A 103,107-nucleotide genomic window follows, 5' to 3' on the forward strand; every position below is an offset into this window, starting at 1 on the left:
ACTACCTAGGAGTAAAATGGCTGGTTTATTTGGTAGGTGTATGTTTAACTTTTTAAGAAACTGCCAAAGTGTTTTCCAAAGTTGTGTACCATTTTACCTTTCCACAAGCAGTATGAAAGTTTCAGTTCCCCCACATCCTTGCCAACACTGGATATGGCCAGGCTTTTAAATTATAACCATTCTAATAAGTATGTATATTATTGTGGTTTCAATTTGCATTTCCCTAATGACAAATAAGGTTGAACATTTTTTCATATGCTTAGTTGACTTCTATATATCTTCTTTTTAAAAAAAATATTTTTTAAAATATATTTTATTGATTTTTTTACAGAGAGGAAGGGAGAGAGACAGAGAGCCAGAAACATCGATAAGAGAGAAACATCAATCAGCTGCCTCCTGCACGCCCCCCACTGGGGATGTGCCCGCAACCCAAGTACATGCCCCTGACCCCCCAGTCCGCAGGCCAATACTCTATCCACTGAGCAAAACCGGCTTCGGCTAAAAAAATATTTTTATTGAGTTTGGGAGAGGGCTGAAGGGTGAAGGAGAGAGAGAGAAACATTGGCTGCCTCCTGCATGATCCCTATCCCTCCCCGGTGATTGAGCCCTGACCCAGAATCAAGCCAGCAACCAAATGAGCCACACCAGCCAGGGCTCTGTGTATCTTCTTGGTGACATGTCTGTTCAAATCTTTTGCCCATATTTTATTGTGTTTTTAAAAAATTATTTAGTTTGAGAGTTATTTATATATTTGGGGAGGGTTTTTTAGTTTTTGTTTGTGTGTTTTGTTTATCCTCACCCGAGTGAATTTTTCCATTGATTTTTAGAGAGAGTGGAAGGAAGAGAGAGACAGAAAAACATCGATGTGAGAGAGACACATCGATTGGTTGCCTCCTGTACACACCCCGACCAGGGCCGGGGAACCTGCAACCGAGGTATGGGCCCTTGGCCAGAATCAAACCTGGGACCCTTCAGTCAGCGGACAGATATTCTATTCACTGAGCCAAACCAGCGAGGGCTCTTTATATATCTTGAATATAAGTTCTTTAACAGATACATGATTTACAAACATTTTGTTCAGTTTATCTTTTCATTCTCTTCATGTCTTTCAAAGAGCAGAAGTTTTAAATTCTGATGAAGTCTAGCAATCTTTTCCTTTATCGAGTGTGCTTTGGTGCTGTTTCTAAAAACTCTTTGCTTAGCTCATGGTCATAAAAATTTTTCTCTCATGCATTCATCTTTGCTTGAAATTTTAAAGTTGAAATTATTAGGGTGACATTAGTTAATAAAATTACTATATAGGGTTCAGTTGAACAATTTTATAATACATCTCCCATCTAACTGTATTTTAATAGGTGATTTCATTTTTTCCCACAGCATATTGAACAGCCTTCTCTCTACTGGCCCTTTTCCTAGAATTAGAAACATGGTCAAGAACCTCACATTTTATGCCCAGTGGGTGTGGCTTAGTGATTGAACATCAACCCACGAATAAAGAGGTCAGGGCACATGCCTGGGTTGCAGGCTCGATCCCCAGCAGGGGATATGCGGGAGGCGGCCACTTGATGTGTTTCTCTTATCATGTTTCTCTCTCTCTATCCCTCTCCCTCTCTAAAAATCAATAAAAACATATTAAAAAAGAGCCTCCCATTTTAAACAAAGTCCATCCTTAATTATGAGCATCTTCTCTTCTTTCCTGTTTTATAATAAAATTTATTGAAAGTCCACATTGGTACCTTTATCTGTGTTCTCCTATTTTCCCTTCATTCTTCAAACTACTACAGTTTTCCACCTGACCCCATCACTCCACAAAAAAAATTGTTTTTATCAAGGTCAAGTATAACTATTTTCAAGGTGTCTCTTCTGTATTTTCCCTTGTGTCTCATGACTTCCCATCCACATTAAAATTATAACTTCTTCAATACATCCTATCCCTTCTAACATAGTATAATTTTTACTTACTTTGTTTATGTCTGTTTTCCCTGGTTAACAGACATAAAATTTGAAGGTAAAATTAGAGAGTATAAGAATTTTCTCTGCATTCCTAGAACACAGAATCGAGCTGGAACATCGTAAGAATGCAATTTGTGTTGAATGAATGAACACTGAATTGTGATTATTTTCATGTCTTCTACATTAGACCAAGAGCTACTTAGAAGACTGGAAGTATTGTTCTTATCTCTTTACTAGGGGCCCGGTGCACGAAATTCGTGCACTGGGTGTGTGTGGGGAGGGGAGTGTCCCTCAGCCCAGCCTGCCCCCTCTCACATACTGGGAGCCATCAGGCGTTGACCCCCATCACCCTCCAATCGCAGGATCGGCCCCTTGCCCAGGCCTGATGCCTCCACCAGAGGTGTCAGGCTTGGACAGGGGACCCCCATCTCCCCCCGATCACTGGCTCTGGCCCCCGCCCAGGCCTGAGGCCTCTGGCCCAGGAATCATGCCTGGGCAGGGGACCCCCATCTCCCTCTGAACGCTTGCTCCACCCCCCGCCCAAGCCTGACGCCTCTGACCCAGGCTTCAGGCCTGGGCAAGGGGACCATCATATCCCCCCAATCCCCGGCTCAGCCCCCCGCCCAGGCCTGATGCCTCGGCCAGAGGAGTTGACCCTCATCACCCTCCGATCACCAATCACCGGATCGGCCCCTTGACCAGGCCTGAGGCCTCTGGCAGAGGTGTCAGGCCTGGGCAGGGGACCCCCAGCTCCCCGCGGTTGCAGGCTCCACCCCTGCCCAGGCCTAACGCCTCTGGCCTAGGCGTCCGGCCTGGGCAGCGGGGACCCGCAGCTGCAGCAGCCCCGCGATCGTGGGCTCCGCTTTAGGCCCAGGCAAGGGACCCCTAGCTCCCGGGACTGCCAGCTTCGACCGTGCCCAGCTCCCATCACTGGCTCCACCCCTACTTCCTGCTATCACTGGCCAGGGCGGCAAAGGCGCCTGATTCTCCGATCATGGCTGGGGGGCAGGGCAAAGGCGGCCCCAGGGCCGCCTTTGCCCTGCCCCCCAGCTCTTAGCTCCCCCCTGGGTTTCCGATCACTGTCAGTGGCAGGGGGCTTCTTCCTGCTTTCCCTTTCGCCTCCCTGCATTGTGCCTACATATGCAAATTAACCGCCATCTTGTTGGCAGTTAACTGCCAATCTTAGTTGGCAGTTAACTGCCAATCATAGTTGGCAGTTAACTGCCAATCATAGTTGGCAGTTAACTGCCAATCATAGTTGGCAGTTAACTGCCAATCATAGTTGGCAGTTAATTTGCATATAGCCCTGATTAGCCAATGAAAAGGGTATTGTCGTACGCCAATTACCATTTTTCTCTTTTATTAGATAGGAGGATTTGCCACGTTAGCTCAGAGACTGATCCATAAGTAAATGCATGAGGAGTGCATGGGGAGTCACTATGGTACCCTTTACCCAATTTGGGTAAATGCTTCTGGGTATTCCAAGGCCTGAGAAAGTATTTTTTAAATTCTACACTGGAACCCTAGATCTCCAATGAATTGATATTAGAATTTTGCAAACAATGGAGATTTAAGTTGCCTAAAGACACTATCAGTGGTCTCCAGAGAAACAGAACTAACCAGAGATTATCTATCTATCTATCTATCTATCTATCTATCTATCTATCTACCTACCTATCTATCTATCTATCTATCTATCTATCTATCTATCTATCTATCATCTATCATCTATCACCTGTTTATCTGGAGACTTATTATGAGGAATTGGCTCATGCAATTATGGAGGCAGAGAAGACCCACAATCTGCTGTCTGCAAGTTGGAGACCCAGAGAAACCAGTGATGTAATTCAGTCCAAGTCTGAAGCCCCAAGAACAGGGGAGCTGAAGATGTAATTCCCAGTCCCAGGGCAAAGAAGAGGGGATGAGAAGTCCCAGTTCAAGCAATGAGACAAGAATAAAGGGATAAATTCTTCCTTTCTCAACTTTCGTTCTATTTAGGCCACTAATAGGTTGGATGATGCCCGAACACATTAGAGAGGGCAATTTAGTGAGTCCATTAATTCAAATACTGGTCTCCTTCAGAAAAACACACACACACACACACACACACACACACACGCACATGCACACACACACACGCACACACACTCAGAAATGATGTTTTATTTGGGCACCTTGTGGCCACTCAAGTTGATACATAAAATTAACTATCACATTGTTTATCCCTCTAACTTGTGTTACTTATTAGGATTTTTTGAAAATACTTCTGCTGCTCAAGTAAATTTAAGCCAAAGACAGGAAGGAAAGAAGTTCAGAGACAAGAACAGAAGATAAAGTTCTCAACTTTGAGTGCACATTTGAATCACTAGGGGAGTTTCTGTACTGATACCTGAACCTCACCCCCAGAAGTATTGGTAAGGTCAAGGACTGAGCATAAACATATTTTTTAAAATTTTTGGATTATTCAGAACCACTGGAATAAGTAGTCCTTGACAAATAGGGCAGGCTACTAGGGAAGATGAAAGTTAGACTGCTGAGAGAGGCAAATGTCTCCAATGACTGCTTACGGTCCTCTTTAGTAATACTGGGTCATAGACAGTCCCTGTTGTTGTTTTGTTGTTGTTTGTAGTCATGACTAGTAATTGGATCCAGACACTTGAGGGGACAAGAGAGCAGACCAAGTGCTTAATTGTTACTTTATGGGACACTAATAACAACTAAAAAAAAAAAATCCTTCTTCCTTGAAGCTTCTAAAGGTTAATTATCAACCAGTTCTTTCAACCCTTAAATTACTTTCTGAGAGTGAATTAGAAAGAGGAGCATGAATTCTATTAGGAGATTGTAGTACTAGTGTAGATTAATTCTTCTTATTAAATGGTACCCTGTTGTTCATTTTTCACCACAAAGAGGTTAACTTAATCCTTGTTTCAAGCTTGCATATTGAGCAATTCTTGATAAATGCATGTAGGATGATAACCTTTATAACAGGTACAATCCAATAAGGAAAAAAATTTGTTTTTGGAATGCAATTTCAAATTCATAAAGTGAAATTTAGTATCTTGGAAAGAGGGCATATGAGTTTCCTGGTGTATTATTAGTATTCCTAAGGGAAATTTCCAATATTCTGGGATTCAATATAGACTCAGAATAAATATATGCTACTGGCACTACATGAGGCATGCTAACAACTTAACCACGCTAGACTTATTAGCAGATAACTATGGTCAAAGGTCACATCATTTTGGTCCGAGCTCCCTATGTTTGGCTATTATTCCCTTTTATGAAAATACATTTCAATAACAGAAAAACTCTCCATGTAAAGAAGGGCATGTTTTAATTCAGTTATTTCTAAAGAGTAAGCTATTTTCATAAGATATATTGAAAGTTTTTCCCTTCAAATTAACTGCTTTTTTGTGAGAAAATTTAATGAAATGGTTCACCACAAGAATTGCCTTTTAAATTCCAAAACAAAAGCATTAAAATGAAAGTTGACTTTAACAGAAATGGATATTGCATTATTTCTTCCACAAGTGCCTGTACTTTTTATTTTGTAGTGATTTGTGTTCCCCGATATGCTTTATCTCATGCTTGACTGATTACAAGTGTGAAGGGGGGTTAAATGTATTTGCTATTGGCAATTTAGAATTAATTGTAATATGCTGTAATCCAAATTACAATCTGTCATTTCCAGTCAAATTGTGAAGCACTGTAATTGTATTTTAGAGATCCACTGCCATTGATTATAGCTACCTCATTTGTGTTTTAATATACCATGACGAATTTGTGAATGGAAATACAATCTTGTAACAAGCCAGGAAACAAGTATTGTTCTTCCTATTATAACAGCAAGAAAATTATTTCTTAACAAATGAAAAGAGAAGGCGATAGTAAGACAGTAAAGAGAATTCACGTAAGGATGAAAAAGACTTCAATTTTCTAGCAGTGCATAAAGATAAATTAGGCATATAATTTTAAAAAAACATTTTTAAGCAAAACATTACAGAAATACTTTTAAGTTAACAGTGTTTTTGAAATCTAGGCATACTAATATAGATTGCTTTACTTTATTTGTTCAAATTGCATGTAGTATTCCACATCTTATTGGAAATTCTGTGGTGATCATTCAGGTTTTTAATAAGTTTTTACTATTACAAATAATGCTGTAGTAAATATTTTGTACATGACACTTCATACATGTGGAAGATTCACTAGGGAATATGCTTAGAAGTGGGATTTCCAACTTGCAGAATATGCACAGCCTGTATTTTAGCTTTTAAAAATTAAATCTATGTAAGAACACTTAACATGAGATTTACCCTCTGGACAGATTTTTAAGTATACATTGTTGACTATAACTACAGTGTTGTACAAGAAAATCTCTAGAGCTGATTCACCTTGTCTAACTGAAACTCATTAGTAACTTCCCAATTACTGCCCCACCCCAACTCGTGGCAACCAGTTTCACTCTTTGATTCTATGAATTTGATTAGTTTAGATACCTCATATAAGCAGAATCATGCAGTATTTATTTTTCTGTGAATGGCTTATTTCACATATCATACTGTTCTCAAGGTCCATCCACTTGTCACATATTTCAAATTTTCTTCTTTTGGAAGGCTGAATAGTATTGTATGTATGACTATCAATGGACATTTAGGTTGTTTCCATGTCTTGGCTATTGTAAATAGTGCTGCAATGAACATATAAATGCTAATATCTTTTCAAGATCCTGACTGAAATTCTTTAGATAAATACCAAGAGTGGGATTTCTGGATCATGTGATAGTTCTATTTTTAATTTTTCAGTTGTTTTTCCATTGAGTATGATGTTAGCTGTAAGCTTTTCTCTTTTTAAAGAATATACTTTTATTGCAGAGAGGAAAGGAGAGAGAGAGGGAGAGAGAGAGAGAGAGAGAGAGAGAGAGAGAGAGAGAGAGAGAGAGAGAAAGAGAGAGAGAGAAACATCAATGGTGAGAGAGAATCATTGATTGGCTGCCTCCTACATGCTCCCTACTGGGGATTAAGGCCACAACCTGAGCATGTGCCTTTGACCAAAATCAAACCTGAGACCCTTCAGTCCGTAGGCTGACATTTTGTCCACTGAGCCAAACTGGCTAGGACTCTCAGGGATTCTCGATTCCAATAGTTCCTAGCACATAGTAGGTACTAAGAAAATACAGGATTAGTAAATATCTACATTTTAAAGGGGAGAACTAAATCAATTATTTATAAATTCTTACTCTGCTATCCCAGTCTTCAAGTAAAATATTCACATTTATTTGAATAGAATAAATGGAGTGAGGATTTGGGGCTTGAATTCCTCAATTCTCCTCATAAATGAATATACTAACAGAATCACCAGGCATAAAGTCTTTAAAACGTTGTGCTTATTTGATGATTCTGAAAGTAATGCCGCGTCAGTGTCATGGCGAGGGAGATCTTTCTCTGGGTTCTCTGCATCCTCTGATCTTATGGGAGCCTGGAGGGATTCCCAGAGGAAAAATCAGTAGGAAGGTAGGAACACTGCCCCCACCCCCATCGCTACAGCTTCCAGGAGCTTCACTCTCTGGAGTTGTCCCATGTACGGACTCCAGTAATTCATCCATATTTCTAGTTTGGTCTTCCAACTAGTTTGTGGGGCATCTGTGGTGGTCCCATCTCAGTTAAGCTACCAGACTTCTAATTCAAAGGAAAACAAGTTTAGGAGCTCATGTACCATCATACTTGAAGATTAAACTACTGACAAGCTGCGGGAATGAATTTCAGAATGTTGAATCCTCTTACAGTCCTAAGAGTTTGGTGTTTGGTGTAGAATCTACACTAGATCCTTAAGGTTTTTTCCCCCCTATTTTATCCTTTATGCCCATAACAGGTGAGGAAATCAAATAAGTTAACTTTTTTAAAAAAATATATTTTATTGATTTTTTTACAGAGAGGAAGGGAGAGGGATAGAGAGTTAGAAACATCGATGAGAGAGAAACATCGATCAGTTGCCTCCTGCACACCCCCTACTGGGGATGTGCCCGCAACCAAGGTACATGCCCTTGACCAGAATCGAACCCGGGACCCTTCAGTCTGCAGGCCGACGCTCTATCCACTGAGCCAAACCGGTTACGGCAATAAGTTAAATAGTTGGCTCCAACACATTCTTAAATCCCAATAACAGGTTCCATGTATACTATACTAGTACTAGAGACCCGGTGCAAGAATTCGTGCACTTGGGGGGCAGGGGTCCCTCAGCCCGGCCTGCGTCCTCTTGCAGTTCAGGACCCCTCGTTCCCACCACCACTGCTGCTGCAATTGCCAGCCCTTAAGCTAGGCTTCTAGCTCAGCAGCGCTTTCCCTGTGAGAGTGCACTGACCACCATGGGGCAGCTCCTGCGTTGAGCATCTGCCCCCTGGTGGTCAGTCCATGTCATAGCAATGGGTTGTTCTGCAGTTCAATCAATTTGCATATTAGGGTTTTATTATATAGGATATCTTTTCTTATGGCCTAATATTGATTCGAAGTTGTGGGTATGAAGTAAGGGAAAGTATACTGACTATGGGTGTACATGCTGTTATGCAGGGAGTGTTCACATAAAATCCGTAAATAACTGTTGTAGAGAAACATATGCCCTCAAACTTTATTTTTTTTTAAAATATATTTTAATTGATTTCAGAGAGGAAGGGAGAGGGAGAGAGAAAGATAGAGACATCAATGATGAGATGCCCCACTGAGGATCAAGCCTGAAACCTGGGATCTTGACTGGAATCGAACCCAGGACCCTTCAGTCCACAGGCCAATGCTCTATCCAAACCAGCTAGGGTGTCCCCCTCAAACTTTAGATGGGATGTTTAGACTGCAACAACTGGTATTTTCAAGTGTTCAATTTATGCAACTATTTGAATTTGCTAGTTTTGTTTTCCATTAGTTTCATCAGAGTACAAGAGAGAAATAATGCTGTAGATTTGTGCCGATATAATTTTAAATGATTATTACATTGATATTCCCTTTTCTTACCTAATAGCTTATAAATTTCCTGTTTTCTTTCTTCATTTTATAAACAGTGGGGGAAAAGCATTTAACATAAAGCTTCATGACATATTGAAGGAGAGAAAAATGTGAGTGGATAAGCAATGAAGCTGAGAAGGAAACATTTGATATGAGGTAATATGTGCCTTAATAGAAGAAAACAAGAATACCTCCTCAGGCTCACCAATAACTCCATTTCTCAATAGTTAGCCATGTTATGATTCAGAGATAAATGGAAACATTTCCTGAATAATCAGTAGTTTGGGAAGCTATTTTTTATTATTTGCCCATCAGGTCTTTCATTTCCAAAGCATCGTAGCAATAGAGGAAAAAAAACATATGTAAAGGCTGTCTCTGAGATATAAACAATTGACATTCAAAAACTCCCCGCATATAACCATGCCTCGGGTTTGAAGTTTTTATTTGTTTTTCAATAGCTCTTCGTTGTTTTTCCAGCTCCTACAATTCTAGTAGTTGAGACTCTTTTGCCTATCATGACCAGGATGAAGAACTGTGGAGAAGCTTTCCAGGAGAAAGAGTTGATGTCCTGGCTGAGAAGCCATCTCCTAGTTGAAACGGGTAGGTTTGGAAACGGAAAGCAAGGGGATGCCAGGCTGAAGGGACCTAATAAGCAAAGGAAGAAATCGCACGGAGTTCAGAGAACCACAAACAGTTTGCAGAGAATGGCAGAAAAGAAGCTGAAGGATTAAGTCAAGAAAGGAGCCTGAATGTCATACTGTCAGTATTGATTAAAAATTAGTGAATAATTTTAGGAGGTTAATGTTATTATAACTGAAAACAGGAAAAAAGATCACTGTGCTTCATTGTTGAGAAAGGTTTAGAAAGCAACAATATTTTAGGCAGGGAGTACAGGAAATTGCTGTAGTCTTGCATGGGGAGATAATAGTAGCCTTAGGAATATTGGATAACTTGAGAGCTCTTCAATTGCATTAAGGGTTAAACAAATTTTTCAATCCCAGTTGTACATATGGTATTACAAACATATAGGCTGTCTACCCCATAGCCATTTTCTCTTTCTTCTTTGGTAACTAACTGCTCTTTGGTACTGAGAGACATAAACTTGCGGGTTCTACTACATTCTGAGCCATACTAATTTAGGAATAAGAATGAGATGAATTCTGGCCAATTAGATTTGAAAGACTCCTGATGGCTTTTCATTAGTCCTAAAAGAGGAACACATGGAGAAGATATTCATCAATGATACACCTGATAAAGGAGCAATATCCACAATTTATAAAGAACCCATACAACTTACCACCAAGAAAGCAAACAATCCAATAAAAAAATGGGCAAATGACCTGAATAGACACTTCTCCGAAGAGGACATACAGATGGCCAATAGACATATGAAAAGTTAGAAAACATCACTATTCATGAGAGAAATGTAAATTATAACCACAATGAGATATCTTTTCACACCTGTTAGAATGACTATTACCAATAAATCAACAAAAAACAAGTATTGGTGATGATATGGAGAAAAAAGAACCCTTGTGTACTGTTGTTGGGATTGCATATTGGTGCAGCCACTATGGAAAACAATATGGGGGCTCTTGAAAACATTAAAAAAAAATAGAGCTACCTTATGACCCAGCAATTCTACATCTGGGTATTTATCCAAATAAATCCAAAACATGAATATGAAAACTGATATGCACCTTATGTTCATTGCAGCATTATTTACAATAGACAAGATATGGAAATAATCTGAGTGTTCATTGATAGATGATTGCATAAAGATGTGGGAATACGCTTGCTTGTGTGTGCACATGCACATGCACACACACACAGTGAAATATTACTCAGCCATAAAAAAGAATAAAATTGTGCCATTTGCGACAACATGAATGAACCTAGCAGGCATTATGCTAAGTGAAGTCAGATAGAGAAATACCATGTGATTTCACTTATGTGTGGAACCCAAACAAAATAAATAAAACAGAAACAGACTCATAGATACAGACTAAATTGATGGTTGCCAGATGGAAGGGGAATTGGAGTGGGGGGGGGTGGGGAGGTGAAAAAGGTGAAAGGATTAAGAAATAGAAATTGGCAGTTATGAAATAGTCATGGGGATGTAAAGTACAGCATAGGGAACATAGCCAATAATATTGTAGTGACTATGTATGGTGTCAGATGGGTACTGGAGTTATGGGTGGGATCACTTTGTAAATTTTATGAATGTCTATGCTGTACACCTGAAACTAATATAAAATAATTTTGACACGGACAACAGGGGGATGAGAGCATGAGTGGGGGGGGGGGGTTGGGAGTTAATGGGGTGATGAGGACACATTTGTAATACCTTAACCAATAAAAAAATTAAAGATAAAAATCCTATCTAATAAAAGAGAAAAATGGTAATTGGCATACGACGATACCCTTTTCATTGGCTAATCAGGGCTATATGCAAATTAACTGCCAACTAAGATTGGCAGTTAACTGCCAACAAGATGGTGGTTAATTTGCATATGTAGGCACAATGCAGGGAGGCGAAAGGGAAAGCAGGAAGAAGCCCCCTGCCACTGACAGTGATCGGAAACCCAGGGGGGAGCTAAGAGCTGGGGGACAGGGCAAAGGCGGCCCTGGGGCCGCCTTTGCCCTGCCCCCCAGCCATGATCGGAGAATCAGGCGCCTTTTCCGCCCTGGCCAGTGATAGCAGGATGTAGGGGTGGAGCCAGTGATGGGAGCTGGGCACGGTCGAAGCTGGCAGTCCCGGGAGCTAGGGGTCCCTTGCCTGGGCCTAAAGCGGAGCCCACGATCGCGGGGCTGCTGCAGCTGCGGGTCCCCGCTGCCCGAGCCGGACGCCTAGGCCAGAGGCGTTAGGCCTGGGCAGGGGCGGAGCCTGCAACCACGAGGAGCAGGGGGTCCCCTGCCCAGGCCTGACACCTCTGCCAGAGGCCTCAGGCCTGGTCAAGGGGCCAATCCGGTGATTGGTGATCGGAGGGTGATGAGGGTCAACTCCTCTGGCCAAGGCATCAGGCCTGGGTGGGGGGCGGAGCCGGGGATTGGGGGGATATGATGGTCCCCTTGCCCAGGCCTGAAGCCTGGGTCAGAGGCGTCAGGCTTGGGCGGGGGGTGGAGCAAGCGATCAGAGGGAGATGGGGGTCCCCTGCCCAGGCATGATTCCTGGGCCAGAGGCCTCAGGCCTGGGCGGGGGCCAGAGCCAGTGATCGGGGGGAGATGGGGGTCCCCTGTCCAAGCCTGACACCTCTGGCGGAGGCGTCAGGCCTGGGCAAGGGGCCGATCAGGCGATCGGAGGGTGATGGGGGTCTACGCCTCTGCCCGAGGCATCAGGCCTGGGCTGGGGGCAGAACCAGTGATGGGGAGAAATGAGGGTCCCCTGCCCAGGCCTGACGCCTCTATCAGAGGCGTCAGGCCTGGGCAAGGGGCCGATCCTGCGATTGGAGGGTGATGGGGGTCAACGCCTGAGGGCTCCCAGTATGTGAGAGGGGGCAGGCTGGGCTGAGGGACACTCCCCCCACCCACACACACACACACACCCAGTGCACGAATTTCGTGCACCGGGCCCCTAGTATAATAATAATATTGAATGTCAACTGTAATTGGAAAAAAAGGGAACCCATGTAAGGAACTTCTTCTCTTCCAGCCTTTGCACATTTTTGTAGGAGGATGGGTTTGATGGGACTGCTGCAGTCATTTTGAGAGCATGGGGACTATTTTAGGACAAAAACATCCCGGAAATGAAAGAACAGAATTATTTCAAGAAGTGGAGTATTCAATGACCATGTTGAGGTGGTGAATTAATTAACCCCAAAACTGCCCTCTCTCTTGAACTTTTGTTGAGACAAATCAAAATCTACTTATTTAATACATTTTTTTCCTTTAAACATATTCCATCGATCTTCTACAGAGAGGAAGGGAGAGGGACAGAGAGTTAGAAACATTGATCAGCTGCCTCCTGCACACCCCCCACTGGGGTTGTGCCTGCAACCAAGGTACATGCCCTTGACTGGAATCAAACCTGGGACCCTTGAGTCCACAGGCCGACTCTCTATCCACCGAGCCAAACTGGCCAGGGCTAATACATTTTTATATCACCTTTTGCTTATCAATTCACTTATTGATGGATTTGGGGGTTTCAACCTTTCCTCTCTTGTGAATAATGCTCCTAGGAATATTGGTGTGCAAATACCTATCTCTGCTTTCAATTCTTTTGGATACATACCTAGAAGTAAAATTGCTGGATCATATGAAAATTCTGCTTATATTTTTAGGAACTGCCATACTGTTTTGCACAGTGGCTGAACCATTTCACATCAGGAATATTCTGAACATTCTCTTTTGTATCATACCCCTTGTGTCTGTTTCCCATTTTCTAGATTATTTATGTTGCTCTCTCATAATTAACTGCCTTGTTTTGGTGTCACACAGCTACCAGTTGCTTCCTGAGAAAGGGTGCATAAGAGATACAATTTTTTTTTTAACTTGCGTGTCTGAAAATGCATTGTTTTACTCTCACACTTGATTATTTGGTTGGGTATTTCATTCTAGGTAAAAAATATTTTCAAAGGCTTTCCTTCATTGAGTTACAGCTTCCAGTATTCCTACTAGCAAGGTCAAAGAAATCTTTATTCTCATCCTTTTCATGTAACCTATTTTCTTTTTGCCCTTCATCAAAGTTTTTACTATCTTTTTTTGATTCTGATTCTTCTGCAATTTCACAATTATGTCCTTTGTTCTTGGTCTTTTTAATCCATTCTGCTGGGCACTTGGTGGGCTGATTGAATTTGAAAATTCATGCCCAACATTTCTGGGGAATTTTTTTCTTTTAAAAAAATGTTTTTATAATTTATTTAAAATTACAGTTGGTGCACAATATTATCGTTTCAGGTGTACAAACCTGTGATTAGACATTTATATAACTTATGAAGTGACCACCTTAATAAAGGTACCCATCTGACACTATATATAGTTATTACAATACTAAAGGCCCGTTGCAGGAAGATTTTAGGAAAGTCTGCAGTATGAGCCAACACAGGCCATTTGTATGAAAACACTGGAAACTGGGTAGGCCTACAAGTTAGGTGTGGTGGGATCTCTGGGAATCACCAGGGCCAGGTAAACAGTGTTCACTAGGTTGATGGAGACTCAGATATGGTGCCACCTGCTGGCTCTGTGGAACAATGGCCTCTGCCAGCACTTTTTAAAAAAATTCTTTATTGTTTAAAGTATTACATATGTCTCCATCTCCCCCACCCCCCACTGACCTCTCCCCGGTCATTCCCACCACCCACCCACAGCACATGCCCTCACCGCCCTACTGTCTGTGTCCATGGGTTATGCTTATATGCCTGCGTAAAAGTCCTTTGGTTGATCTCTCACCTCCCCGCCCCCGCCCGCCTTCCCAAAGCTGCCTCACCTGCCCTCATCCTGAAGCCAGATAATTCAGTTCCTCCCCATATGTCCCTGATGTAACTTTTTGAGATGCTGCCCCAATGCTGGAGCTCAGAGCAAGTGAGTACAAGTTAGTGCATGGGTCCTTTAAGAGGAATGCCTGTGTCTCCAGAATCTGTCCCCGCTGGTTTTTATGCTTGTTTTTATTGCCAGAAGTCATGGAGGCTTGTCTTCCTGGCACTGGAAACCCGGGCTGGGGAGCCAGATGTGGGCTGGGACTCCTCTCTCATTAGGTGGTACCTTTGCAGCCCCGATTTCCACCACACATGTGTGGTATCAGCCCTTTTCAGGCCTCTGCCCCTCCTACAAGTCTCATGTGGCGTTTTCCTTATCTTCTTGGTTATAAGACTTCTGTTCAACTAGTTTTGGGCATTCTGAATGAATGTTGTTCTGTAACTGAGTTGTAATTTTAATGTGGTTGTGGGAGGTTCTGCATACCATGTTTACGTATGCCACTATCTTGACTGGTACTCCCCCATTTATGGGAAATTTAAAAAAATATTTGTTTGATCATTTTCTTTTCTCCATATTCTCTGCTCTCTCTCTCTCATTTGGATATTGTATGACTTGTTGTAATCCACTACTTTTCTTAACTTTTCTCTCTTCTAGGGCTTTGCCTTTTTGTTTTAATTTTTGGGATATTTCCTCAGCATATTTTCCAATCCATTTATAGGTTTTTAATAATTTATCTTATCATTTTTTATCTTCTAATGTTCATTTTGCTTTCCTGAATATTGCTTTACAAGGCCCTTTATTTTTGTTTCATGAATGCAAAATCTTCTCTTATCTCTCAAAAGATATTTATTATAATTAAAAAATTTTTTTTCTGTTCTCTGTTGTCTTGAATTACTTTTTGTTGGTTTGTTCATTTTGGTCTCTGCCTTTCAGCTTAAAGGTTTTCTTCAAATGTGGAGTGATCCACGATTATCTGTTTATAGCTTAGGGTCCAGAAACAAAAGCTGACTGGATTTTTAGGTATATATGTAGGGGTTGTTGGTTTTTGTTCTACGCTGTAGAAAAAGGTGGTTGGGTCATTTCAATGAAGACCCCCAGCTGCAGTATCCATAAGTCTGATTTCCTCAGCTGGTTAATTTATCTAGAGAGAAATCCTGTAATCTCTTGGCTATGAGCAAAGTCTGTGCTCTTTCATAGTACTATCTTGTATGGTTGAGCACCAAAAATTTTAGTCTGCCTGGTGTAAGAGTTCAGGAAAGATAAAGATCAATGAGAAGTGACAAATTTGGGGAAAATCTCATTAGGTGATGGGATAAGCTCTCAAAGTCAAATAGGTTAGTCAGCAACTGAGTTGAAAGAGCATCAAATTGAATAGGTAATTAGATGTTGCAGTTTACAGAGAGGAGTGATCACTTCAGTGTAGCACAGCTAACTCAGACATGTATCTATAATGATGTCTCTATTCAGTCATAAAATCAGCTTGTGACTTTGGTAAATCATTGATCTCTAAGAGACTCAATTTTTTCAACTGAAAAATCTGGGGAGACTATCTCTGAAGTTCTGCCTAGGTCTAAAGTTTCTTTAAGGTACTTATTAAAATTCTTTTATATCATATGACTTTTTGAGTGATGTTGTAATTAGTAAATGACTCTATAATTCATGGGAGTGAACTTAAGAACTATAAAATTACTCACTCCCATGAAAACAGTAATTATTTTAAGTTATAAGGAACTCAATGACTTTTTTTAAACTTTAAACTCATATGCATGCTGCTTTAAAACAGCTGTCCACTTGTTACATGTACTATGATTATTGTTAAGTGTACTATGACTATTTTCCTTCTAATATAGGAAAAAAACTAAAACATGAAACACACTATATTGAAATCCCAACCTTGATTTTTGCATACAGAGGATATCATTGAAGAAGGAAAATGGTCTCTTTCCTCTTGAAAGTAAAGTCTAACTATGCCATTTCTAATTGGAAATTGATTTAAATTATTTGTTAAATGAACCCTTAGTTAGCGTCTACTATGGGTTAGGCATTTATGTCAGATGTGGTGGTCACGATGTGAAAAGTATACATACTCCCTGCCTTCCAATGGTTCATAGCCTATTAAGGGAAAGGAAAGCAATTCAGTAAGTAACCCAAGTATTCTGTAGTCTGAGACCATGGGGATGTAGAAACAGAACCTCGGTAACTGATGTCTGCTTTGGCTTACGCAGCAGCACCCCCCTTTCTTCTGGAATGGTTCCTAAAATTTTCTTTGGGAATTACCCTTCCTCTCATTTCAGGTACTTTGACTGAAGCTATGGGCAAATCAGGCTGAGCAGAACATCATAGACTTTGGGCCACAGAGATTGCCTCAGGGATGATCCCACGAGCCAAGCCAAGCCTATCTGCTACAGTCAGAAGCAATCTAGGGATGCAGCATGGTGCATTTAGGAAACATTCAGATATTAGGCTATGGTTGGAGAATTGGATCTGAGTGGGGAAAGTTGGGAGATAAAGCTAAAATGGTGGGCAGGAACAATTATGAAGGACCTTGTATGCTATGCTGGAGAATTTGAACTCTTTCCTGAAGAGATGGCACAGCTATTAAGGGATTTTAAGCATGGAGTTCACATGATCACATTTATGTTTTAGAAGAATTAATCTGATAGGGATATGAATTATGGGTTAGGAAGAAGATGAAGCAGAAAGCAAGGGGAGAATTAAGATGCCATAGTAATCGTCCAAACCAGGGGTAATGAGAGACCTGAATGTGGGAGTGGGGGCAGGAAAGAGAGACATAGTGGGGGTGTTTCCCAGGACCTCTCCAGAGAAAAACATCAGAAAAGGGAAACATGATTGCAGGACTCCCCTGGAGAAATTGTGTTCTGACTGCATTTCTAGTTCAGCAAATGGTAGTAATTTTCAGGAAACAAAAGCAAAATATAAGTTAGTTTAACACTGTGTTTCTCAAAGCTTAAAGTGAACACAAATCACCGTAGGATCTTGTTAAGATGTAGATTTTGATTCAGGGTGGGACCTGAGATCCTGCATTTCTAACAAGCTGCCAAGTGATACTGGTGCTTGCTGATTGCAGACTATACTTTGAACAGCAAAAACTTAGGACTTTTTTGAGGCGTCAGTGGTTCATTCAAATGAAAAGGTCCAGCAGATTGTTAACATAAAAACATTCAAACCTGTAAAGAATTTTTGTGAGTTTATTTGAGCCAAATTGTTGACAATAGCTGGGAAGCAGAATCTCAATAGACTGAGGTAATGCTCCGGAGAATGGTGGGTTACATCTATATTTATACATTGCAATCAAAGGAAGAGACATGTAGGGAGTCATAATAATACATACCACATATGATAAGAGATAAAACATAGAAAGTCTTTCTGGATGATTATCTATACCTTAAACTAGATTTCAATATGATAAGCAAGGTATTTTAAAATCAGATTTTTATTTATATATGTTGATGACTTCTAGTTAGAAACAGCAATTGTGGAAAGTTCATCCACATTAGATCCAAGTATTTAACTGGAAAGTTTGACATTTTGTTCTGAAAACTGGAGCCTATTGTTATTTGAGTAGTTGGAGAATTATAAGTGGGTTTCCATATAAGTGAATTTCCAGGATTACCTGTGTGAGAATAAACAAGTCATCGTTTCTGTCAAAGAACAGTAGACAGCTGCCATTTTGGGCTGCGTGACTTGGGGGGCCCCCATCTTGAAACAGCAAAGGCCAACCCCTCCCTTTGAATTAGCCAATCATGAAAAACTGTGCGCCTGGGCTCCAATCAAGAGCAAGGGACCGTCACGTGCATCAGGAGTTATAAATCTCGAGTGCCCCACCTGCTCCATGTGCATGCTTCCAGACCATGTGTGCACACCCTTGTACGTAGAGGTAAAGATATTTGCCTTGCTGCCTGGCTCCCGAGTATGTTTTGTGTTCTACCAGGACCCCTGACTTAGGGGCTCGTCTGGGATACCATCTGTTGCCACAGGGAAATTGGACCCCTCTCCTGAGGAGGTGCACCCCACTACCAAGTTGCTGCGGCCTCGGTGAGGAGGGACAGCCATTACCCCTTGGGCTCCGAGCTTGGGACCGAGAGTCAGCCAGCAACGCAGGAAGGGCCCAAGCAAGACCCGTGGCAATCAGGTAACCTCATGCGTGAGCCAAGGTGGGAAACTGGACTGAGTACTACTTTAGTGATTGGGTATCCTCGGAGGTTGGGCATATATGACTGGGATGTGTCTTGGACATAAAGCAAGTGCAGAGTTCTGATCTGTGGTTCCGTTCTCCTGGGAGGGAAGTGGCCAGGGAGGGAGGAAGCAGATCTCGGGGAGTATGAGAAACCTCCAACATGGGGAGTTGAGTACACAGTCACAAGGGACCTGCCAAGGATGGGAAACACAAATTCTAGGCCTAGGGAATACATTCCCCCTGAAATAGTCCATTGGGAGAATGCTGAGATCCTGGGGAAGCAAGTTCCCAAACCAGGGACCGAGACATTGATTGCTCTTGGTATAAACTTTTAGTGTTGCACGCGCCTGTATAAGAGAGTGTGTTGATGTTTTATGTCTGGTTTTTTTGTTTGTTTTGTTCACTTTGTTTAAAGATGGGGCAAGTCCCACCTTGGGGGAAGCCCAGTTGTGTGTGGTGGGCCTGAACCCATGACAGAGATTGTAGGAACATCCCAGCAGTTGCCAAGAATCCTTATTCTTGGGGATTCATCCTGCTCTACCTGGCAAGGTGTTGGCCCACCAGAAACTCTTGGCTAGTAAGATTTCTGTCTTTGTGTCTATAAAGTAGGGATTTTAATGTGCTCTTCCCTGATTTATGATTTTTTGTGCTGGGTTAAGATTCTAAGATTAATTTAAAAGTTAAAATTTGTAAAGGTTGCAATCCCGGGGAGTTTAAAACAAAGGCCAGCCAGTTCCAAGACTGCTTGTGGTTAACGAACCATTATCTTCCCCACCTGAGGCAAAGCAGGAGGGGAAAGGAAAAAAAAAAGAAGCCAGAGGTTTCCAAAGCAGCAGAATAGGAGGTGGTACTTGAGTGCCTGCAGAACTCGGCAGGGCATAGAAATTTGCAAAACTCTGCCCAGCATCACGTCCATTAAACATCCGGTTGTCAGCATTGGTATTAACCAGGATGGGACCGGAATGGACCGGGACAGGAAGCGGGTGGCCCTTGCCTGCTTGTGATGTCACAAACCTGCGCAGGCCAGCGAGGCAGAACTAAGGCTGACCTTGGGGGCATGGCAGCAAGAGAATGGGCAGTTCTTAAATGAGGATCGACCACATTCCAAGAGTGGTCCTGGAGGCACTCCCAGCCAGATTAGCGTGTCCTTCCTTTGAACAGAAAGGGCAATCATAGTTAATAGCATAATTAAAATAAAATGGTACTTTCACATTGAGTTATCCATTACAAAAGTAGTCAAGAAAATGCTTTAGGTAATAATTGGCTTAAAAAATCTCAAAGTTGTTAAGATATAATAAATAGATGTAACTAAAATGAAGAATTTAGATAAATCTTTTCAGTAAAAATCTAAAAGAGAACAAGGGCAGACAGGAAGGAGACCCTTGTCCTGCCTTCCCCTCCCTATGCGACCCAGGGACAATCTGAGGGGACAGCCAACATGGAGATTTACAATCCCAGCCTCCCCCTCCCCCCCCTTCCCCTCGGGAGGAGAGCTATCTTGATAAGGATCCAACTGCCATGAGGTCACTGAACCATCAGAAACCAGCTTTTCTAGGCTGCGAAAGGAGTTGGAGCAATAAAAAAAAAAAAAAAAGTTAAAACCTCTGCTGGAAGACTTAGCTGACTAGCCAGCTAGACTGAAAGAAGGGGGAGCGATTTGAAAGTCGGCTAAGGCTATCTGGGAAAAGGAGCACCTGGCTGTGCTTCCAGCAGATGTGAGATTTCCAAACCTGGGAGCCCCAGTGGGACCTTAACAACAAGGCCCATAGGGGATACATGAGAGATCTCTCAGGGAACTAATAATTAAAGGGATTAGGGGAGCAGTTCTCCGGTCTCAAACCTAAATAAAGCCTTCAATATTCAGCAGGGCAAAGAAGAAGGGCCTTCCAGATTTTACCAAAGACTAAAAGATCAAATGAGAAAGTACTCTGGGCCAGACCCTGAGGACCTGTTGGGCCAAGAAATATTAAAAATTACATTAAAAATTATAGGTTATCAAGAATGTACATTAGAATGCTAGCACAGGTTCAGATTGCTAGCCCCTGCAAATATCAGGGTTACATTAGCTTTCTCACCTCCTGCCTCTCAAGGGGGGGAACAGTGCTCAGAGTTTATGAGAAATGTATCCAGATGCCTAAATGGCTGAGTATCCTCAGAAGCCCATCATGCTGCACTACTGCTACCCCATGCTGATGTCTGGTGGTGTCATGGGGGACCCTGACTTGTGGCCTTGCCCAGCAAATGGAGTGGACCTTGCAATCTGATACAACTGGCTATCCCTTTCACGCTGGCATATCGTAAACCTTTTTCAATGGACAGACTAGGAAGAGGAGAGAGTCTGGGGGGATCCTTTGATCCCCATTTACACACAGATCCCATTGGGGTTCCAGGAGGAGTGCCAAAGAGTTTAAGGCTAGAAATCAGATTGCCACAGGGTTTGAGTCTGTCCTGTGCTGGTGGTCCACTGTGAACAAGAATGTGGTGGATTAATTATATTTTCTGGAACCATCAAAGGCTCGTTAACTACACTCAAGATGTAGCTAAAGGGATAGTGCACAACTAGATGCCAGCAGCAGGATGACCTGGGAGAGGTTGGCCTTGGATACAATTCTGACAAAAAAGGAGGAAGATGTGTAATGTTGGGGTCAGTACTGCACATCCATCCCTGACAACACAGCGCCCGGACCATCACTGAGCCTAAGGCATCGGCAGCTTTAGTGGCGAGTGAGCTGGAGCCTGGACTGAGGGTCCTTTCTCTGATGCACTAGAGCAGCGGTTCTCAACCTGTGGGTCGCGACCCTTTGGGGGTCAAACGACCCTTTCACAGGGGTTGCCTAAGACCATAAGAAAACACATAGATAATTACATATTGTTTTTGTGATTAATCACTATGCTTTAATTATGTTCAATTTGTAACAATGAAAATACATCCTGCATATCAGATATTTACATTATGATTCATAACAAAATTACAGTTAATGAAGTAACAACAAAAAAATTTTATGGTTGGGGGTCACCACAACATGAGGAACTGTATTAAAGGGTCACGGCATTAGGAAGGTTGAGAACCACTGCACTAGAGCGATGGTGTCCACTTCACCCCTTTGATTACGAGCTACAGTGATGGGATGTCACATCATCCCATGTCTTATCCAAGGGTCAATTGAAACCGCATTGACCAAGCAGCAAATTAGTCTTCTCCCTAGACACTGCAGAGCAGGAGAGTCAATGGATGTCAGCCGAGTTTGAAGAAAAGAGTTTAAATAAAGAAAAGGGGGGGAATTGTGAGAATAAACAAGTCATCTTTTCTATCAAAGAACAGTGTAGACAGCCGCCATTTGGGGCTGCGTGACTCAGAGGCGCCATCTTGAAACAGCAAAGGCCAACCACGGCCTTGGAATTAGCCAATCACGAAAAACTGTGCGCCTGAGCTCCAATCAGGAGCAAGGGACAGGTCACGTGTGTCAGGGGTTATAAATCCCCCAGCAGCCCCGTGTGTGCCTGCTGCTTCCAGACCATGTGTGCCTACCCTTGTACATAGAGGTAAAGATGTTTGCCTTGCTGCCTGGCTCCCGAGTATGTTTTATATTCTACCAGGACCCCTGACTTGGGGGCTCGCCTTATTTCTAACACCTGCAAGCAATAATAGACTATTTTTACCCGCTACATTTCAAACAATTGTAATGGGAACTATTTAAGTATATAGAAAATCTGACAAAATGAGAATTTTTTTGTTTTCATGAAGTCGGTTACATGAAATCCATTGGTGATAGACTAGAGAGGCAGGAGAAAGCAAAGCAGGGAAACCCCTGGGATTAGATAAAAAGCAAAATGATAGACACATACTTAGGTGGGTGCAGGAACAATGAACATGATGATAATGAAGGAATTTGTGGTATCTGTCCTGGTGCCCAGACACATTAGGTTGTGCCCCAAGGATTCTGGAAAAAGGGAAGTTACAAGTTACCCAGACATTTCAAGGATATATTATCATAGGTGCAAAAAGACACATAGGCCCAGTTAATGTAAAGGTGAAGATACCAGCAGCCTAGGAGGTGACTACTCACCATAACTGCTGTTAGTTAAAGTTTAATTTCAGACCATCCTTTGTGGTTACTTTAGGTCTGAGTTTGCCAAACTGCCATGCAGGCCTTCCCTGAGATTGTCAGGTTTGCATGTGGCCCCTTTCGTCCACAAGGCAGTCAGTGTAGGTTCTAGACTTTAGGAAAGTGACTTGGGCTCCAGGTATTTGGGAGTCATCAGCACATAGGTGGTGGTGATACTGGAATGTGAAGATAATGGCACAATAATAGTGTTTGGGGAAAAAAGTAAAAGAAATGCAAGGATAGCTCATGGGTTGCACCAGCATTTAAAGGAAAGTTGTTGGATGACGGTTAAGAATATGAAGAAGTAGCAGATAAATCTAGGGTGCCAAATTTTCAATAAGAAGCCTTTAATTCCCAAACTTATCTATATATATAAAAGCCTAAGCAACTGTAGCAACCAAAACAACCGAATGGACGACCGAACAGGCTGCGTGGGGCGACCAGGCCAGCAGGGGGTTAGTGAGGGCTGACCAAACGACTGAGCAGCGGGCTGTGTGGGGTGACCAGGCTGCCTGGTGGGGGGGGGGGAGGGCAGTTAGGGGCGATCAGGCAGGCAGGCAGGTGAGCAGTTAGGAGCCAGTGGTCCTGGATTGTGAGAGGGATTCCGACTGCCTGGGGATTGGGCCTAAACCAGAAATCGAACATCCCCTGAGGGGTCCCAGATTGGAGACGGTGCAGGCTGGGCTGAGGGATGCCCCCCCCCCACGTGCATGGATTTTGTGCACCGGGCCCCTAGTTATGTAAATAATAGGTACCATGGTAAGTATTCTATTCTTGGCACTCAACTTTTATCCAAAACAAAGGTATAAGAAATGTATTAAAATTTTTCTTGCCCAACTGGTATGGCTCATGGTTGAACTAGGAGATGGTAACCGGACAATCAATAGATCTGTGCTGCCTGTTACTACTTGAGCCAATTAAACAGAGACAGGGTTGAATAATATATGAGCATTTATTCCAATAATGCCAGCAATATGGGAGAGCAACAGGTCATCCACAAAAATCTGCTCTGCAGCCCTCCATAAGCCAGCTGCTTATATAGGGTAGGACAAAGATTACATAGGGAAGTAGGGATTACAGGCATGGGGAAGTAGGCAATGCAGGCTCCGGTAGACTCCATTGTTTAGACAACAAGGCTGTTAATCTCTCCATGATAATATGCAGTTCTTAAATGAGAATGGACCACATTCTATGGTTGACTCCCAGGTCAGAATGTTCTTTCTTTAACCAACACAAGGAAATCATGGTTAACAGAGCATGATTAATATTTCCCATAACCATAGCTAGTTACCAATATTCTATTTTTGCCACTAAGGAGGTCACGGTTTGATTCTGGTTGCACATACTTGGGTTGCAGGCTCAATTCCCAGTGTGGGGCGTGCAGAAGGCAGCCAATCAATGAGTCTCTCTCATCACTGATGTTTCTATCTCTGTATCCCTCTCCCTTTCTCTCTGAAGTCAATAAAAATATATTTTAAAAAAATTGTTTTTCCCTCTAATCATACCCCATTACTCTGAGCTGGTGGAAAATTTTATCTGGGTCACTATAAGAGGTCTACAAACCACACCCAGGATTGTATGACGGTCAAGGGGTCTTAGTCCAGTACATCTGGGGAAGGTCCTCAAGTCTTCACTCAATGTTGGTTACTATTAACATGCTCATTTCCCCAGCTCACTTATTCCTTACAGATGAGCTGCTTTGCTGATTCAGTCAGTGCCAAGCGTGGGCCTGGGGGTTGGCCATGAATAGAATCTCTGAGGCCCACTGTGCAGCCTCCCTAACAGTGCTACACATCCATTCTCATGTAAGGTCTTGATACCTCCCTCACCCATTAGGTTCCCCATAGGCACAGAACCTGAAACTCACCTTTTCTGTTATTCCCATTGGTTGCCACTTACCCAACCAACCTCAAAAAGCCTCTAACCTTTCTCCACTGTGTGAAGAGAAGTATCTCAATGAACACAGGTGTTTTGGTACCAAAGGCCCTTCTACGATGCTCTGGGGCAAGGGAAGTCCCACGTCTTGTGCCAGAGCCATCAGGGGAGTTTCCAATCATTCCCTAGCGTTCTTTTATAGCACGGAGAAGAAAACCAATATCTTACTATCTTGACAAACCATCTTACCACACATGCATTGTCCCAGGAGAGTCCTACACCCACTCCATGGGTAATTCTCATTTTACATACTGAAGCTTGGTTGAATTCAGAAACTTGTTTCAAGTCACACAGTTATTAAGTAACTATGTAGAATCTATGAGCTATGAACGTTGGACTCTAGAACAGTGAGGGTGTGGTATGTTATTGAAGTTCTTTTTAAAAAAAATAGATTTTATTGACCTTTTTACAGAGAGGAAGGGAGAGGGATAGAGAGCCAGAAACATCGATCAGCTGCCTCCTGCATAGTCCCCACTGGGGATGTGCCCGCAACCCAGGTACATGCCCTTGACCGGAATCGAGCCTGGACCCTTCAGCCCGCAGGCCAACGCTCTATCCACTGAGCCAAACCGGTCAGGGCTGTTACTGAAGTTCTTAGCAAAACACCTGCTCAATGTCAAGTGTGAGCGGCAGTGACCAAACTGAAAATCGGACACTTCACATACCGAGGGGAAAGGCACTGTGTGTGCCTCAGATAGAGGGCTAGGATTCCTTTAATCTTCACACAGCTCTGTCATCTCAGTGTTACAGAAGAGAAACTGAGGCTGAAGCGGAAGGAGGAAGTTGCTTGCCTCTAGCCACAAAGCCAGGTCTATGTTCTCTATGTTCGCTGGCTCCCAAAGTGGTGTTCTCTCCGAACTGAATTGGCAGGCGATTGGCGGCGTCTCACTCCTCCGCAAACCCCGAGGCAAAACCTGGTCCACTCCGCTTCCCTCTCAGAAAAATACCCAGGCACATGCGCAGTGTGCACCAGAGACTCCACCCTAGCTGCCTCCGCGCCCTACTCACCGCGCATGCGTCAGACGGCTCCTCCCGCCCCGCCCCTTCACGCCGCGCCGTTCCGTCTACTTCCCGCCCCTTTCCCTCACGGAAATCAGCCCAGTTTTGCCGGATGTTGTTGTGAGGCCGAGAGACACGTGGGGCGCTGCTACGTCATCACAGGCCCGCGCAGGAAACATGGCGGTGGCGGGCGTAGTGAGCGGGAAGGTAAGTAACGGCCACGGGAAACGCCTCGCCCTTTTCTGTAACGGGGGATGCCTTGGCTGCTTGGAGGCCGGCGGGAGAGGGAGGCGGGGGCTTGTCTGCACCAGGAGCAGCCCGTGGCGGGTGTGGGAGAAGAGGACTTGGCGGTGTCAGCTGTTTTCTCGAGAATGCCGGCTCAGTCGGTGAATGAGACGCCTGGTTCCCGCTCCGAGGCCAGCTAGGCCTCGGCACTGCGGCGGTCTGTTCCGCCCCGGGGCGTGGGGCCTGCTCTTTGTATTACTTTCGCGTAGGGACAGGAGGTTGCCTAGTTCCTTTATTTTTTCTGGCTCCCTTTTTTAGTTCTGTGTGTTTGCTCCGTGTTTAGTTCTCCTGCGGCTTCCTCTCTTGGAGGCCTTAATCGCGTGTGCCCCTGCCTTCCTCTGCTTCACTCTCGGCGAAGGCCCTTAGAGAGGAGCCAGAAACAGGTGCCGCGCAGCCGTCGCGCACAGAAGAAGAGAGTGTAGTAGATCCATTTTACCCGACTGCGGAGATGGTCGGTGCTTGTGAGCGAAAGGGCGTGCTTCCGTCCCACGCTCGCCTGCGAAGTTGTTGGGTAAGGTTTTTGTTCCCTGGACGTCTCCTTGCTGCTGTCACTCCGGAAGTATCTTTGGTGCTTTCCTAAGGGGGCGGTCAGTGATCCCCGCCTCGTTCGTTAGGAAGGAGGATTGGGTGCAGAGATTCATTTTTTCGTGCCCGTTGACGCTGCGAAAGCACGCCCGGCTTCTTCAAGTGAGCTTGTTGTTTAGGGCTGTCACGACATAGCCCTGGCGGCGTTTCCCGCTGCGCGAGTATTTTGTAAGCTGTTGGGTCTGGTGATGACTCATCCCACCCTAAGGACTATTTACTTGTAGACAGCTTCCTCTGTTCTTCGAGTTTCACTCATTTCCCCTATGCTGTGCCCTCCCCACCCCATTTTGAATGATTTGGCAGCATGTGTGGTTTGGTGTATGGATTACTAGACTACGTGGCGGAATAGTAATCTGTGGTCGTGGTTTTACTGATAATCGGAAATGTGACCTTGCCGAATTGAGCAAGCATGACTTCTCTGACCTTCATATTGTTTATCTCTAAAGTGGAGGTGATGTCAATCATTTTTTGTGTTGGAGTCGTTAGGATTACCTGAAATAACAAAAGCATTAAAAATGACATATTCTGCATACTGGCTTTTTAAATGATAATCATCAATTTGGGATTATTCACGCTCTTTGGTTGTCTTGTCATTGTCAGTTTTTGTCTTCAGGGTGGGTGCTGATCTACTTGACTCACTACATTACAGAATGGGGCAAAAGTAGTTTTATAGTTGTTCATTTGGAAAATAATACAATTAATAAGTAAAAATACAAGAATAAGCTGTTTCACTTATTCTTCACAACTGTAAAGCCCTGTATATGAAGGTTATTCCATTTGATTTTCCCTCTGGACTGATTCAATCTAAGACTTTTCAAGAGGGAGAATTTCCTCTTTCAGGTGTGGATTGATTTTGAACCCTTGAGATGATGAAACAGCTGTGAAATGTAAGACCATTTTTCACCCTGCCTCCCAGGCTATTCACAAATATAAACTTAATATAGTTATGTAAAATAAACTAGAAGGAAAATGGCAAAAGGAAAGTAAATAAAGGTTGGGAAGGTAGATGAAACTGAAGTATGACTATTAATTAATCGAACTGCCTCCCTAGCCACTCATCTTTCCTAATCTGACTTCTTAAAATTAGTCTTTTATTTCATAATTCTATCACCTCATTTGTTCTCATTACATATTCACACCCATTCCCATCACTTCTATAAACTATATTTTCATGCCAAAAGCTGCCCCTCTTCCAAATAATACTATCATGATCCACAAAATTCACTTATTCTCTCAGTTTAGATTTAGTTTCATGGCAGCATCATTCACCTGGGTGCATGTAAAACAAACTTGGAGATGTCCATTTCTATAACAATGTTTAATCAACCAAGTCCTAGCCACTTAACCGTAATGATGTTTCTTAAATTTGCTGCATCCTTTTCATTCTCAGTGTTTAGTTCATTCAGGCCTTTCGTTTGCCTGTAGTTATGAGTTCTTAGCTAATTTTTTTCTCTCCTTGTCTGCAGTCTCTTTGCCTACAGTCACCTCTCCACACCACCACGAGTTATTTTTCTAATGCACAAATCTAATACAATCTTGCTTTAAGAAACAAAATATCTTTTTTTTGTTTTGTTACTGTCACCATTAAAATAGTACTCAAGGCATAAAAACCCACATTACCTTTCTGGAAAGGGGAGTTGGGGGAAAAATATCCCATATAATAAAAGTCTAATATGCAAATTGTCCCCTCCACCAGGAGTTCAACCAAGAGTTAGACCAGGAGGCGGGGCTGGCCAGCCAACCGCCTGTGGCCCCTCCCCCCAACCGGCCCCTTCCCCAGTTGCCCCGATTGGGACAGGTCAGCCAGACCCCACCCATGCAGGAATTTATGCACTGGGCCTCTAGTATATACATATACATGACAGTGTGTGTCTCTATTTACCTCCTCCAACCATCCCTCCCTATAAAAGTGTTCAGCTAAGCCCTGTCTATTTTAGAAACCTAGGCAGGGGATGTTAACCAGTGTTCACAAGAATCACATGTGGTACCTTCAAAAAATACAGATGCTGCCCAGCTGGTGTGGCTCAGTGGTTGAGTATCAATCAACCTGTGAACCAAGAGGTCACTGGTTTGATTCCTGTTCAGGGCACAAGCCCCCAGGTCGTGGGCTTGATCTCCAGTAGGGGGCATGCAGGAGGCAGCCTATTGATGTTTCTCTCTTCCTAAAATCAATAAAAACATATTTAAAAAAGTACAGATACTGGGCCACAACCCCACTCTACTGAAATAGAATCTCTCAGTGTTGAGCTCTAGGGTGTAGAGTAACTTTTCTAATGAGTATAGTACTTTGCTTGCTTTGAACTTTGAATGTAGGAAGTGATGGATGCAGGAAGTTAATCTGTGTCATATGGAGAAGCAGTGTAAGATAACAGGTAAGAGCTTGACTTTAGAGCCAAGCTAGTTTCAAAAACTGTTTTCACACTTACTAGTGACTTCAGTCAAATTACTTAACATCTGTGCTTCAGTCTCCTCACCTGTAATATGGGGATGACAATAGTACCTACTTTATGGGGTTGTTAGCATTAATAAGAAGATATACTAGACAGCCTGGCACATAGTAAATGCTGTGCAGTTGTTATTTATCATCTTAATTTCCCTGCAAGTCATTGGTTAGATATGGTGGAATTTTAAAGATTAAGAATATGGTTTTAGTATGTCTGAATTTCATTCTATTTCTAATATATTTTTATTGATTTCAGAGAGGAATGAAGAGGGAGGGGGAGAGAGAAAGAGCAAAAAAAATCAATGATGAGAGAGAATCATTGATTGACTGGCTGCTTTCTGCATGCCCTCCACTGGGGACTGAGCCCGTAACCCAGGCATATGCCCTTGATCAGAATTGAACCCAGACACTTCAGTCCCTGTATTGCCCCTTAGTATGCTGTTGGTTTTTGTTGATGGGTAGTTCAGTAGCTCAGTGAATACAGGGTACTAGTTTGATGTTTTCAGTTCTCAGATGATTTGACTAAATTCAAGGGTAGGTTTTTTTTTTTTTTTTTTGGCATCTTGAGTGTATGGATTGTTTTATATATTGTTTTTCTTAGCTGAGCTTTTGAAAGTGGGTTTGAGTTTGATAATAAACTCTGACTTTTGGAGTTCAGCTATTCTTTGTTGCTATGTATGTGCAGAGCCATATATTTTCTGTTAACCAAATGGAAGGAGTGACATCCTGTTAATAATGAGGGAAGATATGGGGACAAGTCTGTAAAGGCCATTCTGCTTCTGTTCTTACAGGTGAACAGAGTTGAATTAGTGGAATGAGTTGAATTTACAGAGAAGGTAGGAGAAAGGAGATAGCTTAAAATAGATTTTGTCCTTAAGCCCAATGCCTTTGATGGTTACAGTTTACTTTCATTTTTAAACAAATATTTATTAAGCACCTAATTTGTTCCAGTCACTATATTAGGCATTGGGGATACATCAAATAGCCCCTTACCTTGGAGCTTATACACTTCAGTTCTTCAGAAGTAACACATTAGCTAAAAACCACCCATTTAACATGTCTAAATAAGAAATGTAATATGATTTTAAAGTCCTTGAAGTTGCTGTGTTTTTAGTGAATATTTGTATTCTGAAGGCCTGTAGACTAAATATGTGTTTTTAGTGAATATTTGTATTCTGAAGGCCTGTAGACTAAATATTTGTATTGTGAATTTTTGTAATCTGAAGACCTGTAGACATCTTGAGGGCAGGGCCTGCAGTATTTCACTTGCATCTAGCATAGATTCTGGCACATAGGTAGTCAGTGAAGAGGAACCTACAAGAAGGTAGAGAAAATGAGGGAGAACTAGAGTGAGAGATGGGCTCACTAATGATAGCACTCTTGTCTTGAAGTTAAAAAGTCCTATATTTTTATACCCTTACATTTCACTCTAGTCTGTGTTTTTTCTGTGGTTGTATTAGAATTTGTTTCTATTGAAAATAACTTGAAACAAATGGGAAATCAATAGTTATTTTTTCTTAAAATTTGTTTTGGTGGCATTCTGAGTAAGAATTTATTTTGTAGCTTAAATTTGGCCCCTTCAAATTTCTTTTAGATATGGTTATAGTGTGTGAAACCCTTGTGCTTAAAAAAGATAAAGGATATTCTTGGTACTTAGATTTTCCCAGAGACTATTTCTTTTCCTAGAATAGATCTTGTAACATGGTAGTACCTTGCTGGTATAGGATACAATATGAGTATGACTTTTTTTTGGTGGGGGAGGGACATTCTTTAGTTTAACAAATATTTGAGTACCTCTGTGTGTTGAGTTCTTTGGATACAAGAATGGCTAAACACAGATTCTCATTCTTGACACAGTACAGTGGTTTGCAATTTTAACAAGTTACTTCAATATATGAATTAATAAAAAACATGGCTTTTTGACAAAGAGTTCAAATGTCAAGGCTTTCCTTTGAATGGACATAGCTGCTGGGACTAAATGCAAAATTGTAATGTAACCTTTTCATTTTCACTTTTTTGTGGAAGGAAATTCTTATGAAATCTATTAACAAATCTCGTATTGTGCAATACTATCTATCTATATATAACATCCTAATGTGCAAATAGACCGAACAGCAGAACAACTGAACAACCGGTTGCTATGACGTGCACTGACCACCAGGGGGCGCATGTTGGACTATGGCATGTGTTGGCAGCAGGTGGCAGAGTGCAGAACATGGTGGGCGTCGGCTGCAGCAGGATGGTGGAGCAGGTGAGCAGGGCGCCAGACCAAGGCGGGCACCAGTCGCTGTCATTGGGGCAAGCCTCTGGTGGTTACTGAAAATTCTTTGCTCCCGTGTGCCGCGGTCCTGCCAGGTGCTCGCACCTGCTGCTGGCCCCACTTGCACCTACTACTGGCTCCAGAGCTGCCACTTGCACCCGCTGCTGGTCCTGATTGCTTGGTGTCATCAGCGGGTGTGAACGAGGCCGGAGCCATCAGTACGTGGAGCAGCGGTGGTTATGGGAGTGGGGCTGCGGTGGGAAGGGCCAGGTGGGGGTGTGGAAGATGGGCTGAGACCCACCCCTGTGCTCACCACAGCCTTGTGGCCCACAGTTCTTTTCAAGGTGCACGAATTCATGCACTGGGCCCCTAGTAATGTATGTAGTTGTTGGTATAATATAAGTTATTCGCTTAGTGCTTGTTATAGCTCTCCAGACTGCTAAATTATTTCTGCCCTCCTGTTTGATATTGTTTGGCACACTAATGTCCTTAAAAAGCAATACTAGTTCTGCACCCTGCCCTTCATTGAGAATTGTACCATCCTCAATATCTCAGTACCTTTTTATCTTCACTCAGAATTTCTGTGGCTTGTTACCTTTAAAATCATCCTATGTTCTACATTTCTTCAGTTCCACAGTCATTACTGATTAACATGTCCTAAAGAACACTCATCATTTACTTCTGTATACCCTACTTATCTCAGTGAGTAAACTCATCTACTCAGTTTTGTCCTTGACTCTTTTCCCCTTCACCTCCCACATCTGATCAGTCATGTAGTCCTAACATTTTACCTTTTTAAATAACTTTCTAGGTCATCTGCCTTTCCTCATCCCCACTGCTGCTGCCTTAGTTCAAGCCACCATGAGTCTCTCCCACCCTGGATTACTGCAGCTGTTTATTTTTGGTTTTGCAGCCAGAGTATTAGAAAAAGGCAAGTCTGACTGACTATGGCAGGGGTGGGCAAACTTTTTGACTCGAGGGCCACAATGCGTTCTTAAACTGGACCGGAGGGCCGGAACAAAAACATGGATGGAGTGTTTGTGTGAACTAATATAAATCCAAAGTAAACATCATTACATAAAAGGGTACGGTCTTTTTTTTTTAGTTTTATTTATTTCAAATGGGCCGAATCCGGCCCGCTGGCCGTAGTTTGCCCACGGCTGGACTATGGCATTCCCAAGAGTCTAATGACTCTTTAGTGGCAAAGATTATCTTCTGGATAAATTACAAACTCCCTAATTCTTGAGAATGGCTTATAAAACCCTTTATGATCTGATCTCTACTCTTGTCTCTCAACACTAGCTTCTACTATCTGATCTGGGTTATAGCCATGCTCTGAATTTCTGCTCTTTGTATAGACTATATGTCTTATTCTAGTTAAAGTTGCCATTCTTCAGGTCTCAGCTTATGTCACTCTGGTTAAGTCTTCCTTATTTCTCATCCTGCCTGAGCCTCGTAAGTCTAGGTTATTTGTCATTTATTTATTAGCTTATTTATACTTCTCTTATATGCTGTGATAACTAGTTTTCTTGTCCTAATCTCTAATTAGATTGTAAGTGCTATGAAGGCAATGACTGAATCTTATTTATACTTTCGAAGCTTACTTTATGCCGGGCATATTGTAAGTATACGCGAAATATCAAAGAAATAACTGAAATTGACATTCTGCTATGACCATAGAGTTACTGGTTTATATGACATTACCAGTTTAGTCAGACACTTTTTTCAGTGTGTGTGTGTTTTCCACCAACACCTTTTATTTCCTAGCAATTAGTTGGATCTCAGTAAATTTGAGTGTATGAATGAAGAAACTTCTAAATCAGATTAAGTGGAATGGGGGTTGTTGGAAGAGTTTGGAGAGGCTATTGCTTGTGCTCTTTTGCAGGATTTAGTAAAAGTTATTTGCAGAAACAAATTGTAAAAGGGTGTTCTAGGTACACTGAACACAGTGCACACCGAAAAGGCACAAGGCTTTGAGGGAAGAGGTGAGTTCAGAGTGGGCCCAGGCTGGAAGTTTGTATATATTGGGTGGGGAATGTCAGGTAAGACGTATAGGGTTTCAATTTGCATTTCCCTAATAACTAATGATGTTTAGCATCTTTTCATGTGATTTCTATATGCCGTTCCTATATCTTGGGTAGAGTATCTGATCTATTGCCCATTTTATTTTAAACTGTTGTTTATTTGCTTGTTAATGATTTTTGAGAGTTCTTTTTATGTTTTGGATACAAGCCCTTTATTAGATACTAGTGGCCCAGTGCACACATTCATGCACATTGAAAGGAAATTAATTAGAAGAAATATTTTAATATCACTATTCACCATTTCTCTATAATAGAAGTGTCAACCAAATTCATAATCGACAATGACAGATTGACGTGTGCGATTGGCGCCAGCAAGAGCTTTATATGTATTGCGCATGCACGAGTCAACTTAGCCTTTTATATATATAGAATAAACTCACTTAATTAGACCTACTTTCTGATTTAGCTAAACTTTTTCCAGCCCAGTGAAGCACCCCAACTTCTCTTTCAGGTAATTGTCAGCAACACAGCAGTAAATATCAACACGAAACAGATTATTATTGTAGATCACGCAGGGAGAACAAAGGGTAAAATGTTTAACTGCAGCAGTGTTTGACTATATTCTGCGCAGTGAGAAAACCTGAAGTCATTTTTAAGGTCCACCATTTCTTCTTTTCAGTCAGGTCAAGTTTCTAAACTTTCTGAATCTCCGTTTTCTGCCTAGTGAAAAGAAAATAGGATTCTACCGAGTCTCCTATCTACCTATTCCAGGACTTCTGTGAGAATCAAATGAGAGAGGCACTTGAAAACATTTCACAAACATTTGGTTAAAGTGTAAAATATTTCCACCTGGCTATAAAGCAGCGGTTCTCAGCCTGTGGGTTGCGACCCCTTTGGGGGTCGAACGACCCTTTCACAGGGGTCACCTACGACCATTGGAAAACACATATATAATTACATATTGTTTTTGTGATTAATCACTATGCTTTAATTATGTTCAATTTGTAACAATGAAAATACATCCTACATATCAGGTATTTACATGTGGACACAAGATGGCCAGGAGGGGAGGGCAGTTGTGGGTGATCAGGCCAGCAGGGGAGGGCAATAAGGGGTGACTGGGCTGGCAGAGGAAGGCAGTTGGGAGTGACCGGCCTGCAGGGGAGGGTAGTTAGGGTGGACAAGGCCTGCAGGGGAGGGCAGTTAGGGGCAATCGGGCCAGCAGGTGAGCGGTTAGGCATCAATCAGGCTGGCAGGGGAGCTGTTAGGGGGTGATTAGGCTGGCAGGCAGCAGTGGTTAGGGGCAGTCAGGCAGGCAGGCAGGCAGGTGAGCGGTTGGGAGCTAGCAGTCCTGAATTGTGAGAGGGATCCCAGATTGGAGATGGTGCAGCCTGGGCTGAGGGACAACTCCCCCTCCCCATGCACAAATTTTGTGTACTGAGCCTCTAGTATTAACATAGCCATTCTAGCTTTTCTTTTTCAATACTCCATGTTTATTTTGTATATTGGTTTATTAGTTATAACTTACTTTAATGATTGCTTTAGGACTTGAGAGTATACATCTTTAACTTACCACATTTATCTTCATGTGTTATACTACTTCACATGAAGTATAAGAATCTAGAACAATCTATTCCATTTCTTTTCTCTTGGCTTTCATGCTTTTTGTCGTTTTACTTCTGTATGTGTTACAAATCCTACCAAACAAACATATATTTAATCTATGCTTTTTAAACAAAGAGATTCGGTTAACAAGAAATATATTTATACACAGTTACCATTTTGGGTGGCTTTCATTTCTATATGTAGATCCAGATTTCGTTCTAGTTTAATTTACTCTGACGGAAAGATTTGACGTTTTTATAGTGTCGGTCTGATGTTGATGAATTGTTTTAGCTTTTCTATGTCTAAAAAAAAATCTTTATTTTACCTTTTTTTTTTTTGAAAGGTATTTTCTCTGGGTATAGAATTGTAGGTTAACAGTAGTATTCTTTCAGTTACTTTAAAGAAGTTGCTCCAAGGAAGTGGAGGGAACTTTAGAAGGTTTTGGATATGTTTATGGCTTGATGGTGATGGTTCATAGGTATATACTTATCTCCATACTTAGTCAAGTTGTATACATTAAATATGTATAGCTTCTTATGCCTATCATACCTGAATAAAGTGGTTTAAAAAATGATGTTGTGCCATTGTCTTTTAATCTCCATTGTTTCTAAAAAGAAATCTGCCAAGTCATTATACTTAATGGTTTTTCCTCAGACAGATTTGAAGGTTTTCTTTGTATTACTGATTTTGAACAGTTTGATTAGGATGTGCCTTTATATAGTTTTTTGTGTGGTTCTTTTCTTAAAAAATTAAATCCTTATTGTTAAAAGTATTACATATGTCTCCCTTTTCCCCCATCGATCCCTTCTAGTGCACCCCTACCCCCCACCCTGATTCTTGCTGTTTAAATTTGTGGATTTATAGTCTTCATCAAATTTTGAAACATTTCTGCAGTTGTCTTTTTTTTTAAAGGAATTTTTTGATTCTCCCCTCCATAATCTCCTTGAGGTACTTCAGTTATCTGTGTACTAGATCACTTGAAGTTTTCCTGCAGCTGATTGATGGTCTGTTCACCTTTTCTCAGTTTTTCCCCTTCTTTATGTTTTGTATAGTTTAATTGCTGTAAGTTCAAATTCAGTATTCTTCTGCAATGTCTAATCTACCATTATTCCACTCAAGTGTATTTTCATTTGAGACATTGTATTTTTCATCTCTAGAAGATTAGTTGGGTCTTTGTAATATTTTTGATGAGCTCTAACTTTTCTCTAGTGTCTTGAATATGTGAGATTCAGTTATAATGTTTTAATATCTGTATTAATCCTATTATTTGTGTCTTTTGAATCTTATTTTATTGGTTGATTTTCTTCCTTATCTCATTGAGGGTCATGTTTCTCTGTTAGCATACTTAGTAAATTTTTTTTTTTTTTTTTTTTTTTTACACCAGATGTCAGATACTGTGAATTTAATGTGGGTGCTAGATATCTTTGTATTCCTATAAAATATTCTTGAGTTTTATCCTGGGAGGCACTTAAGTTATCTGGAAACAATTCGGTGCTTTTGGGTCTTGCTTTTAAACATACTAGATGGTATCATCATAGTATTTAATGTGGAACTAATTTGCCATAGTGCTGAGGAAAGACTATTCTGAGTGCTCTCCTAGTGCCCTGTGAATTATGAGGTTTCCCACTCTGGTGGAAACAGCTCTGTATGAGCCTGTAGATTATTCTTCTAATAATTTCAGGTGGCTTTTCCTTTTTGCTTAGGTTGTTTACTGACACACATGCACTTGCTGAACACTCAGTGATCTCTACAGACCCTCCTCAGTTCTCTCTCTGAGCACTTCTCTCTTTTCTGATATTGTCCTGTGAATTCTGTCTTGTCTTCCCCCAGTTCCCAGCTCTGTTTCTTCAACACAGGGAGACTTTTTCATAAGGTTCCCGGTACTTTAATACTTTTTAGATATTTTCCAAGCTGGATTACTTAGGAAATTCAGCTTTTTCTTAAATGAAAAATAGAGTAGGCAGCACTTGACTAACATATATGGAAAAGAAAGTTGCATAATGTGCCTCAGTTAGATGAAGTGTTGCATTTTATTCTTTAGGGTTCACTTCATTAAGCTTCCAGAATCTCTTTGGTATTAATGGTATTTTTTTAAAAAAATTATTGTTTAAAGTATTACATATGTCTCCTTTTTCCCCCATTGACCTCTCCCCGGCCAACCACCCCTCTCCCACCTCCCCACACACACATGTCCTCACCCCACTAGTGTCTGTGTCCATTGGTTATGCTTATACTAGTATGCATGCATATAAGTCCTTTGGTTGATCTCTCACCCCACCCCCCTCCCCTGTCTTCTCTCTGAAGTTTGACGGTCTGTTCGTGCTTCTCTATATGTGGATCTATTTATGTTCATCAGTTTATATTATTTATTATATTCCACAAATGAGTAAGATCATGTGATATTTATCTTTCTCCGACTGGCTTATTTCGCTTAGCATAATGCTCTCCGTGTTTATCCATGCTGTTGCGAATAGTAAGAGTTCTTTTTTCAGCAGCGTAGTATTCCATTCTGTAGATGTACAGTGTTAATAGTATTGCAGAACCTTAGATTCTGTTGTTAATGATACCAAACTTTTCTTGGCAAGAGAGTGCCCCTTTTTCTATGAGAACTATTTTGCTTATTGTAATACCTGAGTGTATTAGACTTAGGTGAAAATATGCTGAAGTGTAATTTTTGGAAATGTCTCTGAAAAAGGTTTGAGATTTTAAGGGATTACTTTTTCATAACTTTTTCTTACATCCATTTTGTGGCTCCAGATATAACTATCCTGTCTTATGAATTCATAAACGTAAATCTGGAAAGGTTACAATTTATGCTTTTGGAATTTCCTTTTTTCACTTTTTTGATTAAAATTATTTTTAATTACTAAAGCAGTATCTAATTTTTAACTTTGAAATGTTAAAATAAATTAGAGGCATTAACATAAAAAGTCACAGTTACATGTTCAACCTTTCCCTATCCCATTCTCTCATCCAGAAGTAACCTCTGTTAACACCTTAAAGTGTGTTTTCCCGTAACTTGAAAACACGTTATGTATTTTACAGAGGTATACAAAAACGTTTAAAAATGTAAATGTTATTATACTATATATAATTGACATTTTTTCTATGTATGTATACTTATCCATTTAATCGTCTTCATTCTTTCTTAACTTCTGAATAGCATTCCCCATAGAATAAATATCCCAGGGTATAGTTGGTAATTTCCCTCATTCTGGACATTCAGAATCATACCTTCCCTTAACATCTCTTTTCATGCCTCCCTTCTTCGATATTACAAATAATAAACAATACTATTGTGAATAATCTTATGCATATCTTTGTGCATGTGTATGAGTAAATCTGTATGCATTAAAATTTTTCATCTCTGACCCTAGCTGGTTTTTTTCTGTGGTTAGAGCATTGGCCTGAGGACTGAAGGGTCTTGGGTTCAGTTGTGGTCAAGGGCATGTACCTGGGTTGCAGGCTCCATCCCTCCCCATTGGTGCATACCAGAGGCAACCAATCCATGTGTTTCTCACATCGATTTTTCCCTGTCTCTACCTCTCCCTTCCACTCTCTAAAAATCAATGGAAAAAATATCCTTGAGTGAGGATTAACAACAACATCAAAAATTTTTTTCTATCTCTGTATGAACAATAGAATTGTCTCCCAGCATACTTCACAATTTTTGCCTTCTGCTTAATGCTAGTCTGTTGCTTAATGACTATTTTATTGAAGGTCATCTTCAGATTTTGAGCTCAGAACTCTGTGTGGTATTGACTACCAGAAGTTCTTTTCTGACATAAGTCCATATCAGAAGTGACTTCCATAACTCAGGAGAGGCAGTAAAATAATGTGGGTGCTTTATAGTTTAGTGACTGAGATCAGTTTTCTGGTGTCACACTGTCTGGGTTTCAATTTCCACATTACTCCGTAACCATCCATTACTATTTGTCATCTCCCTTAGGCAAGTTATTTAACCTCTCTGTCAGTTTTCTCATTTACACAAATGGGCTCCTCATCCTCATGATGTAGTAGGATGTAGTTATAGCACCTGTTGTCTAGGATTATTGTAAAGGTTAAGCTCTAACTCCTTTAAGAAGTTCCTGGTGCCTGAATCTTTCATAAAATGTTAGCTAAAAACAGAAGAATACATGCCAATTTATATTCATCAACCAATTGGTGATGGGCTCTGGTGGTGCTTGTCCTGTTTTTTTTTTTTTAAATTAAATTTTTATTGTTCAGATTATTATAGCTGTTCCTCTTTTTCCCCTCATAGCTCCCTTACACCTGGTTCCCACCCCACCCTCTGCCCTTACCCCCCCTCCCCCCCACTGTCCTCATTCATAGGTGTACGATTTTTGTCCAGGCTCTTCCTGCACCCCCCACATGCCTTTTCCCCCTGAGAATAGTCAGTCCACTCCCTTTCTATACCCCTGATTCTATTATATTCACCAGTTTATTCTGTTCATCAGATTATTTATTCACTTGATTTTTAGATTCATTTGTTGATAGATGTGTATTTGTTGTTCATAATTTGTATCTTTACCTTGTTCTTCTTCCTCTTCTTAAAGGATACCTTTCAGCATTTCATATAATACTGGTTTGGTGGTGATGAACTCCTTTAGCTTTTCCGTATCTGTGAAGCTCTTTATCTGACCTTCAATTCTGAATGATAGCTTTGCTGGGTAAAGTAATCTTGGTTGTAGGTTCTTGCTATTCATCAGTTTGAATATTTCTTGCCACTCCCTTCTGGCCTGCATAGTTTCTGTTGAGAAATCAGCTGACAGTCGTATGAGTACTCCCTTGTAGGTAACTGACTGTTTTTCTCTTGCTGCCTTTAAGATTCTCTCTTTGTCTTTTGCTCTTGGCATTTTAATTATGATGTGTCTTGGTGTAGTTCTCTTTGGATTCCTTTTGTTTGGGGTTCTCTACGCTTCCTGGACTTGTAAGTCCATTTCTTTCACCAGGTAGGGGAAGTTTTCTGTCATTATTTCTTCAAAAAGGTTTTCAATATCTTGCCCTCTCTCTCCTGGTACCCCTATAATTCTGATGTTGGTACGCTTGACGTTGTCCCAGAGGTTCCTTACACTATCTTCATATTTTTGGAATCTCTTTTCTTTTTTCTTTTTCGGTTGGGTCTTTTTTGTTTCTTTGTATTTCAAATCTTTGACTTGATTCTTGGGATCCTCTTGTCTGCTGTTGGGTCTCTGTAAATTATTCTTTATTCAGGCAGTGTATGCTTAATTTCTAGTTGGTCCTTTTTCATGTCCTCCATGGTCTCACTATACTTATTGAGGGATTCATTAAATTTATCGGTGGTTTCCATAAAATTCTTGAAAAACCTTATAAACGTGGCCTTGAACTCTATATCCAGTCGTTTGCTTTCCTCCATTTCTGCCATTTGTGACCTGTTTCTTTGTCTCCGCATTTTGGCTGCTTCCCTGTGTTGGATGAGTTCCCTATAAATTTTGGAGATTAAACCCTTATTGGATGTAACATTAGCAAATATGTTCTCCCATGCAGTGGACTCTTGTTGTTTTATTGATGGTTTCTTTTGCTGTGCAGAAGTTTTTATTTTTATGTGGTCCCATTTGTTTATTTTCTCCTTAGTTTCCTTTGTCCTAGGAGCTGTATCAGTAAAGATATTGCTGCAACATAGGTTTGATATATCGCTGCTTATGCATTCTTCTAAGATTTTTATGGTTTCCCGTCATACATTTAAGTCTTTTATCCATTTAGAGTTTGTTTTTGTGTATGGTGTAAGTTGGGATCTAGTTTCATTTTTTTGCATGTATCTGTCCAATTTTCCCAAAACCATTTATTGAAGAGACTATCTTGACTACATTGTATGCTCTTGCCTCCTTTGTCAAATATTAATTGAGTATAATGGCTTGAGTTGATTTCTGGGTTCTTTGTTCTGTTCCATTGGTCTGTATGTCTGTTCTTGTGGCAGTACCAGGCAATTTTGAGAACCGTGGCTTTGTAATATAGCTTGATATATGCTATTGTGATTCCTCCAACTTTGTTCTTCTTTCTCAGGATTGCTGTAGCTATTGAGGGTCTTTTAAACATTTTTTTAAAAAAGTTAATTTCAGAGAGGAAGGTAGAGGGAGAGATAGAAACATCACGATGAGAGAGAATCATTGATCGGCTGCCTTCTGCGTGCCTCCTACTGGGGATCAAGCCTGCAACCTGGGCATGTGCCCTTGACCGGAATCGAACCTGGGACCCTTCAGTCTGCAGGCCGATGCTTTATCCACTGAGCCAAATCATGTAGGGTGGGTCTTTTTTTATACCATATAAATTTTTGGAGAGTGTGTTCTATGTCTGTGAAATATGCTGTAGGTATTTTAATGGGGATTGCATAGAATCTATAGGTTGCTTTGGGTGATATGGACATTTTCATGATGTTGATTCTGCCAGTCCATGAACACGGTATATTTTCCATATGTTTATGTCTTCTATCTCTTTTTTCAACGTCATGTAGTTTTCTGTGTATAGGTATTTTACCTCCTTAGTTAAGTTTATTCTTAGGTACCTGAATTTTTTTGGTGCAGTGGTAAATGGGATTTTTTTTTTAGTTTCTCTTTCTGTGGGTTCATTATTGGTGTATAAAAATGCCATAGATTTCTGGGTGTTAATTTTGTATCCTGCTATGTTGCCAAATTCATTTATTAAATCTAATAGTTTTTTGATGGAGTCTTTAGGGTTTTCTATGTACAATATGTCATTTTCCAATAATGAATTTTACTTCTTGTCCAATTTGGATGCCTTTTATTTCTTCTTGTCTGATCACTGTGGCTAGCACTTCCAATACTATGTCAAACAGGAATGGTGAAAATGGGCATTCATTTCTTGTTCCTGTTCTTAGGGGAAATGGTTTTAGTATTTGTCCATTTAGTATAATATTTTATCTAGTCTTATTCTTGAATATTTTCAGGTCCACTTTCAGTTTGCTTAACATTTGTTAAAAACATACCTAAGTGAAATTTGCATATTGTTAACACAGCAGTTATCCTGCTATCTTTGTTTATGGAGAAGATTGTGATAATCTTGAAATTCAAAACTTTTCATGTAGAGCAAAACCAATTCCACCTTATCTTTCTTTGAAGTACTTTTAAGTCTAAGTGCTATTTTTTTTTTCTTTTATCATAGTCTTCAAAAACAAAATCTTCATTGTTGAGAGTATTACAGATGTCCCCCCTCCCCATGGTCTCCCTTCACCCAGTTCCTGACCCGCCGCACCCCAGGTCTTCATCACCCTATTGTCTATGTCCTTAGATAATGCATATCTATATATATAAAAGCCAAGAGACCAGAATGCCGGAACGACTGGAACAACTGCTTGATTTGACGCGCACTGTGGCCTTGATCGGCCCCCCCCATCCGATCGGGGGTGGGGCTGGTCTGCCAACCTCCTGCGGCTCCTCCCACTGGCCGACCCTGCCCCAATCAGCCCCAATCAGGGCTGGCCGGCTGGACCCCACCTGTGCACAAATTCGTGCGCTGGGCCTCTAGTATGAGTATAAGATCTTTGGTTAATCTCCTCCCACACACCCCCTCACACCTTCCTTCTGAGATTCATCAGTCTGTTCCATGTTTCCATGCCTCTAATTCTATTGTATTCAGTTTAGTTTATTTATTGGCTTTCTTATTTATTTTGATTTTTAGATTCAATTATTGATCTGCATTTATTGCCATTTTATTATTTTAATTTTGTCTTTTAATCTTTATTATTGAAAATATTACACAAGTCCTTCTTTGCTTCCCATTAACCTCTTCTGGCCGGCTCCCATCTTCCCTCCTACCCCCAGGCTCTCACCACCCCATTGTCTGTGTCCACGGGTTATGCATATATACACACCAGTTCATTGATTGATCTCATATTTTTTAATCCTCCTCTTCTTTTTCTTTCTCTTATTAAAGAATACCCTTCAACATTTCATATAATGCTAGTTTGGTGGTGATGAGCTCCTTTAGCTTCTTATTGTCTGTGTAGCTCTTTATCTGACCTTCAATTCTGAATGATAGCTTTACTGGGTACAGTAGTAATTTTGGTTGTAGGTCCTTGCTATTCATCACTTTGAATATTTCTTGCCATTCCCTTCTGGCCTGCAAAGTTTCTGTTGATAAATCAGCTGACAGTCATATGGGTGATCCCTTGTAGGTGACTAACTGCTTTTCTCTTGCTGCTTTTTAAAAAAAATTTCTTTTTCTTTTCTTTTTTAATATATTTTTTTTTATTGGTTTCAGAAAGGAAGGGAGAGGGAGAGAGAGATATAGTGGGGCCTTGACTTACGAGTGTCCCGACTAACGAGTTTTTTGAGATACCAGCTGTCTCTCGGCCAATTTTTTGCATTGAGTTGATAGGGTAATTTGAGTTAACGAGCTCCTTAATGAGCTCGGTCTCGGAACGAATTAAACTGGTAAGTCAAGGCCCCACTGTAGAAACATCAATGATGAGAGAGAATCATTGATTGGCTGCCTCCTGCATATGCCCCCTATTGGGGATCGAGCCTGCAACCAGGCATATGCCCCTCACTGGAATCAATCCTTTGACCCTTCAGTTTGCAGGCCGACGCTCTATCCACTGAGCCAAGCCGGCTAGGGCTTCTCTTGCTGCTTTTTAAGATTCTCTCTCTGTCTTCAGCCCTTACATTTTAATTATGATGTTTCTTGGTGTGGACCTCTTTGGGTTCCTCTTCTTCCAGACTGTGCTTCCTGGACTCTGTGCTTTCTTTCACTAGGTAGGGGGAATTTTTTGTCATTATTTCTTCAAATAGGTTTTCAATATTTCGCTCTCTCTCTTCTTCTGGTTCCCCCATAATGCGAATGTTGGTATGCTTGAAGTTGTCCCAGAGGCTCCTTTCACTATCTTCATATTTTTGGTATTTTTTTTTTCCTTTTTGCTCTTCTGATTGGGTGACTTTTGCTTACTCATATTCCAAATTGTTTATTTGATTCTTGGAATCCTCTGCTCTACTGTTGAATCCCTGTAAATTATTCTTTTTTTAAAGTATATTTTATTGATTTTTTACAGAGAGGAAGGGAGAGGGATAGAGAGTTAGAAACATCGATGAGAGAGAAACACTGATCACCTGCCTTCTGCACACTCCCTACTGGGTATGTACCCGCAACCAAGGTACATTCCCGTGACTGGAATCGGACCTGGGACCCTGGAGTCCGCAGGCCAACACTCCATCCAGTGAGCCAAACTGGCTAGGGCAGTGGTTGGCAAACTGCGGCTCGCAAGCCACATGCAGCTCTTTGGCCCCTTGAGTGTGGCTCTTCCTAAGCTTTAGGAGTACCCTAATTAAATTAATAACAATGTACCTACCTATATAGTTTAAGTTTTAAAAATTTGGCTTTCAAAAGAAATTTCAATCGTTGTACTGTTGATATTTGGCTCTGTTGACTAATGAGTTTGCTGACCACTGGGCTAAGGTGCTATAAATTATTCTTTATGTTAGTGTATGCTTAATTTCTGATTGTTCCTTTTTCATGTCTTTGACATTCTCACTAAGATCCTTGAAAGCCTCATTAAGTCCCTTGAAGCTCTCATTAAGATCCTTGAACCTTATAACCATTGTTTTGAACTCTGTATCCAGTAGCTTGCTTGCTTCCATTTCTTGTGACATGTTTCTTTTTCTCTGCATTTTGGCTGCTTCCCTGAGTTTGTTTCTAGGTAGAGCTGTTATGTCTCCTAGAATTGGTAGAGTAGTCTTGTGTAGTAGGTGTCCTGCAGGGCCCAGTGGCTCAACCTCCCCAGTCACCTGATCTGGGTACTCTAGGTGTGCCCCTTTGTGGCATGTGTGCACAGTCTTGTACTTTAACCGTGATTGCTGCTGGCATCACTGGGAGGAATTGACTTCCAGGCCAGTTGGCTATGAGGACCAGCTGTATCTACAATGGAAGAGTTGCTATGTAGGTGACACCCCTATGCAGCAGGACTTGCTTCAGTGGTGCTCACTGAGTCTGCCCCTTGAGTGTGTTGCTGTGGATGTGTAGAGGTGTAATATGCTATGGTCTGAAGCTCTCCACTGGGTGCACTGGCTCTGGGGCCCCTGGGGAGGTGCAAAGTCAGCCACTGCCTGGGGCCACCTGGCATGAACTACAGTGAGATATACAGATGACTGCTACTTGTATTGGGCTAGGAAGTGCCCAGGTGAGGCCACCCTGTAGAAGCAATGCAGACTGGTGCTAGTGTAGGGTCTTGGGCCTTTTATTGATAGGTGTGATGTCAGTTGCTGCTTGTTTGAGAGATTTTAGGAAATCTGAAGCCTGGGCCAGGACAGGCCGTTCATATGAAAAAGCCAGGGGTGGGTTCTCAGGGAATCACCAGGGTGGAACAAACAATATAGGCCATGCTTATAGAAACTCACATATGGCTGCCAGTCAGCTCTGCGATGGGGGAGGTTCCAGCACAGGAACAATGACCCCAGCCAGCATCCCTGTCTGGGAGAAAGCTGCCCATGAGTTTCTGCCCCAATACCAGACAGTCCAGTTCCTCCCTGTATGTCCCTGGGTTCCCCTATACCTGCTGCCTGGTGCTGGAGCCCAGAGGAAGCAGGACCTTTTAAGTTCGTGGAACACCTGGGACTTCAGCAGCTTCCATGTCACTCAGCCACAATCCTTGCTGGTTTTTACAGCGTGAAGTTACAGGGACTTCTTTTCCAAGCTCTGGAACCCTGGGCTGGGAGTCTCGTGTGGGGCTGCGACCCCCTGCTTCTCAGGGGAGGTATTGGAGATATCCCTCCTGATTAAAAAAATGTCACATGTGGGTGTCGGACCAGCCCATCTTATGCCTCTGCCCTTCCTACTAGTCTCAGTGTGCTTTCTTCTTTATTTCTGTGGTGGTAGAACTTCCTTTCAGCCAGCTTTCAGTCAGTTCTGAATGATGGTGGGTTCTGTATTTTGTTGTAATTTTTTTAAAAAAGTATATTTTATTGATTTTTTTACAGAGAGGAAGGGAGAGGGACAGAGAGTCAGAAACATGGATGAGAGAGAAACACTGATCAGCTGCCCCCTGCACACTCCCCACAGGGGATGTGCCCGCAACCAAGGACATGCCCCCGACCGGAATCGAACCTGGGACCCTTGAGTCCGCAGGCCGACGCTCGGCCGACGCTCTATCCACTGAGCCAAACCGGTTAGGGCTTGTTGTAATTTTGATGTGGTTGTAGAAAGCAACAAGTACTGGTGTTTACCTACACCTCCATCTTGGTTCTCTCATCACCGTCTGTTCCTGATAATACATTTATGTATGAAATAACCAGAAACTTGGTTTAGACATTATAGGAAAACATCTCTTTAATTTTTTTAAACTGATGTTGAAATAGTATTGAATAAAAATAGTGTGATTAATCTTACTTTTGCTATTCTAGGTTATATATGAACAGGAAGGTGTCTATATTCACTCATCTAGTGGAAAGAGCAATGACCAAGACAGCTTGATTTCAGGAATATTACGTGTTTTGGAGAAGGTATGTTTCCAATAAATGATTTTATTTAATAATTAATCGTTCATGGTAGTGGCTAATCTTTGGGGCATTATCAGCAAGTTTGGATTCCATGTGTAAGATAAAGTTATGTAATCAAACAATAGTTGTAAATTTAACATTAAGTGATATTAGAAATAAAATACTTTAGAAGGTCAGTAAAATGGCATGGAATACTTAAAAACATTATGTAGAAGTTGCAGTAATACATTTCTTATAATAAAATGTGAGTAGAGTTTTAAAATCTACATTATATTGGTTGTCCGATAGTAGTTTATGTATGATATTGCATATTTAAAGTGCTAATATTTAAGAGGTTAAAATTTTATTTTGGGTTCATAGAATTAAAAATAATGTAAGAATGTAATAATGACTAAGAATGTAAGATATTGCTGAATAGTAAATGTAGTTCATAATTTTCTTCTCTAGGATGCTGAAGTTATTGTGGATTGGAGACCATTGGATGATGCTTTAGATTCTTCGAGTATTCTCTATGCTGGAAAGGTATTTAAGAAAAAAATAAATGGCTCAGGAAAGTTAGGCCATTTAAAAAAACATAACAGCTTTATTGAGATATAATTCATATACCATAAAACTCACTCTTTCAAAGTGTAAAATTCAGTGGTTTTAGTAAATTTACAGTTTTGTGCAACCATTGCCAATATTTAATTTTAGAACATTTCATCACTCCCTAAAAAGAAACAACCTTTTCTTGGTCACTCCTTAATCCCCTCTTCTTCCAGTCCCTGGCAACCACCAATCTACTTTGTCTCTCAATTTGTCTGTTGTGGACATTTCCATATAATGTGCGGTCTTTTGTGACTGGCTTCTTTCGCTTAGCATAATGTTTCAAGGTTTATGCATAATATAGTATTTATTGATAATTTTCTTTTCCCCCCTGAATAATACTGCATTTATGGATATACCACATTTTGTTTTTTCATTATTTGATGGACATTTTTTTTTAAACTTTTAGACTAATATAAATAATGCTGCTATGAACATTCATGTACAAGTTTTTTTTTTTTTTTTTTTTTTATTTTTTTTAATTAAATCTTTATTGTTCATATTATTACATTTGTTCCTTTTTTTTCCCCCCCATAACTCCCCTCCTCCCAGTTCCCGCCCTACCCTCCGCCCTCACTCCCCACCCACTGTCCTCATCCATAGGTGCACGATTTTTGTCCAGTCTCTTCCCACATCTCCCACACCCCTTTCCCCCCCAAGAATAGTCAGTCCATTCCCTTTCTATGTCCCTGATTCTATTATAATCAACAGTTTATTCTGTTCATCAGATTATTTATTCACTTGATTCTTAGATTCACTTGTTGATAGATGCATATTTGTTGTTCATAATTTGTATCTTTACCTTTTTCTTCCTCTTCCTCTTCTTAAAGGATACCTTTCAGCATTTCATATAATCCTGGTTTGGTGGTGATGAACTCCTTTAGCTTTTCCTTATCTGTGAAGCTCTTTATCTGACCTTCAATTCTGAATGATAGCTTTGCTGGATAAAGTAATCTTGGTTGTAGGTTCTTGGCATTCATCACTTTGAATATTTCTTGCCACTCCCTTCTGGCCTGCAAAGTTTCTGTTGAGAAATCAGCTGACAGTCGTATGGGTATTCCCTTGTAGGTAACTGAGTTTCTTTCTCTTGCTGTTTTTAAGATTCTCTCTTTATCTTTTGCTCTTGGCATTTTAATTATGATGTGTCTTGGTGTGGTCCTCTTTGGATTCCTTTTGTTTGGGGTTCTCCGCGCTTCTTGGACCTGTAAGTCCATTTCTTTCACCAGGTGGGGGAAGTTTTCTGTCATTATTTCTTCAAATAGGTTTTCAATATCTTGCTCTCTCTCATCTTCTGGCACCCCTATAATTCTGATGTTGGTACGCTTGAAGCTGTCCCAGAGGCTCCTTACACTATCCTCGCATTTTTGGATTCTTTTTTCATTTTGCTTTTCCCGTTGGGTGTTTTTTGCTTCCTCACATTTCAAATCATTGACTTGATTCTTGCGCTCCTCTGGTCTGCTGTCGGGCGTCTGTATAATATTCGTTATTTCAGTCCGTGTGTGCTTAATTTCTAGTTGGTTCCCCAATATAAGATCGAGGGTCTTATTAGTTTTCGTGTAGAGCTCATTAAGTTTATCGGCAGCTTCTAAACAGTTCTTGAGAGACCTTAAAAGTGTGGTTCTGAACTCTATTTCTTCCATTGACAATTTTGTCCTGTTTCTTTGTCTCCGCATTTTGTTATGCTTCCTTGGTGCACCCCCTAGTGGTCTTTGTTCGCAGTCTTATAGATAAATCTTGATTGCTGTAGCTAATTCCAGGGAGGGTTTGACCTCCAGGCCAAGTGGCTATGAGATTCAGCTGTGTCAGTGGTGAGAGAACTTCTGTCCTCTAGGGAGGTGCTAATCTAGCCTTTGCCTGAGGCTATCTGGCAAATGCCTCTGTGCAGGGCTTGGGCAGGGCGGGTCGAACAGGATCAACAGGGTGGGCCGGAGAGAGCAGTTATGGCGGCTCTCAGTCCTGTCCCCAGGGGCTCTGCCTCTCTGAGTCCCAGCACCCGCTGCAAAGCTCGGAGAGAAAGCTGCACTCGCTCTGACCGAAGCCAGACAGTCCCGCTTCTTCCGCCTGAGTCTGGGTCCCTAAAGACTCGCCCGGATCTGGAGCTCAGAGTCTGCGACTCCCTCCCGATTGAAAACAACAACCGCGCCCTCCGCCGCCAGCCCGCTCCGCGCACTCCGCACCTCAAAATTTGACTTCAGCACTGCGCCTCCTCTGAGTGTCCGTATGCGTTTCTCTTTCCTCCTAGTTGTAGGACTTCCACTCAGCCAGCGCCCCGGTGGTTCTGGGTGATGTCCCTTCCGTTTTTTGGTTTCACTTTTGAAGTAGTTGTTCAAAGCAGCAAACTCCGGCGTTAACCTATGCCGCCATCTTGGTTCTCCGAAAACCATGTACAAGTTTTTGTGTGAGCATATATTTTCTCTTGGAAACCTAAGTGTAGAATCATTGGGTTTATATGATAATTTGTCTTTAACATTTGTATCATGGTAGGTAGAGATTTACCTCTGTTTTACCTCTATTTCACCTTCACCTTGAAACTCTCGCCCAGCTGTCCACATTTCTTCTCAAAGTATTTAATCATATACATGATCTTCTAATTTCATCTTCATAAAGACATTTCTTCCAGAGTCTCACATGCTTCATTTTATACTGGTTGCCCTCTGGGTTTTCTTTGCAGCAGTTATCCTGGGGATTCTTTTAGCCTCTTTCCCATATTTTATTCCCTCCCCCCTTTTAAAGAAATCCTATGCTGTTATCTACCTATTTTGGTTTACTGCCTTGTTTTGGGTTTATTCCCAAGTTCCAGTGCTTCCTTAGGGGAAAAAAAGGTGCATGGGAACAACAAAAACTTTTTTTTTATTCTTATTCTGGATTGGATAGCTTGGCTGGCATAGAAATTTTCCCACGTGTTTTTGAAAGTTATCCCAGGTTTGTCTAGTTTTCTTTATTGATGTTTGGTTGAATGCATTCTAATCCCCTATCTTTTGTATGTATTTTTCCTCTTCAGAATCTTTTTTAGGATGTCCTGGTAATGAGCCTTTGTAGTCGTTTTTATTCTTTGTGCTGAGTACTTGTTGGGCTTATTTAATATGGAAACTTGTGTCTTTTATTTCTTAGGAAATATTTTTGAGTTATTCCGTCCCCATTTTTCCTTTTCTTTCCTTAGGAAACATTCTTTAGACCTTCTGGACTGGTCCTGTAATTATTTTTAATACTTTCTTTCCTATTTTCTAATTCTTTGTGTATATATGTATACTATATTCTGGCAAATTTCTTCAATTTTATCTTTTAGTTATTGTCATTTTCATTTTTGTTATATTTTTAAAAAATACTTTAAAAAATATGTTTTTATTGATTTCAGAGAGGAAGGGAGAAGAGAGATAGAAACATCAGTGATGAGAGAGAATCATTGAATGGCACCTCCTGCACGTCCTCTACTGGGGATCAAGCCCACAACCCAGGCATGTGCCCTGAACAGAAATTGAACTGTGACATCCTGGTTCATAGGTTGATGCTCAACTACTGAGCCACACAGGCCATGCTATTATAGTTTTAATTTCTAGGAAATTGTGCTGTTTTTTCCTTCCCACTGTTACCAGACAGGGGACCTGGCCCTGAGTGGGTTTGCCTAGGACCAGCCAGTAGTGTGTGGGTTCTTAACTTTGTGCCGGAAAAATTTCACAACACAAGTCCAGATGACTATGAGGGAATGTTTATTAAAGCTGGGACAGTAAAGCAAGCCAGGGATTAGCATAGAAGCAGCAACAGGAAAGCCTAGGCTGGGCTGTCCTAGTCCTCTGGGAAGTAAGCTAAAGGGGGCCTTGGAAACAGGTTCAGGGGTTAGCTTAGGACGAGTTTCCGCTGCTCATTGCTCCTCTGGTTGTAAATCTTGTGGTGTCCCTTGGAGTTTAGGAGATGCCTTCCCGTGGTGGAGGAAGAGGGGAAAGGAAATGGTGGGGGCTGCTCCCCAGAGGGAAAGCTGAATCCTTTTCTTACTGCCAGGAATCTTAGGGGAGGTCTTGGGGGGATCTTGTTTTTAGCAGAATAATCATCAGCTTTCTAGATGTGCTCCTTCAGGGTCATGGTCTTCACTGATTGGTCAGTGTCAGGTCAGGGGACATTAGTCATTGCAACTAATCCTGGTGTTGCCCACTTGGTTTTGCTACTTTTCTGGGACTGGACCTGAAATACGACTGGGGCTTAGATGTTATTTCTAGGGAGGTGACCTTCTGTATCTGCTAAAAATTGCTCTGCCAGATTATTCCGCTGTCTGTCTCAGTTTCCCTGTTCCACTTATCCTGGCTCACTGGCTTGCCTCACCCTGTTTTTAAACCCAGCATCCTGTTCTTAGTGGATGTAATATCCTTCCTTATTTCTAAGGTGTTTGAGGATAGTTTTTTTTAGATGGTTTCATTTCTATATATAGTCTACTTCCTCTAATTGACTTTTTTTTTGTTTCATTTGGACTTTGTCTTCTGTATAGACATTTGCCTGAAGTTTGGTGATCTTTGTAGTGCTCATATTTAACAGCACACACAGAAAAGTGACTATACTCTCTCTAGGTGTGAGTAGGTTTGGTAATAGTTGGGATTCAGTATGATCTGGCTACTCCGCTTATGTGAGAATCCTTGGTGTTGAAATTTAGGTCTTTCTCTTGGGTTACTCATTCTTCAGAGAACAGTCTGCAGATTCCTGGCTGGAAAGGGTAAGCCTGGATTCCAGTGTTATGGGAACTGAGAGGAAGAGAGCTAGGAACCTTGCCAACTCTTTGTAGAGATGGACTTTTAGGTAATTCTCCTGTTTTTAGTGTATTATCCCTTTGCTGACTGTGCTTGGTTTCTCCTAATCTAGAGATAAACTTAGCTTTTTTAATGAGTAAACCTCTAGCCTCTGGACTTTTGTTAGTAGTCCTTTTTTTAGCTTGACCTTTATACTGATTTCCAAAAGTACTTGATGTACCTATTCCAAGCCTTTGTGTGAGGTGAGGGTTCTGTAGATGCTTCTTAGCTTTCTCCACTAGAGATGGTAGAGTTGGTAATGATGGTGGTAAGGACTGCATTACCCCCCTCCCCCCCTCACACACACTGCTTTTATTATTTTATTTATTTCTCGTTTTTGTTGTTAATGCTATCCCAAGGATATTTTTCCATTAATATTTAGAAATACAGTGGGGCCTTGACTTACGAGTGTCCCGACTAATGAGTTTTTCGAGATACGAGCCATCTCTTGGCCGATTTTTTGCTTTGAGTTGCGAGCTAAAATTTGGGTTACGAGCCAGCTTCAGATACCCCACCGCTAGTTGGAGCAGCGAATGTCACAGTGAATGCCACAACATCAGCCCAGCATCACGTGTCTCATTCGTTCACTTTTTGATTTGACATACTTATTAACATTACATTTTAGACTTTTGGTTTTAGTCTCTTTTTAAATAGCAAGTTCTATTAGAACTGTACATGTAGATATGTTATTTGTAATGTTTAGCTAATTTTAAGTTAAAGAGAATATGCAACTGATGGTGGCTTAAGTAAGTAGGCACCATTGGCTATTTTCCTCAACCAGAAGTCTGAAGATTTGGAGCTATTTGTAGTAATCTTGTTTTGTCTCTTATAGTTATGAGGTGGCTGCCATATTTTTAGGCAACACAGCTTCATTGGAAGCAGGAGAAGGGAAAAGGGTTGAAGCTTTTATTAGGAAAGCAAAATCAGTTCCAGAAGCCCTGCAGTTGACTTCTGCTTGTATTTCACTAGAGGCCTGGTGCATGAAAATTCATGCACTGGAGAGGGGGTTCCTTAGCCCGGCCTGCCCCCCCTCCCAGTCCGGGAGTCCTCAGGGGCAGGAGGCAACCTGGTGATCAGGGGAAGGTGATGCCCCATCATACCTCTGCTGCTGCCACTGCTGGCAGCGCAAGCCTCAGCTGGCCCTGGTTACTTGAGCCTTGGGTGGCCCTGAGCGGCTGGGCAGCTGCCATCCAAGGCTTGCCTGTGCCTTGGGCGTCGGCTGGGTAGATGCCATCCAAGGCTTGCCTGTGCCTCGGGCTGGCCCTGGGCGGCTGGGCAGCCGCCATCTGAGGCTTGCCTGCCCCTTGGGCCGGCTCTGGGTGTCTGGGGGCCTGAGGGGTCTGGGGGACTCTGGAGGCGCTGTGTGCCTGCCGCCCTGGTAGGGTTGAGGGGATTGGGTGCCACCATCTTTGAGGGTGTGGCACTTGATTAGCATATTCCCTCCTTATTGGCTGTGGGAGCTGCCATCTTTGAGGGTGGGGCAGCCAATTAGCATATTCCCTCCTTATTGGCTGTGGTTGCCACCATCTTTGCGGCAGTGTGAGGGTCAATTAGCATATTCTCTCTTTATTAGATAGGATTGGCAACCCTAACTGCAAGGCATCTGGGTAAGCTTATCTTCTCCTCCCCTTCCCTTCCCTTCCCTTTTCTTTTTTTTCTAATTGTAAGAGAACGTTTATTTCGAAAGTTATAAAGATAGAAGAAGTGAGCTAGTTGGGCTGTGTAGGCTCAGGAAACAAGCAACAGAAGCAAAATAAGGGCCCTTGGAGCTTAGGAGAGGGAAAGGCAAAGGTGTAACAGGACTGGGGGGGGAAGGGAAGGAGGATGGGAAAGGTGCGGGTGTACTCCCGATGGTAAAGATTGGGCAAGGGAGGAAATGACAGGAAATAGTGTTCCTGTTTTCTCACCAGTGATGCCTGCCATAATGTATAAATTTAATTTATGTAGATGCTGAGACGACATTATTGATTGAAGTTAAATTCTACTTCTAGTCTCTAAATATTTTATATGTTATAATCATTTTAGGATTCCAGTTCTGTTGTAGAATGGACTCAGGCCCCAAAAGAAAGAGCTCATCGAGGACCAGAACATGTGAACAGTTACGAAGCAGAGTGGGACATGGTTAATACAGTTTCATTTAAAAAGAAGCCACATACCAATGGAGGTATGAATTAACTCGTTGAAATCTTAAACTGATTTGCTGCAATATTATTTAAACAAAAGTGCGAAGAAAGTTCTTTATGTTCCTCAGAGAAGAAGGATGCTTTGGTGCTTTGATACAGATAACTCTTACATTTTAGTTATATTCCCTTTTCATCACTTTTTTGCTTTGTTTGGTTTTGTTGGTTGTGACTTCATAAAAAAGGCTTTAAAAATCCTTTTTCTGTTTTGTAGTTATTCATGGCAAAAAATAGAAACATGTTAGAAAATTGCTTTGGTTGTCTCTCATGCATATTTTTCTTAATCTAGTAGAATTTTTTAAAAAGAAAGTTATTTTATCCCAAAGCACCAGGGGGAGATGAAGTATACTGCTAACCATCCTAATTTCAGTGTTTACTGGGAATTTAACAGCTCATTGCAGTCTCCCCTTTATACTTGTTCAGTGATTATCCTGTTTTATATATATATTTAAATCTGTGTTTGCCATATGTAATTATCTACATGTAGATAACAAAAAAGAGCCAAGCTAACAGCCTGATAGAACACATATATTATTCCAAATATGGTATAGCGTATCTGTGATATGGCCAGGTTATTTGTGATTGATTGCTTTTAAAAATATTAAACACTTGTATATGTTTTTTTCCTATTGATTCCCCTGTGTTTTATAACTAAAAGTATATTTTATGTCTTAATGATTTTGGTTTGAATATAGGAATTTATCCATGTTTATCAAAATTTATTAGAATATCTGTTGCTACATTTATATAGCATTGTTACTAAGTAAAATTGATTTTCATATATGGCCTGGGGAATTATTCTCATATACTAGAGGCCTGATGCATGAAATTCATGCAAGAGTAGGCCTTCCTTCTCCAAGTTGCTGGCACTGGCTTCCCTCTGGCACCCAGGACCCAGGCTTCCCTGGCAGCCCTGGCTTTATCAAAGGACATCCGGTCTAATTAGCATATTACGCTTTTATTATTATAAATAGTAGTTACATTTTGAACTGTATCATTTCTTGGAAACAGTGGCAATTAAGATAAATATTAATTCACAAGATACTGACAATCAGTTTATGCATGTGTGTTCCTCTCCTATTTATTTTTTTATTTATTTACTTATTTACTTACTAACTTATTGGAATTCTCTTTCTATCGAAAGAGAATCAGAGCAATGCAAAGTGTTAAGGAAAAATAAAACCACAGGATTTTAGTATATTTGGCAGGTGAGGGATTTTTAACTTCTCTAGACTAGATCTTTAGGATTGGTTATGTGAATTGCTATTTTTTGTTCGTTGTTGCCTAATACTGTTAAATCCTTGAAAATGAAAAAGTCAGACTGCAGGAATGAGCAAAATTAGCTTTCAGAATTCCATAGGAGAAAGAAGCATTATGTGGATGAGAAAAGTATAATGTGACAATAAAGATATTTTTATTTTATTTATTTGTTTTTTTAGAGAGAGAGGAAAGGGGGAGAGAGAAACATGATGTGAGACAGAAACATCGATCAGTTGCCTCCCCTACTTGCCTCGACCTGGGATCGAACCCACAACCTAGGTATGTCCCAGGACTGGGAATTGAATCCACAACCTTTTGGTATAAAACAGGATGACGCTCCAACCAATTGAGCCACTGGCCTGGGCTAAAGATCTTTTTCAGAATAATGGTTTTCAACTTTGCACATTGAAATTATTTGGGAAGATTAGACTTTTAAAAAAAATACTAATGCCTGGCTTTTATTCAGCAAATTAAATCATTCTCTGGAGATAGAGACTGGACATCTATACTTTTCAAAATCTCCTCGTGCAGTGGTCGGCAAACTGCGGCTCGCGAGCCACATGCGGCTCTTTGGCCCCTTGAGTGTGGCTCTTCCACAAAATACCACGTGCGGGTGCGCACATACAGTGCGATTGAAACTTCGTGGCCCATGCGCAGAAGTTGGTATTTTGTGGAAGAGCCACACTCAAGGGGCCAAAGAGCCGCATGTGGCTCGCAAGCCACAGTTTGCCGACCACTGTCCTAGTGATTTAAATGTGTGAAGTTGAGAACCTCTGTATAGCTTAGCAAAAAAACACAGATGTAAATATTGCTTACATGTCTTGGCCATGCATTGTGACTTACTAAGTAAAGAGCATAACTTTATTTCGTAGTTATTAAAAGTTAAGATTTTCTTCTTTTTTCCCCAGTATTTAAAAAAAATTATGGTTGTGCATAGCAGTAAGAAATACATTGAACAATATGGCCCAATATGCATACATATATTCAACTGAACAAGGAGTTATGAAGTGCAATGCACTCTGACCCATCCTATCCTGTCCTAGACTATCCTATCTGATTATACTTTATCAAAGCTCCTTCCTAAAGGAGGCATTTTCTAGGCTTGATGTTTCAGAATTCAGAATTGTGCCATTATGAAACTACATATATATTTACATTTTTAATCCTCACCCAAGGATATTTTTTACATTGATATTTTAGAGAGAGTGAAAGAGAGGAAGGAGGGGGGGGAGAGAGCGAGAGAGCGAGAGAGAGAGAGAGAGAGAGAGAGAGAGAGAGAGAGAGAAGCAGAGAGAGAGAGAGAAACATTGATATAAGAGAGACACATTAATTGGTTGCCTCCTGCACGTGCCCTGACTGGGGCCAGGTTTTGAACCTGCAACGGAGGTACATGCCTTGACCAGGAATTGAATCTGAGACCCTTCCATCTGAGGGCCGGTGCTCTAACCACTGAGAAACTGGCCAGGGTCATTTTTATATTTTTAAAAAGCATTTTTTTTCAAATATTTTTACCCTTGTTGGTGATTCACAAAGGAAACTTGGGACAAACCTTTAAAAAATTGACTATTGAAGATTTACTTAACTTTATATTTCTTAAGAGTTTCTACTGCTAAATATTTGCTTTTAGTACTAGATAAATGTCTTGAAAATATATATTCCCAGAACAACAGACTGACATGATGTTCTACAAACTCATCTAAAATGTCATGTCCTTGATGTTAATTCTATTTAAGACATGGATAGATACTTACTGAGCTCTTTGTTTTACTCTTCTGCGTTATGGCCAGTTTTCTCATGTCAGTGTTTTGGAGATGTTTTTATACGTATTTGGTAACATAGTAAGTTCATCAGTACCAATTAGTTTTATTACCTTCTGTAAGGAAAACGAAGGAAATTTTGAGCTAACTCTTGGGTTCTGTTTCTTTGTAACCAACTGTTTCTGGTTAGTTATTGATGATAGATTAAATTGTTGACTTGTCTTAGTTATTCATTTATCAGCACATCTTTGAGTACCTATTACATGGTAGTCACTCTTCTAGGAGCTGGGGATATAGCTGTGACAAAATAAAATTCCTGTTCTCATGAAGCTATATTCTAGTAAAAGGGACTTCTAGAATTGACTTGTAATGTTTATCTCATCATTTGTCAGCATTTTAACTGAGGAAATGTGTGAGGCATATTCTGTTTTATTTAATATGTAATGTGTGTCTCTTCCTTTAATAAAAAAATCTGTAAAATTTTTAGTTTTGGATATGCACAAACTCCTGATGATTCATATAACCTGCATATATTATTTAATGTTCTCCACATGATTTTCTTACATTAATTTGGGTTCAATACTTTTTTGTGTAACTTAAGAATTTCATTTAAATAATTGTTTATATCTAGTTTTCCATTGCTCTTTTGCTGTGAAAATATTTTTGTTCTTTGCAGATAATATAGTAATAAGTAGTCTAAGTGTATATTCACACTTAAATGATTCATGAAGATATTGGAATTGTACTAGTAGTATTGTTCTCACTTTGATATCAGTTTGTAGTAATGTTATAAGCTCTATAATATAAATTCCAGTAAAACATGTTATATAGCAGCCAAGTGGACACATGTCACTTAATCTAGTGCCAGCCTTAGATATGAGTTCACCATTCCAGCTGGTGTGTTACTTAAGCCTTTTTGGGCTTCCTTTGAAATGATACTTGTTAAAGTGTCCATGAACTAGGAATGGTACCTGCATTCCTTGAAGGTAGCAATTTCTGTAAGCTGTAGATTTCTTTGTGTCAGTGTAGGAGGTCTTTTTGGAGTTGATGGAGTTACAGTGTTCCTGACTGTATAAGAAGGGTGATATACATGCAGGTCAACACCAATAGGTCTACCCTTTGATCAAGTTCCATAAGCATATATCAGCTATGCAGTTTATCCTTGTAGAATTGATGGTGTGGGATGGAATTAAAGAAGAGCTTGAATAACAGTATGTCACTTCTTAGGAAACAACATTAGGTACAGTGTTTTTTAAAACTTTAGGAACATGACATGCTTATGTCTGAGTTAAAATGTTAAAATGATTTGAAATCATAACTAGATTAGAAACTAATTTTGTACATTAATGAGAAGAAACATTTTTCTTTGTTTTTTAAATTTTTATTTAAATGGATAATCTTTAAGTTCCTTGTTATAAATTATGATATTGTTCACAAACCTAGGATTTAAAGCTTTTATAAACAACCCACAAACTCAGAAAATGCTTTATTTTACATAACTATAGTTTGATTTGAAATGAGGTTTTAATTTAGTATACGATTGATTTAGCAGGAAGGTTAAATATATTCATTCTCTTTGAAGCATTTATAACTTAGTTATATTTCACCCTTAATTCCTCACTGTTCTTTGGGATTTTGCCAAAAAAAAAAAATAAAAAAAGTCTGGCTATTCACCCCAATATTTTTTTTTTATACTGGTATACTTATCTTTACTCAATGTAGTCCAGTAAAAATAATTGCAATGGAAATGATGGAAATAAAAGTTTTTGTTTTAAATGATTTTCTAAGAGCATCATCATTCATATTTGGGGGAGTGGAAAGTATTAACATTTATTGAGTATTCGCTACATACTTTGCACTGTACCTAGTTAGTTGACAAGTATTATATCTTTTAATTCTTAGAATAACATTGTGAGGTAAGTATAATTCTCTGCATTTTACAGATGATGAAACTGAGACTCAGAAAGATTCAGTTATTTGCTCCAAATCATTCGCTTAGTAAGATTGTGGCATTGTAATTTGAATTCAGCCAGCCTGCTTCCAGAGTCATGTTCATTTTGGGCAAAGCTTATATTTAAATGGGGATAACCTTTTTAGTTTGTGTGCAATAGGATAATTACTTTAAAAATTATTTTTTAAAGAAAATAAGTATAAACAATGGACACAAGACACTGGGAGGGGGGGTGAGGGAATGTGCTGGGGAGTAGGAAAAGCTGGGGGAAGGTCAATTGGAAAAAAAGGAGACATATGTACTACTATTTGTAATACTTTATTTAAACAATAAAAAAAAACGTAAAAAAATAAAATATATGTTGCCATTTTTAATACAGGTGAGAGCCATAGTGATATGAATGGCATAGTCATTCCCTAGGGTCAACAAATTTCTGTTAGGCCATCATGAAGAGCACTGTCAGTACCTTTTAAAAAGGTGAACAAAAATATTTTGCCCCACTTTCTTGTTTTCAAGATACTCCAAGTCAAAGAAATGGGAAAAGCAAATGGTCATTCCTGTTCAGTTTGACAGACCTGAAATCAATCAAGCAAAACAAAGAGGGTATGGGCTGGTCGTATTTGGTATTCTGTCTAAAGGATGATGTCGTTCTCCCTGCTCTGCACTTTCATCAAGGCGATAGCAAACTACTGATTGAGTCTCTTGAAAAATATGTGGTATTGTGTGAGTAAGTATCAAATTATTTTCTACTTATTGAAATTGGATTGTTGTATTGGACTCCAGGCAAACTCTTTTTACTTGTTAGTGGGTATCAGCGACCTATGTGCATACCAGGGCACAAGCAACTTTTTATTTTTCTGGATATCAACTACTTTGAATAACATCTTGCCATTGTAAAATTTGGATCTGCAACCTGTTATCATAGCACTGTTTTAAAGAAAAGTGGTCTGATATTTTTATACACATTTAAATGAAGATGCATCAGTAACTTATGGATTATATATTTACCAAATTAACCTTTTATTATGTAGTTTTTATTAGGTATATAGAGTTTTATTTGTAATATTGCAAATTTAAGTTAGGCAAGTCTAAGTCCTTTATAAAATTACTAAGGGCCCCATTCATGAAATTCATGCACTGGGCGGGAGGGTGTGGTGGTGTTCTCCCTCAGCCCAGCCTGCGCCCTCTCACAGTCCAGGACTCCTCGGAGGATGTCCGCCTGCGGGCTTAGGCTTGCTCCTCGCTGGCAGACGGACATCCCCCTGAGGGGTCCTTAGTGCTGCCACAGAGGTGGGAGAGGCTCCCGCCACCGCCTCTGTGCTTGCCAGCCATGAGCCCTGCGTTTGAGCAGCGCTCTTCCAGTGGGAATGCACTGACCACCAGGGGGAATCTCCTGCATTGAGCGGGATCAGACCGAAACCAGCTCTCTGACATCCCCTGAGGGGTCCTGGATTGCTAGAGGGCACAGGCCAGACCAAGGGACACCACTTGTGTACAATCGGGGTTGGGGAGGGACATGAAAGGTTGGCCAGCTGGGGAGGGACTGTGGAAGGGCTCCAAGGTGTGTCCGGCCCATCTCGCTCAGTCCTGATTGGCTGGACCCCCGCAGCAAGCTAACCTACCGGTCCGAACGTCTGCCCCCTGGTGGTCAGTGCACGTCATAGCAATGGGTCGACCGGTCAACTGTCTGCCTCCTGGTGGTCAGTGCATGTCATAGCGAGTGGTTGAGCGGCCTTAGGATGTCATTAGCGTATTACGCTTTGATTGGTTGATTGGACGACCACACTCAGCATATTAGGCTTTTATTATGTAGGATTTTTAAAAATCTTGTATCTTACATTTATTCACCTATGTGCCTTTGATACACATATTCTTTCTTGCTGTTACTCTCATCAAATATATTTTGAATATCAATTATGTTCTGAACACTGTGCTAGTTGCTTGATATTTAGTAGTGAATAAAACAGGCACATTTCTTGATATCTGAGAATTTATGGTCTTGTGAAGGATGCTGACCAATAAGTGGCAATAAAACCAAGAACTAAGATGAAGGATGTACAAGGTGCTTTGGGAGCTCCCAGGAAGAGAGGAAAGGGTACCTCATCCAACTGCAGGTTGGGTAGGACTCAGGAATACTTTCTGAGGAAGCGACATCTAAGTTGAAACCTGACAAATGAGTGAACATTAGCATGAAGGGGAAGGAGATATTTAAAAAGAGATGTTTTAGATAGAGAAAGGATGTAAAACATGATGTAATCACAAAACAGAGTAATTCAATATCACAGTTCTGCATAGTGAGAGAAGGGAGGTTACTAAATATAAAGATGAGGCCAAAGAGCTGGGTAAAGGCCAAAGCATGAAGGATCTTGTAAATCATGTTAGCAGGTTCTAGTCATCTAGATGAAATTATAGTGCCATGAAATGGGAGAGTGACAGGGAAGATACAAGCATTAGAGTTTGTGATTGATTGGATATATGGAGGTGAGAGGTAGAAGTTGAGATTTTCAGCTTGGGGAACTGTAGGGATGATTGTTAACTTCATGAATAATGTCCTCACTTTATAATAGAAAATAGAAAAATGTCCTTATTTTATCATGTCTAAATTTAGATTATAGAAAGCTAAGAGTGATTCAATAGTTGGAAGATACTATGTGTTTTCTGGAATGACATTTTCTCCCCTACCATGTTGATCATTCCTGGCTGACATTAGATATGCTGATCAGTACCAGTAACCATAATAAAGTCAGGCCTTGTTGGTAGTATTTGGGTCTGGATCTTCAAGTGAAAAGCTGTGACTAGGCTACCATACAGGAGATTACTAGTAAGTAGATTTCAGGTGAGGCATTGTCATGATTGGGGCAGAAGGTTTGGCCTTCTGAATAGCAGGTGTTAAAGACTTGGGTTTTACTTTTGAGCAAGCAAGCTCATTAATCAGCGTTGTGATGTGACACTCACAAAATAGCTCATTCGATCTGGGACTTGATTAAAGCATAGTACTAAGGATGAAGTAGTAGAACCTCTCTACTCTACTGGTAGGTTCACACTTTGGAGAACTGGGCTTAATTTTAAATGTGTTAGACCAGTGGATGGCAAACTCATTAGTCAACAGAGCCAAATATCAACAGTACAATGATTGAACTTTCTTTTGAGAGCGAAATTTTTTAAACTTAAATTATATAGGTAGGTACATTGTTATTAACTTAATTAGGGTACTCCTAAGGCTTAGGAAGAGCCACACTCAAGGGGCCAAAGAGCCGCATGTGGCTCGCGAGCCACAGTTTGCCGACCACTGTGTTAGACTAACTATTCTACATGAAAAAGATGACGTGTAATAAAAGGGATAAGAATGGTATCATGAAAAACTTTAACTTGAAGAATAGGAATTTTGGTGTAACATTAAATAAAATCCAGACTTCTTCTTATGGTCAACAAGGACCTGCCCTATCTTAGCTCTGTTTATCTCATAAACCTTTTCTCACACTATTCTCTTCTGTAGTCTAGCCACATGATTTTCTTTCAGTTCCTAAAACACCCTAAGTGCTTTCTTGTCTTAGGGTCTTATGTATGCTATTTCTTTTGCGTGGGATATATTTTTTCCTTTTTGATCCTCAAGGTATTAGTTTAATGGCACTTCCTCAGAAGAGCTTCTCTGGATGCCTCTGTCTCCCATATAATGTAGGTTCCAACGTCCATTCCTTTTCACTGTCTCATTCTCTTATTTGCTTCCTTCATGGCCCTTAACAGAATAAAATGATTTTGTCTATTTTTTAAATGTTCTGCTCTAGAATGTAAGCCCATAAAAGCAGGGATTGCTTTTATCTTGTTTGCATTGTCTCCTGAGTTCCTAGCCACAGTGCATAGCCCATATTTGTACAATCAATCTTAGTTGAATGAATAAATGGTATGGTACTTTTAATTCTATAAGTAATATTGAAAGGGATGTTAAAAGAAATAAATTGTACATTTGTTTTGCATGACTCCAAAGAGAAAATGAAAGGAAACAGATTTTAGCTTAAGATGTAGAGTTTTCTATCCTGGATGGGAAACCGATATACTCAGCAATCTATAATAATAAAAACGTAATATGCTAATTAGACTGAACAGCCGAACGACCTTCTGGATGTCATTCCGGACAAAGCCATGGTGGCGAGGGCTGAGGCAGAGGCAGTTAGAGGTGATCAGGCAGGCAGGCGAGTGGTTAGGGATGATCAGGCAGACACGCAAGTGGTTAGGGGTTATGAGGCAGTCAGGCAGAATGGTTAGGGGCGATCAGGCAGGCAGGCGAGCAGTTAGGGGTGATCAGGCAGGCAGGCAGAGGGGTTAGGGGCTGTCAGGCAGGCAGGCGAGCGGTTTGGGGTGATCAGGCAGGCAGGCAGGTGAGCAGTTAGGTGCCGGTGGTCCTGGATTGCGAGAGGGTGCAGGCTGGGCTAAGGGACTGCCGCCGTGCACCCCCCTTCCCCTTGTGCATAAATTTTGTGCACGGAGCCTCTAGTTACATTATAAGGGCATGTGTAGCTTGAACTTGTGCTGGTCATATTTTAATGAGGGCTGTAAGTGAACTGTTGTTTTCTTTCCTGTATTTATAAATTACTGAGTAGTAAATATAAGAATCAGACAGTTGCTGATAAAAATATCACCATTATCGGTGAAGCTTAGATATGCAGCATCATAATAATTCACCCTAAATTAGTTTTGAAGGCACCCAGTGTTTGTCATTTTCGGACAACTGCAGGTCTCCCTCAAGAGGACAGATCACTTATGATGTGAATGAGAGCAGACTAGAAACTGCTTTCTCTGTTCGCAGGCAGATCCAGGAACAGGAGAGAGCTGGGATGGGATTATGCCAAACATGCACCTTGTTTTTTTCCTGATTTCAGCAATCAAATGTGTCCCTGTGAAGGAGGATTTCTTTAGAACAAGTGCATATTTCCATTAGGAAACATGAAACCGGGGGAATGGTGGTGTTCTTTCTCCCTCTATTTTTTTACTTAACTAATTTTTTTTAATTTTTTTTTGAGGAACTGGGTCAAGAGCTGAAAAGAGCAATAATCAAAAAAGATATGACCCCTGCCTTCATGGAGTTTGTACTATTGTAGCAATATTCTGGAATGCCAATACTCTGTAATTGTCTAACAATATACTACTTGTCTTTTGGCTGATGTACTTTAAAAATGTTTTGTTGATTTTTTTTTTTTTTAGAGGCAACTAAGTCTTAAATTTCTTATATCTCTCCTCCTAGAGCTCTCCCCAGCCCCTCATCACAGAATATTGGCTATAAAAAATGAAATCCTTCCTTTTTACAAAGTATCTGTGGTTGCTTGTTCATTGGGCAATCATTTCTTCTTCCCATCTACAGTTTACTGACTACAGTTTTAGATCTGTAGCCGTAATGATCTGAGTCCAGATAGTTGAAGGTTGGATTTTTGTTCCCCTTCTGTATGCATAGCCAGAGTTTTGATTTTAATTACCAATTTTTATTTGGATTTTAAAGAAATAATTTGACTTAGTTATTGTTAGAAACAAAACGATAACCTATGCAACAGCAGCACTGTGGTAGAAAAAAGTATGTTTCTATATTAGTTTCTTGTTCTGGTGCTACATTTAAAAGTTGATCTGTTATTTAAAAATACTATGCGAGAACCTGTACTCTAGGTCTTCATATTAAACATGACCCCAAAAGGTGCTCAGAAAGATGGTATTTAATGAAAATTGAACATTAAAAAAATTTTTTTTTCTACTGCAAATGACTCAACCTCAGCTACTTTAAAAAGCCAATGGGCTTATTAAGCTCCTATTGTCTCTGAAGATTGAGTACTGTTTCTGAATATGTAAGAATAAGATCCTGTTTTGGATTTCATATTCCCCTTAGCATTGCTGTTGCATTCTGTTATGTTAGAATGGAGAAGAGATAACTGTTATTAAAGTTCTTATCTCAAACATTTATGATAAACTAGAAATAGATAGTAGCAAAATAACACATTTAATTTTTAAACATAAAAGTTGTGGATTCATTACAGTTGACTTACTGAGTTATCAAACTTATTTGAATAGAAAAAAGTGGGTAATTCATCTGATTACCTGAAATTAGACAGATGTCTACTTGGAATGTATTTTATTTGTTCTGTAGCTCTGAAATATAAAGAAAAACTTGTGTCCAGAGCTTAATAAGCAAGAACTAAAAAATATTATTACCTGAACTGTACATTATATGACCTTGTTAAATATGTTTGTGTGTGCTAATAATTAGGGTTAGCATAATTAATGATCTTTAACTGATAATTCACCTATCATTTATATTTTTTAATAGGTTTTACTAATTTCAGAGAGAGGAAAGGAGAAGGAGAGAGAGATAGAAACATCAGTGATGGGAATCATTGATCGGCCCCTACTGGGGATCGAGCCTGCAAGTCAGGCATGTGCCCTGACTGGGAATTGAACCTGGTTTATTGGTCAATGCTCAACTACTTAGCCACACCAGCTGGGCTGTATCTTATATTTTTAACACCTTATATGCAATACTACCAAGCTGTGGAATGAAATTGGAAACCATTTCAAAATGGGACATTTTTCTAGAGTGTATATAATATATATACTGATGAATCCTAGAGTGTGTTTTGTCTTACTTTAGTTTTGATGATATAAAGAAAGATATATTTTTAAGGTTTTCTGCTATAATTCTAAACAGGAATTTGGGTTCATTACAATGTAGTCCTCTTGGTTTTACTTAGAAGAAAAATATACTTCAACCCTTTTATATTCGTAAATTTAATATTTCATGTAGTTTTGGAAATCAAGGTAATTCTAAGTACTTGTTAATATTATATTAATGGGAAACAGTTCAAAAACTAGACATTTAAATTTTCCGATGTTGTTAAGGAAAAGTAACTGCACTAGAGTTATTCAGGTAGTAATTGATGCATTATGCTAGCATTTTCAATACATCCCTTCTTTTTATTACAGAGCTCCACAGGATAAAAGAATACTTCTTGTGAATTGTCCGAATAAGAGTCTTTCACAGTCTTTTGAAAATCTTCTTGATGAACCAGCATATGGTTTAATACAAGTATGTTTCTTAAATCTGTATTATTAATCTGTTAATCTATCTCCATTATTTTATATACCCCCTACCTCTCAACTTTCTTAGTTACACAGAATGAGGCAAATGTCTCTTTGTAAACTTTATAAAACTGTTCGCTGTAATTTTATAGAAATAATAGTATGTTTTATATTGTTAGAAGCTTCTTTGGTTCTTAGTTACTCTCAAAGCATTTTTTCCCCTTTATAATACTGAAATAGCTTTCATTGATTAGGTGAAATATCATTGTGTAAGCTGTTTTGAATTCATTAATGAGAAAATTAGGCAAAGATCTGGTTTGAATTTTTATTTTCTATTTAAGTAGGTTCTAATTCCTCTTAAAATATTTGATTATATTCTTGCATTTGGCTAAAAATGTGCACTTGACACAATAAAGTTAGTTTATTTTTCACTCATATTTGTCTGAAATCTAATGAAATGGTTGTTTGTTCATTCATTTACTCACTTATTCACTCAACAAATGTTTGAGTGCTTACTCTGTCCCGGATATTCTCTTGGTTCTTTTTTTTTTTTTTTTTTTTAAATTTAATTTTTTATTGATTTTAGAGAGAGAGGAAAGGGGGGGGGAGAGAGAGAGAGAGAGAGAGAGAGAGAGAGAATGCAACATCAATTAGTTGTTACACTTATTTATGCATTTATCGGTTGATTTTTGTATGTGCCCTGGCTGGGGATCAAATCTACAAGGGGATCAAATCTACAACCTTGGTGTGTAGGGAAAATGCTCTAACCAACTAAACTATCGGGTCAAGGCTCTTCTTGGTTCTGAAGTTAAACAAGATAAGTAAGGAAGATAAGAGAGCTAACCACTGATTAAAATAAAAAGTGAGGGCCCTGACTGGGTGGCTTAGTTGACTGGAGCATCGTCCCATACACCAAAAAGTTGCAGGTTCGATTTTCAGGGCATATACCTAGGTTGTGTGTTTGATCTCTCGTTGGTGTGGGTACGGGGAGTCAACCAAACCAATGTTTCTCACCTCAATGTTTCTCTTTTTCTCTCCCCTACCCTCTCTAAAAATCAATTAAAATGTATCCTCACGTGAGGATTAAAAAAGAAAAGTGAGGGAACAGATTTTCTTACTGTGATTAAATAATCAATAAAGATGGACTTTAAAGAAGTAACAATTTTTGCTAACTGAATAATCAGGCATTTTGGGATTTAGAAGTAACCCTAGCAGTAGAAAAACCTTTTGCCGTTTTTAGGCACAGCACTGCCCAGAACGAATTATTTTTCTTGGCATGATTTACTAATCATATAATTAGATTAAAATATCAGCTAATATTTAAGTATTGTGAGCTTTTAAACTTAGCTACCAAATATTTTGTGTTAGGCTAGTGTGGTACTGTACGCTTCAGAAATAATGTTCTTTTGTGAAGGCAGGACTGCTAGACAGAAGAAAGCTGTTGTGGGCCACTCACCAATGGAAAGTAAGCACTGCATATGTTTCTGATGTGCAGATTGAATGAAGCCTGCAAATCATTTTTTACCTGTAATTCAATCAGTAGCATTAATTTCCCATTTAATATACTATTTTAACCAAATGAAAAGATTGGCTTAGAAAATTAAATTTTTTCTCCTCGGAAAAAAATAATATTTTAAGATAATCTTAGACTACTCTGTTTTAGTGCTGATTTCCCATCATGAGGTATTTTTATTTTTCATTTGAATTAATGCTAATATTTTTCTTTCTACTACATAGAAAATTAAAAAGGATCCTTATACAGCAACTATGGTAGGATTTTCCAAAGTCACAAACTACATTTTTGATAGTTTGAGAGGCAGCGATCCCTCTACACATCAGCGGCCACCTTCAGAAATGGCAGATTTTCTTAGTGATGCTATTCCAGGTTTAAAAATAAATCAACAAGAAGAACCGGGATTTGAAGTCATCACAAGAGTGAGTGGAGATTTATATTAATATAGCTCTTATATTTTAACCGGAGGAATGTTTTTAAACATGCATGAATGCTATATAAATAGAAACTCAATTTTAGTTTTATCTGCCTCTTTCTCATAATCCTTTCTTGTAACTTTCTGCTAACATATTTAACAACTAACACTTGTCTTGCCACCAAATTGTTCTTCAACGATTACTACATATTCTTTCTGTTTATTAATGTTGGGTCTCTTTTTTTTGGTTACCTTTCTTTGCTGTTATAATTGTGTTATTAGTTATTGTTGTTAATCTCTTAACTGCACCTAATGTATAAATTGAACTTTATCATTGGTATGTAAGTAAAGGGAGAAACAGTATATATAAGGCTCAGTACTATCCACAATTTCAGGCATCCACTGGGATCATGGAAACTATCCCCTACAGAAAAGGGAGGGAATATTATATACTGAAAACTATGCCAGTGAGTTTAGGTATTCAAAATATTTTTAAAAACAAACCCAAATACTAGTAGTACCCTGCAAAGTAATTCTGACATTCATGTTTAATATCATTTAACTTTTCTATATATGAGTCATTAGAGTTGTAACTACAAAATTTTCCTTTCCTAGCAATAGCCTCTAAATTTATGGGTCCACCCCAAAGTGTTCCTAAAAGATCTCTTTCGGTCTATAATGCCTCCTGGAAATAAAACTTCTTTGCCTGAAGAAGCAGATTTTTTTCAAAGCTCTAATTACTTCTGGTGACCCTTTCATAAACTGCTTTAGCCACTTGTGCCCCTTTTGTATATTCAGTTTCATTTGAACACTGCAAGACCTCTTTGACCATTCCTAAGTTGAAAGCTTGTTTTGAATCCAGTTTGAGGGCCCCACTTAACACTTTGAGAGCTTATCTACTGTGGATAATTTCAGCCAGCTGGGCAACTCTGCCTCAGCTTAGTATTTATTATACCCATCTCCTTGTGAACAAATCTGATCTAACTCTTTCTAGTCATTAATCTGAAATCACATGCTGTAATAAATACTGCTCCTCCAACCAAAGCCCAACCTTCATACAGTGGGATACTTTTTAAAGAAAGTTTCTTAAATCTTACTACTAAGGTGCTTTCCATGAACATACATAAGGCCACTCCATCCTCTGGGGTTCATAGTACTTTTATTGCTTTCAGATCAGATCCTGAGGAGAAAGTTAATACCCAAGAAGTCATTCCTTGTACTTGGATTGTTCATAGGGAGAAAAGCCAATGCCATTGTCTTCCTTCTGAAGGTCAATGGATTCCTCCAGGAAACAGTGGAAGTTTTCTTTTTATTTCTTCCACATGGAAGCCACAAGATGTACTATAAAGTTACAAACCCATTTGATGTAGCAATTTTGTCCTTAGAGAATGGATGATGTTTTCAAAAGACTTCTTGCCATTTCCTGTTTGGACTCCATTCCTCTTTGCAAGCTGCTTTCTCTTACTGGAATGATCTGATTACCTTTTAATAATAATGAAAAGATTGCTTGTTTCATTGAGTGGACAGCAATGAATAGTGACCCTAGCCTAGGCAGTGGTCGGCAAACTGTGGCTTGTGAGCCACATGCGGCTCTTTGGCCCCTTGAGTGTGGCTCTTCCACAAAATACCACGTGTGGGCGCACACGTACAGTGCGATGGAAACTTAGTGGTCCATGCATAGAAGTCAGTATTTTGTGGAAGAGCCACACTCAAGGGGCCAAAGAGCCGCATGTGGCTCGCGAGCTGCAGTTTGCCGACCACGGCCCTAGAGTATTGCTTTTAGTTCTGTTCCAGAGGCACCAGTCAAGACACTACTACTATAAGGTTTTTATTCTCATGGGAATCTTCTTTTTAAAATAATATGGACTTTGGACCTGAATTATGGCCAATCTTTACATATCTGCGCAACAACACTTTTCAATTTGCTACAGTGCTAGGCTGCACATAGTTAGAACATTATAAATATCTAAATTGTGGTACTTAATTAAAGGGCTTATATTGTAAATGGCATTTTTAAATTACCAACATCCGTTAATTGAATTAAAAACTGTAGAAAATACCAAGTGGAGCTAATGAATCAGTTCTGAGAGCTACAAATTTTAGTTTGGAAGAAAAACTAATTTTAGAATATGATTAATGGAATAATACTGTTTTTTAATAATATAGCATACCATTTAGTGTGAAGGGTCTCTTATAGGAATTTACATGTTAACTGTTCTGCACTTACGTAATTGAAACCCAAAATAGCAAATGTTTTTCCATCCTGAATTTATAACCCAATTATTTGTATGTTTAGTAGGAGGAAAAATGTATGGAATGTTAACTGTTTAGTTCATAAACTAAATATTGGAAAACAAGGGAAGATATTAAAAATGTTAGAACATTTCTGAGTAATCATATTTTAGTTTAAGTTTCTATTACCATGATTTCATTTCACTGGTTAAAGGTATACTTTTTATTGATTATCTTATTTTAGATTGATTTGGGAGAAAGACCTGTTGTTCAAAGGAGAGAGCCAGTATCACTGGAAGAATGGACTAAGAACATTGATTCTGAAGGAAGAATTTTAAATGTAGATAATATGAAGCAGATGATATTTCGAGGGGTAAATACTTTAATATGGATTGTATTTTAAACTGCTGGTGTTCAAGATTTTCTTCTTTTTTGGGGGAGGGGAAGGGAATGAATTCCTTTTTGATGAATGATGCTTTAAAAGTGCTGTAGGACAGAGTTAGATGCTTGTGATGTCCCTGATGTCAGGTGGTATACCAGTAAACCTAGGGAAAGATATTTTTCCTTACTTCAGACGTGATGGGTTATGTGAAGAAGACATGTATATGCCCCAGTGGTAGTTGTGTTATCCAGTAATGATTTGGTTTTGAAAGACTAATCAGCCCCACTGTCTGCTATGCAGTCTGTTGTATATTCTCTGCATTATTTAAGCTTTCTGGCAGCTGTTTGTATCTTGAGAATCCAGAAGTCAAAAACAAGATAGTATTTACTAAATTGAGCTGTTTTTATGTATAAAACTCAAATATTAGTCTTTCTGTTTATTTAAATGCAAGCTTTGTGAACTTAAAGTACTGCATTCTTTTTTTTTTATTTTTATTTTATTTTATTTTTTTTATTGCTTAAAGTATTACAAAGGGTATTACATATGTATCCATTTTATCCCCCCGCCCTAGACAGTCCCCTAGCCTCCCCTATCACCCAGTGTCTTATGTCCATTGGTTATGCTTATACTGCATTCTTTTTTTTTACGAATGTGTTTAATATGCATGTTTTCTTCAGGGACTCAGTCATGCATTGAGGAAGCAAGTATGGAAATTTCTTCTGGGTTACTTTCCTTGGGACAGCACCAAGGAGGAAAGAACTCAATTACAAAAACAAAAAACGTAAGTAATTGTCTTTTTTATGTTCATCAAAGAAATTCAGGTAACTCACCCATAGAAAGTAATAAAGGGTTTTTATTTATTTATTATTATTTTAAAATGTTTTTATTGACTTCAGAGAAGGAAAGGGAGAGAGAGATAGAAACATCAATTATGAGAATCATTGATCAGCTGCCTCCTGCATGCCCCCTACTGGGAATCTAGCCTGCGACTTGGGCATGTGCCTGACTGATCTGTGACCTGGTTCATAGGTTGATGCTCAACCACTGAGCCACTCTGCCTGGGCAGTAAAGGGTTTTTAGATGACTATTTAGGATATGTAGACTAGGATATGAGAAAGTCATTTTATTTTCATCTTTTTAACTTAAAAATTATGCCCACCAGTGCAGGAACATGAGGGAGTCCACAGATTGTGTTTGGAGGTATCTTTGAGCTCACTGAGTAGACACCATGAGCAAAATTTACTCTCTTGAGTAAAACAAAACAAAACTATGGACAAGAAATTATCATTGAAATTAAATGAAGGCAGATATATCCAAGGAATATTGCAGGGATTTGATCCCTTTATGAATCTTGTGATAGATGAATGTGTGAAGATGGCAACTAGTGGGCAACAGAACAATATTGGAACATGGTAATACGAGGAAATAGTATCATCATGTTAAAAGCCTTGGAGTGTATAAAGAATGGCTGTGTTCACCAGAGAAATCAGTTGCTTCTACATGTCCCCTCTCCACAGTACCTGTTTTTACTATAATATAAAAATTGGGTTGTATGCATTTTCATAGTGAACTTTTATTATAAACTTTGTGGTAGTAAAAAAATATACTATGAATACCACAGTTATTTCAAACCAGAAACATTTATTAGACAGACCTCGTTGTAGTTATGTACAAATATTTTGAATATTTGAAAAATAACTAATTAGGTTTGGATTTTAAAATATCTCATTTATCTAGATTTATTTTTGTTATTTATTATGAGATTATAAAATAGCTCATAAAAAAGTGTATTTGCTATTTAGGTTAATTACTTTTCATTAATTTTTCTGTGCTCTTGTAATGTAACATAAACTGATCTTTCATTTTTTTTGGAAGAGTGTTTCTATTTTTAAATAATCTCTCAGATTTGAAAAGAAACACAGAACAACTTTCCAGGTACACTCTTATTATTAGTTCATCAGTCTAGCCTTTAATTTAAAGCTCACTCCTAATCATTATGTGCATATTCAAACTCTCAAACAATTCTTTTCAACTTTTTTGCCATTTTTCCTAAGACATTTTTACATTAACAAGTTCATGTAGTAAACTTGTCACATTTTAAAAAGTCTGTAGATTTGTATTTGGAATTACTCAGAAACTTTCATGGTTAAATACTTAATGACTGGAATAATTTTAGGTATGATATTAGGGATTAAGGTAAATGTTTCCTTACAATCATACCTAAATTATTCTAGTAGTTTAAGCAAAATTTATGACATGTATAAGGTTGTTTTATTTTTCCTTTGTTTTCATAACTTTAAACATTGCAGTATCATTTATAAACTTGCATCTCACTAGCATTATAAATGCTTTGATAAAATGTTTGTAGAAAAGCTCAATTAAAACTTTTAAATAAAATGTTCAAAGTAAGCTGTTTTTGGTGTAAAATTGTTTTCTATAGTGATGAATACTTCAGGATGAAACTACAGTGGAAATCTGTCAGCGAGGAACAAGAGAAGAGAAATTCGAGGTTAAGAGATTATAGAAGTCTTATTGGTAATTTTTTCTTAATTTTGGAAGTGCACGAGAAAGGTTTACATTAAAATCTTGATAAGATTTAAGAAATGAATATTTATGTTATAGAATTGGGACTCAAAAGAGAAATCAGAATTCAAGAGTACATTAGACTGTGTTTACTGTTCTTTAAATCAATTAAAAAATATATATTTTGATTTCAGGGAGGAAGGGAGAGGGAGAGAGCTATAGAAACATCAGTGATGAGAGAGAATCATTAATCGGCTGCCTCATGCACACCCCCCACTGAGGATTGAGTCAGCAGACCAGGAATCAAACCGCGACCTCCTGGTTCATAGATCAACGCTCAACTACTGAGCCAAGACAGCCTGGCAGTGTTTACTATTGGTTTTTCCTCTTCAAATAGCTCTATGAAGTTAGTATATTTATAAATACTGATATATTTTATATTTTAATTTCAAAATGTGAATTAGTAAAAACAGTATTTAACTTTACTTGCTTGTTGAATTAAAATTATTGTCTTATTTTAAAAAGTTTGTTTATTATGTATCAGAAAGGAAGACATAAAACTGTATTTATAGACAAAATGGCATGATTTTTTATGTAGAAAATTCTAAGAAATCTATTTACAAATTCTTGAGCTAATAAGTGAGTTTATCTATGTCATAGGATACAAGATAAACATACATAAATCAATTTTATTTCTATATACTAGCAATGAACCCATGGACAATGACATTACAATGATCACTTACAGTTGCTCAAAAGAAACTGAAAATACTTAAGTGTCAATCTAATAAAATGTTCATAGGACTTGTATGCTGAAAATTACATAACCCTGATAAAAGAAATAAAAAAGAAAATCTCAGTAAATGGAAAAAAAAAAGTTTGTTTATTATGAAAAATTAGTAACTGTAGATGAACAAAGAAAAAATTAAAATTAGTTTGTTTCAGTCATCCAGAGATAACTGTGTTTAAATAGGCTTTGGTTTATATCCCTCCAGATCTCCTCTAAATATGAATATATTTAATTTTTTCATTAAATGACTCCAGATAGATAGAAAATTTTGGTCAATTTTTGCAAATTGAATAACTATTAACCTAAAAAGGAGATGAATGATAGAATTTTACATTAAGAGAATTAGATTTATTTTTAAATAGTGAATACTGGGTTGTGTGACTCTTATGATAAAGGCCAGGTTGGAAAAGTTATTGAAGGAATGCATAGCTATAGCTGTACAAGAATTTTTTTGATAATCACGATATTTTAAACATTCCCATATTCATTCAGTATTTACTTAGTGGCTATTATGTAGTAGGTTCTCCTAGGCCAGGGGTGGGCAAACTTTTTGACTCGAGGGCCACAATGGGTTCTTAAACTGGACCTGAGGGCCGGAACAAAAGCATGGATGGAGTGTTTGTGTGAACTAATATAAATTCAAAGTAAACATTACATAAAAGGGTACGGTCTTTTTTTTTTTTTTTTTTTTAGTTTTATTCATTTCAAACGGGCTGGATCCGGCCCGTGGGCCATAGTTTGCCCAGGGCTGTCCTAGGCATTGGGGATAAATCAGGGAACAAAATAAAATTCTTTAAGTAGCTTTTGTTTCTGTGGGGAAGAACAGACAGTCAATAAGATAAGAAGTAACATATGTGGTATGTTAGTGATAAGTGCTAAAATAGAAAAATAAGGCAGGAAAGATGGTTATGAATTTTATTTTAACTTGTGTTATTTTAACTTGGGTGATCAGAGGTGGCTCTTCTTGAAAAGGTGATATTTGAGTGGAAATCTGAAAAAGGGATTGGTGAACTATGTAGATACTTAGGTGAAGGGCAATCCAAGCAGAAAGAAACATGTGTTAGACTTGTTTCCATCCCAGGGTCTTGATGTTTGAAGTACAGTGGAAAGGTGAAGGTGGCTGGAGTGAGTTGGGTGGAGTATAGAAACTGATGAGGTCAGAGAAGAAATGATGGATGTGGTAGAAGATAATGTGTTGGATGCTTGAGAAGAGAGGAGAAGTTGTACAATAGTTATATGAATACAAAGAGGATGAATGGTAAGAAAGGTTAGTGATGGTGAATGTAAAATGGGATTAGTCGGCATGGTTGTGTTCTTCAGTCTTAAATTTTTAGCTACATCAGGTTGGACGGAGAGTTGGATTTATTTTTAACTTAAGTACTCATTATCTTTCTAGAAATAGTTTCTAGAAATACTTTCCTTATGAAATATCATTTTTTTAATTTTTTTTTTTTTTTAGTATTCTGCTTGGCAGAAATATACAAGAGGAAAAAGTACAAATAACTTTACTGTGTTTGAAACACCTATTAAGTCAGATATTCTGTATTGGCATTATGACTATGTAAATTGTGCTTAAGTTAATATTCATTATGTACCTCTTTATCAACTGTAATATGAGACTGAAATATTTTGACATTTTAAATGAAATTTTACATTTATAGCATTTTTTGTATTGCTATTTCTTATTTCACAATTCTATAGATATATACTTTCTTCATTAAATCTCATGTAGTATAACAGAAAGCTAGAATATTGATCTAAGACATTCTAAAAATGTTCTTTCAGAACCTAAACTGGTCATCTTCTATTGTTAGATTCTACTCTGTTATATAATACGCTCCCATTTCGCCACAGCTTTTAAACAGAATTGGTTATAAAGTACATTTATCATTTTGAGTTTAAAAAATTTCCAATTTACTGAGGGATTTAGGTTAGAGAAATGCTCTTTTTAGTTGTAAAGTCTTTCCCAAGATTCATTTAATAGGTTCGTGAATTGAATTGTCAGTATAACTTGGGATACTCTTGTGATGTTTCCAAATCTGTTTTGAATGTTATGAAATCATTTCCACTAAAATGTGGATTTTCATTTTTTCAAAATTAAAATAAATTGCTTATACTAACATATAGTCTGAATAATGTACATATGAGAATAAGGAAGTAATTTGTCCTGAAGATGATTATGGAACATGATGAAGAAATTGATACTACTTCTCATAATTAATGAAGCAGATATGAATTAAACAAATCTCTTTGATTACGCTTGATAGTATAGTAGCTTTTTTCATTACTGTTTTCAAATAATACTGCCTAATTACAAGCATCATGACTGGCATTTTTATTGCTAACTAATGTGAATTACTACCTAGTGTTGCTTTTAATTAATGGGAAATATTGTCTATTATTCAATTAAAAGATTTCTGTGTTTAGATAAAAATATTTAAAAACATACTCATGGATAGGTAGACTGATTTTTGAAAATGATTCCAAAATGCTACTTTATTGCATACCTGAAATGGAATTTGATTAATTCTTTTCATTAAGTAAAGTCTTGGTGAGAGAGTAAAGTTAATAGCAAGAAAAATAATCCTGTACTTATAAGATGTGAGCTTTATAAAAATCTGTTTTTTGAAATGTTTCATATATGTGATTTTCCTCCTCAGAAAAAGATGTTAACAGAACAGATCGAACAAACAAGTTTTATGAAGGCCAAGATAATCCAGGGTTGATTTTACTTCATGACATTTTGATGACCTACTGTATGTATGATTTTGATTTAGGTAAGTTCTACTCTAATATTCTAATTTAAAGAGATTTAGAATATTGACCTAATACATTTAAAAATGTTCTTACAGAACCTAAACTGGTCATCTTCTATTGTTAGATTCTACCCTATTGTATAATAACTTCTCTATTTCTTCACAAGTATTGATTTTAGCATTTTTAATACTGGCATAGCTCAGTGGTTTAGCATCAACCTATGAACCAGAAGATGAGGGTTTCATTCCTGGTCAGGGCATGTGCCTGGGTTGCGGGCTCGATCTCCAGTATTGGGCATGCGGGGGTGGTTGATCAATGACACTCTCTCATCATTGTTGTTTCTATCTATCTCCTCCCTTCCTTTCTGAAATCAATAAGAAAATATTTAAAGAAAATAGAATTTCAATTAATTAACCAGTTAGACATATGTATGTAATAGTTCTGTGGCCTAATTTTTATAGGGATTGTTCTACAGGGCACTGGAAACTTACAAGGCTATGGCTCCCAAATTGTGCACTGAGGAGCACTGTGTTGTCTTAGCAAACTCATGGGGACAACATGGGATATTTTAAACTTTTCAGGGAAATATAGTGACATCTATAGGACACAGCTCTAACTACCATCTGAAATAGGATTTCATATTAGATCACCACATTACTTCTGATGAGTTACATATATATATAAGATTTTTTAAAATTGATTTTTAGAGAGAAGAAGAGAGAGGGAGAGAAACATCATTGTGAGAGGGAAACATCAATTGGCTGCCTCCTGCATGTCCCCTACAGGGGATGGAGCCTGCAACCCAGGCATGTACTCTTGACTGGGAATTGAACCAGCAGCCTTTCCGTAAATATGACGATGACCAACTGAGCCACATCAGCCAGAGCTGAAGTTATATCTTTGTTAAGCCATGTTTTGGGCCTTGGCTGTGATAAGCAGTACTGGTGAAAATAGATTAGGAACAGGAATGAGGATGGCGGTATCCAATTGGATTTCAAGGTTTGAGAAGTAGTGTTATGCCCAACAGATGCTAAGGTCATAGGGCATAAATACTTAGGTTGTTTGGATTTAACTACTTAATAAATGGAAATGTTAGTTGTTTCTTTGATATTAAGGGTTCTGTGAAGTGAGAAAGTTTTGGAACCTTTGTTTGATATGCTTTCTCCCTTATTAAAGAATTTATTGATTTGATAGACAGGCAGTGCTGATAACTCTGTAGGGGCATGTAGAACTTTACTTTCTTTTCTTGGAAAGGGACTACATGCCCTATAGAGTTATCAGCACTGCTTGTCTAATATAGTTTCAAAAATGGGTTGAAAACACTGGTACTGTAGGTCAGAGTTGGGGATTGCATGGGGAAGAGATGCTAAGGAATAGATAACCTAAGAAACCAATATATTAAAGGGCAAGTGAACTTGAGCTATTTCTTTAAAGGACCAACAAATTTCCTAAGCATCAACCTTTAAGTAAGTTTAAGCAATGGGACATTTCTGAGTACACCTACCATGAGAGGGATTCCAAGTAGAGGATAGTAGAAATAGATATTTTCCAGATTACTTTAATATAGCTAGAAACATCTTTTGGAGAAGGTAATTGGATATTTGGCATGTTAAACCCAAATGAACCTTGAATTATGGGTACATTTTATTCACCATTTGTATCTATATGAATTCCTCCTGGCTTCTTATATGTATACTAGAGGCCCGGTGCACGAAATTCGTGCATGGGTGGGGTGTCCCCTCAGCCCAGCCTGCACCCTCTCTAATCTTGGACCCGACCCCTTGGGGGATGTCCTACTGACGGTTTAGGCCAAGGATCGGGCCTAAACCGTCAGTCGGACATCCCCCTCCCAATCCTGGACCGCTGGCTCCTAATTGCTCACTGCCTGCCTGCCTGGTCGCTCCTAACTGCCCCCAACCCCCGCTGGCCTGATTTGCCCCTCACTGCCTCTGCGTGCCAGCCTGATCGCCCCTAACTGCCCTCCCTTCTGCCCTGGTCACCCCTTCCTGCCCCCCCAGCCGGCCTGGTTACCCGCAACTGCCCCCCCTGCCAGCCTGGTTGCCTCTTACTGCCCCCCCCTGCCAGCTTGGTCGCCCCCAACTGACCCCCCTGCTGACCTGGTTGCCCCCAACTGCTTCACTCCCCCACCCCCCGTTGGCCTGGTCACTCCTCAAGTCCCCCCCCCCCCCCCCCCAATCAGCCTGGTTGCCCCACACAGCCTGCTGGTCAGTTGTTTGGTCGTCCCTCACCAGCACCCCTGCTGGCCTGGTTGTAGGCAGCCATCTTGTGAGGGCGTGAGGATTAATTTGCATATTACCTCTTTATTATATAGGATTAGGGAAAGATGTAAACTCTTTTTTCTTTTTTTATAAACTGAGGGGACATTTTATTTATTTTTTTAATATATTTTATTGATTTTTACAGAGAGGAATGGAGAGAGATAGTTAGAAACATCGATGAGAGAGAAACATCGATCAGCTGCCTCCTGCACACCCCCTACTGGGATGTCCCTGCAACCAAGGTACATGCCCTTGACTGGAATCGAACCCAGGACCTTTCAGTCCACAGGCTGACGCTCTATCCACTGAGCCAAACTGGTTACGGCAAGATGTAAACTCTTTATGGATCTTTGAGGCATTGGCCCATTTGGTGACAATAAGTTGAAAATCACAGATTTCTCTTTAAATTTTCACCAGTCTGTCACACCTATAATGAGTCTCAGCTTGGATCATTGAACACATATCAGTAGAGTGCTTTTCAGGTTATAGAGTGCTTTCATACTTGATTTAGGTATAGATTTGGATTCTACTAGCAGCCTTTTGAACAAGTGGGAAAATAATGCCTACTTTATGCATAAGGTTATAGTGGTTTGGAAAGTGATTCAAGTTTGCACAAGTAGTAAATATTGGACTGGTGGGGGGTGGAAACCCAGGTCTTTCAGGCTGGATTTCTTGCCAGTATACATTCAGCACCCTGGCCCTTTGCCAGTTTGGTTTCTGTAGGAAAGGGTATAGGACCATATTCCTAGTGAGTAAGAGGCATTGCCTTGAACTCTCCGGTAGGAATTTTGAGGTAGGAATTTATTCATATTCTCAGAAGGAATTCCTGAATGCTCAGATTTTTTTTCAGGGCATAGGCCCAGACCAGCTAACTGCATAAATTGCTCTTTTAGTTTGTTTGTATTAACCCCACATTCTTTCTAGTCAAATACTTAAGTTATCTGAAACATAAGCAAGCTTTCCATAAAGAACTCTGGCCTTGTGAGAAGCTAAGGTAGTTTTCATAAAGCAGTGGACCAAATTTCTTGCCTTTTATTCATAGCAAAGGAACTTGGGCTGCATATAAACTCTTATAGGTGATTCTGTCGTATTTAGTTAATTTGACTTCTTAGCCCATAGACTAGGTAGGTATAAAGTTTATTTGTGTTGAATATAATCTTACTAGAGGCACTGGGGGCGGGGTGGGGGGGTTGCCTCAGCCCAGCCTGCACCCTCTCCAATCTGGGACTGCTGGCTGCCAACTGCTCACCTGCCTGCCTGATTGCCCTTAACCGCTTCTACCTGTCAGCCTGATCACCCCCTAACCACCTCCCTGCCAGCCTGATCGACACCTAACTGCTCCCTGCCTGCCTGATTGCCCCCACTGCCCTCCTCTGCTGGCCTGATCGCCCACAACTGCCCTCCCCTGTGGCCATCGTGTGGCTTTGGGTGTCGCCATCTTTGAGGGTGTGAAAGTCAATTAGCATATTCCTTATAGGCTGTGGGTGCTACCATCTTTGCGATGGCATGAGGGTCAATTAGCATATTTCCTCTTTATTAGATAGGATTAATAGTGAGGAAGGAGACAAAAATGATCAAAAGCAGACAGAAGACAAACATTACAAAAGCAGTTAGAAAAACTCAAGGAGGACTGAATTTTAGTTCAAAGACCCCACACCTAGGGCATATCAGGTATCTGTTTTATAGGGCATGTTCATAATGATGATCCTGCATAACTTAATAAGTGAAATCATCCTACCTAATAATAGTCAAACGTGGTAATTGACCGTACCTTCGCTACGCCTCCCATGGGCTAATCAGCATGATATGCAAATTAACCCAACCAAGATGGCAGCTGGCAGCCACGCATCTGAAGTGAGCAGGAGGCTTGCTTGCTCCAGTGATGGAGGAAGCCAAGGTTCCCCGCCTGCCTGGCCCGGCTCTGAGCTCTGAAAGCAACAAAGTTTCAATTATAGAAACTAAACAAACCCCAGATACCTGCTTTCAGCAGGGCATGGCCTCAGAGCTGGAGCAAGTAGGAGCCGGCTCCCAGCTCCACTGACGGCAACAAAGTTTCAATTATAGAAGGTAAGTCCCAGAATAAAAAAAAAAGAAAAAGAAAAAAAGGAGAGGCTAGGAGCTTCAGTCACCGGCCAGCCTGAAAACGGCCCTCAGCCCCTCACCCAGACTGGCCAGGCACCCCTGTGGGGACTCCCACCCTAAAGGGGGTGTGGCCAGCTGCAAACAGCCATCAGCCCCTCACCCAGGCTGGTCAGGCACCCAAGCGGGACCCCCATCCTGATCTGGGACATCCTTCAGGGCAAACTAGCCGGCCCCCACCCATGCACCAGGCCTCTTATTCTATATAGTAAAAGGGTAATATGCAAACTGAACCTAACAGCAGAAATACTGGGAATGACTGGTCACTATGACACACACCACCAGAGGGCAGACGCTCAATGCAGGAGCTGCCCCCTGGTGGTCAGTGCGCTCCCACATGGGGGAGCTCTGCTCAGCCACAAGCCAGGCTGATGGCTGCCAGTACAGAGGTGGTGGTGGGAGCCTCTCCTGCCTCCTCAGCAGTGCTAAGTATGTCCAACTGCAGCTTAGGTCTGCTCCCCGCTGGCAAGTGGACATCCCCTGAGGGCTGCTGGGCTGCCAGAGGGATGTCTGATTGCCATCTTAGGCCCAATCCCCCGGGGAGCAGGCCTAAGCCAGCAGGTGGTCATCCCCCGAGGGGTCCCAGACTGCAAGAGGGCACAGGCTGGGCTGAGGGGACCCCCCCCCCCCCCCAGTGCACAAGTTTTTGTGCACCGGGCCTCTAGTGCTATATATAAGAAATCAGGGAGTGTCTAATTTTAAAAAATGATTTCCAACTCCTAAGATTATTTAAAATTCGATACTCAAAGGCAGCGGTTCTCAACCTTCCTAATGCCGCAACCCTTTAATACAGTTCCTCATGTTGTGGTGACCCCCCAACCATAAAATTATTTTCATTGCTACTTCATAACTGTAATTTTGCTACTGTTATGAATCGTAATGTAAATATCTGATATGCAGGATGTATTTTCATTGTTACAAATTGAACATAAGTAAAGCATAGTGATTAATCACAAAAACAATATATGTAATTATATATGTGTTTTTCCGATGGTCTTAGGCAACCCCTGTGAAAGGGTTGTTCGACCCCCAAAGGGGTCGCAACCCACAAGTTGAGAACCACTGCTCTAAGGGTTAAAGTTCAGTTGACCTGGAAAATTAAGGTAGATGTAGATGAAATGTTATCAGTGTGAGAGTATACACTAGGGTAGTAAGGATATCATTTCTCACACCTCTCCACTGAAACAGTTGCTATGTAAATAATTTCAGGGAACTACTTCAGAAATTGTAGTAGTGCTGATTAAGATGTGCATCAGTCAGCACTAGTGTAGGCTCTGAGTGTTTCTGAATGCTAATTTAAATAGTCTTAGTCTTTCTTTAATTAAAAGGAATTTGTACATTAATTCCACCCCCGCAACTCATGGCATATCCCAACTAACATCATGTATAAAATGAAATAGATTACAAGCAACTAGAACACAAAGATTAATTTAACTACTTGCTTCAGCCAAGACTTACAGAAGAAATATGGTAGTGATGCCTTAGGAAAGCTGAAGACTTAAAGGATTAAATTGGCTTTTAAAAATTTTTTATTATACCTTTATAATAAAGGATTACCTCCCTCCCTCCAGTGGAAAGGTGCTTTGTAAATCTTTTGAATAATACACTTAGAAATATTTTATTATAGACCACATGCAGTCAGTAAGACCCAGTAAAGTAAGTACTCTTTTGCACTTTGTTGAATTCAGATCAAATTTCTTTCATGCTTTAATTCGTTTAACCTTTATATTTGACATTGCTTTCACTATGTCAGTGCCATGTAGGAAAATTTTGGTGATAACAATTTAATCTTCCTTTCAACCTACTTTTTCTTTTTTTTAAAAAAACGTGTTGTATTTGTCAGGGTTTGTCAGAAAAACAACCATTAAGATTAGATGTGTTTGCCCCGCTCCCCCCCCCCCCCCCCCAACAAACACACCCACACACAAACCAGAAAAAGTGAAAAAGAAATCCTATAATTTGTTGTCTGCAAGCTAGAGACCAAGTTTGAAGGGCTGAGAGCTGTGGAGCAGTGGTGTAGATGCCTGAAGTTATGAGACCTAGGAACACGGCAGGATAAGATTGGATGTCCCAGCTCAAGCAACCAGGCAGAGCAAATTCAACCTTACTTTATCTTTTTACTAGAGGCCCTTTGCACGAAATTCATGCACAGGGGTGTGTGGAGGGGGTCCCCTCAGCCCAGCCTGCACCCTCTCCAATCCGGGACCCCTTGGCGGGATGTCCGTCTGCCGGTGATCGGGCCTACACTGGCAGTTGGACATCCCTCCCTCAATCCTGGACTGCTGGCTCCCAATCGCTCGCCTGCCTGCCTGGTCGTCCCTAACTGCCCCCTACCCCCCCCCCCCACCCCCATCAGCCTGATCTCCCCAAACTGCCCCCTTCCTGCTGGCCTGGTCCCCCCCAACTGCCCCCCCCCCCCCAACCAAATGGCCTGGTTGCCCCACGCAGCCTGCTGTTCAGTCATTTGGTCCTCACTAACCCCCCTGCTGGTCTGGTCGCCCCATGCAGCCTGCTGTTCAATCGTTTGGTCATCCCTCACTAACCCCCCTGCCAGCCTGGTTTTAGGCAGCCATCTTGTTAGGGTGTGAGGGTTAATTTGCATATTACCTCTTTATTATATAGGACTAGAGGCCCAGTGCACACAAATTTGTGCACTCGGGGTAAGGGGCCCCTCAGCCTGGCCTGTGCCCTCTTGCAGTCTGGGACCCCTCGGGGGTGACCACTTGCTGGCTTAGGCCTGCTCCCCGGGGGATTGGGCCTAAGATGGCAATCAGACATCCCTTTGGCAGCCCGGCAGCGCTCGGGGGATGTCCACTTGCCAGCGGGGAGCAGACCTAAGCTGCAGTTGGACATCCTTAGCGCTGCTGAAGAGGCAGGAGAGGCTCCCACCACCACCTATGCACTGGCAGCCATCAGCCTGGCTTGTGGCTGAGCAGAGCTCCCCCCTGTGAGAGCGCACTGACCACCAGAGGGCAGCTCCTGCATTGAACGTCTGCCCTCTGGTGGTCAGTGTGTGTCATAGCGACCAGTCATTGCCAGTATTTCTGCTGTTAGGGTCAGTTTGCATATTACACTCTTACTATATAGGACAGAGGCCTGGTGCACTGGTGGGGGCCGGCTGGTTTGCCCTGAAGGGTGATTCGGATCAGGATGGGGGTCCCGCTTGGGTGCCTGGCCAGCCTGGATGACAGGCTGATGGCTATTTGCAGCTGGTCATACCCCCTTCAGGGTGGGGGTCCCCACTGGGGTGCCTGGCCTGTCTGGGTGAAGGGCTGAGGGCTGTTTTCAGGCTGGCGGGCAACTGAAGCTCCCAGCCTCTTTTTTCTTTCTTTCTTTTTTTTTATTCTGGGATTTATTTACCTTCTATAGCTGTCATTGGAGCTGAGAGCTGCTCCAGCTCTGAGGCCGTGGCTGGCTGAAAGCAGGTATCTGGGTTTGTTTGGCTTCTATAATTGAAACGTTGCTGTCCTGCTCGCTCCAGCTCTGAGGCCCTAGCTGGCTGAAAGCAGGTATCTGGGGTTTGTTTAGCTTCTATAATTGAAACATTGTTGCTTTCAGAGCTCAGAGCTGGGTTGCGGCAGGCAGGGAACCTTGGCTTCCTCCATCACTGGAGCAAGCAAGCCTCATGTTTGCTTCAGCTGCGTGGCTGCCGGCCGCTATCTTTGTTGGCAATTAATTTGCATATCCTGCTGATTAGCCAATGGGAAGCATAGCAGAGGTATGGTCAATTATCATGTTTGTCTATTATTAGATAGGATTCTATTCAGGCTCTCTCAGTGGATTTGATTACGCCCACCCACATTGGGGAGGGCCATCTGCTTTAATCATTTCTCCAATTCAAACGTTAATCTCTTCTAGAAACACCTTCACAGACATTCCCAGAAATAATGTTTAACCAGACATCTGGGCATCCTGTGGCCCACTCAGGTTGATATAAAATTAAATCATTGCAAATGTTTGTTACTTTAAAAAAGCATCTGCAATAAATATGTAGAAATGTTTACATTTTGATATCATGTCACATGCCTTTTTTCTGGGACTTCTGTGTATGTCTTGGTAACTCAATTGGATGCCCGCCATGGGAACCCATGTGTTCTTTTATGCTAAAGTGAGTAGAGTCATATTTTCCCACAGGGCATAGTGTATGCATAGGTTGATAAAGACTAGCTACAGTAGTAGATGATAGGACAGGCTCCGAGCAGATGGAGCTAAATGTTTATTTGTAAGGAGATCCTGAAGTGACCTGCATGCCTCTTTGTTACACATTTAATCTGAAGGTGTTTTTTTGTTTTTGGTTTTTTTAGAGTGGCTTATATGCTTCCTGGGTCATTTTAAAAACCATTTTCTTAAAAATAAGAGTGATGCAAAGTTGTATATCATTTCTAGCAGAAATACTGCCTTCCCTTTTAAAATATATACTCTTCAGATGGCTTCAGTACACATAGATTTTTATGAATGTTAAAAATTTAATCTTTGGATCTGTTTCCACAGATTTCCCAAGTTGCCATTGGGAAAAAAATTTCTTTGTAACTTTTACAAATGTATGAACTTAACCAAAGTTAAATGATAATATGTATGGGAAAGGCTTAGAATGCGTTCTTGTCCCTTTGTTGGTTTAAGTATCTATGTCTTATCTGAAATTTAATTGTGAAACACTTAAGAAAATTGAGGGTTTTATAAGTTGGAACTAAAAAATAAGAAGCTTGACATATTTAAGTGAAAAGTAGAACTAAGGCTTTCTGTTTATTTTTAAATAGGGAGCCTGATTCTTTAACTTTGCAATTTTTCTTTTAAGCAAGGGCTGTTATTAGTGTCATAACTGAAAAATTTTAACAGCATAAAGAGAAAGGTATTTAAAGTGGTAGTTTCAGGCACAACATTTGATTGGATTAAACCCAATTGCTAGCATTGTTTGGGAATACAGTAACAGGAATAGAAAGAAGACATAGATTTGTCTATTTAAAAGAGGTAGATAATTTTGTTGTGACTACTTTTATTTAGATTACCTATGATCTGGTTGCTAAAGCAGTTGGATCCTGGTTAGTGTGTATTTCACTTGGCTTATTCAGGGCAGCTTGGTACTGTTGACTACTACTGGCTTGGCAACTTTCTTTCCCTTGACTTACAAAAATCTTCTCCCTTGATATTTTTTTCCTTTGACTATTTAATTTCTTTTGAGTATGTACTCTTTTTTTTTTAATATATTGATTTTTTACAGAGAGGAGGGGAGAGGGATAGAGAGTTAGAAACATCAATGAGAGAGAAACATCCATGATGAGAGAGAACTACCGATTGGCTGCCTCCTGCAAGTCCCCCATTGGGGATCGAGCCCACAAACTGGGCACATGCCCTTGACCGGAATCAAACCTGGGACCTTTCAGTTCGCAGGCCGATGCTCTATCCACTGAGCCAAACTGGCTAGGGCTGCACATTTTTTATATTTTCATTTTTTATCCTAACCTGAGGATATGTTTATTGATTTTTAGAGCGAGAGAAAGAACGAGACATAGACATCAGTTGGTTGCCTCGTGTACGCATCCCAACTGGGAATCAAACCCGCAACTTTTTTAGTGTATGGGACGATGGTCCAACCAACTGAACTACCAGGCCAGGGCTTGCACACTGTTTTTTAATAGTATTACCCACTCTTGATAGTGATGTCTACACTAAGACACCTACTGGAAGATAAATATATGCTTGACATCTCAATTGAAAACAACGCATCTTTTTTACCTCATTGCTAGACTTCTTCCTTCCTCCTTGTTTCTGTTCTTTTCTTGGTGAACATCATATTTACCAAAGAAAAGATGAAGTTTTAAGTGAATGGTGGTAATATGCACAGAAGAATACATAAAGCTTAGGTTTTCAGAGACATGATTTTTTTCTTCCTCTTAGGATATGTGCAAGGAATGAGTGACTTACTTTCCCCTCTTTTATATGTGATGGAAAATGAGGTGGATGCCTTTTGGTGCTTTGCCTCCTACATGGACCAAATGGTAAGAACGGGGTTCCTCCTTTAATCAAACTAATTTGAATTTTTAGTTCTATAATGTTATTATATAAGAATGAATTATATTTAGTCAGTTATGATGGGACTTTAGAAACTTGCTTCATGTTGTTCGTTTGTCTGTTTTTTAAATAGCCTTTTCAAGAGGCTTGGAAATGCCGACATTGTTTTTAATACAAAAAATAGAAAGTGCCTGTAGTACAGGAATAATCAGGTTTTAATATCAGTTAATGCTCATATTCTGCAGAAGAGCCATGAGTCATTACAGAATATTGATGAAATAGATGAATGCAATTCTTATGAAGTAGTTGAACTTTCATATCACCTGTTTCAGAGATAAAGCTTAGTCATACCAAGTAATATCCTTACCGTTTGTGAACATTTTGGATTTTGTCACTGATTTTTCTCCAGATGTATTTGAACTATTTGTAACGCTGACACTTTCTTAGTAATTTTTCTCAGAAACATGTGGTTATTAGAGTTGAACTATGTCTATATATACATATTATTACAAAGAACATTTTATCGTCATTGATCTATCTTGGCAGTGGAGTTCTAGGACAGTAGTACAGAGAGAGTGTAACAAGGAAATAAAATAGAACAGTCTTTTCACGTTATCTTTTAGAAAGAAAAAAAAGAGCGTCTAAGAGTAGATAAAGGCATATGAAATTCAAAGACTTGATCAATACATAGGTCACTTTACAATTTCAGAATAAGATTAATATACTTCATGGTGGGCCTTGAAGTCGGATATTGAAATGGCTTGCTTGTAACAGGATAAAGATTTTGAATATGTAGTCATTTAAAATGTTTCCTAGCAATGTAGGGTTTAACTTAGAGTTTCTGGGATACAAATATGGAATTTGGAAGTGGTACCTTCTTTGATTTGATTCCTTCTATTCCTTCTATTCTTCCCCTGTTGCTTACCAATTCTTTCCCCTGCAATTTTTCTCACTTTTGTCTATTTTCTCAAGTGTCATCCATGGATTCAACTCATCCTCACTTCTCCTGCTCCTTTTCCACATGCATAATGAAATTTGATGATTTTAAAGTATCTTTTGCTTTTAAATTGATAAATATACAAATTATGTAGTTCTTTACTATACACTAATGTTTTTGGATTATTTGGAAAGATTATTAATTGCAGTAATGTAGTAATATTATAGTTTGTCTTCCTTACCTTTTTGATTGATTGATTTTACCTGCCTTCTTAGTTCCAATTACTCCTAAGTGCTCTAGAAACCTGAGGCATTTGTTACAAAGGTCTGTACAACTGATACTAATTGTATAAAAACTCTTGTCTGCCTTCCTTGTGTTTCTGTTTATCCCCTTTTCACTAGAGCTAGTATGTTCCTTGATAAAGGGTTCATGTCTTTGCTTAACTAGTTTAGTTCTCTGGTATGCTTCCAGAATTTTCCCAATGCCTGAAATGAGATTGTTGTTCAACAGATTTTTGTAGAATAAACACATGAATATTTCCCCAGTGCTTAGTTTAGACCTCAACTTATAGTAGGTACTCCAAGAGTTAACATGAACATACTGCATTTAGTTTATTACAGTAATGGTTTTCATAAAACTGAGGAAATATTGACATGTTCCAATATAATGGCTTATGATACCAAATGCACTCGTATATGTGCATGTATTTAGGTCTCAAATGTAAAGATTATTTTCTGACCACCTGTAATCTATTATTTTTTGTATATGAAGGTTCAAGTTCTGTCTTTTCACAGTAAATGCTCTCTGTGTTTGCCTTTTTCATTGAGGATAGTCTGGGGGACTTTTCTAGTCTTTATTCTAAAAAGATCTCTTAATATATTGTCTACTAACATCCCATGATATTTGAATAAAAGGTCAATATGTTGCAATTTAAAAAATCTACACAATTATTTTTCACTGTATTGCTATTGTTTTGGTGCCCTTAAATCAGTGCTGCAGTTGTTTGATTCCGTATTGTGTTATAGCTTTATTTCATATAACCTATTATTTCTTATGTGATGGCTGACGTAATATCTGTAGATTTACTTTTGTTGATTTTACTCACATCTAATGTAGGTCTAGGCATAGATTTTGTTATGGAAATATTATGGAAACATTTGCAAAACGACCTAATGAACTTTCTTATACCCACCATTCATTTTGCCATAAAGTTTAGTCCCTCCCTTCTCCTCACCTCACACCCCCATAAAATGTATATGCATGTGTATATGTATGTATACATTATATGTAATATGCATATATATAATATATGTATGCATATGTGTGCACACATTTATTTATAGATATAGATACAGTTGAAGCCCTTTGTATATTCATATGGATCTTATTTCTTCTCCAGGAATAACTTCTTTTTCAAAGTTGGCTTCTGTCATTTTGGGAGTGCTTCTTTTTATAGCTGAGTGGGTAGCAGTGGGATGCCAAGTTGGTACTCCCAAACCATGTTATAACAAAAATGATGCTGTTTACCAGTTAATTCTGCCTTTGCCCTATGTGTCCAGGTGGTAAATGTGAAGGAACTATATCTTTTTTTTTTTTTTTAAATATATCTTTGTTGATTTCAGAGAGGAAGGGAGAGGGGCAAGAGAGATAGAAATATCAGTGATGAGAGAGAATCATTGATTGGCTGCCTCCTACACACCCCCTACTGGGGATCGAGCCCACAACCCAGGCATGTGCCCTTGACTGAAATTGAACCCGGGACCCTTCAGTCTGCAGGCTGATGCTCTATCCACTGAGCCAAACCAGCTAGGGCGAAACTGTATCTTTTTGAAAGATGTATATATATTTTTATTGATTTCAGAGAGGAAAGGAAAGAGAAACAATGATGAGAGAGAATCATCTTAAACCTTTATGTTAGTCTGTTAAACTGTTCTTTAAATCATTAAAGAGAAACCAGTTTATTGAGAATCAGTAGCCTTTTTTTTTTCTTCTTCTACCAAGAATGGGTGATTTCAAGTGTGAGGGAGGGGATGTTCTTCTTAGGTTTTTCACAAGGGGTAGGGTAGTAGGTCACCAGAGAGGGGTTGGCGCACATTTTATAGGGATCAGAATAATCTAAGAAGCCTTTTATTTATTTTGGTTCCCCTTCTCCATCTTTGATGTGTTGGTAGGGAATTTACCTAACTTAGAAGATTTTTGGAAGCATGTAAACCACAGCAGTTCTCAAACTTTGTGCTCTTAGGACCTCGTTACACTCTTAAATCTTATTGAGTACCCCAAGAGCATTTGTTTATGTGGGTTATATCTACTGATGTTTATTGAATGAAAATTAGTACTGAGAAATTTATACTTACTCATTTTAAAGTAACAGTAAACATACTACACTTTAACATGTATAACATTTTAAAATGGAAAGTTAGTTTTCCAAAACAAAAACAGATTTGCTGAGAAGAGGGATTGTTCTACATTTCAATTTTCTTTAATGTCTAGTTTAGTCCTACCTGCTTCTGGATTGAGTCTTTTGCATTATCACACATTATGCAACCTTTATACTTTGGGAGATTAAAAAAAAAAATTGTTGACATTATTACAGATGTTTTCCATCCTGTGAGAGATTTTAAAGTGCAAGATGCATATAATCTTCTAGTATTGTCATGAAGATGGTTTTGACATTGCAGATTTCCCTAATGTCATCAAATCTAAGAAATAGTTAATTCTTTAAAATGAAACACGTTAAAACTAAAATAGATTTTTCATATGATAATTTGAAGAAGTATTTTAAAATGGAAGTGATTTGATGAAAGTTTATTTCCCAGATGTGTTTCCTTTTACTAAATCTCTTATTCCATGTCAGAAATTAGTATGTCAATCAGTCTATAGTTAATTGTTTCCACATTCTTTTTTATCTAAATCAAAGGAATAGAGGGGAAAATAATCCCTAGTTTGAGACCAAGGATTCTCTTTCCGTCTTTTTTAATGTTGCTCTAGCTTTTTAATTTGTTGTGATTTAAAAAAATAGTACTAGAGGCCTGGTGCATGAAAATTTGTACACTGGGAGGGAGGGTCCCTCAATCTGGCCTGCCCCCTCTCACAGTCTGGTAACTCTCAGGGGATGTCCTACTGACGACTTAGGCCCGCTCCCCGTGGGGAGCCGCAGTTTGGTCTCCCTCTGTGGGAGGCGACTGGCCCATCATGGGAAGGTGACTCCCCCATCACACTGCTGCTGCTGCCACTGCTGGCTGCCGCGGCTGCCTGAGCCTCGGCCCAGCTCTTGCAGCAGCAGCCACTGCGGCTTTGTCCGGAAGACGTCCTGTCTAATTCGCATATTACCCTTTTATTAGTATAGATGGTATGAGTCTAACATTTGTTTTTAGACTCATGATTTAGTTATTAGTTAATAATGTACTATAAAATATTTACTAAATATTACTTATATGGTAACGTGTATTTCCTTCTATAAAGCACCAGAATTTTGAAGAACAAATGCAAGGCATGAAGACCCAGCTAATTCAACTAAGTACCTTACTTCGATTGTTGGACAGTGGATTTTGCAGTTACTTAGGTAAGGTAGTGAATCAGAACTATACCCAGCAAATTGTAGGGTAATTCATAGGGAGAAAAAAATGTAAATGACTCTTTTAAAGACATATACGCTCTATTGCTGTTGCCAGGGTTCCTCTGAGGAATAAAAGTGTGGGACCAAACTGTCTTGGCATGCTTATGTCTTAAAAATATTTTTTATTTTATTTTATTTTATTTTTTAATATATCTTATTGATTTTTTACAGAGAGGAAGGGAGAGGGATAGAGAGTTAGAAACATCGATGAGAGAGAAACATCGATCAGCTGCCTCCTGCACACTCCCCACTGGGGATGTGCCCGCAACCAAGGTACATGCCCTTGAATGGAATCGAACCTGGGACCCTTGAGTCTGCAGGCCGATGCTCTATCCACTGAGCCAAACTGATTAGGGCTTAAAAATATTTTTAAAAAAAGATAGTTATTGTTCGTTTTTATATTTTTTTATTAATATGTTTTTATTGATTTCAGAGAGAGGGAGAGAGATAGAAACATTGATGGGCTGCCTCCTGCATGTCCCTTATGGGGATCAAGCCCACAACCCGGGCCATGTGCCCTAACCAGGAATTCAACTGGCGACCTCTTGGTGCATGAGACAATGCTCAACCAACTGAGCCACATTGGCCGGTCTGTGTACTTACATCTTAAAACAATTTATTTTTAAAATGAGTTATTTGTTGGTATTTGGTTGTTTTCTTTTAAAGAAGTTAGCCTGCAAACTTTGAATTGTTTCCTTTAATTAGTAGAAGACAAATTTATAGGACTTTCAATAGCCTAAAATGCATAGAGAAATTTGAGTTTGAAATAGGTCACTGTGTTCTGAGATAAATAGCATGAGAGTAAGCCATATATTTTTTTTTCCCTTCTGTATAGAATCTCAGGACTCTGGATACCTTTACTTTTGCTTCAGATGGCTTTTAATCAGATTCAAAAGGGAATTTAGTTTTCTAGATATTCTTCGATTATGGGAGGTAAGTTCTTAAATTATACAAATGTATTATTTATTATGGAAAGCAACAATTTATTCTATAGAATATAAATGGATTATACCAGTCTACCTGAAATTTCTAAAGCAAGTATGTTTCAAAATTCTGATAGTTTGTTGTCTCTCCTTAAAATTAATGATCTTGAGCTGAATACCTGATCTTTGGAGCCCTTTTCTATAAATTATAATCCTTATGAGATTTGGGGATAGTTGATTTCCCAGATCCAGTTCTCTAGACCATTTGTGTCTGTGTTCTCTGCTGGGGCCACTTGACTGTGTGAGGCTCTGCCATATTCTGGTATAGGTTGTAGAGTTCAAGGACTTTTTAGCAGGCCAATCAGTTGAGATGGCACTGTATTTATAGTTTGAGATATTGGGAGGGAGAAGACTTGTATTTTGCTTTGTAACAGAAACTTAAGTTAGAGCAAAGTATGAATAATAACATAACACATCCTATTATCTGTATTTAACAGATGAGGAAACTAGAGTTTCAAGAAAAACTCACATATTTTCTTTTTTAAAAATATATTTTTATTGAATTTTTAGAGAGGAAGGAAGAGGGATAGAGAGATGTAAACATCAATGAGAGAGAAACATTGATCAGCTGCCTCCTGCACGCCCCATACTGGGGATTGAGTCTGCAACCTGGGCATGTGTCCTGCCTGGGAAGCGAACTGGTGACCTCTTGGTTCATACATAGGTTGATGCCCAACCACTGGATTACACTGGCCAGGCACCACTCGCATGTTCTTGACCTGGAATCATATTTTTAAAGGTTGTCAATTTTGTTATTTAGTACTCAACTTTTTTAAAAGGATGGATTGAGAATATTATTACCACATAGTTAGAATAACTTCCTAATCTGTGTTTACCAAATATATTGGGATGTTAAGTGGAAACCCTTGGCGGTTAATTGAATTTCATTTAAACTTTAAAAAATTGCATTAGTCTGAAAATTATTCAACTTGATTTACACCTGGTAAAAGAAATGAAAACATGTTAAGTATACTTTAATAGTATGGTTATATGGGTCTTTTTATGTTTCCAGATAAGATATTATTAGGTACATTAAACAGGGGGAAATTAAGGCCTTAAATTTGAGGGCATAAGTAAATATTTAGGAAGAAGTGCACTATTGATCAAATATTTTATGCATTTGGGTATAAATTTGGGATATTTGATTCAGTTTTTGTCATAATATGTGTCATATAATATGATGCTTAAAATGTAGAGTTGTCTGTGGGTGTTTTTGGTTCCATGCATTGTGTAACTGAATCTTTTTTATTTACAGGATTTAGTTTTCTAGAGACAGAAGGTGATTTAAAAGTGAGAAACAGCATGTAATTGAAAGTTCAGGAAAATATTGAAAATGCCTCTAACCCTTATACCTTAAACTTAACCTCATAGCTGTGGCTCCTTAATTAATACCATTCATCATATTGGTTAGACTCGATGATTTGCTTATTGTAGTTATCTAAAGAGCCACATTTGGAATTCATTGTGTTCACAAAATGTTAATTACTTTGTAGGTAAAGGTAAGACTTTCCTTCTCTACCCCTCATTTCCTAACTAGAAAACTGGTGGACTACCTCATCTAGGCAACTTCTGCTTTACATAGAAGGCATTTAGAGTTCAGCATTGTATATATGAGGAAAATGTTTTAGAATTATTATAGTTTAGTAAATAGTTGTTTTGTTTTATAGGTAATGTGGACTGAACTACCATGTAAAAATTTCCATCTTCTTCTCTGTTGTGCTATTCTGGAATCAGAAAAGCAGCAAATAATGGAAAAGCATTATGGTTTTAATGAAATACTTAAGGTAGTTATTTCTTTCATTTAGATTTTAATATTTTGGTTTTTTTCCTCTTTTGATACATAAAACATTTTCTTGGAGATTTATTGAATCCCTCGAGTAATTTAAACTGTCAGTGACTCTGGGAATGACAGTTCAACCAATTACATATTGGCCAGTAATTAGGAGAGAAGGAAAATTCAATGTACACTTTTTTTATAGTTAGTTTTCTAAAAGAATATTGTTATTTTGCTTATAACTTTAAGATAGTAGACTTGAGACAGCTGTTAGATTTAATGTTCTATAAGCTTATTAGTTATTTTTCAGCTTTAAAACGGGAAATGATCTAAGAAAAGATGTAGTAAATGTTCTGTTTGTTTGTAGTGTGTGGATATTTTTATTTTAAGGATTTTATCTGTAGTAAAATGTAAGTGGTAATTATTTATATAGTAGAACATACAGTGCTTCCAATTTTGATTGTCATTTTATTTTATTGATTCATTTTAGCATATTAATGAATTGTCCATGAAAATTGATGTAGAAGATGTACTGTGCAAGGCAGAAGCAATTTCTCTACAGATGGTAAAATGCAAGGTATACAGTATATATATATATATAATTTTTTTTAATCCTCATCCAAGGATATGCTTACTGAGAGGGAGGAGGAGAGAGAAAGGGAGAGAGAGAGAGAGGAGAGACATTGATGTGAGAGAGAAACATTGATCAGTTGCCTCCAGTGCACACACCAACCAGGGGTTGAACCCACAACCTTTTGGTGTACGGGATGATGCTCTAATCATTTGAGCTATCTAGCCAAGGCTCAAGGTATACAGAATTTTAAATAATTACAAGATTTTTTGTTAATGTTTTTGGTGGGTTGAGCTCAAGAACAAATTTTTCTTCTTAGAAATAATATAAATGGCTGTTTCAGCAAGTTGAAGGCAGACACAAAGCATTGGCTAGCATTTTGTTTACCATTATAGATTTACAACATGTAATTGAAAACAGTTGGTTAACCATGCTAGATGAAAATCATATAATAGGGCAAAATGAAAAAAGTAATGAAAACATTTCTGTGACAACCATCGAGGCTGTAGAATTTTTAAAAATATATTTTGATTGACTTCAGAGAGGAAGGGAGAGGGAGAGAGAGATAGAAACATCAATGATAAGAGAATCATTGGCTGCCTCCTGTATGCCTCCTCATGGGAATCGAGCTAGCAACCCGGACATGTGCCTGACCGGGAATCAAACAATGACCTCCTGGTTCATAGGTCGACGCTCCACCACTGAGCCACGCCGGCCAGGCGAGGCTGTAGAATTTAAGCATTGGTATGTATTCCCCAGTCGAATTAGTGAACACAGAATAGGACCTCATATTAATATGCAGTGTCTCCAAATAAAGACAGATGCTAATCAGAAACGATTAGTCCATGCCATTACATTTGTGTATCATGCTCTTACTTTGTTTGATAACAAGGCAAATTTGATTATCTGAATTCAAATCATAGATGTATTTTGGCTTTTGCATTTTTATGAGCATTCTTATTTGGTCTTTGTGTCATTCGTTCATGGTTCCAAATGCTTATTTTGGTTCAGTTTAAACACTTATTTGGTAGGTATTCTGTTCAAAAAATATCAGTGATACCTTCTTACATTTAAAGGAACCTTTGTATATTGAGGGGGAAAGTATGAATAAGATAGTAGAAAAACAAGGAGAATGGAACAAATGCTAAATATTAGTAACTTTCAATAATAAAGATAAATAAAATATTAGTAACTATGTTTGTGGGTGTGATAGAGTGGGGTGAAGAGCGATTGATTCAGAATAGATCAGGGAACCAGTTAATGAAAAAAGTGGTTAGGATTTCATTTTGGAGTGAAGAAGGAAGGTTTGAGAGGGAACATAACAATTACAATCTTAGAACAAATGTTCAAATTCTGGAATCATGTAGTCTTAATTAGAAGTGTTACTTTGTGGTTAATTTTCCTCTATGGTGAATGATGGTTTTGTTTTTCATATTCAGGAATTGCCACAAGCCGTTTGTGAGATTTTGGGGCTTCAGGACAGTGAAGTCACAACACCAGATTCAGACACGGGTGAAGATGAACATGTTGGCTTGACTGCTTGTTCTACACCTGCATTTCAGAGTAACTCCTTGCCTGTACTTGCTGCCAGTGGAGCCAGAGATGACAGCTCCACACAGATATCAGTGTCCCCAGATGTTAGCAGATTAACACCTGCATGATCCTTCTTGTTGCTTACTTTTTGAAGAGACACTTTGTTGCAACTTCTTTTCAAGTTTTTGAAAGGTGGAAATTTTAAATCTTGGTAATGATCATGCTTTAAGATTAATGGAAAGAAAGTGTACTGATGTTCTTACATTAAAGCTTTACAAAGATTTACACTAATTATTTTTGTAGTTACTTCTACCAAATAGCCTTTCTTTTTCAATAACATTCCTTAGTATTTTTATAGCTAAGTACATTTTATTTTCTTGTGGATGTGGATGAACTGGAATCGAATAAATATTACAAGTGGATGAGTTGGAAATTATGCACTTTGAAACCATTCACTTTGTTTACTCTAAATTTAATGGCTTTGGATTTTATGAAATTAAATATTGAGCCTTTCTATAGCATTCTAAGCTGAGAAGTAGATTGCTACCCAGTGACAAAATAAAAGAATTTGTTTTTCTCTGTTGTTTACAATAATATTCAGCTTAAATATTTATGCTGGTCGAATGTGATTTAAATTGGACATTTTCATCAGTGCAATTTAATGTGTAGATAAAGAGCTACTTCAAGCATAAGAGGATTGGCAGTATATTTTTTACAATGGACTTTTGTTCACTTGTATATAAAGACTATATAAGTACTTATTTATGAGTATAAGAAAGGAATAGCATATTTTCTTTAACTGAATAAACTTGACTATTGATTTATATACCCTGATTTGACAAAATTAATACATAGCATCAATATGAGATCTTTTTCAAAACTATTTTCTTAACCAAGCATTTATTTCATGAGGCTACATTCAACCCTATACCTGGTATAATTTTGAAATTAATTACTCGTAACCTCACTTTCCTAATGTTTTATTATCTTTCCTAATAATGTATTAAGTACTAATTAATCTGGTCTTTAAATTTTTATAAAATACTCTTTGCAAAAAGCTTATGTAAAAAATTTCAGTATACTATTATAAGTCTCAAAATAGTACTCTTTTGTATATGAACAAAGCTGTTGTTTTTACCATGCAGTGTTGCATGATTTTAAGTTATGTGGAATTAACATAACTGGTTCCGTTCTAATTGTAATTTGTTAACGCCTGTACATATCATTAAAATACATTTGAAGTTGAAGTAGTGTTTTCAATTAAATCACACCTAGAAAAAAATCTGCTGGTTCTTCATTAGAAAATAAATCCAAGATGGACCCAGTAAATTTCATATTTTTATGTGATCGAAACAGTCAGTTGGATGAGTTGTGGAAATAAAGAAATAAGACTTCTTTCATAACAAAAAAGTTTTCACCAGCATGAAATTGGGCATAGTGTTGCCATGGAGGATATAATTATGTGACGCAGTAAAGCAGCTTTCTACAGTTGATGCTAATAATGTAAAATGTGACGCAGTTCTAAAATAATCCAATAGATAGGTTCTGCCCCCCCCATAAAACTAGAGAAGCAAATGAAATTTTTTCCTACTTGAGCATTAACTGACAATCATGACAGAACCATTAGATGTTAGTTTTTAATATCATGTGTTATCTTTCATCAGTTAATAATGAGTAAGCCTATTCAGAAAAAAAAAAAAGTAAACTGATGAAAAACTCAGCATCTCCAGCCTTTCATTTCCTGCTGTTCAGGAAATTGCTCAGAGCATCTTGATGTCCTCCTTGTCCTTCCTGGACAGGGGGCTTTGGGGACATTTGTTCCCACTACGGAATGTGATATCTACTTCAGAGTTTTTAAAAATCTTAACACATTTAGTAAGTTGAACTTCTGTCAAGTTTTAAATAAAACTACTTGCTAAAACACTTGATTAAATAGTCTAGCACATTTTTTATATGGAAGAGTAATGTAGTATAGTGCTAGATAGAGTTTTTATTAAAGTATAGTTGACATACAATATTGTTTTAGATTCAGGAGTACAAAGTGATTCAACATTTATATACCTTACAAAGTGATCTCACTAAGTCTAGTAACTGTCACTGTACAAAGTTATGATTTTATAGACTATATTTTCCATGCTATACACTACATCCCTGTGACTTATTTTATAACTGGAAGTTTGTGCCTCTTATTCCCCTTCACCCTTTTAGTCTTTCCCTCTACCTCCTTCCCTTCTGGCAAACATAAGTTTGTTATATCTATGAGTTTGTTTCTTTTGTTTTTTTTAATATTCCACATGTAAGTGAAATCACACCGTATTTGTTCTTCATTGTCTGACATTTCATTTAGCATAATACCCTCTTGGTTCATCCATGTTGTCACAATGGAAAGATTTCATTATTTTTTATGGCTAATACTCCATTGTGTGTGTAGACATGTATATGTGTGTATGTATATATATACATACCACATCTTGATTCGTTTGTCAGTGACAGTTTGGTTCCATATCGTAGTTACTGCAAATAATGCTGAAGTGAGCATAGGGGTGCATATATCTTTTTTGAATTAGTGTTACAGTTTTCAGAGAGATACCCAGAAGTGGAGTTGTTGAGTCATATGATAGATCTATTTTTAATTTTTTTTTTAAAATATATTTTATTGATTTTTTACAGAGAGGAAGGGAGAGAGATAGTTAGAAACATCGATGAGAGAGAAACATCGATCAGCCGCCTCCTGCACATCTCCTACTGGGGATGTGCCCACAACCCAGGTACATGCCCTTGACCGGAATCGAACCTGGGACCTTTCAGTCCGCAGGCCGACGCTCTATCCACTGAGCCAAACTGGTTTTGGCTATTTTTAATTTTTTGATGAACCTCTATACTGGTTTTCATAATGGCTATACCAACTTGCAATCCCACCAACAGTGCATGAGGGTTCCCTTTTCTCCACATTCTTGCCATCGTTTATTATTATTTGTGTGTTTTAGATAATAACCAATATGACAGATGTTATGTGATACCTTATTTTGGTTTTGATTTGTATTTCCCTGATGATTAGTAATGTCCAGCATCTTTTTATGTGTCCATTGGCCATCTGTATGTCTTTGGAAAAGTATCTATTCAGATCCTCTGTCCATTTTTTTGTGCGAGGCAGCAATCTCTGGTGTTTACCTATGCCACCATCTTGGTCCCCCCCCCCCCCCCCCGGTCCATTTTTTTAATCCCTCTTCGTTGTATTTTTTATTTTTAAATCATCACCCAAGGATATTTTTCCATTGATTTTTAGAGTGGAAGAGAGGGAAAGAGAAATATTGATGTGAGAGAAACACATCGATTGGTTGTCTCCTGCACGAGCCCCAACCAGGGCCTAGTCCAGGGAGGAGCCTGCAACTGAGGTATGTGCCCTTGACTGGAATTGAACACAGGACCTTTTGGTGCACAGGCCGATGCTCTATTCACTGAGACAAAGTGGCTAGAGCTGTTTGTATTTATTTTTTTGGTGTTGGGTAGTATGAGTTCTCTATATACAGGGTGTTCCCCAAAAATATATATACACTTTGAATAATTATTAATTTCAGTGGGTTAAATCTGAAAAGAAAAAGTGAAATTAATAATTATTTGAAGTGTGTACACATTTTTGGGAAACACCTTTTTTTGGATATTAACCCCTTATCTCATATGTCATTTGCAAATATCTTCTCCCATTTGGTGGGTTACCTTTTTCTTTTGTTGATGGTTTCTTTCACCTTGCAAAGCTTTCTAGTTTGATGTAGTCTCATTTGTTTCTTTTGGCTTTTATTGTCCTCTGCTGAGGTGATTGCTTGATAAAATCTTTAATCAGAGTTCACAAAATCCAGTTAGCAAATATTTTGTAAACTTCAGCTATTGAGATTGCTGAAATAGTTCAGATAAATTTGTTAGTCTCACTTTTTAAAGATGTTTTTTTAGTTTTAACAAGATGTTCTGTTCATACCTTGATAATATATAAAATATATGCTGTGTTATGTGATATTTAAAGTTGTTAAAGTTCAGGTAATGTCTAATTTTAAAAAGTCTTTTTACTTCTGATATAAGTATGGGAAACCTTTTTGCATTTAAGAACATCCCTAGTTTGATTGATTTATGTGTCTAGGATTCTTCACCTCTGTACCTTAGGAACTTCAGCCTTGGTGATGACTGAAGTTGTTTTTTGAGTAAGGAAAACATTCTTTTGGGATAGATAGTGACTTTTGCTGAACCTGATTTTTCCAAGGGTTTTAATGGATGCCAACTAATTCTTATGGGAAATTCATGTAACTATGACCATTATTAAAGGTAGTTTATACAAGTAACCCAAAATGTTTATTGAAGAACCTAGAATTTCACCTGATCCGCTTGCAACTTTGTAACAAGGTAATGCTATTCTAGCTTGGATTCCTGTACTTGGGGTTTCCAGAAGATGTGTGAACTTCTTACCAGATGTGAAGTCTTGTGTGTATGCATGCATATTTTGGGGGAAAGGTCACATAATTTCTTAAAAGGTCCTCTGGTTTTCTCAAAAGTTGAGAACCAGTGTTACAAATATTTAATGTGAGAATAATATGGCTGATGCTAATAATTTTATATGCTAAACCTCCATTAATTAAAATATCTTCAGAGTGCTCATTTCCAAACCCTTGGTTTATATTAACAAAATTCATGCCCAGGCTCTACTTCAGATCTATGGAATCAGAATTTTTGGCAGGTCAAGGAACCTGCATTTTAACAAGCATTCAAGTGGTTCCCGAGCCTCCCCAATGAGAACTGCCATTGTGTATTGTATTTTATAGGTTAGTGTTTGGCTATGGTCAGGTAGTCAAGTCCCTAACTTTTAAAAGTAGTTCCTTGGTTTTCTAAGGTGAATTTGCCCTAGTTCTGGTTTTTAGCAAAAAGTGATGTCAGTCATCTTAACCTGTTGTTTTATGTAGATTCCCCTTTTCACATTGTGAACATGAATTTTCAATGTCTCTTCTAAACATCAAACGATTAAATTTGAAATGATTCTGAAAGGTTTTCATCAGTACCTAATGTCATTACGTGGCACTAAATATCTGTGCTTTTAATGTGAATACACTGTCATTTGAATGATGCAGTGTATTTGGCCTGTTCTCTCCTTGGGTCCTTATAATATGGGGATTTTCAGTTGTAGTTTTTTGAAGATGGTTGATTTCAAATATTTTTCATGCTGTCTTGTTATTAGACTTTTATTTTTTAGGCTATCCATCTTGTCATGGAGAAAAACTGTGTGTTGCCCTTAGATGCAAAGGTAGGGTCGGGTAGGGCAGTTAGACTGGACTGACTTCTATAACTCTTTTTGGCTATCCAAAGCACTCTCACAGCCCATGGAAAACTAAGCTATTTATGAACGCACTGTAAAAAAAATTTAAAATCTTCTGCTAAGAACTCCCAGAAATCAGAAATGCCATATTTACATAATGTAGTTCAATGCCTAAAGTTAGAATGTAATAGTTCAGCTATTACATACACTCCTCTTCCTCAAATATCTATGTAGTATACTGCTTCTCACACATCTCTCTCTGTGTAAAAAGAGACAGAATGAAAAGAACAAATTCCAGTAAGCTTAGCTATGATCAATGAGCAGTCCAGTTCTGGTTCAGCTTTTTTAATTAAAAAGACTTATTAACCTCAGGGATGGGCTTTTACTGTGACAGTAATAGATGTTTTCCAACACCACACTAGTCTTATTGGAGGTATGCTGAACGACCCAGTGGGTTTGTGGACCGCTATAAAAACACAAATTGGGCCGTGTTTACATTGCTTTAGATGTCTGGCCTGGTTGTACAAGGGACTGGAATGTCTTCATGGTGAGTTGTAGGCTCACTTTGCAAAGCAATTTGTTCTAGAAACCACTGACGTCATCCTGAGTGCTCAGCAGTTACACTGCAAGCAGTTGTCAATGGTGGACACAGTATGCAGGATGCACCCAAAGAAAATAGGCCACATGCTTTTTGTCAGCTGAGTCAAGTGCTAAGTGTGCCAAAAGGAGTATTTGTAGACTAGAAAGTCATCAGTAGTTAATAGTATCTAACCCATTGATGATAAATAGATGATATATATCAAGACTTAAATCGTTCAGTTTTCTGAGTGAAATGGTACTTTTTGTACTCTTAATAGAAGTAATGCTATTAAAATACATAGATGGTCCTATAGCCTCACCACCTTTCTCCCCCCAAATGACAAAATTCAAGATAATGTTGTTCTTGTGCACATGTCAAAGTGTAAAGAAAGCAAGTTAGAAAACATTTTTGTTAAATTGCTCAGTTTAAATTCAATTTCTGGATAACTTTGGGACAGATACTCTTTTGACTTACAGAGCTTTTAAGGATTCTATCTACAAGCTACTGGACTTTCCAAAGAAGGAGAAACTCAGCCTTGTGGTTCTCACTAGCTTCTTTCACATCCTATTAGCTAATAGTGTTTTTTAAATTAGCCTTGAACCATTTCAGTGTAGTATGATGTGCTGAAGTTTCAATTGGCGGCGGTAGGGAAGAAAAGAAACGCTTTCATTGACATTTTATACCTACGAGGGGTAACAAAAGAAACCCTAGCTTCATAAACTAACTTATGGAATGAATGGGTTAGTCCTGCCAGAGGCACATCTTAGGGAGGAAATTTAAGGAATAAGAATGCATCAACTGCCCAGCTGGCGTGGCTCAATGATTGAACTTCAATCTATGAAACAGGAGGTCATGGTTCAATTCCTAGTCAGGGTATATGCCTGGGTCTGAGATCAATAGAAGAAAAAAAAACCTTAAAAAAATGCATCATCTGAGGTTCAGAGGTTTGAAT

The 103,107-nt window shown here is 39.3% G+C and overlaps 1 protein-coding gene and 2 pseudogenes across 4 annotated transcripts; 2 read left to right on the forward strand and 1 right to left on the reverse strand.

Annotated features, from left to right (window-relative positions):
- Positions 1-25,684: 25,684 nt before the first annotated feature.
- Positions 25,685-97,526, forward strand: TBC1D15 (TBC1 domain family member 15). Of its 4 annotated transcripts, none has more exons than XM_059683652.1 (18): positions 25,685-25,805; positions 46,170-46,268; positions 46,713-46,787; positions 53,648-53,786; positions 59,287-59,497; positions 65,731-65,833; positions 67,241-67,291; positions 67,564-67,761; positions 70,231-70,359; positions 71,046-71,149; positions 72,809-72,903; positions 76,342-76,458; positions 86,752-86,852; positions 91,265-91,364; positions 92,254-92,351; positions 94,069-94,185; positions 94,666-94,752; positions 96,186-97,526. In XM_059683652.1, exons 1-18 carry the CDS (start codon positions 25,776-25,778, stop codon positions 96,405-96,407), a joined length of 2,076 nt encoding a protein of 691 aa, XP_059539635.1. In that variant the 5' UTR covers positions 25,685-25,775; the 3' UTR covers positions 96,408-97,526. The 4 variants fall into 4 exon arrangements, with proteins under 4 accessions (XP_059539635.1, XP_059539633.1, XP_059539636.1 ...); XM_059683650.1 differs by lacking the exon at positions 25,685-25,805 and adding an exon at positions 26,188-26,394; XM_059683653.1 differs by lacking the exons at positions 25,685-25,805; positions 94,069-94,185.
- On the reverse strand, positions 68,266-69,192 carry LOC132225789 (ethylmalonyl-CoA decarboxylase-like; annotated as a pseudogene).
- LOC132227942 (small nuclear ribonucleoprotein G-like) lies at positions 71,158-72,802 on the forward strand (annotated as a pseudogene).
- Positions 97,527-103,107: the final 5,581 nt, after the last annotated feature.

The sequence above is a fragment of the Myotis daubentonii genome, chromosome 2 (genome assembly GCF_963259705.1).
Source record: "Myotis daubentonii chromosome 2, mMyoDau2.1, whole genome shotgun sequence".
Lineage (NCBI taxonomy): Eukaryota > Metazoa > Chordata > Mammalia > Chiroptera > Vespertilionidae > Myotis > Myotis daubentonii.

Excerpts from the sequence above, each read along its gene's own strand:
- TBC1D15 (XM_059683650.1), top strand. The coding sequence starts at position 26,332 with ATGGTCGGTGCTTGTGAGCGAAAGGGCGTGCTTCCGTCCCACGCTCGC. Across the intron at positions 72,904-76,341 it reads AGATTATAGAAGTCTTATTG|AAAAAGATGTTAACAGAACA; the intron begins GTAATTTTTTCT and ends TTTCCTCCTCAG. Across the intron at positions 91,365-92,253 it reads TGGATTTTGCAGTTACTTAG|AATCTCAGGACTCTGGATAC; the intron begins GTAAGGTAGTGA and ends CCTTCTGTATAG.